At 35.0% G+C, this 144179-nt stretch overlaps 10 protein-coding genes and 1 non-coding gene across 16 annotated transcripts; 9 read left to right on the top strand and 2 right to left on the bottom strand.

Annotated features, from left to right (window-relative positions):
• The first annotated feature begins 2133 nt into the window (after positions 1–2133).
• TRNAK-UUU (transfer RNA lysine (anticodon UUU)) lies at positions 2134–2206 on the top strand. The gene has a single exon. It is a non-coding gene; the product is annotated as a tRNA-Lys (tRNA).
• Positions 2207–8243: 6037 nt separating this feature from the next.
• On the top strand, positions 8244–10312 carry LOC141707110 (uncharacterized). The gene is made up of 4 exons (XM_074510107.1): positions 8244–8582; positions 8665–8928; positions 9611–9770; positions 9952–10312. Exons 1-4 carry the CDS (start codon positions 8280–8282, stop codon positions 10128–10130), a joined length of 906 nt encoding a protein of 301 aa, XP_074366208.1. The 5' UTR covers positions 8244–8279; the 3' UTR covers positions 10131–10312.
• A 6633-nt stretch (positions 10313–16945) lies between these two features.
• Positions 16946–18324, top strand: LOC141686508 (uncharacterized). Its single transcript, XM_074491542.1, has 2 exons — positions 16946–17824; positions 17902–18324. Exons 1-2 carry the CDS (start codon positions 16946–16948, stop codon positions 18322–18324), a joined length of 1302 nt encoding a protein of 433 aa, XP_074347643.1.
• Positions 18325–27680: 9356 nt separating this feature from the next.
• Positions 27681–31964, bottom strand: LOC141686490 (uncharacterized). The gene is made up of 5 exons (XM_074491525.1): positions 31841–31964; positions 30947–31752; positions 29823–29960; positions 29201–29480; positions 27681–28285 (listed from the first exon to the last, which is right to left on the bottom strand). Exons 1-5 carry the CDS (start codon positions 31962–31964, stop codon positions 27681–27683), a joined length of 1953 nt encoding a protein of 650 aa, XP_074347626.1.
• A 23708-nt stretch (positions 31965–55672) lies between these two features.
• LOC141686485 (uncharacterized) lies at positions 55673–58611 on the top strand. The gene is made up of 6 exons (XM_074491520.1): positions 55673–55931; positions 56205–56245; positions 56329–56424; positions 56664–56751; positions 56852–57552; positions 57641–58611. The coding sequence occupies exons 1-6, from the start codon at positions 55673–55675 to the stop codon at positions 58322–58324; spliced, it is 1869 nt and encodes a 622-aa protein (XP_074347621.1). The 3' UTR covers positions 58325–58611.
• Positions 58612–59789: 1178 nt separating this feature from the next.
• LOC141707109 (uncharacterized) lies at positions 59790–64624 on the top strand. Of its 4 annotated transcripts, XM_074510104.1 has the most exons (10): positions 59790–59834; positions 59929–60029; positions 60412–60880; positions 60987–61104; positions 62017–62129; positions 62639–62724; positions 63373–63482; positions 63560–63592; positions 64198–64299; positions 64383–64624. In XM_074510104.1, exons 2-10 carry the CDS (start codon positions 59939–59941, stop codon positions 64473–64475), a joined length of 1215 nt encoding a protein of 404 aa, XP_074366205.1. In that variant the 5' UTR covers positions 59790–59834; positions 59929–59938; the 3' UTR covers positions 64476–64624. The 4 variants fall into 4 exon arrangements, with proteins under 4 accessions (XP_074366205.1, XP_074366206.1, XP_074366204.1 ...); XM_074510105.1 differs by lacking the exon at positions 59790–59834 and having other exon boundaries at positions 59862–60029; positions 64198–64260; XM_074510103.1 differs by lacking the exon at positions 59790–59834 and having other exon boundaries at positions 59862–60029.
• A 1150-nt stretch (positions 64625–65774) lies between these two features.
• LOC141686479 (putative F-box protein At1g50870) lies at positions 65775–67025 on the top strand. Its single transcript, XM_074491515.1, has one exon. It carries the CDS (start codon positions 65775–65777, stop codon positions 67023–67025), a length of 1251 nt encoding a protein of 416 aa, XP_074347616.1.
• Positions 67026–68313: 1288 nt separating this feature from the next.
• Positions 68314–85536, top strand: LOC141707108 (nuclear transcription factor Y subunit B-1-like). 3 transcript variants are annotated; one of them, XM_074510102.1, is made up of 6 exons: positions 68314–68500; positions 68600–68825; positions 69218–69347; positions 69834–69920; positions 70035–70074; positions 84988–85006. In XM_074510102.1, exons 2-5 carry the CDS (start codon positions 68608–68610, stop codon positions 70071–70073), a joined length of 474 nt encoding a protein of 157 aa, XP_074366203.1. In that variant the 5' UTR covers positions 68314–68500; positions 68600–68607; the 3' UTR covers position 70074; positions 84988–85006. The 3 variants fall into 3 exon arrangements, with proteins under 3 accessions (XP_074366203.1, XP_074366202.1, XP_074366201.1); XM_074510101.1 differs by lacking the exon at positions 84988–85006 and adding an exon at positions 78407–78670; XM_074510100.1 differs by lacking the exon at positions 84988–85006 and adding an exon at positions 85191–85536 and having other exon boundaries at positions 68316–68500.
• LOC141686473 (uncharacterized) lies at positions 70688–71816 on the bottom strand. The gene is made up of 3 exons (XM_074491510.1): positions 71482–71816; positions 71254–71398; positions 70688–71086 (listed from the first exon to the last, which is right to left on the bottom strand). The coding sequence occupies exons 1-3, from the start codon at positions 71814–71816 to the stop codon at positions 70688–70690; spliced, it is 879 nt and encodes a 292-aa protein (XP_074347611.1).
• Positions 77015–78214, top strand: LOC141686471 (uncharacterized). Its single transcript, XM_074491505.1, has 2 exons — positions 77015–77257; positions 77303–78214. The coding sequence occupies exons 1-2, from the start codon at positions 77015–77017 to the stop codon at positions 78212–78214; spliced, it is 1155 nt and encodes a 384-aa protein (XP_074347606.1).
• On the top strand, positions 80851–87757 carry LOC141686465 (secreted RxLR effector protein 161-like). Its single transcript, XM_074491500.1, has 2 exons — positions 80851–81336; positions 87662–87757. Exons 1-2 carry the CDS (start codon positions 80851–80853, stop codon positions 87755–87757), a joined length of 582 nt encoding a protein of 193 aa, XP_074347601.1.
• Positions 87758–144179: the final 56422 nt, after the last annotated feature.

Raw genomic sequence — 144179 nt, 5'->3', positions numbered from 1 at the left:
TACATTATTCACGAAAGGTTTAATTGAATCACCAATTATTATTATTACTTGGGGAGTAATGATGTATTACTAGATGCCACTCATTATTTTTAATTTTATTATTAGAAAATAAAATTATTGCCAACGTAATATTAACCTAAAGGGTCACACACAAAGAATTTTTTAAAACGGAGTGTTATTTAAATTATGAATTTAAATATTTTATTATCATTAATTCGAATTTAGTTATTAAATTAATTAAGTGAGACTTGATTAATTGTATATATATTAGAATTCAAATTTAATAATAATATAAACGCAAAATCAGAATGGGTCCTTTTAGAAGCCCATTAAGATTAGGGTGAGGCCCGATTCCTCTCTCTCCCCTATATATACATTAAGATGTATATTTTTAGGGTTTGACAGATATATCATCTTTTTGAGAAAAACCCTAACAGCTCTACATCTTAGAGAGGCTAGAGAGAGAGAGAAAAGAGGCAACCAATCGGCTAGTACCGGCTCCGGTGATCGTTGGACGATCGGGCGTTCGTGTGGATACCTTGGAGAGCAGATGTTCGAAAGGAGGGCTGCTGTGTTGGTTCATCAATATCTGTACGTTCATTACAATCAGAAGGAAAGTTTTATTAAGATAAACATCTAATCTCCGAATTAAATGTCTTGTTTCACAAGGATCCTGCGTTTGGGGTTTCATTTTTCATATTTATTTTTGATTTTTCCGCTGCGTTTGTGCCACAAATCCCAACAAACTCAACTCAAGAGAAGTTTTCCGAGGTAGTAATATTAGGAGTTGTGCCACATCATTTGTGGGAGGGGCAGTTTGCTAGAATATAAGCAACCAGATAACTCCACTAGTATAAGGCCTTTTGGGAGTTACCCAAAATCAAACTCGTGCGGGCTCGGCCCAAAGTGGACAATATCATACTAATGTGGAGTCAGACCTGCTTAGCAAGCTCAACAAGTAATTGATTTGTGTGTATTTTAATATGAATATAAATATTGACTATCCTAATTTAAAAATAAAACAAAAGATGGTAAGTAAGTAAAATGTCAAGTTTGAGTTTTTTACATGATTTTCTCGTAATCTCACGAAAAATAGTACGAGAGTATCGATAACTGTGAGTCGTTGGTTCGCTGCGTAGCACGCGTAAAATGCTAGTTAAAAGTAATGATTTAACATATGTAAATATTATACACTTTATTTTATTTAAATAGACATTATGTGCAGTATTATTAATAGTATATAATATATTTTATAAAAGAAAAAAATCAGTTTCCGCGAGGATCTCCATTTCCGGTTCGGGACGGGAATCAAGTTGGCTATAATGATTGTTTATATTTTCCGGTTCGGGACGGGAATCAAGTTGGCTATAATGATTGTTTATATTTTAATAATAACATGTTATTATTATTTCACGTTGTCATAAAATAAATTATATTATTTTTATACGATAAAAGATGATATCTAATTTTACTATAGATCTGAAATGATTTGGTAAATATATCCTATAAGAGAGATTGACTAAAAATTTAGCCAACAACAGTGATCACCAATGTTGAGAATCAGTACCTGGTACCTGAGACGATAGAGGATAAACTGTTAACCACTTGAGCTATTCAACCGTGCTCAATTTTTATAATACTTAGTTATGAAATGTTTTACATAATTTTAACTAATAAATTTTAAGACACCGGAGATGCTCTTCCTCATTTTCACGGTTAGTGTGGAGTTTTAGGTGCCGAAAGACATTCTAGAAACTAGGAGGAACTCATGGAAGAAGTCATGGCATTTGTGCATCCTCACCTTAGTCATTTGGAAAATAATATTCCTTACAGTGGATTTTTTTATTTAGAATTTATTGAATTATTAATATATCACTGGAATTACTTTAATTGCCAGTATTGCCTCGTCTTCTTCTCGCTCCTGGAAACGAATAAAAACACAAAGTTTTTTTTTCCTTTTTCATTAGTTCAATTTCTTTTAAAATAAAATTTTGGTACATATTACTCCAAAAGAAAACACAAGCTTTATTTGTTATACAAAAGCATGTGTTTTTATTTTTATGTTAACACGGAGCGGGGCATTATTAAAGCAGCTAGCGAAGTTTTATAAAAATTAAACGTTGGTTAACATCGGCCGTCTTAGCTCAGCTGGTAGAGCGCGTGACTTTTAATCCCGTGGTCGTGGGTTCGATTCCCACAGACGGCGCTTCTTTTGCTTTTGGCGCAGCCTCCCAAATTTTTAGCCATGCACAGTCATTTTATCAAAGCATAAAAACAGCTCAATGAACCTGTAACTGTAATCATTCTTTTGAATCTGCAAATTTTGAAATCTCCTTTAAATGATAATTTTGATATTTTTTACATAGGTAGTAAAACATGTCTCTTTTTAAATCAAAATAGGCCGGTCAACTAACATTGGTGGCTGCTAATTTTGCTGACCTCTCAAACACTCAACACTAACATATGGACCCCAACTCTCACATAATCAGGAAATCAAATCACATACCTACAAAAACAAACTTCCAAAAGATTATAATAATATTATAAAATTCCAATTTACATTTGCTTTGCTGATTAACAACATTTTGGCCTGCATGCCCCTTCTAGAATGACCAAAGTATCATTCCCTACTAAGACTTTTAACATTTTATACTTCAGCTTTAGCCTACTTTATTCCAACTCTTCCTCATTATATGCATCATAAATAAACACTCAAGGCTTCATGTAGTTATATCCATGTACATTATGACAATGGAACAAAACTACTCTACTTGTCTGTTGCATCAAGATCCTCCCTCAGACGATGAAGCCGAAACGCTTTCCCTTCGTGATCTTCCGATATACGGGGAAGATGATTCTGCAGAGGAGGATCCTAGCTCGTCCTCAGATGAACAAATTACTGACCATTTTGAGTTCTTTAGTGAAGAATGGAGTAGTCCAATAGCTGACAATGTTCTTTTCTGCGGTAAGCTCATTGCAAACAAGGATTACAAACAGAGTATAGGTGGAAAGCGAGGCGTCTTGCAAGGGAACTTCAACTCAAAATCATGGAAACCTTATGACAAAAAAGGTAAATGCATGAATGCAAATACTGGTTCTAGTATAAGCTATTCACAGAATTTTAATTCCGTGTCAGCGAGCAATTGTATGAGTAAAATAGGGAAATGTGAGGACAAGAACGATATGTTAGCATATAAAATTACTATCTTCAAGTCCCCTTCTAGATCAAGGTGGTATCTGTTCTTTTTTGGATCACCTAAGATTCCGACAGAGATGGAAATAAGAGATATCAGGAGACGACAACTCAAGAAATCCATGTCACAGCAGTCACTTGGCGGTGGTTCTGCAAAGATTACAAGCAGAAAGAACAAAGGGATGGGGTGGTGGAAGTTGATTCAGGCTCTAGGCTGCCATAACCACCATCATGCAGATTCTGTGATTAAGGCCTCACAGAGTTGCGCACCACTAGTTCGTGAATAATTGTTCTTACGAGCATTTTGCTTGGGGAATTTGAACTATTCTGTCAGTAATTTAGTCAAGGAATTCTGTTAGTTACCTTACCAGTATTTTGTTCCCGGGATTCTTTTATTTATTCAACTGGTTGTTCAGAATTTATTTCTTCTTCTATCGAATCCAGCAAATTTTGCACAACATTGTCCCAAAGTGTTTCTTTCATTGTAGGGCAACGGAAGGCCCTTCAGGTTACATATACAAATCTAATCTAAATTTCTCAAAGTAATAATTATGTTATGTAATTCTAAGTCTTTGTTAAATATCAAAATGGTCACTAAAGTGAAAATCTTATATTAGTTTAATTATCAAATTTAACAAAATATTATTTGAATCACTAAAATCATAATAAATATCAAACAAATACCTCAAAATATGTGCTCGAGAATTAAAATTTATTTTACAGAATTCTAAACATTTTTCTTAAATACTATTACAACTAAATAAAAAATTATGAATTCATAATATTTTAGATGATATAGTGAGATTTTTAAAAATTTATCTACTATTTAGTTTTATTTGAATAAATAAAATGACTATAAAATTACAAATAAATATTAGATAATTTTTTAAAAATCTTACTATATTATATAAAAGAATAGAATTCATACATTTGCATTTTTTTTATAGTAGCTAACCCGCAACTGCTACCATTCGGGTGCAAGGTAAACCGCATTTAAAGGACAAATTCTGACTCAGGAGGCATAATCATAAATTCTGCTCTCGTGGAATTCGAAGCTGAGACCAAAAAAATAGTTATCTCCTCTTTAACCAACCGAGTCAACCCCTGCGTGTTGCATTTTGTTGTTATAGAAGAAAAATATATAGATCTCCGTAAAATAATGTTTAATTCTCGAACACATATTTTAAGATATTTATTTGATATTTATTACAAATTTAGTGATTTAAATAATATCCTGTTAAATTTAATGATTAAATTGATATATGATATAATGACATTTTTGATACTTAACCCATGCTTAAAACAAGGTCGGGGCCTAAATAAAATTCCACCAATAATTAAAGATAAGTTATCATAGGTTTTTGGGCTTTTCAGCCCTAATTTAATTTGTTAGATCAAGGCTATGTTAAATTCAAAGGGTTTGTCTGGTATGTGTTTACCGGCAATACTAAATACTAAAATTTATAATATTTGGAATGTTTAGACCGGTGGAGTAGTTATAAATACAGGAGGGTTCACCATTATTAAGAAGTATTGGTCAATTAAAACAAGCTAAAATTATAAAAGTTTATATTTAGTGTGTCCGTATGAGCACATCACAGAAAAACCGTAAATTCAAATATGAGAAATTTGACCTGGAATCGTATTTCGACAATGTTATTGTGATAAATTATCAAGATATCCTACGTAAACGATGCCCTAACTTTAAATATAAGAAATTTAATATAAAATAATGATATTTTAACAATATTTAGTGGTTCTTTAAAATTATTATAAGGTTCCGTCAATCGTGTATTTAAGACTGTTATATAATATACTGCTCCAGGCGCGTTATATTTTAAAGATCTATTTTAAAGGAGCAGATTGAAAGATTTTTTTATATCAATCCATTATAAATTTTCGTGACTCGGAACTTTTTCTTACCCCGAAATGGAGAACTTCTCATCCGTAAAAACTTTTCCTTTCCACGAATGGAAGAACTTCTTATCCGCGAAAAATTATAACGGAACATGACCCATCACTAAAAAATCTCTCTCATGTCTCATTAAGAATAATTAGAGACACGGGTCATTTTCTAGAGTTTTTTTATGTATCATCGATTATAATGTTTGTAAAACAACTCTAACAATATTCTTATATAGGCTCTTGAGTCAAATTTTGAAAAAATGGAGATAAAATTTCTCTCCAACAAACTACATGTCCCCCTCTATAACATTAGGAGTTTCGAGTTTCGAATGCTTCCTCACTTTTATGAGTGAATATCCCCTCAACTATTATTATATTATATTTTTTTTACCCGTTATTTTATATTTAATGAATGAATATAAACATGGTAGTAAGTGTATGTTTAAAACGAAATGATTAAGAATGCCGTTAGTATGTTTACAAATAAAAAACTAAAATTTAACATATATGTTGAATACAAAATTGACCAAAATCTTGAATTTTATTTAAATAAACTATATGTACTGCTCTATATTATTACTGATTTCACTACTAACTTATAATTAACTTACTCAATTTAAAAAGATAAAAAAATACATAACTGAAGACAGAATGACTTGCAATCATAATATACAATAATGTAAAATTTATATTATTATTAATATTAAAGTTGATTTTAATGAAAAATATTAATTTTTGAAATTCAACGTATGAATGTATGAGAAAATATTAGTTTTTTATTTACATTACTGTTAACAAATTAAGATTAAGTTATATGTATGTGTGTGTTAGCATATAAATTATTGTATGTTACATCTCTTAGTAAATTATGATGATTTAAATTATTTATATGCTAAATATCTGATTTATGTACATGTATAATCATTATTAACATCTAGTGAGATAATTGATCGCTTAAATAACATGAATTTATAATTATTCAAAAATTAAAATTATGTAATAAATAAATTGTTATAATTATATATGGTATTCACATTATCACTGACAAACAATCCATATCTATTTTTTACGCAACCAGATATCAATTATGGTTGTAACATAAAAATGAATTATATATTTTTAAGACTTATTATTGATATTCATGATTTTTTTCAAGAATTCGAAAGAAAAATTATTTATATCGTTATTTAAACTGTTTTTAAGTTTGTTTCATTACGACTCTAATATTTTTTCATATAATAATTTAATAACATTTTATACTATTCTTCTAAAATTAAAAATTTCTAGCTCGATAAAGTTTTATAAATATCAGTTGAATTGGTTAATTCCTTCAAATTATTGAACAATATATGTTTTTTTTCCTTAAATAATATAAAATGCATTGAATCAAATGTTACGATATAGTATATATATTACCTTTATTTGAATAATTCAAAATATTTAAATAATTCAAAATATTTGTATAATATTATCTTGATCAATGAATATTGCTGATCTAAAAGAATTCTTTTTAAAATGTTAGTTTTTTTAAAATGAAAAATGAAAATAAATCTATTTAATATATCATCGTAGTTTTAACAAATCCAGTGAGATCTCATTTCAAATTTCAAATATTCATAAAATTGGGACAAATCCCAAAAATAATAATGCGTTATTAGTGAAGTTAGTAGTTTTAATATAAATAATCAATTGACTTGATCCGATAAAAATCTCAAACACATTAATTTATATTAACATAAGATATTAAAAAATTTCACATTATTGGTAAGATATTCTCGCCGAACTTGTAATTTAAATTTACTAAACGTAGAATGTGACCATATTTTTCGGCAGGGTCATGTAGTCAAATTTCGAGTATTTTTTGAACAACGGGCCAAGTTCTAAAATGCATTGACTCATTATAATTCGAATTTATCTAAATATATAATACCAATATAGATTATTTATATATAAGTGATTCTATTTTCAATATTTTTTAAAAAATTATATAAGTACATTTTAATTACTTTTTATAATAAAAAATATGTTAAAAGTATATGAGATATATTTTCAAATTAAAAAATAATTAATAAATAATATAATAATCCATTTATGTACTATGCCTAATTTTATATCTGGAATTTAATTCTTTAAAATTAACTGTACAAATATTCAACTAACTATTCTTTTTTTTTGCGGAATTCGAATAAGTATATTTAAAGTTAAATAAAAAATTCATCTAGCACACTTACATATTATGTGTATGATAAAAAAGTACATGTAACAATATGATGTAGTGGTAAGAGGTTGTATAATTGAATGAAATAACTTGAGTTCGATTCCCACAAACCACATTTTTTATATAAATATTAAAAACAGGGGTAATTTAGTCTTTACTGGTCATGCCTTATTTTATTATCTCCAATGATGTTGTCTTTAATTGATTTGTTGAACCAATAAGACATTGTACTTCAATGGTATTAACTATATTGGTTAGCTATATTTTAAAAATAGTATGTTATTAAAAATTTATGTTGTTATAAATATAATATATTATTTCAATATGGTAATAAATGATTAGGAAATCTTTTTACAGAATTCTTACAGGTCTGGTCTGTAGTGATTCAACAAATGTGCCATTGGAGATGATTTTTTTTGCATAATCTCTACATTTTTTATTTATAGTATGTATTAATGATTTTTAGCTAAAGATTCTATATGATTGGAGATACTCATAATAAATATGTCCTAAATCTAGAGCTGTTCGCGAAAAAATTCGAACAAACTCGAACTCGGCTTGTTAAGACTCGGTTCGTTAAGAACTCGAGTTCGAACTCGAACACAAAAAAAGTATTCGTTAAGAAAACGAGCTCGAGCCGAGTTTGTTTTGACAATTTTTTGTTCCATAAAAATTCGTCTTCGGCTCGTAGTTATATAGCTCGAGCACAAATTTTTGTTCGATAAGAAAGTTCGGCTCTGCTCGGTCCGTCAGGAAAAAAAGTAAAGCCTAATTCGGTTCGGTCAAAACTCGATTCGATTTGGTTCCCGAACAACCCTACCTAAATCACTAGGATTTATTATTTTATAATATTTACGTATAAGAAAGAAGCTGCTGAGGACATTTATATGAATCCCATTCCCAAGTCAAAATACATGCAGGGCTGTCTCACAATTTTACAAATGATAACAACATACTGTATTCATGACCACACAAAACAAAGAACTACTCCACTTTCCTATCCCACAAAAGTACCTCCTCCCTGCAAAAGAAATCAAGAACAGGAACATGGCAGCCACGCTCAGCCTAGTAAAACTCCCACCACAGCTTCAACCATTGAAAAATAATGATAATAACATCACCAAAAACACCATCAAGCTTCTCCTTTCCAAACACTCATCTTCTCAGCAAGCTCCACTCCTCAGCACTCACTCTATTATTCCCCACTTAAAATCTATATCTCTTCCTCTCTCTGCAATCACATTACCCTTCTTATTAGATTCAAAGGCAAGAGCATAATATTTTCTTGATTGTTTCTTTTGATTTTGATTTTTGGGTTACAATAATTTGAGTAGTTTTGATGAAACAGGATGCATTGGCTGCTGGCGGGGAGTTTGGATTACTGGAAGGAAGATCACTTGCTTTGATTCACCCCATTGTGATGGGTGCTTTGTTTGCATATACATTATATGCTGGTTATTTGGGTTGGCAATGGCGTCGAGTTCGGACTATTCAGAATGAGATTACTGAGTTGAAGAAGGAAGTTAAGCCTGTTCCTGTTACACCTGATGGTACCCCATCACAGCCTCTTAAACCTTCACCTGTTGAATCCAAAATTCAGCAGCTCACTGAGGTGGCCTTACTCTCTCCTTTCATGTATTATTACATTTTTTCGTGTCTTTTTTAGTAGCGGAACCAGGATTGCAAAACAGTCAGAGCTAAAATGCCAATATTTTGATGCTAGCCGGGGATTAACAAAAAATGTACTAATTTTTTTGCTTAGTCGGGGCTTCAGCCTAAGTTTCCACCCAACTGCAATGGTAATATATAATTAATCTCTAGCAGAGCAAATACTTGTCGAGTAACGAGGATCATATATTTAACACTCCCCTCATTCGAAAGCCCATTTATGTGTCGAAGAGTGGAACACGGGCGCCCATCTTTGGGGCATTAATTGTCTTTCATGTCCAGAATAAATTGTGATAATGTTGGGGGTGGTTCGGAATCGAACCTTAATCCTTTTGCCAAACTCAGTCAAATCTTAATGTGTTAGAGGAAGATCGCAATAGAGGATCGTATATTTAACAATATTTGCCTATTCAAACATTAGCAAGCCTGAAGCATATACTTAGGAGTGTATATATCATTAGTGTACTATTAGTGTACACTCCACGAAATGGTTCTCAATTGAGACCAAGATTGTCAAAAGACTGAAAATCTCTGGACATTTGATGAAAGTTTTATATTGTACAATGGTAACCGATCTTGTAAGCTGATTTTCTGTTATCTGAGCTATCTACTTTTACTTAAACTAGGAGCGCAAGGAATTAATTAAAGGATCATATAGAGACAAACACTTCAATGCTGGTTCAATTCTTCTTGCATTTGGAGTTTTCGAGTCAATCGGTGGAGGAGTCAACACCTGGCTAAGGACAGGAAAGCTATTTCCAGGGCCTCATCTTTTTGCAGGGGCAGGTAAACCGTGACTTCCATTTAAAATCAATATGCTAAGCTCCGATTTACTTGCTTCTAGTAGTAACAGTTAACCATTTCAAGCTTATCTTTGAATCTTTACCTGTGATTGTTAGATTTGTTTTACGTTTTGCATTTGTCTGTGTCAGTCCTAACTTTGCTGGCATTTGTGTTCCTGGAACAGCAATAACAGTGTTGTGGGCAGCTGCGGCAGCTCTTGTGCCTCCTATGCAAAAAGGAAATGAGACTGCAAGAAGTCTTCACATTGCACTAAATGCAGTCAATGTGCTACTCTTTGTATGGCAGATCCCCACAGGACTTGATATAGTTTTGAAAGTGTTCGAATTCACTAAATGGCCTTGATCTTTCAAGCGTTATCTCTTTCTTCTCTGATCAGCTTTCAACGAATCTACAAATTTAGTTCTTTAACATTCCTTCTGTTGTTCTTTTATGATTATGTAGTGTGCATGATATAACTACATAAGATTAAAGAGATATTGTCATATACATACCGGTGTAAATCAAAAGTTTAATGATGTTCTTTACTCTGATGTGCTTCATACCTATTATGATGAACCATTCTACTTTCAGTCTGTTGTCTAATCATTTAATATGTGCATTGTCATTTTGTCTGGTTGCTTATGTTGATAGAAACTGAATGAGGAAAAAACCCACACTATCAGTTGGGTACTTGGGTGCATTTCATTATCTACTTGTCTTAAAAAACTAAACTTAAACAAACTGAGACTCATCTACAATATAATCTGCATAAACTGAAGCTTGCACTCGGGCAATGGTTTATCTTATCATTTCCCCGCAAATTGATGGGTTCACAGGGTCGAACAGCCAATTTGTCACGAAGAAGTTTGAAACTTGCAGCGGTAGGCCTTTGGTAAATATATATGCTTGTTGAGCTTGACTAGGAGGAACAACAACAATTTGAATTTCTTTTGATGTAGGGTAATGGAAGGGCCTTTAGGTTTTATAGAGATCTAGATTTCTCAAAGAAATAAAGTTATGTGATTCCAGATCTTTGCACTAGCAGAGTACTTAAAAAAGTGTAGGGGAACTATGAGCAGTAGGGTAAAGTCTTAGCAGTAGAGGCAATGAACTCCACAGATCCATATGTCGCGCCAAAAATATAATTTCACCAAAAATTTATAGGAAAGTTATCGTATGTTTCAGGCTTTCAGCCAGCAATTAAACTTCTTAGGACAACATTGTAAAGATTGGAGACCGGCCTATCAAATTAAAAAAATTGCAATAACTTTGTCATCATGTTCTCCAGCCATGACAAGGTTTATTTTTTATATTTTTCGGGGCTAAAATCAAAATGCAGTAACGAAACGCTTAGAGCTTGGCGAGGCATCCCGAAAGGGATAAAAGGACAGACCTTTAACATTTCAAACACATTACACAAGAAGGAAATAGGCATGCAGCTCAACAGATAACAAAGGAAGAGATGAAGTGAAAAAGAAATGATTGAGAATCATTTTTCCTTTTCAGATTCTTTATATGCCCTTCAGGTTCCAAGATCCAGCGTTACATAGAGTAATACATTACTGCTCAAAACATTGCATACTTTTACATATTGAAAAATGGAGAAATTCGGAAAATTGTGGAAGAAATAAAGGGCCTATTTGGCAAATCTTATAAGTCAGCTTATTAATTTATAAGCCCGTAACAGCTTATTGACGAATATTTGTCGACCCAACTTATAAGTTGAATTTACAACTTATAAGCTGATAAGTTGAATGTTAGTAACGACGTACTTTTTCTCAACTTATTTTTTATTTTTCATTTTTTTTATCAATTTTAGTTTTAAAATATATTTTTTAAAATGTTAATCAAATTTAAAATATAAGAATTAAGATAATTATATTTAAAAATTATTTATTTTAGTTCATTTAAATAAAAAAATTATGACTTATAAGTTAAATTATCCAAACACTTGTATAACTTCTGAGCATTTATCAACTTATTATTTATCAGTCACTTATTCGATTTATGTCATAAATTACTTATTTTCAGATTTCCCAAACGGACACGAAATTAGAGACGATTGAAGGAACCTTGAATGAGTTAGCATTATAGTCCTTTAATTTGTTTCCTTTTAAATTTGATGTCATGAATCAGTGAATTTGTTTTAATGTTTTAATGTTTTTGGCTGATAGATTTATGTTTTCGTAGATTATTATACCTGGAACTAGTCTTGTGTTAATAAAATCATATTTACTGCATTCTTATTGTGGAAACTACCATTTTTTTTTGCCACAAGAGAAAACGACTTTCATTAGCTTCTTAAATCACTCATCAGTACATCATAAAAGTCGGAAAGGACATCCCCGCTCTCCACTTACGTTCAGCTATAGAACAGTTATATCTCGCTAAGAAGTGAGATACCCTATTCGCTGAGCGTTTAATAAATCTAATAAGCACATTACTTGCTTTTAAACTTAACAATAACGAGCGACACTCTTCTATTACTCTACCCCAATAAGATAGACTAGATATGGAAGAGCGAATTGCCTGCACCACCTGCATATAGTCAGTTTCCACCTCCACATTGCAGTACCCACCATCCTTAATCCAACTCAAGGCCTCTTTGACTCCTACAGCCTCAGCTAGTTCAGGAGTTACCATTCCCTGTTTGCAGTTAGATTGTGCTTCAATAAGTTTCCCAGAATGATCCCTGGCTACAAATGCATAGCTATACCGATTAGAATGCTCGAAAATTGCAGCGCCAGTATTCACCTTAACTCTGTTTAACTGAGGTTTTCGCCACAGTTCCTGACCATCATCCTGGGTCATATACCCCAGGAAATTATCAAATGACTTGTCTTGAACTTGTCTCCATTGGTCAAGGACAGTCCTAGTTGACTCTACTACTTCCTTTACTTCTAAGCTTTGCTGATTCCAGACTAGGTCATTGCGATTCTTCCACACCATCCAACAGATCATGGCAAAATCAATAATCTCTTTGCTTCTATGCTGCTGAAAGACCATGCTAAACCACTTTGAAAATGTTTGGAACATACCATCAACAGACGTTAGTCCCGACATACTCCAACAATTCACTGCATAAGAACAATTAACCGGCATATGAAGGATTGACTCAGTTTCATTTTGACAGACATGACAATACATATCAACGTCTATTCTTTTACATCTGAGATTGTCCTTGGTTGGTAAGCATCCATTAATAGCACGCCACATAAAATGTTTTACCTTAGGAGGAAATTTTAAATCCCACAATTGGCGCCAGAAACCAAAATTATCAGTTTGCACATCTCCAGAGTTCAAGCTCAAAGAGTTATATGCACTTTTTGACTGTGTAATTCCCCATCTTCTCATATTTCCAATACCAGGTGTCCTCCTCTTCTGTATTAATAGGTATGGATAGGATCAGCATAGCATCTCTTTCATAAAAAACATCCAGAATATGGTCACGATCCCACTGGTTCTCAGAAAGCAGACACTGTCACATTGTGTAGAGCTTCACTCCTGGTATGAATATACGGATCATTAATGTCTAGGAGCCATGGTACATTAAGCACCGAGACACTATTACCCATGCCAACTCTACACACACAACCTTGTTTCAATAATGACTGTGCTTCAATAATGCTGCGCCATACGTAACTTGGATTGTTTCCAACTTTAGCTGATAAAAAAGATCCATCCTGAAAGTAACGTGCTTTATATATTTTACTAACAAGCAATTCAGGATTATTAATCATTCGCCATCATTGCTTTCCTAACAAAGCCACATTAAAGTCCCGAATAAATCCAAGCCCTCCTTGACTCTTCTTCTTGCACATATTCCTCCAATTCATCCAATAAATAGATCTGTTCTTCCTCAGATTTGACTGCCACCAGTACTTGCACATTATACGCTCTAAATCTTGACAAACTTTAACTGGTAAAAGGAAAACACTCATCGTATAATTAGGAAGGATTGAGCCACCGTTTTAAGTAAGACCTCTTTCCCTCCTTTTTTGATAAGGTACGCTTATCCCAACTCTGAACCTTTTCTGAGATTTTGTTTTTTTTTATATCCAAATACTACAGACTTTTTTCCTGTGTATGATACTCGGGAGGCCCAAATATAAACTCTGATCCCCTGCCTCACTAAACCTAAGCTGCTGCAGTAAACTGAATCTCACCTCCTCATGTGTATTTTTGCTAAAAATGACTGACGACTTGTACACATTAATCTGCTGTCCGGAAGCTCTTTCAAACATCTTTAACATTTCAATAACATTTGAAGCATTATGTATAATACCTCATATTTTATTTGGTGTGCAATAACTTAGTAAATATTTATTAATTGATTTTAGAATTCAAATTTATGGATAATGTTTTATGTAGATAATAGGCTGTTAAAAATTTAAATTTTGTAAGCTATCTTTTAGTTGTTTAAAATTTGAATATGAGTCAAATCGGGTGATAGTTTAATAGTTTGTTGAGCTACTTATTTATAAAAAAAAACTCATCGTAAAGCGACAACTAACAAAATGGAAAAATAGTTGTATTATATAACTTATAAGTGAGATAGAAGAGTTGGTGCAGAAGCTTTGGATCTACATGTGAAGGTCAGAGTAGAGCTAACTGCAGTGTCAGTGTTAAAATATTGAGTTATTAAAGATTAAGAGAAGGAGAAATAGATTTTTGGGTTATTAAAGATCAAAAGGAGGAGAAAGATAGCTAGGTCGGCCAAAACTTTCAGAGAAGTGTACATCTTGAGGAAGTTTATTTAAAATTTAATTATGTAATTTAAGATGATTACTATTTATATTGTATACTAATATTAGTGATTTTATTTTCAGGTTTATAACTATTTGTACACATTTTTTACATATTATATCAGGCTCTAAATTCAGGTAAGTTTTATCAAATTATTATATTATTTGTTTATGTGTTTATATATTGTGTTAGGTTATTGTTTAATGCATGTTTAATTGATTTAATTGATTAATTGTTATTTGTACTGGCTACAAGATGTTTAATTAGTAGTATTCTAATTAGTCATGTTCCCTGTTGTTTTTATTTTCAATTTTTATGTCATTAAGTTGGTTTAAGAAATTATATAATTCTCAGGTTTTTTACATTTTATTAAGTGGATGATATGGTACATTTTAATATTGTTAGTGTCTGGCTAGTTTTGTTAATTATTATTTACTAGTTATGTGTGTGATTTGTTCACAATATTATCATGTTATATTATGCTAGTTTGTTTATATGTAAAAATATTTGTAAAATAAAATCTATTTTCACAAGATTTAGTTTATTGAGATTTATTAAAAATTGACAAAATATGTATTTGTGGGACTAATGATATGTATGGTATTTTATTTTACAGGAGATATGTAGTCAAAGTATTTTGTTAATTAAGTTAAGTAATTAACAATTTGTTGTTTGTTTATCTAAAATTATAAATTGTTTAGATTTGTTAATCATATTACATTATTATATTTTCCCCATGCATAATATATTTGAAACATTAGTCTCATTATTTTTTTATAACCAATATGTTATTAATTATAGTATCTAATAATTGGTCATAATAATTTAAATTTTGTAAGTATTGTGTAGTATTAATGTGCCGGAGGTGGATTTGATAAATCTTGTCAGTATGTGTTGCTAAACAGAAATTATAAATGCTATATTTATTTTTATCATTTTCTTAAATTGTTGTTACGATTTAATGTGTCAAATGAATGTATAATTTAAGTTTGTCTACTTTATAAAATTATATACTTAAAGATTTATACATTATTTTTATAAATTAATAAAATATCTTTTATATTTTTATAAAGCTTGTAAATTATTCAGATTATTTGTTAGTTATATATTTATACTACTCTAGCTTGAGATGGTGATCATCTATATTAGTTGTGGTAGCGGTATAAAATATTATAATTTTGTTAGCTTTACTTTTTAGTGGGTTTTAGAGTTTGGCGTTTATAAATTATATTTCTGTTGATATTATAGATTGATTTGGAGGTTTATTTGGAGCTAGTTGTGTGAGCATTATTGAATATTTTAGACTCATTCCAGGTACGAGTATCTTTCATTCTCTCTTCATTTAAAATATATTTTCTTCCCCTGTACTTATTGTCCCATCATATTTATCTTATCAAATTATATTTTGTTAAGTGTATATGTACACTTGTTAATTTTTGCTCAGCCATCTTTGATCCATGTTGTTGCTTAACCACTTTTGATCTATGTTGCCTATCAATATACTTGATTTGTCACATGCAACTTTTATTTTCAATATTATTGGAAACACTTTATAACCATTTGTTATGGGCTCTTAAACTTATCTGTGTGGGTAAATCACAGACGAGGCACATGGAGTTTTTGCAGTCTTTGGTGCTCTCGGCACTAACTCGTATCAGTGCTGTGAGTATACGAGCATGTCTCTGGGGTATGAGGCATGATTAAGATCATGATCATTTTGTTTGTTTGGGAAATGTTTTATACATTTCATTTTATCCTTCTTGTGGATAACCGGAGAAGGAACTGTTTGCACTGTGCTTTGCTTGGTGTTTACTAGAGAGCAGAGGTTTTATAAGATGCCCTTATTAGTACCCACCTTACTTGTTCTCAGCCATTTCTTTGATTTTGTTTGGATTAGTTGGTTCCTTGCTTCTAAATAATTACTGTCATATTACTCATCTTCTTGGCTAATTATTAAAATCAAATATATTCTTTTGCTTTACCTTTTAATGATATATTCGTACTGGGCATTTGGCTCACTCGTATTTATTTCTTTCCACAGGTAGTCGGGGGTAAAGCGGGGGTGTGATGAGTGCTGCCCAGATTTTAGCTTGTTATCTAGTTGAAAATAAAGTCAAGGACATGTTTTATTCCATATTATTTTGGATCTTGTTAGAGAACTTTATTTTGAAGATTTAGAACTTTTATTAGTTATATAAATTATGTTTAGCTTGTTTTGCTTTCATTAATAAATAAGACTTATCTTGTGTAGCATCTACTTGTTTAAGTGGGGTGTTACAACGTTGGTATTCAGAGCTTAGGTTATAGTTTCTGTAGACTGTCCTTTAGGATTTGACCTGTGAGTTTTGGGTTGACTCCATACGGGTAGATTTAAGATTTTGGATATGATTTTGTGATATATGTATTTGTGCACTCATAAAATTTTATGCAGGATGGCAAGAGGTAGCAGTAGTCGAAATACTGGGGGGAATGATAATCAGCAGATTGTTATGGATAGGAGTACTTTTCTGGAGATGTTGCGGGAAGTTCAACGTGGACAGAATCCCACTGCTAACGGGCAAGATCGAGGTGGTCAAACTATGTTTGATCATTTTATGAAGCAAAGACCCAATTATTTTAAGGAGGCCAAGACTCCCATGGATGTTGAAGTTTGGATAGATCACATGGAGAAAATTTTCAGGGTCTTGGAGTGTTCAGAGGTGGAAAATGCTCGATTTGCTACTTATCGTCTTGAGGGGGATGCTAATACTTGGTGGAAGTCTGTGGTAGCGTCGCATGCACCTGGCTATGAAAATACTCTTACTTGGAAGGTATTCAAAACTCAGTTTGACCAGAGGTATTTTCCAGCCAGCATACGTGATGAATATGTAAGGGAGTATCAGAGTATTACTCAGAGAGATGATAAGTCGGTGGCAGACTTTCAAGTCAGATTTCAGAGGTTAGCTGGTTATGCAAGATCTGTGGCTGAGTCAGAAGTGGATAAAATCATGAAGTTTAAGTGGGCATTGAAGAATTCCATCTGCAACCATATCATCTCTAACCGCTATACATCTATGGACACCTTGGTTGACAGTGCCAGAGATCAAGAGCTTCATCAGGCTGACTTTCTCAAGAAACGAGACGTGCAAAATCAGAAAAGAAAAAGAGAAGATGAACGTCAACATGGATTTCATAAAAATGGTGGTTCTTCAGGTGGATTCAAACCAAATGATCAGAGGTATAATACTCGTAATTTTCAGCAAAAGAATGGAAATCAAGGAAATGAGCAAAAGAGGCCTTTCAACCAAACTGGAAATAAGGAAGCATCTAATGTGAACATTGTGGAAAGATGCATGGAGGAAGCACTTGCTATTGGGCTACTAGAGCATGCTTCAATTGTGGAAAGAAGGGTCACACTATTCGAGACTGTCAGATGCCACCAAAGAAGCCTTGGGATCGTAAGGATCAGGGAGAGAAAAGCAACCAGAAGACTTCCGGTCGTGTGTTTTCCATCACTGCAAAAGATGCTGCAAGTACTCCAGGTACCATTTCAGGATCACTTTCTGTCGGTAATGGAAATGCTATAGTCTTATTTGATACTGGAGCTACACATTCATTTGTCTCTACATCTTATTCTAAACACTTAGATATTGCATATACTGCACTTATATCGGATTTTTCTGTTGGCACTCCTATGGGTGTAACTATACTTGTAAATTCTCAGTATCTTGATTGTGTAGTTAAAGTAGACGATAGAGAACTACTTGTAGATCTCTTACCTATTCAGATGAGGGACTTTGATATCATACTGGGGATGGATTGGCTGGAGTGACACAAAGCTACAATTGATTGTCCAGGATAAAGAATAATTTTTGGCGACTCCAATTCGCCCGAGTTCGTGTTTCAGGGTTCTAAGCCTAGTGGTTGTGGAAAATTCATTTCGGCCATCAAGGCTAAGAAGATGATTGCTCATGGATGTGAAGGATTTTTGGTTCATGTGATTGACACGTCCAAGGTGCAGCCAGACTTAGAAGATGTTCTTGTTGTTCGTGAGTTTTCAGATGTATTTCCCGACGATTTGGAGGGTCTTCCTCCAGAAAGAGAGGTGGAATTTTCTATCGATTTGTTACCAGATGCACAACCTATTTCTAAGGCACCTTATAGAATGGCTCCGTTAGAGCTACAAGAGCTGAAAGAACAGCTGGAGGAGTTACTTGATAAGGGTTTTATTAGACCCAATGTTTCGCCTTTGGGAGCACCAGTTCTATTTGTGAAGAAGAAGGATGGTTCGATGAGACTCTGTATTGATTATCGAGAGTTGAACCGAATCACAGTGAAGAATAGATATCCATTACCAAGGATCGATGACTTATTTGATCAGCTTCAAAGAGCAAAATACTTTTCGAAGATTGATCTACGGTCAGGTTACCGTCAACTAAGAGTGAAGGCAAGTGATATTCCGAAGACAGCATTCAGGACTCGTTACGGACACTACGAGTTTCTTGTTATGTCTTTTGGATTGACAAATGCACCTGCAGTTTTCATGGGCCTATTGAACAGGGTATTCAAGGATTTTTTGGACAAGTTTGTGATTGTGTTTATTGATGATATATTGGTGTATTCAACGTCAAGGGAGGAACATGAAGAGCATTTTCGAATTGTGTTGGAAACACTACGGAATAACAAATTGTATGCAAAATACAAGAAGTGTGAATTTTGGCTTGATCAAGTTGCATTTTTGGGACATATTGTATCAGCAGATGGAATTAAGGTGGATCCAGCCAAGGTTGAGGCTATTACCAATTGGCCAAAACCTAGCACTGCGACGGAAGTGAGGAGTTTCTTGGGACTCGCGGGCTACTATCGCCGATTTGTAGAAGGCTTTTCGACAATTGCGATGCCATTGACGCAGTTGACTCGAAAAAGCAACAAGTTCATATGGACCGATGAGTGTGAGACTAGTTTTCAAGAATTGAAGAAGAGACTTGTGACATCACCAGTATTGACACTACCATCAGGATTGGGAGGCTATGTGATTTAGAGCGATGCTTCGAAGAAGGGACTTGGCTTTGTATTGACGCAACATGGAAATGTGATTGCCTACGCTTCAAGAAAATTAAAGCCTCACGAGGTGAATTATCCGACACATGACTTAGAGCTTGCAGCCGTCATTTTTGCATTGAAGATATGGAGACACTATTTGTATGGTGATAAGTGTGAGATCTTTACTGACCACAAGAGTTTGAAGTACATATTCACGCAGAAGGAGCTTAATATGAGGCAAAGACGATGGATTGAATTATTGAAAGACTATGATGTGAGCATTCAGTATCATCCCGGCAAGGCTAATAAGGTTGCAGATGCTTTAAGCTGGAAAGATTTTGGTAATTTGGCCGCTTTGGTGACGCAACAACAACCACTTCAACGTGAGATTGAGAAATTTGGTTTGGAGTTTTATCAGCAGAATACAGTTGGTATGGTAGCAAGTTTGCATGTCGAGCCTAGTCTTATCACTAGGATTAAGGCAGCTCAGGATGGAGATGGAGAATTATGGTCTTTTGTCCAGAATATTGATCCTGAAAAGCAACCAGGATTTCATTTTGATGATCATGGCATTCTATGAATATATAATCGTCTATGTGTGCCTGCTAACAAGGAACTCAGGGAGGAATTGATGGAAGAGGCTCATAGATCACCATTTTCTATTCATCCAGGTGAGACAAAGATGTATCGAGATTTAAAGGAACACTTTTGGTGGAGCGGCATGAAACGAGATATTGCCGATTTTTTTTCGAAGTGTTTAACTTGTCAACAGGTGAAGATTGAGCACCAGAGGCCAAGTGGCTTATTACAATCATTGGAGTTACCTTCTTGGAAGTGGGAGAATATTTGCATGGATTTTGTCATATAACTGCCTAAGACTTTTAAGAAACATGATGCAATATGGGTGATTGTAGACAGACTCACTAAATCTGCTCACTTTTTGGCAATCCGTGAGAACATGAACTTGGAGAGCTTAGCGCTATTATACATGAATGAGATTGTTAGACTACACAGGATTCCAGTTTCGATTGTGTCCGACAGAGATCCCAGATTCACTTCAAGATATTGGAAAAGATTTCAAAAGGCATGGGGCACCAAGTTGAACTATAGCACAGCTTTTCATCCACAGTCGGATGGGCAGTCAGAGAGGACAATTCAGACCTTGGAGGACATGTTGCGAGCATGTGCATTAGAGTGGTATGGAAATTGGGATGATTATTTGCCTTTGGTTGAATTTGCTTATAATAACAGTTGGCAGAGCAGCATTGGTATGGCTCCTTTTGAGGCACTATATGGGCGCAAGTGTAGAACACCTATTTATTGGAATGAAGTAGGAGAGAAGCTTTTAGAAGGTCCCGATCTAGTCCAAGTCACTACAGATAAGGTAGCAGTTGCTCGAGAAAGACTTGAACAAGCTCGATCTAGGCAGAAGAGTTATGCTGCTAAGGGTAGGCGAGAATATGAATTTAAAGTAGGAGACAAGGTCTTCCTTAAGGTATCTCCTCAGAGAGGCATTCAGCGATTTGGTCAGAAGGGTAAGCTAAGTCCGAGGTATATAGGACCTTTTGAGATTCTTGAGAGGGTTGGAGCTGTGGCATATAGAGTTGCTTTACCGCCACAATTGTCACGGGTGCACAATGTCTTTCATGCATCGGTTATGAGAAAGTATGTATATCATCCTAATCACGTTGTTCAGTATCCCTTAGATGCATTTCGTGAAGATTTATCTTGTGAAGAAGAAGCTGAAGCTATATTGGCGAGGGAGGAGAGAGTGTTGCGCAAGAACACGATCCCTTTTGTTAAAGTTTTATGAAAAAATCATGATGTTCGGGAAGCTACTTGGAAAACCGAGGATTCAGTTCACGCAAGATATCCGTACCTCTTCGAATCAGGTACTTCACGAGAATTTCGAGGACGAAATTATTTTAAGGAGGGAAAAATATAATACCCCATATTTTATTTGGTACATTGTTGGTGCAATAACTTAGTAAATATTTATTAATTAATTTTAGAATTCAAAATTATGGATAATGTTTTATGTAGATAATAGGGTGTTAAAAATTTGAATTTTGTAAGCTATCTTTTAGTTGTTTAAAATTTGAATATGAGTCAAATCGGGTGATATTTTAATAGTTTGTTGAGCTACTTATTATATAAACAGAGTCACCCTGTTAGTGCTTTCACACAAAAAAAACTCATCTTAGAGCGACAGCTAACAAAATGGAAAAATAGTTGTATTATATAACTTATGAGTGAGATAGAAGAGTTGGTGCATAAGAAAGGAAGCTTTGTATCTACATGTGCAAGAAGGTCAGAGAAGAGCTAACTGGAGTGTCACTGTTAAAATATTGGGTTATTAAAAATTAAGAGAAAGAGAAATAGATTTTTGGGTTATTAAAGATCAAAAGGAGGAGAAAGATAGCTAGGTCGGCCAAAATTTTCAGAGAAGTGTACATCTTGAGGAGGTTTATTTAAAATTTAATTATGTAATTTAAGATGATTACTATTTATATTGTATACTAATATTAGTCATTTTATTTTCAGGTTTATAACTATTTGTACACAATTTTTACATATTATATCAGGCTCTAAATTCAGGTAAGTTTTATCAAATTATTATATTATTTGTTTATGTGTTTATATATTGTGTTAGGTTATTGTTTAATGCATGTTTAATTGATTTAATTGATTAATTGTTATTTGTACTGGCTACAAGATGTTTAATTAGTAGTATTCTAATTAGTCATGTTCCCTGTTGTTTTTATTTTTAATTTTTATGTCATAAGTTGGTTTAAGAAATTATATGATTATCAGGTTTTTTACATTTTATTAAGTGGATGATATGGTACATTTTAATATTGTTAGTGTCTAGCTAGTTTTGTTAATTATTATTTACTAGTTATGTGTGTGAGTTGTTCACAATATTATCATGTTATATTATGCTAGTTTGTTAATATGTAAAAATATTTGTAAAATAAAATCTATTTTCACAAGATTTAGTTTATTGAGATTTATTAAAAATTGACAAAATATGTATTTGTGGGACTAATGATATGTATGGTATTTTATTTTACAGGAGATATGTAGTCAAAGTATTTTGTTAAATTAAGTTAAGTAATTAACAATTTGTTGTTTGTTTATCTAAAATTATAAATTGTTTACATTTGTTAATCATATTACATTATTATATTTTTCCCATGCATAATATATTTGAAACATTAGTCTCATTGTTTTTTTATAACCAATATGTTATTAATTATAGTATCTAATGATTGGTCATGATAATTTAAATTTTGTAAGTATTGTGTAGTATTAATGTGCCGGAGGTGGATTTGATAAATCTTGTCAGTATGTGTTGCTAAACAGAAAGCATAAATGCTATATTTATTTGTATCATTTTCTTAAATTGTTGTTACGATTTAATGTGTTAAATGAATGTATAATTTAAGTTTGTCTAATTTTATAAAGTTATATACTTAAAGATTTTTACATTATTTTTATAAATTAATAAAATATCTTTTATATTTTTATAAAGCTTGTAAATTATTCAGATTATTTGTTAGTTATATATTTATACTACTCTAGCTTGAGATGGTGATCATCTATATTAGTTGTGGTAGCGGTATAAAATATTATAATTTTGTTAGCTTACTTTTTAGTTTGTTAGCTTACTTTTTAGTGGGTTTTAGAGTTTGGCGTTTATAAATTATATTTCTGTTGATATTATAGATTGATTTGGAGGTTTATTTGGAGCTAGTTGTGTGAGCATTATTGAATATTTTAGACTCATTCCAGGTACGAGTATCTTTCATTCTCTCTTCATTTAAAATATATTTTCTTCCCCTGTACTTATTGTCCCATCATATTTATCTTATCAAATTATATTTTGTTAAGCGTATATGTACACTTGTTAATTTTTGCTCAGCCATCTTTGATCCATGTTGTTGCTTAACCACTTTTGATCTATGTTGCCTATCAGTATACTTGATTTGTCACATGCAACTTTTATTTTCAATATTATTGGAAACACTTTGTAACCATTTGTTATGGGCTCTTAAACTTATCTGTGTGGGTAAATCACAGACGAGGCACATGGAGTTTTTGCAGTCTTTGGTGCTCTCGGCACTAACTCGTATCAGTGCTGTGAGTATACGAGCATGTCTCTGGGGTATGAGGCATGATTAAGATCATGATCATTTTGTTTGTTTGGGAAATGTTTTATACATTTCATTTTATCCTTCTTGTGGATAACCGGAGAAGGAACTATTTGCACTGTGCTTTGCTTGGTGTTTACTAGCGAGCAGAGGTTTTATAAGATGCCCTTATTAGTACCCACCTTACTTGTTCTCAGCCTTTTCTTTGATTTTGTTTGGATTAGTTGGTTCCTTGCTTATAAATAATTACTGTCATATTACTCATCTTCTTGGCTAATTATTAAAATCAAATATATTCTTTTGCTTTATCTTTTAATGATATATTCGTACTGGGCATTTGGCTCACTCGTATTTATTTCTTTTTACAGGTAGTCGGGGGTAAAGCGGGGGTGTGATGAGTGGTGCCCAGATTTTAGCTTGTTATCTAGTTGAAAATAAAGTCAAGGACATGTTTTATTCCATATTATTTTGAATCTTGTTAGAGAACTTTATTTTGAAGATTTTGAACTTTTATTAGTTTAATAAATTATGTTTAGCTTATTTTGCTTTCATTAATAAATAAGACTTAACTTGTGTAGCATCTACTTGTTTAAGTGGGGTGTTACATTATGAATTGAAGCTTTGCAGAAAATAAAGTTGTCGTCTCCAAAAAACATATTTGATATAGCCGGGGCATTACGAACAACTTTTATTCCCCTAATCAGCTGTCTCATTTCATAGTCACGAATGAGAGCAGAAAATCCTTCAATGCAAATCAGAAATAGATAGGATGATAATGGATCACCCTGTCGTATTCCCCTTTGAGGCACAATGTTTCAAAACACTCGACCCGCAAGAGCAATTTGGTAATTAGCTGATACTACAAAAGACATAATTAACTGCACCCACTTGTTATCAAATCCAATCTTATTTAACACAGCTTCTAAAAATTCCCATTCTACACGGTCGTAAGCCTTGCTCATATCGAGCTTTAAGGCCATCCATCCGTCCTTCCCTTTCATTTTTCTCTTCATGAAATGCATTATCTCCTGGGCAATCATGATGTTGTCTATAATCATCCTTCCCGGAATAAAAGCACTTTGAGTATTTGAGATAATACTCTCAAGAACGTGCTTTAGCCTATTTGCCGTGACTTTGGAAATAACCTTGTATATTACATTACACAACGAAATAGGTCTTAAATATGCCATTTTGGGGGGATTTCTTCTTCGGCACAAGCACTATATTAGTACTGGTAAGCTGAGTTGACAACACACCATCAGAAAAAAACTGTTTCACCACTTGGATAATGTCTCCTCCTACTATACTCCAAAACTTTTGGTAGAATCCAGGACTCATTCCATCTGGACCGGGAGATTTGTCTGGATGCATATGAAATAACGCTTTCTTCACTTCACTATCTTCAATAGGAGCCAACAGTTTCACATTAATCTCGTTTGTGACAGACCTGGTAATACATAATTGCAGACCACTCTGTATCAGATGCTGTGAACAATTCTGAGAAGTAGTTCGCCATTAACTCCTCCAACCCCGCATTCCAGCCAACCTTATTACCCCCTCTGTCGACCAGGTAAGCAATATGATTCGCTCGGCGTCTATTCTTCATAGCACTATGAAAAAACTTACTGTTTTGATTCCCTTCTCATAACCATAGTTGCTTCGATCTCTGTCGCCAGAAAATCTCTTGCTGAGTGTATACTTCTGCTAACTGTGTTTTTTCCAACTTGCACCGTTCTATAGAATTCATATCTCTACGCCCTTTCAGAAGCTTTAATAAATGTTTGCTTCGATTAATCCTTGTTTTAAAGCTTCCTGTAATTTCCTCTCCCCATGCTGCAAGAACCTTAGAACAACGATCAATTTTGTCAAATATCGAACTTTATGTATCGCTGCTCCACGCTTCCTCCATAATCTGTTTGCATATTGGCTCTCTTAGCCAGGCATTTTCAAACCGAAATGTCTTAATTTTACGTAACTGCACTTGAGTACTAAGGTCCAAAAACAGAGGACAGGGATCCGAAGTTGTTATTTCAAACTACCATTTAGTTATGTTATATTACACACCAGATCCCCTGAAAAGAAGTCGAGAAGCATTTGAACAACCCCTTAGAAATGAATAAGAATGACAACATGACAAAATGATATGCTGTTCTTATCACATTGTGATGCAATTACCTCTGCAAAAACGACACAACTCTATCATATTCAGTTATTGATCAAGATTAAGTATGCACTCTTTAGAAAGTTCAGACACTCGTTCTTATTCTTGGTGGGACTAATACGGATGATCATAAATTGAAATATCTATACATAATCCTTGTTGTATTTAAGGCAAAATAATAGTGTTGGATTGTGTTCGTCCACGTTTAGGTTTAACCCTGTGGTTGCTTCTATCAGCACCAAAATGATAAACAGCAACCTTAAGTAGTCTACTCATGTATTAACAAAGATAATCTATGCATTCATGTGTTTCTGCATGATAATTTATAGAAACCGAGTAACAACAAATATTTAACAGAAGGAAGACAGAGAGAGATAAAGAGAGAGATCTAACTAAATTGTATCTTGCATAAAATGAAATGTTATAATGTCAATTGTATTTATACAAAAAGATCAATGTAACTAACTTTGACCAATCTAACTAAAGGTTGACTTGTTTATGTTGATAAGCTATCAATAGCTTCTTCTGTATAGGCAAATGCCGATGTGCTGCTAATGCCACCATTCCATTTGTGATAGTATAGTCTTTAGTCCCCATGAACCAAGAGATCCTTATGCCCCCCACAAATTGGAGACAGAGAAAAAGACAAGAATCCCAATTTGACAGCACAAGACCTGTGAAGCACCTTGCCAAGCCCTTTAGTAAACACATCTGCAGTATTGTGAAGTGTAGGTATCTGGAGGACATTAATTAAATCAGACTTAATCTTCTCTCGAATGAAATGACAGTCTAGTTCTATGTGTTGAGTTCTATGTGTTTAGTGCGAGCATGATAGACATGGTTCACAGTCAGGTCCACAACAGCCTTGTTGTCACAAAACAAAGGAACAGAACAATCAAAAGAAACACCCAGGTCTGTGAGAATGTTAAGAAACCACAAAATCTCACAAGAAGCATCAACGAGTGCCCGATATTCAGCTTTTGCTGAGCTGTGAGAAGTGACTGCTTGCTTCTTAGAGCGCCAGAAAATAGCGACAGAACCAAGAAGTAGACTGTAGGCACCAACAGATTTTCGATCATTGGCATCACCTGCCCAGTCATTGTCACTATACATCTTTTGCGATAAAGAATTGTCAGATGGAAAAACATGCCACGACCAACCGTCCACTTAAGATATCTGAGCACTCTAGTTAAAGCAACCATATGCTTGACTCGAGGAGCATGTAAATATTGGCTCAACATTTGGACAGAAAAGGAAATATCAGGGCGACTAGAGTTGAGGTACAAAAGCTTTCCCACTAAAGCTCGATAAACAGAGGGATTATCTATAAGTGGCCGAGACTGAATATCATCAAACAACTTTAAGTGAGGGTCAATTGGAACAGATAGGGGCCTGCAATCAATGAAATTTGCAGAAGCCAATAAATCCTGAATGAATTTCTTCTGAGAAACAAAAATTCCAGCAGGAGTTCTGGAAATTTCAAGACCCAAATAATATTTGAGATTACACAAATATTTAATACTGAATTTGACATGCAGAAGCTGTTTTAAAGCAACGATGGCTTCATGATTATTACCAGATAGTAAAATGTCATCCACATAGACAACGACCACCACAAATATACCATCTTGATTGAATATAAACATAAAAGTATCTATAAGAGACTGTTTATACCCTGCTTCCAATAAACAAGCTGTCAATTTTTCAAACCAACATCGAGAGGCTTGCTTCAGGCCATAAATTGACTTGATAAGCTTGCAAACTAAATTGGAAACACCAGAATTGTGAATATAACCCAAAGGTAAAGACATGTAGACTTTCTCGTGAAGATCACCATGAAAAAAAGCATTGTTGACATCGAGTTGACATCGAGTTGTTCAACAATCCACCCCTTTGCAGCTGCCAATGCAAAAAAAATGTTCTAATTGTCACCATTTTTGCAAACGGGGAAAATGTATCATGATAATCTATACCTTCGGACTGAATGTAACCTTTTGCAACCAAGTGAGCCTTGTAACATTCAATTTCACCATTGGAACGATATTTAACTTTATAGACCCATTTGCATCCTATGGTTTTCTTCCCAGGAGGTAGAGGTACTAAAATCCAAGTATTGTTCTGTTCAAGAGCTGTGAGCTCTATCTGCATAGCCTCCATCCACTGAGGTTGAGTAATAGCTTGATAAAAATATTGTGGTTCTAAGATCACTTGAGAAGAAACAATAGAACTGGAAACACATTGATTTACTGTATTCACCAAAGCTTTGTTGGAGGGCATATGATAATCTTCCCACCATTGCGGACGATTGATAGACCTTGTCGAAGATCTTTTAGGAACAGATATGTCACTCTCAATGTGAGGCTCAATGGGTTGTGAAACACTAGTATGTAAAATAACTGGTTGAGTGACAAGCTTATCACTAATCGAAGCAGAGGCTAGAATATGACATTGAACAGATTGTGGAGAAGTAAGTAAGGATCAGTAGAGTCATTTATTTGAGAATTAGAAGTGTGTTAAAACATATGATTAGTCACAGGGTTCACAAAAAGACTAGATTGATTAGAAGATAACCAATCAATAAAGATAGTGGAAGAAGGAACATTATGGGTATTAAGATGATACAGAAATACGTGTTCATGGAAAATCACATGACGACTAGTGAAAATAGAATGATTTGCGAGATTAAGGAGTTTATACACTTTCTGATCAGCTGGATATCCAATGAACACTGATCTAATAGCTCAAGAATAAAACTTATCATTATCATGGATCGAAGCAAAGCATAAGCATCCAAATATTTTAAGTTGTGAATAATCAGGTGGCTTATGAGGCAAAAGTTCAAAACGTGATTTATAGTCAATAATACGTGTGGGCAATATATTAATAAGGTAAGCTAGTAAGAATACATTCTCCCCAATACTTGAGAGGTAAACCCGATTGGAAACGAAGTGCCCTAGCCATGTCAAGTAAGTGCCTATGCTTACGTTCAACACGAGAATTCTGTTGGGGTGTGTACGGGCAAGATAGCTGATAAATAATACCATGAAGTTCCAAAAGAGATTTTTAAGAAGAATTGACGAATTCTCCATCATTATCAGTTCGAATTGACTTCACAGATGCATTAAATTGTTTGACAGTATAATGAAGAAATGATGTAAAAACAGAAAATACATGTTATTTTATAGGCATGAGGAAAACCCAAGTGGCTCTAATGTAGTCGTCGACTAAAGTCAAAAAATATCCAGCACCAGTGCTAGAATTAACATGGTAAGGGCTCCAAACATCCATATGAATCAACTCAAATTTAGAATTTGCACGAGATTTACTATGTTTTTGAAAAGAAATTTTACATTGTTTAGGCAACGGACATACAGGGCAATCATTACTAGAACAAGATGAAGAAATGCAATCAATGTGCTTTATAATAGCGTCTGATGGGTGTCTTAATCTGAGGTGCCACATTTTGGCATTAGAGACATTAGAAACAAAAGCAGATGATAAAAGAGTGTGTAAAGAAGCCTGAGCACCATGAACTGATTGAGATGCTGCATGTTTGGAAGAAGATTGATTGAAGAAGTAAAGACCATCACGGTGGTCACCAATAGCTAGAACTCCCGGTGGAGTCTGGCCCTGAAAAACACATTGATTGGAATGGAATTGAACAAAACAGTTGGTAAGTTGTGTCAATTTTGAGATGGACAAAATATTACCGGTAAAGAGAGGAATAAACAACACATCTGTTAAAAGTAAATGCTCAGTTAGCTGTACATCACCCATTTAAGTTACTGAAATGACTTGCTTATTAGGAAGTGCCATAGTAAAAGGTATTGTGATGGAAGTGAGACGCAGAAACAAATTTTTATTACAACACATATAGGGAGTGGCACCCGTATCTATGATCCAAGAATGAGTAAGTGAGGCAGGGACCCCAGAAGAAAGTAAGCAAGTAGCCATACCTGCCATAGAATTCACCTGATCCTTTAGAGAAGAAAAATTTCCCTGCCCTTTTTTATTCATCAATAAGATCATTAACTGATTCATGTGAGAAACCTGGTTCTGCAACTGTATGCCATTAGAATTACTGGGAAAGGACTGAGCAAGAGAGTTACCCTGATTGGGAGCAGCAACATTGACAGCATTAGCACTGACAACATTTTGAGTTTTGAGTTGCAGGTAGGTATGGCAATCGGGTCGGATCGGGTATTGCAGAATCCATATCCAAACCCGAAAATTTTATCCATACCCGAACCCGACCCGAACCCGAAAAATACCCGAAAATGAATACCCGAACCCGATCCATCGGATTCGGGTATACCCGAAACCCAATTTGTTTTGAATTGGATATTCATACATGAACCCGAAATCTGAACCCGAATCCGAAATCTGAAAATTTGTATAATTATTGATATTGCAAGTGCTTGGGATCGAACATGTGACTTGTAGAGAAAGAGTTTTAACGTGTCATCTACAAATACTACACCACATCATTAATTGTGTTATTATATGTATAGCTAATATTTAAAAAATCAACTCAATTGATACCCAGTTTTTTAGATTTATTACTAAAAGATGTTTTATTAGCCTTGTAAACCTTATCACCCGTTTAAATGATTGAATAATTATATTTAATTAAACTTTATAATTAGTTAATTTTTAGAACATATATTTTTATATAAAAATATATTTATGTTAAAAATTATATAATAATATGTATAATGTATATTATTAATACATATATATAATAATGTGTAATATATAAAATTCTAATATTATATTTATATAAAGTAATTTGGGTTTTTTTCGAATTTCGGGTTCGGATTGAGTTCAGATAAAGTTTCGGATTTCGGATCGGGTTTCGGATTGGTATACCTAATATCCAAATCCAAATCCAAAAAAATTCGGGTTTAAAAATTAAATCCATATCCAAATCCAAATCCAAAAAATCGGGTTCGGTTAATCCAAAATTTCGGGTTTCGGATCGGGTATCCGTCAGATCGGATTATTTTGCCATCCCTAATTGTAGGAGGCAAAGGTCGAAAACCAGAATTCTGAGTTGATTGCTTGCCTTTTCCTTTCCTCTTATCCGGATAACCAACAAAATTAAAACAAAATTCCCTAGTGTGACCTTCTTTGTTACAATAGGTACATTTCAAAATAGATCTGGTGCCTTGACTACCAGATGAAGGTTTAGTGCCAGCATTAGTAGTACCAAAAGACCCATTGAACCCAATATCCTTGACAGGAGTTGCAGAATTATTATTTATATTTCCAAGAAAAGAAAGAGCCATATGAGACCCCTGTTTTTGCTTTTCATCTTGCCTAACAAGAGAGAAAGCTTGTGAAATTGTTGGTAATGGAGACATAATCAAAATCTGACCCCTAGCCACAGAGAAACTGTCATTTAAACCCATTAGAAATTGCAGTAACTTCTTTCTTTGATTCCTGTCTTCATGAAGTTTATGAAAACCACATTTACAACCACATTTGCAAGAAAGAACTGCTTCCAAAGCTGCATATTCATCCCAAAGATTTCTCAACTTGTGATAATAAATCTCAATTGATTTATCACCTTGTTCCAAAGCATAAATCGCTCTTAAAACCTGATACACCTGATGGCCATTAACACTCAAAAACTGATCATGTAACTCAATCCAAACATCTTGAGTAGAAGTTACAAAATACATCCCATTGCTTACTTCATCTGAGACGGTATTCATGATCCAACTTATGACCATATCGTTAATTCTGTCCCACTGAGCTCGCAATGGTGAATCTTCATTAGGCCTTACACAAGTCCCATTTACAATTTCAAGCTTATTCTTAGCTGACAGTGCAATAATAATTGACCCCGTCCAAAAACCAAAATTTTCTGTTCCTTCTACTTGTTGAAGCTTTGTTTCCCCTAATAAGAGCACAACAGAATACAGAGGAATGCATTTATTTCATTGAAAATTGGAATTCCGGTTTGTTTCTTAGAAATGAGAACAAACCTGAATGGTCGATATTTTGTAGATATAGAGGATGCAAATTTGATTCAACAGAAATCTCGTCAGATTCACTAGCATTATTACTATTATCCGAATGAGATTCATCATTTTGATGTGTATCTCCCATCACAACGTTCGCATAAGAAGTACGACGCAATTTCCTTTATAATCTTCACAAAACTGAACTAATTATAAAGCTAATCTTCTCAAAACAGTCAATCGTAAAACCCTAGCTGTTACGTAATCAGAAACGCCAATACGTGAATCTATCAAATTGATAACACTCAGAGTATAGAGAAACAATCAATTATCCTTGCAGAATCAATAAGGAACAACAAATTGATTCTAAAAATAATCAATATTTATCAGAATAGCGGAAAAAATGAAAAACCTGTATTTTTCTGTGTAAAATGAGGCTGAAAGTATCAAAATGAGTGCATAATTGTGAAATCAAAGCTCGATTCATCTCTTTCAAGTGGCTCTGATACCATATTAACAAAGATAATCTATGTATTTATGTGTTTCTATTTGATGATTTGTAGAAATCGAGTAACAACAAAAATTTAAGAGAAGGAAAAGAGAGAGAGAGATAGAGATCTAACTTAATTGTAATTGTATCTTGCATAAAAAGAAATGTTACAATGTCTGATAACTCCTGGTGGCGGGGCTGCTCCTTCGACGCCGTCCTGGATCCTTCGCCGCTGTAGAGGTGTAGTTATGGTTGGGTTCCTACAAAACAACACCGGAAGGGGGGTTGGAGTCCCGCGGCGCCTCCGGCGTGAGAGTAAGAACTAGCTTTTGGGAAGATGAAGATGAATATGAATGTAAGGTGGCTCTGTGTGTATATGAGTGTGAAAGAATGATTAACCCCAAAACCTCACCTTTTTGGGCCATTTATAGCCCAAGGGTAGGGTTTTGGGGTTGGTACCTTTAGATCATAGCCATTGGTTCTGGGAGCGGAGGACACCTGGCTGGAGTGGATGCTTTACACGTGTCAGCGCGGGACTGGCCGATGAATGTTCTGAGGATCCTCTGACACGTGCCCTGGCACGTGGGCCAACGTCTCACGTGCTGGGGTTTATCAAGGTTATGCTTGCGGGACTGAGCTAGTTAGGAGTGGTAGTGTGCGGGACTACTCCTTCCAAGAGCTGCGTGGAGTCAGGGGCCTAGGAGTAGCCCTCCCAGGAGCTGCACGGAGTTAGGAGCTTAGGAGTAGTCCTTCGAGGAGCTGTATGGGGTTAGGAGCTTAGGAGTAGTCCTTCCAGGAGCTGTATGGAGTTAGGAGCTTAGGAGTAGTCCTTCCAGGAGCTGTATGGAGTTAGGAGCTTAGGAGTAGGCCTACCAGGAGCCATATGTACTATCATGTGCCCCCCACTCCCTTATGCAGATTTTCTGGATGGGGGAGTGAATTTGTGTTTGTCTGTAGAACGTGAGCTTTTGATTGTTGTGTTAGAGGTATTTGGGATTTTCTTGCCCCCCAGTCCGGATTGCGATGAGTTCGGCGAATCAGGACTAAGGTGGTTGTCCTTGTCAGGAGTTGAGCTTTTCTGGCCCCCCAGTCCGGATTGCGCTGAGTTCGGGGAATCAGGACTGAGGTGGTTGTCCTTGTCAGGAGTTGAGCTTTTCTGGCCCCCCAGTCCGGATTGTGCTGAGTTCGGCGAATCAGGACTAAGGTGGTTGTCCTTGTCAGGAGTTGAGCTTTTCTGCCCCCCCAGTCCGGATTGCGCTGAGTTTGGCGAATCAGGACTAAGGTGGTTGTCCTTGTCAGGAGTTGGGCTTTTTTGGCCCCCCAGTCCGGATTGCGCTGATTTCGGCGAATCAGGACTAAGGTGGTTGTCCTTGTCAGGAGTTGAGCTTTTCTGGGCCCCCAGTCCGGATTGCGCTGAGTTCGGCGAATCAGGACTAAGGTGGTTGTCCTAGTCAGGATATGAGCTTTTCTGGCCCCCCAGTTCGGATTGCGCTGAGTTCGGGGAATCAGGACTAAGGTGATTGTCCTTGTCAGGAGTTGAGCTTTTCTGGCCCCCCAGTCCGGATTGCGCTGAGTTCGGCGAATCAGGACTAAGGTGGTTGTCCTTGTCAGGAGTTGAGCTTTTCTGGCCCCCCCGTCCGGATTGCGCTGAGTTCGACGAATCAGGACTAAGGTGGTTGTCCTTGTCAGGATATGAGCTTTTCTGGCCCCCCAGTCCGGATTAAATTGAGTGGGGGAGTCCGGACTTGGAAGTTGAAACGGTTTTGGGGGTTTCCCCCCCAATTATTTGAATTATTACAACTGTAAGGATGTGGAGAGACGTGCCTCATTATTGGTTTTATTAATTACGGTCTTGATGGACGCTCCAGATGTTGCCACGTGGCACGGTTGTTAGGGTTTCACCGTGCCTATAAAAGGCACTCCTCCTCTTTTACTCTCCTTTTTTACTTTCTCTTTTTCTCTGCTCTTGCTTTTTCTTTTCTTCTCAACTTGTTTTTCCGGCCGTGGTTCTCGAGAAGCTCCAGTTTTTCTTGCTGTTTGTTTGGTCATCGTCAACCTCTCTTTTATTTCGATCTTGTAAGTGACGTTCTCTTCATTTGTATTGAGTTTTGCTTCCTACTTTTGTATTTGCCTCAATAATGTTTAGTTTGGCTGATTTTGTTTATGTTTCTGTGGGTTCTTCGTTTCGCCGTGTTTTGTTTTCGCTGAATTCTGTATATATGTGTGTATGTATATAGTTTTGGTGTTGTTTTGGTTTTTGATTCTTGTTGATAGTGTTTCTGGAATTAGGGTTTTCTGTTAGGGTCCGGACTTGGATACCTAGTCCGGACTCATAGGCTAGGATTTGGAGTTTGTAATTGGTTGGTGTTTTTGTGTTTCTGTGTCATTTGAGTTCGGAGTAGTAGGCTAGTTTTGGTCGTTTAGCTTCGGGGTTTTTGCAGTCCGGAGCGCCTGTTTAGTTTTGGCTTTTTGTTTTATTTTGGATTGGGTCTCCGGACTGTCTATTTTTGACTTGTAATAAAATTGATAATAGGGTAGTCCGGACCATCTAGCTTTGAAAATAAATAAACTGTAGGGTTTTAGACTAACCTTTGTCACTTGTTTTAGGTTTATGGTCCGGACTAAAGCTCTTGCCAAGGCCTACATAACTTGTTATCCGGGGCCATCTAGTTCAGATTCTGAGTCTTCTGCTGATTCTGAACGAGTTGAGATGGGGAAAAGGGCTTCCACTTCGGACTCTGAGACAATAACGAAGCTTACAGTTGCTAAGATATCTTCAAGAAAGGTATCCTGCAGTCCGGAGGGTTTGTGGGTGGAGAATTTGGGTTATTTTATTAGTAAGAGCGAGGAGATAGAAAACAGCTTTTATTTTAGGAGCATTAGGTCCGGATACGCTAGGCAGCAAAATGCTGATCCGGGGCCTTATGATAGGGAAGCGTTTGATAGGATATTTGCTGATAGCATAGTGTCTAAGGAGCACTATGAGCTCAAGGATGAGTACGCTGCCCTAGATAAGGATTCTGCGGTCCGGGCTGCCTTTCAGTTGGACCCCCGGGTCGAGTGGAGGTGGCCGACTCCGGACGAGAGGGCTCATCATAGACCGGCTGATGGGTTTATTCCGGTGTGGCTGGAGCATCTCCGGTCCGGGTGGAATCCACATTGGCATCTGTTTTTGAAGCATCTGTGCAAATATGTGTACAAGCTCTCTCCGATGCAGATTACACCTAATGGTATAAAGTGGATGACTTGGTTTATTGCTACTTGCAATCAGTTCAAGGTTCAGCCCACGTTCAAGCTATGGCATCACATCTTTCATCTGGTCCGGTCTAGTCAGTTCCCCTTATATGAACTTCGGTTCCGGGCTCCGGAGTGCGGCTATGGTGGTTCCTATAGGCCTGTCATCCAGCAATCTTCGCTGAAGTATTGGAATGGGGAGTTGATCATGCTCCGGGGCTTAGACTTGCACTACTTACCCCACATTGCTTCAGAAGGGGTCCGGACTCGTTTTCATAGGGGTGTGCTCCGGGGTGAAGCTATCCGATTAATGTTTGCATTTTGTGAGTTTCTGGGTTTCCAAATGACCCGAGACACTTTTATGAATCATAGGACTATGCATAGATTAGGCTGTAAGTAGTTTTGCTTCCTGTCCGGACCTTTCATATATTTCTTATCTGCTTCCGTTCGCTTTGGTTGTTTGTTTGTTTTGACTTGTGTTTTTTCTTTGTTTCTTGCAGGTTTGCCACACTACAACCCGGACATGTCGTCTTCCGCATACAGTGATGCTTTGAAAGGTCTGGGTAAGGCTTTCAAGTTACCCAAGAAGAATGCTGCTGCTGGGTCCGGATATAACGCCTCGGCGGAGGAGGGATCCCAGAGCAATGCGGTTCCCAATTCGGAGCCTGAAGTTTTTGTGAATCCTCCTGGTCCGGAGCTGGATGCTGAAGTGGAAATTGGAGATGATTTTACTAATCTGGAGGACCTCGGTCCTATAGGCGAGGCTCCGGGTGGAGATTCTGGGAGGAGGAGGAAGAGGCTCCGGAATCTTGGGTCAAAACCTCCCCGGGCTGAAAATTTTGAAGCTGGCTCTGGGTCCGGGGCCAGCAAGGGAAAGAATATTGGAGAAGAGAGTCCGGATGAAGGTGGTCCGGGGCTGGAGGAAAAAGTAGCTCGCTTCATGGCTGGGATTCCTACTCAAACTGAGTGGAGGAGGATGAATGAGTCCGGATTCGATGCGACTATGAAGGAGTGTTCCTGGCTCTGGGGTTAGGTACTTCTGATTTCTGTTATTGCTTGTTGCTTTGATTTGCCTTAGAATATATTTTAAGTTTTTCCATTTTTTTCAGCTTGGTGGGTATATGGCCGGTTCATCCTCTCTTGCATATAATGAGCTCAAAGGCTTCCGGACTGCTGTTGCCGATAAGGATGCTGAGATTAGCCAACTTCGGGATCAGATAATTGTGAAAGACAATTCTCTGTCCGGACTGAACAAGCACCTGAATGAAGTAACCATCCGGGCGGAAAATGCTGAAAAGGAGGCTTCTGACTTGAAATCGGAGTTAGCTGAGCTCCGGAGACAGATGTTCGCTGTGCGTCCGGAGTCTGAAGTTATTGCTGAGTTTAAAAGGTCTGAGGAGTACGATAGAGCCCTTGCCAATGCTGGTGCTCCTGAGATAGCTCGCTGCTGGCTGATTGCTGAAAGGCATATCAAGACTAATCCGGAGGCCGATTGGGATAGCTTTATCTCTGAGTTTATTAAGGCCAAGGAAGATATTGAGCTCGGATTAGGGGAACCGGAGCCATTCGACGGCCCCTGTCCCAGTTTCCTTCCTTCCAGTGCTCCGGACTCTTGACTTTATTTTTTATGAACTTGCTATTTGTCTAAGAATTTTGATACATTTGATTCTTGTAATATTCATACTTTGCTCCGGGCTCGTTTGAGTCCGGTGAATCTCTAATGATTGCTTTCCTTGCTATTATTTTACTCTGTTTCTGTAGTTTATTTTTGCCTTAGAATATTTTTCCAAGTAAAATTTATTGCTCTAGTCCTGACTAAAAGCTTGTCCGGACCAATGGTGGCTTTTTAGTTAGAAAATTAATTCTAAGTAAAAGTGGTTGCTCTAGTCCTGACTAATAGCTTGTCCGGACTAGTGGTGGCTTTTTAGTTAAAAAATTAATTCTAAGTAAAAATTGTTGCTCTAGTCCTGACTAATAGTTTGTCCGGACTAGTGGTTGCTTTTTAGTTAGAAAATTAATTCTAAGTAAAAATTGGTTGCTCTAGTCCTGACTAATAGCTTGTCCGGACTAGCGGTTGCTTTTAGTTAGAAAATTAATTCTAAGTAAAAATTGTTGCTCTAGTCCTGACTAATAGCTTGTCCGGACTATTGGTTGTTTTTTAGTTAGAAAATTAATTCTAAGTAAAAATTGGTTGCTCTAGTCCTGACTAATAGCTTGTCCAGACTAGTGGTTGCTTTTAGTTAGAAAATTAATTCTAAGTAAAAATTGTTGCTCTAGTCCTGACTAATAGCTTGTCCGGACTATTGGTTGTTTTTTAGTTAGAAAATTAATTCTAAGTAAAAATTGTTGCTCTAGTCCTGACTAATAGCTTGTCCGGACTAGTGGTTGTTTTTTAGTTAGAAAATTATTTCTAAGTAAAAATTGTTGCTCTAGTCCTGACTAATAGCTTGTCCGGACTAGTGGTTGTTTTTGAAAAATATACAAATTAAAGAAAAAGCTTTTCATTGATCATTCATACAAGATGGGAGGAGAAACAGATTGGTTGCTTGCCATATTGGCTACAAGTTTTTTAGTTGCTTTGTTTGCTTTACTACTGGTAGAATTTCCTTAGCCTTAGTCCATGCCAAGTGTTTTGGACTTCTGAGCCATCCATGCTCAGGAGCTTGTAGGTTCCTGGCCTGAGGACTTCTTTGATCTTGTATGGTCCTTCCCATTTGGGCATTAACTTTCCGGTATTTGTGGGATCTGATGCTTCAGTGTCTCGAAGAACTAAGTCTCCAACTTGGAAGTTTTTGACTCTTGACTTCTTACTGAAGTGCTCACTTGTTTTCTCCTTGTATTTTTCCATCCTTTCTATAGCCTGGTCCCGGACCTCATCAATTAGTTCCATGTTTATTTTGAGTCCTTCTTCATTTGCTTCTTCTTCAAAGTTTATTGCTCTGTGGGAAGGAGAGCCCACTTCAATGGGCAGCATTGCTTCTGTTCCATAAGCTAGTTTGAATGGAGTTTCTCCGGTGCTTGTCCTTGGGCTTTTCCTGTAGGACCAAAGTACGCTTGGTAGTTCTTCTGGCCACTTGCTTTTGCTTTTTTTGAGTCTTTTCTCGATACCTCGGAGCAGGATTCTGTTGGTTACTTCTACTTGGCCATTTCCTTGGGGATATGCCACTGATGATTTTTTGTGCTTGATCCCGCGCTCTTGGAGGTAGGACTCGAACTCTGACCCAATGAATTGGGGCCCATTATCTGATACTAGGACTCGCAGTATCCCGAACCTCATCAAAATATTGTCCATAAACTTTATGCAGTCTTGCTGATTGATTGTCCTCATTGCTTTTGCTTCAACCCATTTTGTCATGTAGTCAATAGAGACTAGTAGGTACCTGAGGTCTCCTTTTGCTCGAGGGAAGGGTCCCATAATATCAATACCCCAAAAAGCGAAGGGGATAGGTGACAGGACTGAGGATGGTAGGATTGGGCTTATCCGGGACACATTGCTGAAGAACTGGCATTCCTTGTACTTCTTGACGAATTCTATTGCATCCTGATGAATGGTTGGCCAATAGTAGCCTTGTCTTATAATCTTATGAGCTAGGGCCTTTACGGACATGTGGTCTCCGCATATCCCTTCATGCACTTCTGCCAAACAGTACTTTGCTTCTTCTGGGCCAATGTATTTCAGGATATGAGATGAGAAGGTCATGCGGTAGAGTACTCCTTCTTCGAGGAAGAACTTGGCTGCTTTTGCTTTCAATCTTTGAGCTTTTCCTTTGTCTTCTGGGAGCTCCCCTTTGTCCAAGTAGTTTATGAAGGGAGTCATCCAATTTTGGGTGCTTTCTATCTCCAAGACCTCTCCGGATTCAATGGATGGTTTGTGGAGTTCTTCGAAGTAGACTGAGCAGTCCAGATCTGATGAATTCCGGACTAATTTGGATAGGATATCTGCTTCTTCATTTTCTTCTCGGCATATCTGAAGGACTTGGTGGCTTGGAATTGAAGTTAAGTAGCTCTGAACCATTGCTTGGTACATCGCCAGAGTAGGGTCCTTTGCTATGTATTCTCCATTTGTTTGCTTGACCACTATCTGGGAGTCGCTGTATATTTTTAAGTCCTGGACCCTTAGAGTCCGGGAGAGCTTTAGTCCTGCGATTAATGCCTCATATTCTGCTTGATTGTTTGTTGCTGTGAAGCTGAAAGATATAGCTGTCTGAATCTTGAATCCTTCTGGACTCTTGAGTATGAGTCCGGCTCCTGACCTCTCGCTTGTTGAAGAACCATCTACCTTTAAGGTCCAGGCTCCCGGACTTGTATCTTTTTTTGGGTCCTGGTCCATGTCCATTGGTTCTGGGTCTTCTTCTGGGAAGTTGCATTCGATTATGAAATCTGCAAGAGCTTGAGCTTTGATTGCAGTCCTGGGAATGAAGCTTAGGTTGAACTGGCTCAATTCCATAGCCCAATTGACAAGTCTTCCCGAGATATCTGGCTTGTGGATTATTTTCCTTAGTGGTTGATTTGTCAGTACTCTGATTTCCCTCCCTTGGAAGTAGTGCCTGAGTTTCCTTGAGGTTGTAACCAAAGCAAAGGCAAACTTTTCCAATCTTGGGTATCTTGTTTCTGCATCTTTGAAGACTTGGCTTACATAGTAGACTGGTTACTGTGTTCCATTCTCCTCCCTGATTAGGGCAGCTCCTACGGCTTGTGCTCCTGCTGACAAGTATAAGTAGAGAGGCTCTCCTGGCTTAGCTTTAGTTAGGACTGGTGGCTGAGAGAGGTAGGACTTGATTTCCTCGAATGCTTTCTGGCACTTCGGATTCCAGTTTACCTCTTTCTTGTTGGTTGCTCCTTTGAGTAAATCAAAGAAAGGTAGGCACCTCTCTGCTAGCTTTGAGACAAATCTCCTGAGTGCTGCTAGGGATCCTGCTAGTTTCTGCACATCTTTTTGGGTCCTGGGAGCTTTCATCTCCTGGATTGCTTTTATTTTCTCCGGATTGGCTTCTATGCCTCTGTTGCTGATCATGAATCCTAGGAACTTGCCTGCTCCTACTCCGAAGGTGCATTTCTCTGGATTCAGCTTGAGTTGGTTCTTCCTTAGGTTGTCAAAACATTCTTTCAGATCTTTCACGTGCCCTGGTATAGTTGTTGATTTGGAAATCATATCATCGACATAGCACTCCAAGTTCCTCCCAATCTGGGACTTGAATATCTTGTTCATGGCTCTTTGGTAAGTGGATCATGCGCTGGTAAGCCCGAAGGGTAGCATCACATAGGCGTAGACTGCTCTGTGAGTTATGAATGCTGTCTTAGGGATGTCCTTTGGGTTCATCTTTATCTGGTTGTATCCGGAGAAGGCATCCATGAAACTTAGCATGACATGTCCTGAGGTGGCATCTATCAGTTGATCAATATTTGGGAGAGGGTATGGGTCCTTCGGGCACACATCATTCAGGTCCGTGTAGTCCACACACATTCTCCATTTGTCGTTGGACTTCTTCACCATGACCACATTAGCTAGCCACTCCGGATATTTGATTTCTTTGATGATTCCTGCTTTGAGTAGCTTTTCTACTTCTTCGTCAATGGCTCTTTGCCTCTCCGGAGCAAAGTTTCTTCTCTTCTGTTTTATTGGTTTTCTGTTGGGGTTGACATCTAAGCTGTGCATTGCTATGGACTCATGTAGTCCTGACATGTCCCTTGGACTCCAGGAAAAAACATCTTTGTACTCCCGGAGCAAGGATACTAATCTCTCCTTGAAGGACTCCTCGAGTCCTGACCCAACTTTCACTTTTTTGCTAGAATTGCTTTCGTCTACTTCTACTTCTTCTGTTTCGACTGCAGCTTCGATTTTTGCTTGTTCTTTGTTTGAAATCATTTGGTGAATTCGGGCTTCAGAGTTCTTTTTCAGATAGATGTTTGCTTGTTCAGGTTCTTTTGTTGCTTTCATAGTAGGACTAGGTTGGTCTGGGACTTGGTTTGTCTTGTGCAGTACCATGACTTGGTTGCTTGCCAGTTCTTCTAGACTTATTTTGTTTGCTTCTTCCCGTGTCCGGGGTCGGTGCTTCTTCATGCTTTGTTGCTTGTGAAGGACTGCAACCTTCCTTTTGTTATCTTGATGTGTCTCTGCCATAACTAATCCCTGGTTGTAGCATGTTTCAGCGACTCCATAATCTCCTTTAATCTCTCCGACTCCTGTCGGGGTTGGGAATTTGATCTTGAGATGGGAGATTGAAGTTATTGCTTGCATCATGGTTAGAGCTGATCTGCCAATAATTCCGTTGTATGAAGAAGGAGCATTGATCACATAAAATTTGATGACATGAGTCACTTGGTTAGGAGCAGATCCAAAAATGACTGGCAGATACAAAGTTCCTTGGATCGGGACTAAGTTGTGGACGAAGCCATAGAGTGGGTCCTCTCGACATTCATTTGAGCGGACGCTTCCTAACTGCATTCTTTCCACTGTGTGCTTGAAGAGGATATTTACCGAGGAGCCATTGTCTATGAGCATTCTTCTTACTTCATTATCAAAAATGTCTAGAGTGACAACCAAAGCTGTATTGTGATGAGGGTTGACTCCTTCGTAGTCCTTGCTACTGAAGGATATCACCAGGTCTGGGAGTGATTGGATTGAGAGCACTTCTTCACCGAAGTCCGGGCTCCGGGGTGGGGAGTAGGATCCGCCTAGGACCACATTGACTACATTCTTTCCTTTCTTCTGCGCTTCCCCTCTGCTGTTGTCCCGAACTAAGTACTTGTTCATATTCCCCTTCTTCACTTGGTCCTCAATGAAGTACTTGAGTGATAAGAAATTCTCGGTCTTGTGGCCATGGGCCTCGTGATAATCACACTGCCTAATGTAGGGCCTGCTCTCCGGAGGAGTTTGCATTGGCTTCGGAGGATAATAGAAAGGCTTGTCTTTGACTTCTTTCAATATTTCCTCCCGGGTCATGTTGAGAAGAGTCCAGTCCGACTCCTGCTTCGGCTCCTGCTTCGGCTCCCGAGCTTGCTTCACGGGTCCTGGGTCGCTGTTCGACTCATGCTTAGGACCAAGTCTTTGGAAAACCGGGTTGGCTTGTCTTTCCTGGCTTTGGTTGCTTTGCTTGAATTTCTTATCCTGATGGTAACCCCCTTTCGTTCGGTCATCAGTGTTTTTACTCCTGGACCCCCTATTCCGGGTCATCCTCATTGCTTGGAGCACATCTGTTTCCTTAATGAATCTGGCAGCCATTGAGTAAGCTGTTGCCAGGCTTTGCGGCTCCTTATTGATTAGCTCCACTATATATCTCTCATTGTGCTCTGGATCCAAGTTTCTTCTGAAAATGCTTAAAGCCTCCCTCTCATCCAAACTTGAAACTTTATTAATTGCTTCCTAGAACCGGCGCATGTATGCAGAGAGGGACTCATTGTCATGCTGCCGGATCGTCTCCAGGTGACACATGTGCATTTCGTGCATTTTGTTTGCCCGAAATCTCCGAAGGAAGGAGGCTCGAAATTCCTTCCAGGAGTGGATGCTGCGGGAGGGGATTCTGCTAAACCATCTCTGGGCCCTCCCTTAAGAGTTGAAGTGAAGAACCTTGATTTCATCAAGTCATTGTAGTAATATATCTGCGATATCTGCTCAAAGTAGTTCAAGTGCTCCTCCGGGTCCCCTAGTCCATCGAAGGAGTCGAAGTTATAATGCTTCAAGTTCCGCTGCCGGGTGATAGCCTCCAAGGAGTGGCTGAATGGAGTTAATGTTTCCCCCACCTCTACTCCTGAGTCTCTGTCCATCTTTCTCTGTAATTCATAAATCATGTCTTTGAGGTCTTTCTACCCCTCTTATTCTTCGTCATCAGAAATCAGCTCCGGAGTAGGATCTCTCCGAGTTCTTTTGCTCCTAGGCTTCTCCAATAGCTTTTTTTCTTCTAGCTGCATTCTCTTTTGGATCTTTAGCTCTAGCTTTGCTTCTTCCTCATTCTTGATTTGCTCCCGGATTTCTTCCAACTTTCTTTGCTTAGCAGCTTCTGCTTCTTTCTTGCTTTGATCTTTTTTGCTTTTCTTCCCTTTGGCCCCAATTCGTTTGAACACAGACCTCTTTGATTGCTGGGAGTCCCCGGATTCCTCCGGTTCTTCCTCTAGTTCGGCTTCTTCTTGGAGCCGGGTCTGCTCCTGCCTATATAGTCTGATTGCTTCCGCTAGTTCATCGCTTGTAAGGTTTGCCATATGTTCTTCAGCTACCGGGACATTGGTGTACTTGTACTGATTGAGCTCTATGAGGGTCCTGGCATCCCTGGTGTTTACAATCCTCTCCACTACAGGAGTATGTAGTGGCTGTTCCTGAAATGTTTCTCTATCGGCTCCCGGGTCGAGGGCCTGGGAGTGGTCCGACTCCTGGACCTTAGTACTAGCAGATGGTCTTCCAGAGGTATTCTTTCCTGGTCTTGCCATTTCTCAACAATACCAACAACAAATAACAACAATATGCCACAGAGAATATCGTTCTATGGTTGCTTTATGAAATTTGCAGAAACTACCCGGAATAACAACAACCACTAACAAATAGCTTCCTGGGAGCAGTTCAAACAATTTCCTGGGACTACTTGACGATGAAGTATAACGCAAATGCCATATTCAAACTAGAGCAATAACGATTAAAACTAACGATAGCTCACACAAACGTGGCTTAAATAAACAAAATGGGCTCACACAAACGTGGCCTAAAACAACGAGCACACACAAACGTGGCCGAAATAAACAACATTCATGCTTATGGAAAAGGTTGGTTGCTTGGATTCTTACAAGTTTGAATAAATGGACTCTTTGAAGAGTTTGTTGATGAAGGTGAATCCAGGGGCACCGAGACCCAAGGATGGAGAGCCCCTCCTTCTAGCGCCAAATGATAACTCCTGGTGGCGGGGCTGCTCCTTCGACGCCGTTCTGGATCCTTCGTCGCTGTAGAGGTGTAGCTGTGGTTGGGTTCCTACAAAACAACACCGGAAGGGGGGTTGGAGTCCCGCGGCGCCTCCGGCGTGAGAGTAAGAACTAGCTTTTGGGAAGATGAAGATGAATATGAATGTAAGGTGGTTGTGTGTGTATATGAGTGTGAAAGAATGATTAACCCCAAAACCTCACCTTCTTGGGCCATTTATAGCCCAAGGGTAGGGTTTTGGGGTTGGTACCTTTAGATCATAACCATTGGTTCTGGGAGTAGAGGACACCTGGCTGGAGTGGATGCTTTACACGTGTCAGCGCGGGACTGGCCGAGGAATGTTCTGAGTATCCTCTGATACGTGCCCTGGCACGTGGGCCAACGTCTCACGTGCTGGGGTTTATCAAGGTTATGCTTGCGGGACTGAGCTAGTTAGGAGTGGTAGTGTGCGGGACTACTCCTTCCAGGAGCTGCGTGGAGTCAGGGGCCTAGGAGTAGCCCTCCCAGGAACTGCACGGAGTTAGGAGCTTAGGAGTAGTCCTTCCAGGAGCTGTATGGGGTTAGGAGCTTAGGAGTAGTACTTCCAGGAGCTGTATGGCTGTATGGAGTTAGGAGCTTAGGAGTAGTCCTACCAGGAGTCATATGTACTATCAATGTCAATTGTATTTATACAAACAGATCAATATAACTAACTTTGACCAATCTAACTAAAGGTTGGCTTGTTTATGTTGATAAGCTATTAATAGCTTCTTCTGTACAGGCAAATGTCCATGTGCTGCTAATGCCACCATTCCATTTGTGGTAGTATAGTCTTTATCATGCATGATCAATCACATAAATTGGCCTATAGTTCGTTTTGAGGTACCATTTTCTCGCTATTGACAACAAAGGAATAAAATAAAACTTTGAACTTTATACTGACTATGCATTATTTTTGCACGATATCAGGTTGTATATTATGAGCCTTGATTGTCGTTCACTTAAATTTTCTTCTGTAACTGATAACCCATCGTGCGTGTGTGACTCAATGTCTTGGCTCAATTGGTGGCCATGTTTGGTATCTTGGAGTTGCGAAGCCTTCTGTGGGGGATCCTGACAAAGTTAAGGGTGACGAGGGATCAAATGCTGTACAATCTCATGATGGTCATTTCTATCTGCCACCTGCAATCAAGATGATCAAGATGGGTACGTGGCATACAGGGCCATTATTTAATCCAGCAATCAAGATGGACTTTTTACAACCTAGAACTCAGCAATACTTGCAAGCATTTCTATAATTGAATATGTAAGCAATCAAGATGGACTTTTTCTACTTGAATATGTTTAATTCTTTAAATTGCTACCAGAGTTCTGGCTTAGCTACTTACATCTCTTGTTTCCAATTGCAAAATCAGATGCATCAATAATAGCAGACATGATAGATGAAGTTATTTTGTCATATGAAAGAACTAGACATGATGCAACCTATGTACACTTCCATTGAAGCACAGCACATCACACTCTGAGAGCGAGTGGCGCCTTTAGTAAATATAGATACGGTTACCAACTTACTGGAAAATATTTAGCTGAATAATATTTCCTATTTTGCGTACTCAGTTATTAACAAAAGTTATCAGAGTGCTCTGACCAAACAGAATCCAACCTAGGTTATTAAGCATCATCAGCTAATTTTAGTAATTGGTAGGTAGTTTGAGGGAATTAAGGGTAGAAAGAGTTAATTTTTCTGTCAACTAATCATTTTAGCCTCCTTTAGATAATTTTTGGGCATCGGTACTGGATATGTTTCCTTCAGAAAAATTTTAGCTGCTCCTTATTGCTGAGATCATTAGGACTTGGTTAGTTGTAAGTCATGACATGACTTAGCACCTTACACTCTGCAGCATGTAGACCAGTCTACACATTATTTCAGGAAGGATTTCAGTGAAGTGAAAAATGGCAAAGTAATGTTCACCATTGATGAGTAGTTTCTCTGGTTCCCAGTTGAAGCAAGAGACATGCAGCAGCACTTCTGTTTCCTGAAAATTATTGCGTGCTTGTAAAAAGTCTTCTCATTTCTGTAAGCTGTTTTGTTGACAGATTGATATATCGGAAGCTTTTGATTTACGGATTCAGTAGCAGCTCATAATAAATTCTTGAAATGAGTATCGCATTATTCGATTTCAATTTTACATGTAACTTTAAATTTGGATTAAACAATAGGATGTGTCCTGATCAATTAAATTCTTGAAATGTATGATTTCAGTTATAACTTTAAACTTGGATTAAACAATAAGTTATGATCATGCTTATCACTACAAGAAAAATGTCATCAGACAACGCTTGACCAAAAAAGTATTGCCCAGAAATTTTATACAACAGTTTTTAAAAACCAGAAAACGGGTGTTGTGTGAATCCCTTTACCACAATAGGTTTAAAACTGTTGTCTAGCATATCATATCTGACAACCGTTTTATGAGATAAGGTGTTGTTTAAATCAAAAGATTTCATCATTCCTACAATGCTTTAAAAACTATTATCTAGGTAATCGACACAAACAAGCCTTTCTAAAGCTATGTTGTGCAAATGAGGTAGTTTATACAACAGTTTAATTTTGCATTGTCTGAAAGTAACGGAGACAACGTTGTGAAACAACGTTGTTGGAATGAGACAAGTGTTTTCTCAATGGATTAGTTAAGCTGGAATCAAACAACGTACTTCCATTGTGTTGTCTGAATATCACTTGACATACAAGTGTTTTTCTTCTGTTGTATGTCACGACATCACACAAGCATTTTGTTCATAAAACCACTGTCACTTGTATTGGTGAGCTGGTGTAATGAGAGACGTTCATTGAGAGGAGATGAGGGGGCACCATGTGATTGGTGAAAAAATATTCACTTGGATTGCTGAGTTGGTGTAATAAGAGCAGTTGATTGAAAGTATATTTAATATCAGCCATTAGATTAAAAAACGGTGTTACGCTTACTCAACAGCTTTTATTCAAATAAATGTTGTCAATGTTCATCTAAGACAACCTTTTTTCATAGAAAACCGTTGTCTGTAAGTCTGATTCTTGAAATTTCTGAAGCGTTGCTTGTGATGAGGTGGCACCATGTGATTGGTGAAAAAATATTCACCTGGATTGTTTAGTTAGTGTAATTAGAGCCGTTGATTAAAAGTAGATTTAATATCAGCCGTAAGATTTAAAAAAGTTGATCATCTAAAACAACGATTTTTTTTCAAAAAAGCTGTTGACATTATTTATTGCAGACAAGACTTTTTCATAGAAAACCGTTGGATGTTGCCTCGTATTAGATTTTTTTTCATACCCGATGAACAAGATAATTTTTTTAAATAATTTTTTAGATGATCCAACCGTACGGATGTTAAGAAATACTTATTTTAGTCACATGATTTTTTTTAAAAAAATTTCAAATTCATCTCGAATGTCAAGATTAGAAAAATCTGGTAAAAGCACTACTTCCCAACACGGGATTCGTTCCCGATGAACAAAATAAATTTTTTAAATGATTTTTTCGACGATCCAACCGTACGGATGTGAAGATATACTTATTTTAGTCACATGAAAAAAGTATTAAAAAATTTCAAATTCATCTCGAATGTCAGGTTTAGAAAAATCTGGTAAAAGCGCTACTTCCCAACACGAGATTCGTTCCCGATGAACAAGATAAATTTTTAAATGATTTTTTCAACGATCCAACCGTACGGATGTTAATATATACTTATTTTAGTCACATGAAAAAAATATTAAAAAATTTCAAATTCATCTCGAATGTCAGGATTAGAAAAATCTGGTAAAAACACTTTTTCCCAACACGGGATTCGTTCTTGATGAACAAGATAATTTTTTTAAATGATTTTTTCACACTTGTTTGTGATGAGGTGGCACCATGTGACTGGTGAAAAAACATTCACTTGCATTGCTGAGTTGGTGTAATAAGAGCAGTTGATTGAAAGTATATTTAATATCATCCTTTAGATTAAAAAACGCTGCTACGCTTACACAACAGCTTTTGTTCAAATAATTGTTGTCAATGTTCATCTAAGACAACCTTTTTTCATAAGAAACCGTTGTCTGTAAGTCTGATTCTTAAAATTTCTGAAGCATTGCTTGTGATGAGGTGGCATCATGTGATTGGTGAAAAAATATTCACTTGGATTGTTGAGTTGGTGTAATTAGAGCCGTTGATTAAAAGTAGATTTATTATCAGCCGTACGATTTAAAAAATTTGATCATCTAAGATAACGTTTTTTTCAAAAAAACTGTTGTCACTATTTATTTCAGACAAGACTTTTTCATTGAAAACCGTTGGATGTTGCCTCGTACTAGATTTTTTTTCAAACCCGATGAAAAAAATATTTTTTAAATAATTTTTTAGACGATCCAACCGTACGGATGTTAAAAATACTTATTTTAGTCACATGAAAAAAGTATTAAAAATTTTCAAATTCATCTCGAATGTCAGGATTAGAAAAATCTGGTAAAAACACTTCTTCCCAACACGGGATTCGTTCTTGATTAACAAGATAAATTTTTTAAATGATTTTTTCAAACTTGTTTGTGATGAGGTGGCACCATGTGATTGGTGAAAAAACATTCACTTGGATTGCTGAGTTGGTGTAATAAGAGCAGTTGATTAAAAGTATATTTAATATCAGCCATTAGATTAAAAAACGTTGTTACGCTTACACAACAACTTTTGTACAAATAAATGTTGTCAATGTTCATCTAAGACAACCTTTTTTCATAAGAAACCGTTGTCTGTAAGTCTGATTCTTAAAATTTCTGAAGCGTTGCTTGTGATGAGGTGACATCATGTGATTGGTGAAAAAATATTCACTTGGATTGTTGAGTTGGTGTAATTAGAGCCGTTGATTAAAAGTAGATTTATTATCAGCCGTAAGATTTAAAAAAGTTGATCATCTAAGACAACAGTTTTTTTCAAAAAAACTGTTGTCACAATTTATTTCAGACAAGACTTTTTCATAGAAAACCGTTGGGTGTTGCCTCGTACTAGATTTTTTTTATACCCGATGAAAAAGATAAATTTTTAAATGATTTTTTAGAGGATCAAACCGTACGGATGTTAAAAAATACTTATTTTAGTCACATGAAAAAAGTATTAAAAAATTTCAAATTTATCTCGAATGTCAGAATTAGAAAAATCTGGTAAAAGCACTACTTCCCAACACGGGATTCGTTCCCGATGAACAAGATAATTTTTTTAAATAATTTTTTTGACGATCCAACCATACGTATGTGAAGATATACTTATTTTAGTCACATGAAAAAGGTATTAAAAAATTATAAATTCATCTCGAATGTCAGGATTAGAAAAATCTGGTAAAAGCGCTACTTCCCAACACGAGATACGTTCCCGATTTACAAGATTAATTTTTAAAATGATTTTTTTGACGATCCAACCGTACGGATGTTAAGATATATCAATTTTAGTCATATAAAAAAATTGTTAAAAAATTTGAAATTCATCTTGCATGTCAGGATTAGAAAAATCCAGTAAAAGTACTCCTCCCGACAACGAGACTTTTTCCCGATGTACAAGATTAATTTTTAAAATGATTTTTTCGACGATCCAACCGTACGAATGTTAGGATATATCAATTTTAGTCATATGAAAAACTTATTAAAAAAATTGAAATTCATCTTGCAAGTGAGATTTAGAAAAATCCAGTAAAATTACCCCTCCCGACAACGAGACTCTTTCCCGATTTACAAGATTAATTTTTAAAATAATTTTTTCGACGATCCAACCGTACGGATGTTAAGATATATTAATTTTAGTCATAAGAAAAAATTATTAAAAAATTTGAAATTCATCTTGCACGTCAGGATTTAAAAAATCCAGTAAACGTACCCCTCCCGACAACGAGACTCGTTCCCGATTTACAAGATTAATTTTTCAAATGATTTTTTCGACGATCCAACCGTACGAATGTTAGGATATATCAATTTTAGTCATATGAAAAAATTATTAAAAAATTTGAAATTCATCTTGCAAGTCAGATTTATAAAAATCCAGTAAAAGTACCCCTCCCGACCACGAGACTCTTTCCCGATTTACAAGATTAATTTTTAAAATGATTTTTTCAAAGATCCAACCGTACGGATGTTAAGATATGTCAATTTTAGTCATATAAAAAAATTATTAACAAATTTGAAATTCATCTTGCAAGTCAGGATTAGAAAAATCCAGTAAAAGTACCCCTCCCGACAACGAGACTCGTTCCCAATTTACAAGATTATTTTTTAAAATGATTTTTTCGACGATCCAACCGTACGGATGTTAAGATATATCAATTTTAGTCATATGAAAAAATTATTACCAAATTTGAAATTCATCTTGCACGTCAGGATTAGAAAAATCCATTAAATGTACCCTTCCCGACAACGAGACTCGTTCCCGATTTACAAGATTAATTTTTAAAATAATTTTTTTGACGATCCAACCGTATGGATGTTAAGATATATCAATTTTAGTTATAGGAAAAAATTATTGAGATATTTTCCTATCAACATGGTAATTTTTTTGAAATGATATTTTCGAAAATCCAACTATATTGAGATATATCGATTGTAATCATATAAAAAATTTTAAATTTATCTTGTATGATTTTATAATGAAAATCGAATAGAAGTGCAACTCTGAAAAATAAGAATCTTTCTTGATTAAATAATTAATTTCTTAAAAAATGTTTTTAGGATCATCTTGCACAATGTTAAAATATATTAACTTTAGTTATGTAGAAAAATAATTTAAAGTTTTCAAAAAAAATTCAAATGATTTTATATAAAAAATTATGTGAAATTATTTAAAATAATAATTATTCTATTAATATAAAGTAAAATAAAAATAAGTATTTAATTAAAATATATAAAGAAAAAAAATAATTTATAATTTTTTCATTTTTTACACAATTTTTGGTTTCCCCCCTTTAATTTTCATTTCCCCCCTTACCTCTCTCCTTCCCCTTTCTTAGATCTGACCGGTTCTCTCTCCCCCTACTCTTCCATCTCTCTCCCACGACTCTTCTCTCTCCTCTCTCTACCTAGTTTTGCTTAAAATCATATGGATTAAGTGTGTATTATGATGGGTTTAGGTTTTTGAGTTTTCAAACCCTAACCATCTCAATCACCCAATCTTGTTTCTCTTTCACAAAATTGCCTATGAATTCAGATCAACTATTTAGATTCACTTCCAATAATAGGTGGAGCTTCTCAAGTAGAAATGTTAAAGGAGTCGAAACAAAAAATCCGCGCAGAAAAGTAAGCTAGATGTTGATTAAGCTCAGTTTCTTTTGATATATGGTTACATTTTCTTTTCATCTACTGTTGTATGTTTTTTCTTTTGAAATGCTACTATTTTCTGGTTGCAAGTGCTAGAAAAATTTGGGATTGCAATGGATACTTAATGTGATTGTGAGGCATTCTTTTTGAAGCACTCGTTATAACCAGGGAATTTTGGTAGCAATTGTTTCGGTGGTTGAAAGTCTGTGCATAAATCGTCTGTCCTACATTCCTGTAATGGTAATTTTTATCATTGTCATTTTTCGTCAGTGCATATTTGCTGGTGTTACCTTTGAAATTGAAATGATTTTTAAGATTTTACCTTTCAATGAAGGGACCGCGTTCACCTTAAAATAAAAATATTTAACAAGAGTCGAGTCTCTGACTCGTGTTTATTTCAGTTTTAGGGAGGTTTGTTTGGTTGGTTGAATGTCAGAAGGTGTATGTCTATGGTTACTTGAATTTCAGTAACTAATAAAATGGTAAAACTGAAGTAGTAGAGAACTAAGGCTAAGAGTTTATATGTGACTGGCATTGTTTCTGTCAAAGCAAGGCAACCATATTACGAAAGATCCAACGTGATATTGGTCCATGATAAAAAAAAATTCATAACATATTAACTAGGCCTCCAAACAATGCAACTCATATACTTAAACTATTGCATTTAGTGTTCTGGTAAAATGTCCAGGGAGTAGAATTAGTGTACAGACACGCAGGATTTAATTCAATGTTTGAGATAGACCTGAGTTTTTAATTTGACACGTGATATCATATTACCATCTTACGGGGCAGATGATCCTTTTAGTTCTCTTATTTGTCGTATAGTCAAGATTCTTGTGTGTGTGAAAATTACTGTTGTTTGAGTTTAAATGGGACATATGAGGTAATTATAGAATTAACTTTGATGTGTTCCCTTTCATGGATTACTTTACAAATCTATGTGCCCTGGTTTACAAATTGCCTTCTGTATATGTTTGTGGCCTCCTTTTATTTGGAAATTTTGAGAACCTAGCATGTAGTTTGTCAATCTTATTTTAAGTGAGTTTTATGTGTACTTCGACTTTCTCTACAGATTGTCGGGATAGATAATTTGAAAAAGGAGGTTGACAAAAGAGGAAAAGATGAAGCTGTCACAAGCAGGACCTCCCAATCTTCACCAAGAGAAACTGCGAGGAAAGGAGGTATCTTTAGAAAGCAGGACATTGACAGTCTCTTTATGGAAGTGAGCCAGGTGACACTATGGGCATTTGTTTATTTTCTATTATGTCTTGGTTTGATTTCACTTTATATTAAGAGATCCAGTTCTTTGTTTTTCTTATGATGCCGGAAGGAAAAGAATATTAACTTAAGAGTGGTTGTCAATTTATTTTGAAGATTGTTTTCTCCAGATTGGGAAATTGCCTATCGCATGCTGTAATGATATTGCAAGGACAACATAGCTCTTGCGGAAGACGTGAAGAGAAGTTGAAAAGGCCAAGTGAGCTCTGAGTAGCCAACATCAAATCTTTGTAGACTCTATATTTTCTTTAATTTGTAGTAGAAATCTTAGACTCATGAAGGCAGTGATATCAATATGCTTTTAGCTTTTGTATAACTATGTTGTGATTTTCGATCATGGATCAACTTTAGAATTTTTGTTTAGATTTGCAAAATTAATTTCATTTGATTACTTCTTATATTTTGTGTAAGACAAAGTTTTTAAGAACCAAGCTTCATTAAAATATCATGTCTTTAATACTAAAACAATGCTTTCGAACACAAAACTTTGGTGCAAAATTAACTCTCACAACACTAGTAAACCATTGTCTATATAATATTAAGATATTGTATCAAAGGTATTCATGCAATACGTTTGGACAAATAAATAGTTGTATGTATCTGATCATGCCATACATTAAAATCCAAAACTGTTGTGTGTAGAAATTTATTACAAGAGTTCTACGAGCTCAATTTCATTTTTGTTGTCTATCTGGATACACAACAACGTTTATACAACAATAAGTGTTGTAGGATTGGTTTTAATGTTATACCCTACACAACGGTTTTCTGAGTTTGTGAGAACCCTTGAATAATGTCCCTCGTTACGACGAAAACAAGCAAATACGTTATCTTTTCTGGATGTAATACAACGGGCTTAATCCATAATCATTGTCTGTATAACCTCAGACAATGTTTTTCAGCCGTTGTCTGATCCAACTAACAGTGATCCAACTAACAGACGGCGACTCAATAGTCAACGAAAAAATAGGGTATCAGACAGACATAAATCGTTGTTGAAGCTTGTTTTCCTTGTAGTGTATAACAGCTTGTCTGAAATTTGAATGCAGAATTGCACGCTTTTAACAGAGATATACGTCTATACTTGTCAAGGTAGGGGATGAAATTGGAGATTTGTACGAGCAACACTGCATGAACATACTTTTAATATGAACATATTAGTAAAATAGTTATACCGGTTAATAAGATTCAAAAAAGATATTTAAAATAATTAGGACAAAAGCATGTATTTATATTTTCGGTGGACCCAAATAATAAAAATTTAGGTAATCAAGTCTTTACTGACTAACCAACTACCAATATTTCGGTTTGTATAGATGGTATAAATATATCATAATTAGTGTTAGTTATTTTTTTTTATTGTTATTTATTTCTCTAAGTTTTGTCTTTTTACAATTTCATGGACAAAAAATGAATTTTAGCATACTACACATACTAGAAGTTTTTTCAACAAATATATTTCTTTTCTTATTCATTTTTCAAAAATGTAATTATTTTAGTTTTTAAACTTAAAGCAACATAGACTGAGAGACATGTATCCTCAACTCATTTTTTTTTTCAAAAAAATAAGAAAAGTTAGTTTTAATTGTAATAACTGCTATAAATAAAAATTATTAGAAAAGTTAGATTTGATTGTAATAACTGCGATAGTCATATCCGGCAATACCGATACTTTACATATCTGATAATTAATATTTGAAAAATCCATTTGGTATCTTCTTAGATATCGTTTTTTCAATAAAACTGTTGTTTTTATTTAATTCCCGTGTGCAAATCCACCATGCAAAATCTGGGTCCTCCGCGTATAAATGCATATCTTAGTTTCACTGTCTTATCATTGTAAGAACTAAAATTAAAGAGATAGTTGAAATGGAAAGTGAAGAAGAGAAAATGAAAAATTTCAGTGGAGTGAGTGATGTTGAACTGATCGATTTTCTTAACGAGGATGATTTTCTGGTCGATCATCGCTTTCGTGATTCTTTAGAAGACCTTCGACTTTCAGGTTTGATTCATAAGTCTTTATGTAAACGTAATTTTGACATGTTTTTACACAACTTTGCATGTCTACATTTCTTGTTTTTAGTTTTATATATGATGATGTTATGTGGTTTGATTCGTGTTTATTATTTGAAAAAAGAACGATTTTATTAATTATTGTTGAAGTTATATAATTTGATTCTTGAAAAGAGATGGTTATGTAATGAGACGGTTGATTGTTGTGTGATTATGCGATTCTGTCTGCTTTTGATCTGGCGGGAAAAGGGATTTTCGAAATTGTCCTAAATTTTGGTGATGTGTTGTTAATTTTGTTAAGCGATTTGTGAACTGTGTTGATAATCTATGCTTAATTAACCTCCTTTTGCAGTTTCATTCAAGGAAATAAGTGAGCACGCCAAGTGGTTTAATGGAGTAAATCAGTTGAAAGCGGCGAGCACGGAATCTGATCAACAACAGAAGGAAGCGAAGCTCTCAGATTTAGGATCTTTGGAACCAGAAAGTGCAGATCCTTTGCAGGAAAGGATAAAACGTAATGGTACTTGATTGCGATTGATCATTCGATATGAAAATTTGCTTAGTCTGCAGATAATAATGATAGATTTCATGTATTTGCAATTAAGATACTTCGTTTAACACCTTTCTACATACATGTCAGGTGTTCCGGATGTTAAAGGATTGCCGGTTATTAATGAAGAGTTTGAGAAGAAGGAACCGATTGTTTCGGAAGACAGATCTGTTGGCTCAGATTTTACATTTGAGTCGTTTGATGGTGCTGATGCATTCTCTCTGGAATGTCTGGAGGAAGATATATTTGATGATGTAAGAGCGTCAATTTACAGATCCTGTGGAACGCCTATTTTCTCATCTGCAAGCCGTGACTCCGCTGTTGGGAAAGCATCTGCACTCTGTGAGTATACTTGCATATACAATTGTAGTAGTATTTATGACAAGAACACAGAGCATCCGTATTTAATGTTTGATATGTTCATTTCTTGATTGGGGTTGCCATATGTAATGTGATTGAATGCGAGTGCGTTGTGAATGTAGCAACCAACATTCTGAATGTTGAGATAACCATATGTAATGTGATGTACTGGTATCTAGTTTACACGATTATGCATCTTTTCGTGGCCTGTTTACATCGTTTCCTTTTGTTTGATTTCTTAATTTTGGAAAGCAGCCTCCAAGAAGGTACATGCCAGCTCTCAGACTCAGAAAACGGTATGTAGTTATATCATATACTTCAGTCTTTCTTGCTTGTGGTGTTTAGCAGAAAACTATTCACGCATTTTACTGTGTTTCAGAAAGATTCCAGTGCAAATTTGAGAAGGCAATTACCAACTGCAAGAAAAGCGAAGGCAATGACAGTGTCTTCTCCGCATTCACAAAATTTACTGCAGGTACTAGTTTTTTGAATATAATGCTTCATTACTTGCATTCATTGAATCATTAGTGGATACAAGCTGTAGATGCGCACATTGCTGACTTGAAACACAACTTTGTTAATTACATTGGTATTTAATTGATTCTTGATGAGCATGCTTTAGCTAGTTTTTCATGGTACATCAGTAGATGTTCTACAGGAAAACTTCAGTTTTAGAGTATAGTATGGACTAATTAAGTGTTATTTATCATAAAGCACATAAAAGGAGGATACGACTCGACGCCATCTGTACAAAGCAAAAGGGCTTCATCAGGCTATGGAGGTGTGAATAACAGGAAAACTGGTAATGGCGAATTTCTTTTCATACAGAATGACAACTTTATATAAGAACCTCTTCATTTTTTTTTGCCGAACTCGAGTATAAGTAGTTTATAATGTTACAGGAGAAGGATTGATGATGCCTCAAGTATCTGCTTCTGTGGACTCGCCTGGTTTTAAGAATTTTCTAACACCACCCGCCAAGTCATCTTACAGGAGTCCTCGCTCTGTAACCAAAAGCCCATCATTGGCTCGTTCTTCATGTGATCAGTTTTCGAGTGCTCTATCTTCTAAACCTCTCTCGAGCCGCGGAACAGGACATTCAGGCACCAACAGCAGTAAGATTGCTTCTTCTGGTTCTATCTCTAAGCCTCCTCTCGGATATTCACGCAGAAGTAAATTAAACAATCAAACTTCCTCAATCCATTTACTGTCTAAGTCGCTCCAGTTGAACAACTCGCCTGCCAGCTCCATTGATAGATGGTCCTCACAGTCATCTTCAACTTTTAGAGCTACTGAAAAGCTAAAATCTGGTAAATTTGAGGGAAAGTTGAAAGGAGAAACTAATAAAGCAACAGCTGCACATCATTTAACTCCAACAAAAATGCTGCCGGATCAACGTTTTAAAGAAGCACCAAAAGAAGTCAGTCCACTTCCAGAAGGAACACCAAAATGTTTCAACACTTCAGGCCTCCAGACGCCATCACCCAAGCAAGGGTTTTCTGATGAGGTCAGTAAATCATTATCATCATTTGGAGAAACACCAAAAAGTTCCAAGCCTTCAGGCCTCCGCATGCCATCACCCAGGCATGGGTTTTTTGACGAGGTCAGTAAATTTATATCATCAAATGGTGTAGACTTATTTCCATGACTTTCTTAGACCTTAGTAGTAATGATCTTTTTGTGGTGTGCAGGAAAAGTCCATGGTTCGAAGCACAATAGAAATTATGCCCTTCCAGTTAAGCTCACCAGATGCTTGGTCTGATCCAAGTGCAAATGCATTGATAAGAAGAAATGGACCTGGAAATAAGAAGAATATTGGTTCTCCACTCACTCGGTCTCTGCATTGTACTCCAAGCACTAGGCCTCAAAATGCCATTCATTCTAGAGGGATTGATGATATTTCTACACCATCAACTGGTATGAGACATAGTATGAAGACTGAAGAGAGAGGAAACAAGATGATATCGAAGTATAAAATAGGCAAGAAGGGGGAAGATCAAAAGGCTGAAAATGGGATTTCACTTGATACCATGAAACCACCAAAGAAAGGCGAGCAGACTGTTGATGAACTACTCCTCGAGAGTGATCACCAATTACTAGGTGAAAGCAAAGAAAACTTTGAGGATCAAGTGAAAAACTTGAACATATATTTTGAGGTCATTGATGTCGGAAGGAGTGCAATAGAGACTGATGGTGAAAAGAGCAATGCTGGTGCACAAGATGGATTCGTGGTGGATGGAGAACAATTTCTCCGGGGCCAGCAGCAGGATTCAGCAACCATTACCCGAATCCCATTCGCAGAAGTGCCATCTTCATTTGATGAAGTTGCATCAACCTTCCCCTCTTCAGATAGTGCAAAGAAGGAGAATAACTGAGTATGCCCAGTTATTAACAGTTTTGGTCTGGTTTTTTTTTGTGTGAAAGTTGTGTTGTGGAAGAAATTTACGAATATCTTCCATAGTTTATGTACTGCTCATATGAGCTGGAGCCTGGAACCTTGTTTTTTTTCCTTTCATTTTTTTTGTTAAAATTCTGAAACACAGCAGCAGCAACTATATCATAAAAGTTGAAGCATTAAAAGTGATGGAATGCTAATTGCAGCATACCATTACCATAATAAGCACAAGACTGCTGTCATGGAAAGTGCTGCTGTTATACCATTTGCTACATTTGCCATCTCCGATGGATTTTTTTTCAAGATTTCCTATGGTTTTTCTAATTTGAAGCAACTTCATCTTTTTTCCGCAATATTAATATTTAACCCCTTGCTCCCGAGTTTTAAAAGGGAAATAAAACAAGTGAAGGTAAGTAAATTAGTTTCACTTCCCTTGATAATCATGCTCCCAAGTTTTAAAAAGGAGTCAAAACAAGTGTCAATAAATATAAATTTGATAATTTTTCACTCCAAAACTTTCACTTCAAAAATGGGATGAAGTTATTTTATCTTCTAAACACTTCTCTTCCTTTTCCTTTCCATTAAAAAACTCAGGAATAAGTCCTAAATTTTGAATTTAATAACTGATATGATATAATGCAGGAAAGTGTGTAATATAAAGTAGTAGTCAAGGTAGGTAATTACATCATGAAAGTTAGTTACAAAGTTTGTCACAGAATGTGTGGTTGTACATAAGAGAGATATGAGATTATCATTTGAAGATTAAGAAGAAAATTCAAAATGTGTGTAAAGAGAGCTTGAGTTTGAAATTTTGAATGCATCAATGACTATGAGTATCAAAGTTTTTCATTTGCTATTAATTGTTTTAGAAATAAATTTAAATTACACAAATCATATTTTTTGGTACATCTATATAATTTTTAGTTATTCCTTAATATAATTAAAATGATGATCATTTCAAAATATGGTGTTGTGATTTCTTTTATTTATAAGAAGGAATACGATACATCTATACGTTTTTTGTTGTCCGATAATATAATTAAAAAGATAATTATTTTATTTTTTTACGTTTTTAAAATGTATAGATAATAAGCCTGTTTAGCGCGGACAAAAGTTTCTATTTTTATAATATAAGAAATGGACAATAACCTAACAGTATTAATCCATTCAAATAACTAGATAAATAAAAATTAGAGAATGGACTTGGACACTAATAGCTAATAGCCGTCTTTAAATACATGTACATGTTTATTTTAATTTATTGACTAATTTAGCGGATCATAATTTGACTGAAATTTATAAGTACTCTATAATTGAAAAAAATTAAGAAAAATTCTATTATCAAAAAATATATTTAGTCTATTTTAAAATACAATTTTCAGTTTTTTAAAATAAAATAAAGAATTAATTTAAATGGACATCAAATAAAAATTAATCAAAAGAAGTTGCGCTAAACTGGACTTCAGTTCCACGAGCATACGACACAAATTGTGAGTATACCAATTCATAAACACAATTGTATCATATCTCATTCTTACACACGCACATACACTTGTAATAATATTTTTTTGGTTTTAATTACAGGAACTAAAGCATGTCCCACCTGGATTTTCTGTTTGTCAACGGCGTCGTTTCACCACCCGCTCAAACACTTCCGGTTACTACCTTACTTGAAACTCATTCAGGTTTGTTTTCTCTTATGTATGATCAACCTAATTTCCATATTTGAATGCCATTATAATTGCAAGTTTACAACTAATGTATACCAAATTACTTCTGAACTCGCTCTTTGGGTTGTTGAAATATTTGGTCCGCTATGCATTCCGTTGCGGGTTTGGATTGTAATATATTTATAAACACACAAAATCTATAAATTAGACAACATTACATTATTGCTGATCACTTTAGCTGCTTGAATTACTGATATAAATAAGTAAATAAAATTTTGTGTGTGTGTGTGTGTGTGTGAGAGAGAGAGAGAGAGAGAAATTTTGACTGCCAATGATTTCAATGGCTTTGATTAGTAGTGTATTGAGGGTGTGTAATGCTGATATGTTAACTTTTTAGGGGCTTACACGACTTCTCGAACTCATAATAATGGCTCGGTGTTGTTGTTTTGGGAGAGGCATTTAAGCAGGCTGGCTAATTCTGCTAGGATTTTGAATAATTCCAATCCGGAACTCTTGTTCGATTCTAGGAAGTCTAGGGTTCCCTTTTCGGGGAAGTTTTCTAATTGGGATTTGGCCATTAAGTCGCTTGTGAATGATTCGATGAGAAATGCATTACCGCTGGCGGTGAAAGAGATGAAAGTTGGCGAGGAATTGGCTGTTACGACTCTTTTGAGCGGGAATTTGGAGAATTTGAGGGGAAATGAAGGTTTGGATGATGAAGAAATGTTATTTAAGGTTTTTGATGTTTATGTACGTGTAGCGCTATATGTTCCTCTTGGGTTTGGTGTGCGAGAGAATGTGGCACATTTGGCGGCGGTGGGCCCTGGGAGAGATGTTGCAAATGCTAAATATTCAGACTGGGTAAGGTAATTCCATGTCAATTTTGCGGTTACGGCATATGTCTACTTTTTGTGCAGGTTCATGTAGGACAGTTTTCCTTGTAATATTTGTAATTTGATTGTTTCTGGGTAGGGTGAGGAAGCATTTGGAGAAGTTGAGGCCGCCTTCTGCTACTGAACTTCTATTGTCAAACGATGGTGATCAGATGCTTGAAGGTTGTTTGACAAACTTTTTTGTTGTTTGTCGGAAGGTGAGATACTAGTCCTAGCACAGTTCATTCTTTTATTTTATTTAAGGTTTCTTAAGAATCTACTAAATTAATGTTACCATTCCAAATAAGTTAATATTTTATTGTATGGAAATGTTATGTGTATGTTGGTCAAATCTTGTCACTAATCTACGTTGTTGCCTACAATCGTTTGGCAAATATCTGCTATATATTGAGAACCTCAACTTTAATCCGTTTTTTTGAATATTTAACTTTTTCCAAGTCATGTTTTTAATACTCAATGACAACTAATTATATATTTATTGTGCCTGTGCTCTGAAGCTTAAAGATTTTTATTGATTTTAAAAATTATTAAGGAATTTGTCAGACTATCAGTTGTAGTTATAATACCAAATACTATGCAGAACTACAAATTTATTAGGAATAGCTGCAGTAATTTAATTAAACACTTTTCATCCAGTTATGACGATGGAATGTTGATATCTGAGACGGATTTAGCTACTCTATCAGACTTTTATTTACTCAATTGTTCGGTAACTTGATTAAAAAAATATAATATATTCAACGGATATCAAGAATTTGGACTTACCATACCATATATGAGCTGAACTTAGCCTACTTATTTTAAATTCTAGTGTTTGATTCTGTTATGTATCATGCTACAAATGCTGTCTTGTTGAATGAACACCGAACTTAGAGATGGTTTGTGGAGTAATGGTAGGTAAAAACTAGGTTACAGATCTAAGTTGGTATGTTTAATTTCCCTCTTTTTACATTTCCTGAAATGATAATGCACATAGGCATTACCTTCAAAAAGCTAACATATGATAAGATTCTGGATCCTATATGTTATAATTTTGGAATTTTATACACTACATTATTCAGTAGCAATCTTAGATATATGGTTTCTAGATTTTTCGCAAAAAATTGTAGGATGGAACTGAAGATGGCTTCGAGGCTGAGAAGGATTCAACTGTGTATGAAGTACAGACAGCTCCTATATCTCAAGGTGTTCTTCCTGGAGTCATTCGCCAAATTATAGTCGAGTAAGTGAAAACTTCTGTTCTGTGCAAGGCAAATCTTAATTATTATTTACAGGCTTGATGAATATAAATGGGTAAACATTGAAGGGGATAGAAATAAGCAAGTAGAAATACTAGATAATATAAATTGATTTAAGGTTTGCTATTTATAAAGTCTGTAGCTAGTTAAACTTGTGTGCAACTGTACTTAAAAAGAGATGTAGTTTCATAGCTTAAGGCACCCTTACTTCAGTCCCAATTAATATTACTAATCCAGTTACTTGTCGAGCTCATTTCACTGAAACTATTTCCTTTGGTTAGATGATAGGTTTCAGTACAGCATTACTAAATTTACTTTTGATCTACTTTAATACAGTCACTTACTTTTGTTAAAAAAACTCAAAAGTGATATTTTTGTGACAGTAGTATTCTATAGACAAGTGCAGTGCCGCCTCTTAGAAAACATTAGTCTTCTGTTGGTCCCATTCATTGTTAATTGGTTTATAGCTTGTAACATTTGCTACATCATGCAGAGCATGCTTAAAACACCGTATCCCACTTCGAGAAGTTGCTCCTTCGTGGTCACAACGTGAACAGTGGGAAGAAGCTTTTATTACCAGTAAGTTTTAATATTTTTACTAAAGCTTCTAGAGATTGCTTAGTGCAGTTACCATGGTATCCTCAATTCCATCGAGCTTTTGAATCCTTAGTAATAACCAATCAACAATGTGAGTTAATTGTAGGCAAACCTCAACTTACGTATGCATCTCTACTGCATCGATGTGCCATAATTCAACGATAAAAAGCTCTCCTATGTAAATTCATCTTGATAAAGAGTGATTTGATGCTTTTTATATTTATTTTGGCTTTTCATAAAATTTTGCAATCCTAGATAAATGCACAGTTAGAGATATATATTAATCTTTCAAATTCATATCTTTCCCTAACCAGTGTTAGAATTGAATTTCTTTCCGCAACAGATTTAAACAGCATGTTAATAGAAATTAGCATCTGATCGTCAATAGGAATATCATAAATATCATTCACAAGAAACATGCTTCTCTGGACTCCTTTCCACTTTCCTATTCTACTATTAGTTAATTAAACTATACAAGCTCGAAGCCTATTATTTAGACTAAGAGGCCTTGTACACTAGTGGGAGAATTTTGTTAGTCGTTCGTTCTTGTTCTAAGACGGAATGAAGAGAAGTATACAAAAACATCAATATAACAGTAGATCTATATATTTAAATACATCCGTTCTGCAGATAGTTTGAGGCTTTTGCAGCACGTAGAAACAATTCGAGTCCCGTGTTCATGGAAGCCACTTGAATCTAAAAGTTGGAAGGATCTTACCTGGGCGGAAAAGCAATTTGAGGTGTGTAACCGTTACCTAATTCGATAATAGGGTTTTGAGGTGTCATTTAACTTCTTGTTATATGTTTCTTACATCAGGAGGGCCCTGGAACTATCACATCTATAATCCAGGTACCTACCAACTTCCTTTATATGAATGTAATGTTATGTAGACATTATTGCCTTTGTGGTTCTTGTTCATCATTAGTCGTATACTGAGTCCGGGCCTAGGCGTAGTTATGAAAATATCAGTATATATTTCTACAGCTAGCTTTTGCTAAGAATACAATTGCATCTAACATATCCAGTTTATTGAATTATAATACCAAAGGCCATGATAGTTAAACAATCAGTCATTGCTCTACTACTAGCTGAATTAAAGCCATTCCACCAGCAACAGCAAAGGTGTAATGTCCTGTTCTTGCATTTTAATTATCTAGTGTTCACAATTTGTTAAATAAAACAGGTCCTTTATTTGAAGTTAGCTATGGAACGGGGCCCTGCATATGTATCTGTAAATTCTGATCAAACACTTAAGCATATCATATAATCAAATATGATGCATCAAAACATATTAACTAATCAAATTCTTAAGCAAATCTTCTATGAAATATGATACATCACACATCAACAAATAAAATTCTGAAGCAAATATGATATATTAAACATCAGCAAATCAGATTTTAGTGGTGCATTCCACTGGTCTTACACTTCCGTGCTTGGCACTTATTTTACAGGACACGTTAGTGGTTCCCGACGTTCTTTGTTCTTTTGAACTTGTGCAAGAAGATCGGCACAATGTATCTCATAGAAGAGAGGCGCTTGTGCTGCCATTTATAGTACAGATATAAGCATATGCATTTTTTAGTTTAGTTCCATATCTATAGGGATGGGTGAAGTTAAGTAAGTTGTTTTTCTGCAGGAAGAGATTATGGCGAAAGCTGCATCAGAAGGTTGCCCAGTGACTTCATTCCCTAGGTGTTATAATCTACCTGCACCCAAGAATGTATGGTAATTGTATATATGACAAATTGTAAAGAAGCACAGGCCTAAGCATAATTGATCTTCTTAGTGGTTGCCTCCATAAACATTTGAATAATGCTCAGAATTGAGATGGAATACATGATGATCCTTGTTTAAGTAATAATGCTTTAGTGTATTCTATACATATATCTTGGCCAGAATAGGATTCAAGATTCTAATATGGAATTGATAATTAAGCTTCGGTTATTACCAATAAAATGGGTAATTATTCAATTTTGTTACGACTGAACTTGAAATTTACACTAATTTTTTGTTTTTAAATATTATCTTTGAAATTTTGAGAGTATCTAAGTACCCGTCTTGAAAAGACAAGGCAGGGCTTCTTTTTAAGTGTATTCAGTTTATTTTAGAGGATTTATAATAATTTATTAATTTTAAATAATTATTAATGTTTTTGGCTGATTTTAATCGTACGGGGATTTTAGCGGAATCGTTAAATAAATCTCGTAGATACTTGCTGATTTGAGTAGTGATTTTTACAAATTCATTAAAATCTCTTGAATTTGCTAAGATTTTTGAAAATATAAAATACACTGATAAATCCATCAAAATCTATAATTTTATAAACTAAAAAAAAATCCATGAACTTTTGAATATCGCCATTTTAATGGATTTTAAAAAAATTAAATATCACCAGATTTTAATGTAATTTATAAAATCTAAATTAAATACCCCATATTTTAAAAGACTTTTTTCGATCCTTATTGAATACAAGTATTTTTTAGAATTCAAATTGAATACTCTATAATTTTCAAAATTCAAAAAATCCTCTAAAATTTCAATTGAATACACCCAATTTTTTCCAAAAAATCGTCTCGAGGAATAAGATAAACTTATTGAAAGCGAAATGAAAAATAAGAGGAAATTATTGTTCATCTATAAAATCTACAAGATTATATAAAATAATAGATACCATTAATTCATTAATTTATGATAAAGGTAGATGTTACAATATAAATATCTTATAATGATTATTCATATTTGAATGGATATATCTTCTATTTCTAAATTTCTAGATAAAGAAAACATACAAGATTATATAAGATTATATAGAATAAAAGATACCATTAATTCATGATAAAAGTAGATTTTATAATCTAAATATCTTATAATTATCATTCACATTTGAATATATTTGATTGAATATATCTTCTATTTGATTAAATAGCAGCAGACCAAGATCTCTCAGACCATTGCACCAACTTCTCTGTTTACCAGCTTTAGTCCTCAATCAGTCTTTCTAAATTATTTTCAGTTCTAAATTCTGATAATGGATCCTGACAGGCGCGTGTCTGCTGATAAGAAAACACCCATTTTTAGTACTAATATGGATGGAAATGACGAGAAGAAGAGGAGAACAACAGAAGCAAGGGAAAAGGTGATGAATAATTTTGCGGATGATTTGTGGATTGAGATTTTCCTACGCCTTCCGTTCAAGTCATTGCTTCAATCTAAATCGGTCTCCAAATCATGGCTTTCCATCATTTCCAGCCATCGTTTCGCCAAATCTTACCTGGAGAAGCCTGCTGTACATGATGATGAAATTACCATTGCACACAATGCATTTAGTAATGATTATGAAGAAGAGGACGGTTCTTTTTCCCTCTTCCACCTTGATTCGGCTAGCATTTTGAAGAATATCAAATTCCCCTACTCGCAAGGTGAGTATCCCTGTCATCCATTAACATCTGAACTTATAGGTTCAGATTGCGGTATTGTTTGTGTTTCTGTTAGGTTATTGGGATGGCATGTTGCTAAAAAGAATTTCGATATTTACCTTTGGAACCCTGCAACTAGACACTCCAAACTACTTCCTTCTTATACTATACCTGATAAATATTGGACAGCTGGTAATTTAGGTTTTGGTTTCGATCACATTGATTTAGATTTTAAACTTGTTAGAGTTGTGTCCACTAGTACTTATGCTGAGGTCTATTCTTCAAACATGAATGGTTGGCGAAAGATTGACAAGCCGATTGCTTATCCGTACAGCAATTTCCATGCATTTCACGGATTTTTGTTTTCCATAGAACATACTTTTAATAGTATGATGGCTTTCAATTTAAACAAGGAGACGTTTATTTGTGGTATTAAACTCCCCGATGGTCATTTTGATGATGATAACAGTCTTATTGATATTACCGACTTCAAGGATAATGTGGCTGTCATTAACTCTATTGTAAACCAAGGTAAGATTCACTTGTGGACATTAGATGATGAGGCATGTGTTTGTAGTGGAGTTGAGGCATCCTGGACGAAAGTGATCAGTGTTAATGTAGGTGTAGTATCTGAACATTTTAGCTTCCTTTATAGCAATTCTCACTTTTTACTATTTGATAAAGATGGGGAGAGGTTTTTGTTTAACTGGAACACTGAAGTGACCACTGAAGTCACTACTCAGCCTTATGTTGATGAATTTTTTAAGTATACGAAGAGCTTGTTCTGGCTTGAAGGGTTCAGACGTATCAGGTGGGCTGCTTCATCTCCGAGATTGCAAGATTCGTCTGACTCTGATGAATGAAAGCATTTTCCACCGACGATAAAGATGATACTATTACTCATCTACTTACTGGAAAGTAGTAGACACAGTGCCTGAGAAAGTGATGCCGGAGATGATTTAGTGTTTTTTTTTATTATGTTTGAATTTGCTAGTTGATGTTTTGGTAGCTGACGTTTTGTTACTTCTTATTTATGTTTCAACTTTTAAGACTTTTGAATTGTGTACTTTTATCAGTTTCCTATATATTATATGAGCATCGGTGTGTTTGTGTTATAAACTTGCTTGTAATGTATGTTGCATTTCAACAACTAAGAGGTGTTTATTTCCTATATATCTCCCTGCCGGTGCTTTTGATAATTATCAGCAACATTGATGGCAATGTTGATGCCCATTAAGGAGGGTTTGAGACAACAGGAATGGAATGTCTTCAAGACAAACAGCTTTTGAGAGCTTTAATCTCATCTGCTCAAAGCAATAATAGAAGAAAACTACTTCTGCATATTTGCTTTAACTTGCAATTTAACAGGTTCAGTGGTCATAATCTGGTTTGATCACATCATATGGCAACCTTTAATCTGGTCTGAAAATGCAGTCTTGTGTGACTTGTGTCTGTCTCTACCATGTTCATATGCTCCCATTGTTGTGACTGGTGATGATTGATGATAGTAACCATTTACATCAAACTCCTGTCCTGATCAAGCTTAACTATGCCTAGTTCATGCTGAACAGATGAAGATATAATTTCCTTTGTGAATCAAGTAGTATTGTAAGGTTATTTCTTTAAGAAAAGTTTCTATAAAAAAAAATCACAAACTGCAATTTAGAGTTGCACACAACTTATTCTTACATCAAAACTTAGAATTAAACAACTTTATATTCATAAAATTTATGAACACTTTGGAAAAATCTCAAACAAAATATCAGAAGGCCAAACACACACACTTCTCTTTCAGCACCAGATTCCCAATACAAGTGTCAGTCACACAACAACACCACCTCATTGCACATACCTACTTTTTATTCCCCTTCATGTCTACACGCAAATATGAACAACACACATACATAGTTTGTACATTAATTTTTTTTTATTTGTCAAAAAAATTATATTGGTTTTGTTTTTATGTGAATGGAAGAGTGCATCTCTACAATCTTTTTTCTAATAATACCATCCTATCACATTTTAAATTTACAGAAACTGAAAATAAAAATTATAACTTTTAATATTTTAAATTTATACTAATATTCATTAAATAATTATTTTATCACGTTTATTATCTCAAAACCAGTTACATGTTGAGTGGGGAAGAATTTCCCAAAATAGGCCTCTCTCTCCTACTCATCTCAACTTTGAGTTACATTAAAAACCATCCATCCATTCACCTCTCTCTCTATTTCTTCTCAAGCGTCCGATCTTCCTCAATTACACTCAAATCACTCCCTCCTTTAAACCCCCCGCCAAATACAAATTCTCCCTTATTTCTCACTACCCTTTTAAGGTCTCTCTTTTCTCTCTCCTGGGTTTGTTTTATTTTCTCTTATAATTATTTCTTGATATTTTTCTGATTAATTTCTTCGTGGGTTCTTGATTGTTTTAGGTTTGGAAATGGCTGATGGTCCAGGTAGTCCTGCTGGTGGAAGTCATGAAAGTGGTGGAGATCAGAGTCCAAGGTCAAATGTGAGGGAGCAAGATAGGTTCCTACCAATTGCTAATATTAGTAGGATCATGAAGAAGGCCTTGCCTGCTAATGGTAAGATTGCTAAGGATGCTAAGGACACTGTTCAGGAATGTGTTTCTGAATTCATAAGCTTCATTACCAGCGAGTATGCTCTCTCTCTCTCTCTCTCGCTCTCTCTCTCTCCCCTCCCTATCTCCCTCCCTCTCTCTCTCCCTCTCCCTCCCTCCCTCTCTCTCTCTCTCTCTCTCTCTCTCTCCCCCCTCTCTCACATTAGTTTGTCTGTGTAATTTGATTAATTTTCTAAACAATTATGTAAAAATCTTGCAGTTAGTGTGTATATGTGTCATTTTTATGAAAGCTCATTTAAAAATGTCAAATTTAGTGTGTGTGGTTTTGTGTGAGCGTATTTAGAAATACCCAAGTGAATCCCCAAGTTAATTATGCTGTTTTTTTTTTGCTAAATTATGCTGTGTTTTACTTGTAAAGATGATAAATTTGGCTGTAAATGGAAGTGATTTAAGGTGTTACATTGTGTAGGGCAAGTGACAAATGTCAGAAAGAGAAGAGGAAGACTATTAATGGGGATGATTTGCTTTGGGCAATGGCTACTTTAGGTTTCGAAGATTACATTGATCCCCTTAAGGCTTACCTAGCTAGGTACAGAGAGGTAACTAACATCCCTTTTAGTTATTGTTTTTCTTTGTTTGCACTTTGCAGTATTTACCTGTAAGGTAGTTGTGCGGTTCTTTAAATTTTTATGTTTTAATTTAACAATTTTCTTACAAAGGAGGACTTTCCATTTTGATTGTATATTTTCCCAATACCATTAATAGATAATGTTAACCCAAGGGGAAGGTGTAGGCAATTGTGACACGTAAAATGGTCAGTCCTCACTCTTGCTGATATTCTTACCTGGTGACATTGGTGATGTATCAGTCTATGTTCTTTATGTTGAGTGTGTTAACATTTTACGGTCATGAGTTTAAGCTAACATGTTTTTCTTCCCATCTTTGGTTTGGTTGATGGTGCATGGAATTACTATCACACAGCTAGAGGTATGTATTCATGCGACTTTCCTTTTAGTTGATGCCGATCATCTTTTTTTATTAATTACTGTAAGAGTCTCGCTGATGTGCTGATATACATGCCTCAGGGTGATACCAAGGGATCTGCCAGGGGCGGAGATGGATCTGCATCTGCTAAGAAGGATCCGGTTGGATCTCAGCTGTCGAATCATCAGGTTGTTTTCAGAGAATTGTTTATTAGATTTTCAATTACTTTTATTACTTTTTAGCATATCTGGTAACGTGGACTGCAGTAATTAACACTATGTCATCATCTATTAAAATGACAGTACGCTCAAGGCATGGGCTATGTCAACTCACAAGTTTAATGTAAGCATCCCCCTCCCTCCCCTCTCCCTTTATGCATTTGCTAGTGTCTGAGTGTACTTTCATGTTGAGTTCAATCAAACTAATTATATATCATTTTACCAATAGTGTCATGTTTGTTGTTCCTTGTGCTAATGTCTGAGTGTACACACAGTTTCATTTTGATTTCAATCAACCTTTCTGCATACATTTTGTTGCTATACGCCTATACTGCCATGTTTTTTGTTCCTTTTGCGCGCTTACAAATATCTATTTACTTGAGATATACATATTATCAATTAAAAAATTAGTCAAACATTGTCAGATATTGTTTACTCAGAAAAGACTGGTATGGTTTTCGGTCACTCCCAACAGACCTCTAAGCAAGACAACAACAGTACTCATTAGTGATGATTGTAATAACTCAAGGTCTGTTAATCTATTATACAGATTGCTAAAAGTAAAACGACAATTACAAGCTCGCATGGACAATTCAAGAGGCCTGGCTTCTCTCCCAGAACTACAAAAGACCTACTTTCCAATTCTTACCCTAACTGGATCTTCCTCATTCCTTTTCTTTTTAATTGATTTACACTTTTTTTAAAACACCTGAATTGTCTGTTTTGCCCTTGCCAGTTTAATCCACCTTCCTGCGCCTCGTATACGACTTTAATATTTTAGGCTGTTTAGTACAATGTATGACATTACCCTGCCCCCAGTTAAGCACCTTGTCTTTAAGGTGAAAGGCAGCGAATCGAGCGTCGTTGGCTTCCTTGTCTTCCCACATAGCTTCATATTCCGGGAGATCTTTCCACTTCAGTAGAACCTCTAGCATACCCGACTGTTCGTTTCCCTTACCTCTGACTGCAAGTAATTCCTCTGGTTGCACCATCATCTTCAAGTCTGGGCTCATCTGATTAGGAATTCTAGGTGAAACTGGCAAGGTTCCCATGCCATGTTTCAGTTGAGATACATGAAAAACCGGGTGCAATCTACTGTCTGGAGGTAATTGTATCATGTCCACTAGTTGACCCACCTTCGCAATAATTTCAAAAGGACCATAAAAATTGGCTACCAATTTCTAATACCTTCACCTTGCTATCAAGCTCTGCCTGTACGGTTATAGTTTTATAAAAACCCTCTCTCCCACCTCAAAACATCCCTCCTCTTCAGATTAGCATTAGCTTTCATTTTCTGTTGTACCCTCACCAAATTAAAATGCAAATCATCTAAAATAGCATCACTCTCCTGCAACATTTCGGCCATACAGTCAACAACAGACTTCCCTCGCCCTGATCGAGTAATAGACGGAGGATCACGACCATAAACTATTTTAAATGGGGTGAACCTGATAGACATATGAGGGGAGGTGTTGCAGGAGTACACAGCCCATGGCAGCCACTTTGGTCAAGAACGAGGTTGCCCTCCTACCATGCATTCAGAATAGTTCTCGCAAAAAATTGGCTTAAAAATATCTTGTCACGGTCTGACAGTATGGACGCTGGAAATCCATGTAACCTAATGACCTCAGTATTAAACACTCCAAACACTCCAGCTTCCTTAATAGTATCAACACCCTTGGAATCGGAAGCCCTTTGATGAAATCCATCGAAATATCTTCCCAAACTTGGTTGGGAAGTGGTAATGGTTGTAGCAGGATTGGGAAGTGGTAATGGTTGTAGCAGTCCTGCATGAGATTGATGTGATTGTTTCTGTTGTTGACCAACTTCGCAGTGACGTACAAACGTAGCGACATCTTTTCTCATTCCGACCCAGTTCATTCAGAAGCCATTCTCAAATATGTTTTCACATCTCCTGCGTGCCCTCCTACCCGATAACTGCAGTATACTTGCACCAAATGATCCTGAACTTTCGACCCGGAGAAACAACCCCCTCCCCCCGCCCTCATACAACAGGTCCCGTCAACAACCTAAAAACCCCTATGTTCCTTCGTCTTATACTGTACTTCAGTCATAATGTGATTTAACAAGGGATCCTCCTCCTTTGTTCGGTTCAGCCAATCAACCAACGAAGTTGAAACCAAACTGCCCAATTCTACTTCACCTACTATTTTTCTCGACAAAGCATTTGCCACGTTAGACTTACCAGGTTTATATTGGATATCAAACGAATACCCCATTAATTTGATTATCTAATTTTGGTAATCCCTGCCACTTTCTCTTTGTTGAGTAATGTATCGAAGACTCTGCTAGTCAGTTCTCACCACAAAATTCCTGCCCAATAGATAATACTTCCCAATCTAGTATGGCTTGTGTCTTTTCCGTATCGACAACTACTCCTTGTGTCGAGATAATATGTCCTCATCCCTTTCAAGCACACACTTCTTCAAGTTGGCCACCAACTGATTTTCTGCCAAGGTTTTTAGTACCAGTTGTAGATGTTCATTATGATCAGCCTTTGTTTAACTCTATACAAGGATGTCGTCAAATAAAACAAGTACGAATTTCCTCAAATATGGGGGAAACACATCGTTAATTATTGCTCGGAAGGTGGATGGCGTGTTCATGAGCCCAAACAACATCACGAGAAATTTGTAATGACCATCATGCGTGGTTTTGTAAGTGTGTAGAGGCCGTACTAATATTTGGTGATAACCCGCTTTCAAGTCTAACTTCAAAAAGATCTCCGCTCCATATAACTCACAGTTTCTTTGTTCAAAGCTCGGTATTTCACACAAAATTGTCATGACAGATCCTTCTTCCGGACTAACAAAACGGAACTCGAAACAGACTTGTAGAAGGTTTGATTGTTCCGACCTTTAATATCCCCTGTATAATTCGTTAAATTTCATTTTTTGGTATTGAGGGTAACAATACAGCCTCACTCCAACGTGGTTACTTCTTTTAAGCAAATGGCATGTTCATGACTACATTCTGGTAGCCCAACTGGATCAACAAAAACTGCCCTATATCCTTGTACCACTTCATTTAAAAATGAAGGATTACTTGGTTAAGCTTGTTCCAGTTGGCTCCCCAGTTGCCTTCCCTAATCTATTTATCTCAATCCAGAAACCTATGTTCTCCTTACGGATCGTTCGTAGCATGGCCTTAAGTGAAATTTTTGAGCACACCAACAAAGGATCCCCAACCAAGTCACTATGTTATCCCCCATATTGAATTGCATTATTTGAGACTTCCAATTAGTTACCACAACGCCCAACTTCTCTAACCATTGCACTCCAAGTATGACATCTATTGTGCCCAACTTTAATGGCAGAATTTTTTTTTGAATTACTACCCCACCATCCAATTGCAACACTACATTTTCGCATACTCCACTCCCTTTTATAGCATCCCATTACCCAACGACATACCAAAACCCCATATTCAGTCACGGGGATATTTAACGCATCAAGTTTCTCCAGCAACACAGAGTTTCAGAGTGTCGTGGTACCTCACTAGGGGCCTCCTCAGTTGGTGATTGTTGAGTAACTTAAGGTGTTAGAGGAAGGCCCCAATAGGGTCATATATTTAACACTCCCCCTCACTCGAAAGCCCATTTATGGGTCGAAGAGTGGAACATCGGCGCCCATCTTTGGAACATTAATTGCCTTTAGTGTCCACAATAAATTGTGAGAATGTTAGGGTGGCTGGATTCGAACCTTAGTTCTCCCGCCAGCCTAAGCTCTGATACCATGTTGAGTAACCAGCTCATCTAAAACCTTAAGGTGTTAGAGTAAGGTCCCAATAGGATCATATATTTAACGGTGATTGTGGAGGTTCACTCTGGCTTCCTCAGATCCTTCTTTGTCCTCATCCTCTATCATAATGACAATAAACTCCCTCTTGCGACACCTGTGACCTATATTCCATTTATCATCGCAACGGAAACATAGGCCCTCGGCCCGCTTATCCCGCAGCTCTAATCTGTAAGCCTACAAACTTCACTCTTATTGGCGTCCGAATTGAAGTATTTAGATATATTCACCGAGGCCTCTCCTCAGCCAACTTATTATGGATGTCAGACTGGTTTGTGACCCATTAGAGTTACAAATGTTGATTACAGATGTTGATGTCGCTCCTTTCTGCGAGTGCGAATATTGCCCACCTTGAAATGTTACCAAGATACTTTTCTTAAACCCAGTTGCTTTATTTCGCTCTTCAACCCTCACATCCAATTCCATGGCATGTTCGAGGCTATTTGGGTTTGAAATTCTTAGCTCAAGCTTGATTTCATCCTTGAGCACATTAAGAAATTGACCCTGTAAAATTTCCTCCAATAACCTGTCCAGGGTTCATCTGTCTCGATGAATTTTCGTTGAAACTCCACCACCGTAGCTGTTTGCACAGTCGCTGTCAATTTTTCGTATAATGAGCCCCCAACTCAAGAGCGAAATTGACGAAGAATAAACTCCTTTAAATATGTCAATCTCCGGATAGGTTGTCGTTTACTCTCCTATTGATACCATTTTAGCGCGTCTCCTTCACGCCACAACCATAGCCACCGACATTTCCTCCTCTAATAGTTTGTAAATATTAAAATATCTCTTGTCTCTTAGAATCCATCCATCGGGTCCAGACATCCTAGCTTGTGGTATCGCCAATTTTTGGGACCTCCCTTGGACCCTCCACCTCCGTAATAAACCATGTCCCCGTTTGGGCTCCTAAACACAACTGGCATTCCTCGCTTTTGGTGTTTGTGCAGATCCTCTAATTCAAGATTCCCTATTATTGACAATATCATAGACCCTTTCCGGTGTCTGTAACTGAATCGATTGCAGATGCGTCATCGTTGATCTCATTTCGGAATGAAAATGTTCCAGGTCATTTTTCATAGAGTATATCATGACATTATGATTTTCCTTGCCCTGCTTATAGTACCCCCAGCCTAGAAGCCGGCGTCTCCAGATCCCCACCATTTTTTTAGCACTCTATGTCTGGTTTTAGAGTATGAGTTCCACCTCGAATGTTTTTATCGCCCCCATCGTCTTCTGTACCTTCTGAGACACCAATTCCGCAACTTTGACCTCCATGTTACCATCGGCATCCTCGAACCCCTCCACCCTTGTGTGTTGTGTGTTGCCGGGGCCGTAGATTGTTGCTCTAATACCACTTGGTATGATTTTCAGTCACTCCTAGCAGACCTCTAAGCAAGACAACAACAATGCACACTAGTGATGATAGTAATAGCTCAAGGTCTGTTAATCTATTATATTGATTGCTAACAGTAAATCGAAAATTACAATTACTAGCTCGCATGGACAATTCGAGAGGCCAAACCTCTCTCTTCATTTCTCCTATTTCATTTTCTTTTTAATTTATTTACTCTTTTTTTTGTTAAACACGTGAATTGTCTGTTTTTCCCTTTCCAGTTTTATCCACCTTCTTGCGGCTTTTATACGACTTTAATATTTTTGGCAACTTAATAAATTTTATGAGAAGGACATTAACTTTTATGTCAAAAACTTGTATACCTATTCAGTATTAATACAAACATTAATTTTAGAATTAATGTAGGCTTGCAGTTGTCTTATAATGAAATTTTTATAATAGATTTGTTTGGACTATATATTGTTCTTTATTTTTCCAAAAATTGTATTTTTGAGAAGTTGGTAAAAATACTGTTTTTTGCATTTGATATGCAACTCTCCTACGTCCTGATGATATTTGCAAAAATATGGCCCACAACCAAATGCAGTCAACTTTTGTATGTTTTCTTAAAATATAGTTGGCAATTGCATTTGTTGATTGTAGTTGATATTATTTTTTTAGTTTCGGTTGGCATAATTCCATTGTTGGGTTGCAAATTCGTGATTTTGCAAAAACTTTTTTAAAAATCATTTTTTTTGCAATACCTTTTTTGTTTTGCTTAAAAGTGTTAAAAATTTGATATAAATGAAAATTTCCTATATTTTCCATTCATCATTTTTGAACCCTAGTTTGTCAATGTAAACCTTTTAGTATATTTCATGGAATTGGAGACGGGTGCTTCCTTGTTCGAAGTGTCATGTGTATGTTATCTATATATAACATAGGACTCCAGGTCTCCAAATAAACTATCTGATGTGATGTAAATAAGATATTGCAGTTAGTTTTAGATTTTATACATATCTAATCTGAGGCGTCCATTTCATCCAATCTAACGGCCTATAAATAGGACTCCAGGTTTCCCAATAAAACATGAACTCCACTGAACTTCTCTCTCTGTATATATATTGTTAGAGATGATGTAAGCAACATGATGTCAGCATGCTTATGTCATTAGATAGGGTTTACTATTCCAACCTTGGGGACCAAGTTTTACTCCCTATATAAGGAGAGCAGCCCCCCTCATTTTAATTACAACCAATATTAAAATATACATAGCAGTTTCTCTTCTTCAACATATATCACTACATACACTACTGCTCTTCTTTCCTTTCTCGTCTTTCCTTTATCACATACACACACAGCTGATATACACAATCTGAGATGGTATCGGAGCATGGTAACTAAGTAAATGGCCAGATTATATCAATCCATAACATCTGCTTCAGTTTTTTAAGAAGAATGAAGTCAGGCCAACTTCCTTTTTCTGAAACTCCCAGTTCTTTTTAAAAAAACTCGATTAAACCAAGTCCAGACACATTCCAGTTGAAGAAGATTACCAGACAACCTCACTGTTTTCTTCTGGCGTTCAAAAGCTCAGGTATGCGCTGCCACTCTCCGATCTACACGCCATTGACGCCTACCATATGCCTCACGCGCTGGCGCGTGGGATTAATTCTGGCCATTTTCTGACAGGTTGTCTCCAGGGAAAGCTATTACTCAGACCATTTCGAATCCCTACGTGATACCCTCTTTCGAATCTGAGAAACTCTCATTTATATTTTTTCGATTATTTACTTAATCTGCATTACTACTATATTTTCTGCTTTATAATTTATTAAAACAGATTGCACTTCATATATATCGTTAATTAAGGTTCGACTATATATAAAGGGTGTGTCATTTGAATCATTAAAATGGCAGAAGTTGTAAATGTGTCAGCCACTAGTGACAACACTGTTGTAAGCAACACTAAGTCCGGCTTTCATAATACTCCATACGTGAGTCCTAAATTTGACGGAATTTTTTTTCTTGAATGGACGAAAGCTTGTACAATGGCGTTAAAATCTCAAAAATTGATGAAATATATCAATGGGAAAGCCAAGCAACCTGAGGAAAGCGATGCAGGTTTTGATGATTGGGATTCTGAAAATGCCATGGTCTGTTCATGATTGTTTAACTCTATGGAGGTACATATTTGCAAGAGCTATATCTTTATTGATACAGCTGAAAAGGTGTGGAATTCTCTCGCCTGGACTTATTCTTTCTCCGGCAATTTAGCCAAACGATTCGAGGTGAACCGAAAGATATGGGCATTGGTTCAAGGAAATCAAACACTTACACAATATTACTCAGAGATTACGTCACTAAGGAGCGAGTTGGGACATTACACTATATTTGAGTGTAAACATGCCGAAGATCAGGAAAAATATCAGAAGATGATGACAGATGAAAGGGTGATGAAATTTCTTGATGGACTGTCAGATGAATATGATTTGATTAAAAATCAACTTATCGGACAGGTTCCTTTTCCTACTGTGGAGGATGCATATGGACGTGTCCGGTTAGAGGAAAGTCAAAAGCAAAGTATGACTCCTGCGACTTTATCTGATCGATCTGCACTCTTAACGGGAAGTGTTCAACAACTTGAGACAGAAAAATCAGAACAAGTTCCGGTGGCTCTAATGGGTGAAAAATCTATTCCTCAGTGTGACTACTGCAACAAGATGTACCACACTCGTGAGAATTGCTTTACTTTGCACCCTCATCTAAGAATCCGAGGAAGAGGAGGACGCACCCGAGGAAGTTATCGAGGTGTCTCATCTGGAAGAGGCCCGATTAGAGGCACGGGAAGAAGCACTCCCTTTAATGCTCATCATACAATGTCAGAATGTAAGTCTTCTACAGGAGCGATGACTGCTTCAGAACTAAACATTTTCCGTCAATTGATGTCTCAACTGAACACCACTCCACCTACAACTCATTCTGCCCATGCAAGTACATCTTGTCACTTAATCTCCGATAAATGTCCTACATCATGGATTATTGATTCTGGAGCATCAGCACATATGAATGGAAATTCTAGTTTCCTAGAATCATATCACAGTGAAACATGAAATGTTTGTGTTGCTAATGGAGCTCTTGCACCTGTTCATGGACGGGGCAATTCTCTTTGTCTCTCATCATCATTACCATTATCAGATGTTTTGCATGTTCCTTCTTTAAATGCAAACTTATTATCAGTACATCATATTACTGAAAATCTCAATTGTTCAGTAACATTTTTCCCCTCTCACTGCTTATTTCAGGATCTGGAGACGGGCAATGTCCTTGGCAGTGGTAAAGTGATGAACGGTCTCTATGTCATGGAAGGGACTCATATTTCCTTTAACAAGTTATCAGGTGTCATCTAAATCTAGTATTGTTTTAGAGTCTTTGTATCAATGGCATAGACGGTTAGGCCATCCATCTTTTGGTGTTCTAACACATCTTTTTCCTAATTTAACAAAGCAATGTACTAAGGAATTTTTTTTCTGAACCATGTGAACTGGCCAAACATAAAAGGTCATCTTATCCATCTAGAAATAAAAGAAGTGATACTCTTTTCTACTATTCATACGGATGTTTGGGGTCCATTTCGACATCCTACACATGATGGCTACAGGTGGTTTGTTGTTTTTGTTGATTGTCATTCTCGACTTACTTGGGTCTATCTTCTTAAACACAAAAGTGAAGCATTCAGATGTTTTAAATCTTTTCATCATATGATACAAACACAGTTTAACGCCTCTGTTAAAATTCTTCGAAGCGATAAATGTATAGAGTATGAAGGTCCATTTACATCTTATTTGGATACATGTGGTATTATTCATCAAACCACATGTGTGAAAACCTCTCAACAAAATGGGGTGGCCGAAAGGAGAATTGGTCACTTACAACAGGTAGCACGGTCTCTTATTTTAACTATGCATGTCCCTAAATATCTTTGGGGCGAAGCAGTCATGACTGCTGCATATCTTATCAACCGTCTTCCTTCAAGTGTTCTACAGTTTAGAACACCAATGTCCTTTGTCCCTGCACCTTCCTCTCATCCATTGCCACTTCGATTATTTGGGATTGTATGTTTTGTTCACAATCATTCTCCATCTCGGGATAAACTTGATTCCCATGCTCTCCGATGTGCTTTCATTGATTATTCACCAACTCAAAAGGGCTACAAATGTTATCCTCCTCCTTTGCGTCGGATATTTGTCAGTCATGACGTTACCTTTTGGGAGTCTATCTCTTATTTCTCCCTTGGCTCTTCCTCTTTGCTTCGGGGGGAGATTAATCGGCATAGTATTGATAGTGAAGCTACAGAGGAGTCACTTCCATTCATCAATGTACCTAGTTCAAATACAAGCCCAAACACTGATGTACGTAGTCCAAATACAAGCCCAAACACTGATGTACGTAGTCCAAACACTAGTTTAAACACATCATCATCACGTCCACGTGTGTTTAGTGAGTCGGATGATCTAAATAGATTTGACCAACCAGATTTGATAACATTTTCTCGGAGGAAAAATGATGATGCTGCCACTTTACCACATCCAGAGACCTTTGACCTCGAGACAGATCCTACAACTCCCATAATTGAGACTGATAATGGTAACGCTCTTGATCCTACTCTGAATCTTCCTATTGCTATTAGAAAGGGTGTGCGCTCTTGTACTAACCATCCTATCTCAAATTTTGTTTCCTATAATGCATTATCTCCTTCATCACTTGCTATTGTGACATCTTTGTCTAGTGTTTCTGTTCCACATACTTGGTAGGAGGCTTTGTGTGATCCTAAATGGAAAGCCGCCATGATAGAGGAAATGAATGCATTCAAACATAATGACACTTGAGATTTAACTACTTTCCCCGCTGGAAGAAAGGTAGTAGGGTGCATATGGGTGTTCACAGTGAAACAAAAACCTAATTGGTTGATTGAAAGATACAAGGCAAGACTTGTGGCAAAAGGGTATACTCAAACTTACGGGATCGATTATCAGGAAACTTTTGCCCAAGTAGCGAAGATGGCCTATATCCGAGTCTTAGTATCATGTGCTGCAAACCTTGGATGGGAACTCCAACAGTTGGATGTAAAAAATGCATTCTTGCATGGAGATCTAAAAGAGGAGGTCTACATGGACATTCCACCTGGCTTTTCTACAGCAACAACCATTGGAAAAGTATGTAGATTAAAAAAGACTATATATGGATTGAAACAGTCTCCAAGGGTTTGGTTTGGCAAATTTCAGAGAGTTGTAGTCAGATTTGCCTACAAACAGCGCAATTCAGATCACACCATGTTCGTGAAAAGAAAAGGTGAAAAGATCACAGTATTGATTGTGTATGTCGATGACATCGTGATCACCGGCAGTGACACATGTGAGATTGCAGATGTTAAACAGAGACTTGCCTCCGAATTCGAGATGAAGGACTTGGGAAAACTACGGTATTTTCTTGGAATTGAAGTCTAGAAGTCCGGGTGGTATCTTTCTTTCACAACGGAAGTATACACTTGACCTGTTAAACGAAACAGGTATGTTGGGATGTAGACCTGCAGATTCTCCTCTAGAAGCGAGAAGCAAATCATAAGCTTTGTGGAGATACCGGTGACACTGTTGATAGAACTCAATATCAAACATTAGTTGGAAGGCTAATCTACCTCTCATACACAAGACCGGATATAGCATATGTCGTGGGAGTTATAAGTAGATACATGCATGATCCTCGTCAACCCCATTTGGACGCGGTTTATATGATACTAAGGTATCTTAAAGCTGCTCCCGAGAAAGGAGTGATGTTTACTAATAACAAACATCTCGGGGTTGAGAGCTATACATATGCAGATTGGGCTGGATGTCTACATGATAGACGTTCCACATCAGGATATTATACATCTGTTGGAGGCAATCTAGTTACTTGGCGAAGTAAGAAGCAACCAGTGGTTGCGTTGGTTGCGTTATCTAGTGCTGAAGCAGAGTACCGAGCTATGGCTCGAGGTGTACATGAATTGCTATGGATTAGATTATTTCTAACGGAGGTGGGACTTAGATCAGACACACCAATGAAGCTGCATTGTGATAACAAATCAGATATTGCGATTGCACATGATCCAGTTCAACATGATCGAACGAAGCATATTGAGATTGATCGACACTTTATTAAAGAGAATATCAATAATAATGTCATCAGTATTCAGTTTGTTAGATCATAAGATCAATTAGCTGATGTTTTAACTAAGGGTTTAAGTGGAAAATTGCTTCATCCTCTTATTGGCAAGTTGGGCATGAGTGATATATATGTACCAACTTGAGGGGGAATGTTAGAGATGATGTAAGCAACATGATGTCATGCTTATGTCATTAGATAGGGTTTACTATTCCAACCTTGGGGACCAAGTTTTACTCCCTATATAAGGAGAGCAACCCCCCTCATTTTAATTACAACCAATATTAATATATACATAGCAGTTCTTGAGTTTCTCTTCTTCGACATATATCACTACATACACTACTGCTCTTCTTTCCTTTCTCTTCTTTCCCTTATCACACACACACAGCTGATATACACAATCTGAAATATATATATATATATATATATATATTGTATTTCATGATTCTATTTCAATTTAAAATCTATCATCTTCTGGATGTTATATGATTAATGTATATATTTATGTATGTATTACGAAAAGAGTATGTAATTTAAAGTAACATTTTTATTATATTTTGCCGGAATGGGGTACCCTTCCTAAACAAGATATATAGATTAAGTTGTTACATAGCCAAAAATACAATTTCAATCTTATCTTGTGGAACTTCTATCTTAAGTTAAAAATTCTAGAATAAACATTTGTGGGCAGCTCATGGAACAAAAACAGACAGCCAACTCATAAACCATTCCCTCTTCCTAGTGCTATATATTATAATTATAGTTCATCAAGTTGCACGCAATGCACTGAAGATGGTTATAAATTTAATATACTTGAAACCCTAGATCTCTGAAAAATTAAAAAATTGGTGTAAACTTGGGTTTGATACCAATGGATGAATCTGATGCACGATAAAAGAGAAAAGCAAATATAAAGATAGAAGTGGTGGATTAAAAGTAGTTACAAGCCCTAAGGTAATCCAAAATCCATTCCCTATAATTCCCCAACCACAAAAGAGAAGGAAGTAATAAAATATCACTTCTCTCTTTAGTAAATCCCTAAATCTAGCCGGCCAAATAAATCCTTATAATAAAGATACAGGAAACATATCCTTTTTCTATCCTCTGCAATAATTTAGGATAATCCTAATTGTTTAGTATATATATACTTAAACCTTATAATAGTATACAATTAAATCTTTTCCTAGTAAAACATAAACTAAACATATACTCGTATCTTAATTTCTTACTCCGCATCATTGTCCTGGCCTTCTAAAAGAACTTGTCCACGAGTTTTATAACCTCAAAATTATTAACAAATTAAAAGTTGATTCACCATAGAACTTGAAGATTTCAAACTGCTCCTTCATAAGTAAGAAATTGGATCCAACATGAAAAGAATAAGATATTTTATGTGGTAGACGTTCTCAAGATGGTGTCTTCGCCTAAAAAATCAATTTGCACTACCATGATGATTTCAGTATCCTTGCTCAAGATTTCATCAATCTTAGGTGCCTCATCTCCCTCTTTTGTTCAATGTTAATACAAATAAGTTTTGGACCTTGAACAGTTTGATTCTATCCAACGATTAAAACATGTTTATTATATGATTTGCTTTCCTCGTGGTGCTTATTACCTAATATGTTCTCCTGAAACTTTTTTCTCCACCCCATTTCACCACTTGCTCATCTACCATATTACCAAGTTACTCTTCATTTGAAGTTAACGCTAGCGGCATTTGACGTCATTCTAACTAGTTGCTCTTCTGTTTTGGCCATTAAAGAAATTTTTCTTTGATGAACAAAATCGTGATGAACGGAACTTATCACTGATCGGTATCGGTGAAAAGTGCCTGAGAATAGGATTTTTTTCTTAGAAAACTCTAGATCTCCCAACTATAAAAAAAAATGTAAACCTGGTGTCTGAACAAAAGAGAAAAACAAATAGAAAGATGGATAGAAAATCAAATAAAAAGATGGATAATATGAAGATGAACCACTATCAATGGAAGTTTCCCTTAGAATTTTCTCAACCGCAGAAGACATGAATTTGTTAGGATCGCAACCCTTAGCAAAAGAATAATTTATCAAAATCTATCAGTAATAAAAATATAGCATCTCCTTTAATAATCCTTAAAATTAACTGTGAAGATAAAAGAAAATAAATCCTTTAGTATTCTCTACCATAATCTAGAATAACTCTTATTACTTAATACATAATACACTTAAACCTTATGATAACATACAATTAATTAGTTAAATATATTCCTAAATAACAACATATATAATTACAGACTAATATCTCAGTTTCCTGCTCTGCATCACGTCCGTCGACCCTATATCTTTTGAAGTGTTCAAATTTAGGGCAAAACTCCGACTTGTAGATACACTAGAATACATGCCCGCATTACTAATATAATTTTTTAATTAACATCACTGATTGTTTTTATCAAGGGAGGGCGTTGAGAATAAAGTGTTAAAGAACAAAAAGTAAGAGATGGTACATGTCAGCAGATCATCTATATAATACTTAGTAATCTGGTGCAAACTTACAAAGTTGAGAGAACCTAAAAAGCAGAAAACTATTCTCGCCGCCGCAATCTTTGACGCACAATTTCCTTTTAGCCAGTTACCCTACTTTTCTTATTAAAAAGCTAAACCCCTAATAGGTTCTTCTCCTTCCCTGTCTGCCTAATTTCCCCATGTTTCCACCTTGCTGCTGCCGAGTTCCTGCCCGGGCACTTCTGGTGTGTTCGCCTGCAATATTTCTCAGTAAAAAAGTAAAATGTTCCTGTCATGTGGAAGCAGATCCTTGTGCATCTTCCTTATAGAGTATATATGTAGAGTGCACTTAGAATCCCCATCCCCTTTAATTTTAGTGGATATAAATCCAAATAAATTTATATAGATATACATTAAAATGTCCAGATTGGTCACAATCATTTCTCTGGAAGCATGAAGAAACTATGTTACCGGACTCAGCTAAAAGTTTCCAATGTGGATACTTGTCCAAGCTTCGGAATTTTACATATTTTTGGCCTAAAATAGGTGACCGAGTGTCCATACCCATGTCCAAGTGTCAAGTTTCCGAAACGGTTACTCTAGGAAAATTGAAGAGTTGGGGTAAAATATTGAAGATATGTTTCCATTAGGTGAATAATGTGCGGTTAATTAATGTGTCCATATGCAAATACGACATTAATAAAATGGATGTACACACAGGCTACAGGTTGTTCGAAACTAGCATTTGAATCAATCTGGCAAGGTTAAAGACAAAAACAATCGCAGATAGATAAAGAAAGATAAATAAATATAGATTATATGAAGTATTAGATTTATTCATGTTTCCAAGCAGTATCTGACAAGGCTTTAGAGAGTTGCCTTACAACAAGAAGCAGTAAAATGGCTTTATTGCATCTCTTACTTCCCAATACTAAGCCTAGGAACTGTTAATAGGTTTTTGACTAGTTTAGGGTAGAATTTATAGAGGCGCCTTTACATAGAAAACAGTCTTTGGACTGTAAGAAAGTATTCAATACACATGCTATGACATTAATTGTTGCAAATAAATTTGGGAAACAGAATCTCGAATCTAATTCAGATGATTGGTTTGATTGTTATATTTTTTTTACATTAAAGAAACAATATTATGTTTGTCCTTTGGCATAGTTTATATGTAAAACGTTCCAATGTCTTTTTAACAGGATATTTTAAGCTCCAGGGGAAATCGACATAGTATTAATTTTAGGTTTACATCTGAATTTTATTTTTATTTTGTATTTTATATTGTTGGTCAAAGATAATTCACCACTTCCCTCTTTTCTCAGCAAGCCAGGTTGACTTTAAGTTTGTCAACATGATTTATACTTGTTTTTTACTGACCTACCATATCTTGTAATGTTGGAAGGTTGGAGCTGTGACGTTGCAGCTGGGTTCGGATTGCGTTGCTGTCTTGGATTTTATCAGATTGGCGTATCATCTAGTTAATTTCAATGCAAGGCAATTATCAGTTTCTGTTTATGGATTCTACTATTTGCAATTATGTGTCCCGTGGATACTATTTCTTACATAGTGAGTACCTTATAGTTTAAATAGGTTAATATTATCAAGCACATAGTACTCCAGTTTCCTTTTCTCCAGGAGTCTGTGTCATATATTTATTTAATGGGAGGAAATTTGAGTGAGCTACACGTGAGAACTTGTATGTTATGTACATGTGGTGTTCACATAATATACAACATTATATATAGATATATGACATATCCAAAAGTATTAAATAGTGTAGACATAATATACAACATTATAAATAGATATATGACATATCCAAAAGTATTAAATAGTGTAGAATCTATGCAAGGTTGAAGTTTGTTATGTTGGTCTGCTGATTAAGACTTGATTTGTGTTAGTCTTATGTTAGAATTACTTGGGTAGCCTTGCTGCCTTATTGCATTGGCTAAGTTTGGTTTGGCGGTTTGGTGAGTCTGAAAAATGATTATGCTTTACATATTTAGCTTTAGGGGATTGCTGATAATATATATGGTGATTAAAGTGTTGAGAAATAGTAGAGAAAAAGGTCTCTGTCTAAAGTGCAGAAACAATCCATGTTTAGTGGAAACAAATCTACCTAGTATCAGCATTTTGACCAAGGCTAGATGCATGGTCTGGTTTCGGAGCTCATCAAACTAAAGACATAAGATTTACAAGTTAAGTTTTGGTATGTTTTCCATTGGACTTGTAATTCTTGTCATGTGTTTAGAAAATGAGTCTTAGACTCTTTGTACAACTGAACATAGATCAAACGAAATAAGATCTTAATGTAGGTCATAGCAAAGGAGGGCACACAGACGCCGTGTTAGGGCAGGCCGAAATTTCATCTATTTATGTATCACATGAGTTTTTTTCCCCCTCTACTGAAGTGATATATAACATTGTTTTGAGTTGAATCTGTCAATACCAAAGACCTTATTTCTTGTTGTCCCAATTATGGGTTCGATCTCGCTCAACCTGGGATGTTAGGACATGTAGTCCCTGATTACTAAAAGTTGTAATATAGATTACTAAAAATCTTGTAAATTATTGCCAAAGTTTAGAGTAAACCACGCATGTAGACCAAAGCAAATACAATTTCCCCTAATGTGTCTATAAATAATACACTATTCATATCCTCTATGTTTAGTACAATAAAATGGATTGAGGGATGGTCATTTATTTCTCTCTTGTTTTACAATCCTTCTAGTAATCTTCTGTTTATCTTTTACAAACCCAATTCAAACCTAACTAATTATTGGACAAGGCTTTTGTGAGGACATATATGACTTGCTCCCCTTTCTCAAAATCTTGATATTAACCAGAATGAAAGAGTTTTTATATTCTCCAGCTATTTAGAATTGGAAAATGCCAGGGGTACCAAATTGGTACCCAAAAAAGTTATAAAATGTCACGTGTAAGGGTTTTATTGGTTATATGAAAATGGACCCCCTGCATCAAAAACACCTATAAATCATTTCATATTGTCACATCAGCCATGATACGTCATTTTGTAATAATTTTTTGTACAATTTTTTATACATCTAACGTTTGTCTCAGGATATTGGGCCTGTTTGGCAAGCCATTTCCGTTCCAACCTATAGGGTTTAAGTCCATAAAAACTTATTATGGCTAATTTTCAACTCAGCCCAACTTATAACAAATCATTTATATAAGTTGAAAGTTAGGATTTACGTATATCCTACTTATTTACTTTTTTAATAATTTAAAACTCTACATATATGTCTTTCAATTTTTTTTTAATTTAAAAGTCATGAATTAAGATAATTATATTTAATAATTTTTAAATTTAATTTGATAAAACTTTTATTTTTTTAGAAGTAAACTTATTCAAACACATTTATAAACTTATAAGTATCCGACCATTTACACTTATATGAATGTTTTTTTAAATAACTCTTTTATATGAAAGTTATTCATTTTATGAAATAAGTTAGTTTTTTAAAGATATTCTAAACATTTGATCATTAGTTGTTCTTTTCACTTGTAAGCTAAAATATTTTCAAGTTACTTTTGTTGTTAAGTTACATTCAAAACGTAAATGCTTAGTGGTAGAAGGTATTTTTTATACTCTCACAGTGTTCGTATTTTTTTTTTTTGAAATTATTGCTCGTATTTTCACATTTCCACATTTTAACAATCATTTCTGAGTACTACTAGATTCAAGTAAAAAGAAATGCAATTTCGAATTTTATTCATAACATCATACCAAGAATTCTTTCCAAAAACATTCAACATTACAAACCAAAATTACAAAAAGTTGAACTGAAAAAACAAAAAAAAAAGAGCAAATTTTGCATGTTTATTGGTTACATAAGCAAACATGTTCAGGGACTTGTTGTTGCTACTGCTGTTGTTGCTACTTCTGCTGCTGGGGGTGGTGGTGGTGAAGGTGGCGGAGAATCAGCGCCGGAGGTACGGTGGTGATGGTGAAGGTGGCGGAGAATCAGCGCCGGAGGTACGGTGGTGATGGTGAAGGTGACGGAGAATCAGCGCCGGAGGTACGGTGGTGATGGTGAAGGTGGCGGAGAATCAGCGCCGGAGGTACGGTGGTGATGGTAAAGGTGGCGGAGAATCAGCGCCGGAGGTACGGTGGTGATGGTGAAGGTGGCGGAGAATCAGCGCCGGAGGTACGGTGGTGATGGTGAAGGTGGCGGAGAATCAGCGCCGGAGGTACGGTGGTGATGGTGAAGGTGACGGAGAATCAGCGCCGGAGGTACGGTGGTGATGGTGAAGGTGGCGGAGAATCAGCGCCGGAGGTACGGTGGTGATGGTGAAGGTGGCGGAGAATCAGCGCCGGAGGTACGGTGGTGATGGTGAAGGTGGCGGAGAATCAGCGCCGGAGGTACGGTGGTGATGGTGAAGGTGGCGGAGAATCAGCGCCGGAGGTACGGTGGTGATGGTGAAGGTGGCGGAGAATCAGCGCCGGAGGTACGGTGGTGATGGTGAAGGTGGCGGAGAATCAGCGTCGGAGGTACGGTGGTGATGGTGAAGGTGGCGGAGAATCAGCGCCGGAGGTACTGGGGGATAATCTCGGAGGTTGTGTATGCCGCCGCCTCAAGTACTTCTTGGCCCAAACATGTTTTCCGTTGATAACATATTTGGTTTTCAGATTCGGATTCGATCCGCATATGAATGGAAGAATGGAGGGATTGTGAGCAACCATGCGTGCATACAGTGGTTGCACCCCCTCTTCAACTTCTTCCATATGGACGGACTTGATGAAATTCCCGAATCTCCTGTTAACAATTCAGAAGATGCAAAGGTTTAAACATGTATACATAATTTATAGAAATTTATTCATGATTAAATGAAGGAGATTTATACGTACCTAGTAAAGAATCCCCAAATCTCAGGTTCGGTCAGGTGGTAACCCCGAGAGAATGTCAAGAACACCGTCTTGTCATCGTCGAGCACGTCAGGCTCTTCTTCTCGAACATTGAGGCCTCTCAGAAGCACGGCCAGTTCGTCTTCTGAGAATGCTGTCCGAGTTCCCACCGCCTGTGATCTCCGAGAATTTTCTGAATTGGCTCCATCAGCTTCCACATGTCCCATTCTGGGACCGAATGGTACATTCGGGAGAAACTGACCATTGTTGTCAACATCTTGGTCAGAAGAGCCACCTCCATTCATGTCTTCAGGTTCCTGTCGAACCTGAATAAGCCCTCTTGGCATTCCGTATCCACGTCCATGTCCATGTCCCTGTCCATTAAACGTAACAAGCCTCCCCACTGTCCCGAATCCACCATGGCCGACTCCATTCATGTTTACAACAGGAGGAAAAGGAACAAAAGGAACGGGAACTCCAATTCCAATATTGTTGTTTTGGAGAAGTCGGGGATGATGAATAAATCTTCTAGGTACTATTCCAGAAGCAGTTGATCCATATCCTGCAGCATAAGGATTCATTTCTCGAGGATGCGGAACAAATCTCCCTCTCACTTCCAATCCAGCGCCATTAGGATAATGGCTCCCGAAATCTCGAGCATGAGGAACATAAACAGCCCCACCACGGCTTCCTGACGCACCATCAACAAGAACAGGCAGTCCAGCAGCAAATCCGCGTGCACCAGAAACAGCAGCACCACCACTTCCACGCGGGTCCACAACGCGAGGAAAAATGTCATTGAAGGCCTTCTCAACCATCTCATTGGCAATCTCGGTCTTCTCCCTCAGAATCTCCAAACGACGTCGATGCAAATCAACAAATCCAACATCTTGCGTACACAACTCCTGAATCAGGGAAATGTCGCCACGCATCTCCCAAACAAGCCTAGGATTCTTGAGCCACTCCAGCACCGCAACAACTTGATCCGCCAGCATGTCAATCAAGTGATTCGGCCAGCTCTGATTGACTTTCTGCACCACGTTGCGACCAAGCATGCTCCTCTCCAGCCACAACAGGAACGCAATAACGCTAACCGAGTCCAAATAATTGCGACCAAGGGTGTTAATCAGTGTTGAGAAAAGCTGGCGGTCAATGGTGTAGAACAGCTTGTACTCCTCATCAGAGATCTCGATAGCAGGAATCCAAGAGAAAAGGTTGGTTGAGGAGGCCATTGTTTGTGTTTGGTAGGTAGAAAGGATCTTAGAGTTTTAGTGATGCAAGTGAAATGCAAAGGAAGCTTTGAGTAAGATATGGAGCTATGGAGCTGGCTAGTACTGGTTTATATACACTTACAGATCAGAAAAAGGTCCTCAGATATTCAATATTTTTAGATATTCAATATTTTTGTATTGATTTCGAGATTTCATTATCTTGTGTATTATTATTATCTTGAGAAAATTTGTAAGATTTTAGCGATATACATAATATCCGTCTGGCATGAGAATAATTTGACCAAGATAGTAGTGTAGTCTAATTTTTTCTTTTTTGAGATATTATTAGGATAGTGTACAAGATTCGATTTATTAGTGTTATTTTGAGAAAATTTGTAAAATTTAAGTGATATAAACAATATCCATCTGATTTCAGAATAATTTGACCAACAAAAATAATAATATTTGATATCAACAAAAATGAAGTCTAGCTGTTTTTCGAGTGTAACTGTTTTACGAGAATTTATTAGATTAGTGCAAAAGATTCGATTTATTAGTAATATCAAGAAAAGTTAATAAATTAAACGATATATGCAATATCTGATTAGTATCCGAATAATTTGACCAACACAAATATTATTTTCAACATATGACAAACAACTAACTCACTCATTTAGATTTGGGCATTTCAAACTGTAGCATCTATTTTTGTTCGAAAACTTAGAAACCAAAATAAGTAGATGTATCCGGTTGACTCAGTTGGTTGGTTAAAAAGTCACATGTTCGAATTTTACGGGTAGAGAATTTGTGATTATGCCTCTCAACCCGTAAATTTATCCAGTACGCACCCGAATGATAGCGGCTACGATAAAAAAGTTTACTCTCAACTATATTTATTTTTTCTATAATTTTACTTTTTATATATTTTTAATTACAATAAATCTTATGTTAAATATTTTCGTTAAAATTGATTTTAAAATAAATATTAATTCAGAAATTATACGTGATTTAGTTAGAGTATGAGTAAGATAATAAGATCCTTTAAATGTGTTTGTATTACATTTTGGGCAAATCTATAAAATTAAAGTACCTAGGCATAATTTTATGGTCTCATTGATTATCTTTAGTTTAACTATAATTTTGTTTATCATAATATCCATTAATTTTGTTTAAGCCCGCTAAGAAGTGTACATATTATTTGAGTCCAAAATAAATATAAATTAATTTTATTTTAACCCGCTAAAGTGGGGTCTAATGAAATAGTACAAAGACAAAGTCTTAATTATAATGACCAATGCTGTTTAGTGGGCTCTAATAAAGTAGTATGTAGTTTTAATTTAAGGAGTCCAATATAGTCACTAGAGGAGTCCATATAAATTTTGCAACTATCGGATTTTCCTTGTTTTAATAACAAAAACTCTTTATTCTATACTTACAAATTACAATACACGTGTTTTTTTCCTTGATTAATTTAAGATAACTATTTCACATGCACCTTCAGCTGGAAACATGAAGCTCTGCATGTATATTTGTTAGACTACTACAGACCATAGTTAGTGTTGATCAGAATTTTCCAGAGCTGTCGTCATATACAGCAACTTTCAGGATAATTGGCCCCTATATGAATATGTAGTATCTCTGGTGAGTTATGATGCCTATTTCGAACTTACATATATATGATTCAATATAACATGTATAGATTAGAATCATGCATGTCTAAACATTCAAGTCCACCAAGAACAGATATATAAGGAAATTTAAGCATAAAATGAAGTCTTCACAATCAAAGAAACAAACATTTAAGTAATGTACCATATTACAATCAATCTCCAGACTCGTCAAGTACAAACCCTATACAAGTTTGTACCCAAAGTACCGAGTGTGATGATATGAAACATAAATGGAAGACAAAGTACTTGAACCTGAAAAGTGAACACAATCAGAAACCTAGGAATTGAAGTATACACATACATATGAAGTTCTAGGAGGAGGAGTTTAATGAGGGAGGTGGTGAGCTATCCCTTCTCACATACTTCTTTGCCCAGACATGCTTCCCATTGACGATATACTTGGTTTTTATGTCCACTTTGCAGATGAGCGGAATGATTGCACTGTTGAATGCAATCATTCTAGCAAAGATTGGCTGCTCCCCCTCCCTCACTTTTTCGAAATGGATTCTTTTTATGAAGTTTCCAAATCTCCTGTTAAAATTTTGTTAAAGTTAGGGTATAAACTGCACAAGTATGCATAAAGAATGACAACATTTGTGATCTGATATTGAGCTTCATATGATCACAATCTTAATATTTGCTTGACCGATGATCGATGATATATAAAAAGCATAAATCATGTCTGACAACAAATGATGAGGAGGAAGGAATGTGATATACATATACCTAGTGAAGAAGACCCAAACTTCAGCTTCAGTAACTGGGTAACCCTTGGAAAATGTGAGGAAGACAGTTCTGTCATCAAAGAGGACATGAGTCTCTTCCACCCTAACATTTATGCCCCTAAGAAGTACCGCCAGTTGATGAACAGGAATGGGGTCCCTCGCCTGATCTTTTTTCCTGCTCCCAGCTCCGCTGCTACTCCCCACTTCATAAGTTGAACATCTTTTAATATTGTTTCTTTCTATCCTCGGGCCGACTACCACACCTGAGGATCTAACTCCTTCTCGACCATATTCATTCCTGCTAAGGCTTCCCAATCCTACCCCATTGTGATTCATTATCATACGTTCTTGAGGATCGTGAATGAATCTGTTACCGAATTGAGTTTGATTTCCATTTTGATGGAGTCTTTGTGGATCACGGGAAGGTCCAGCATTATATTCGACAACATTCTTGTTCTTGGGTTCCCTTGCACCAAGAACAAGTCCACTGGGCATTCCAACTCGGGGGTCTTCAGTAAATCTTCTACCAGCATCAGAACCAACTCCATTACGATTTTCAATATAAAGCCCTCGAAGACCACGAACAGGCTCACCAGCAAATCCTCTACTAATCACAAGTTCTCGAGCACCAGGAACAAAGCCACTACCATTTCCGAATCCAACACCAGTATTGTTCCTGGTAACGAGTCCTCGAGGATCATAAGCAGGCCCTGCAGCAATTCCAACTCCTGTATCACTCTTGAGTCCCCGAGAATGGTTAACAAATCCAACACCAACTCCAGATCCACCCTCACCATAATTCTTAATCGCGATTTCTCGATGTTTATTAACAGCCTCACCACCAATTCCAAATTGAACATCCTTAAAGGCCTTATCACACATCTCACGAGCAATCTCCATCTTCCCTTGAAGAATCTCCAACCGCCTTTCATAAAAATACACAAAACCACCAACATCCTCGTTACACAATTCCCGAATCAAAGACACATCACAACACATTTCCGAAACAAAAGTTGGTTTACTCAACCACTCTAAAACACCCAAAACTTGGTCAACAAGCATGTCAATCTTATCACCAGGCCAGTCTTTCACAACCTTGTAGACTGCACTTACACTCAGCCTACTCCTCTCTAACCACAAAACAAAAGCCACCACATTAATCGCATCAATCGGATCACGACCAAGGCTTCGAATCAGGGTTGACACCAGTTTACGATCAATTGAGTGGAACAGCTTATACTCTTCATCACAAACATCTGTTTTAAGAGCAATGCAAGGAAAAAGTGTGTTTGGAAAGGCCATTTTGTGTGTGTGTGTTTTGTTTTTTGCAAAATGCAGAAAAAAGCTGGAAAATCAAGATGTTACTATGGACTATGGAGCAACTAGTACCTGCAGGTTCATATATACATCTATACTGCATCAAAAGTCAGATTAATCATAAATTACTTATTTGTACTCTTTCGCATATTTATGAGATTTTAGCAAACAGGTGCAACCAAGTTATTGTTAGTAAGCAGTAGTAAAATTAAGGGTAATTAACGTAGTTGGCCAATTTTTTGATTTTTCAAAAAAATTATCAGTTTTTATTTTCGTGTTTAAAACGATCAATTCTGATTTTTCTCCGATAATTGCTGATTTTATAAGAGTAAATAATATAATTTTGCTCGTATTTTATACGGGCATTTTTCCGAAAATCCGAAAATTGATCAACTTAAAAAGACCGTCACAATTATGTTATAAACATTAATAAAATTCGAAAATAAATGGTGAGTTTTAGTGCATGGAGTCTAAAATTAGTAAAAAGACAATGGGAAGAGCCCCGTTACAGTTTCTCGACGACTTTTCACGTTAAAATGTTGGACACATGCGATAGATATGACGAAGAAGCTGTATGTATTTACAAAAATGAATTATGAAACTTTGTACCTGTTACAGTTGTTGAGTACTCCATATCTGTAACAAATTACTTTATCTCTAACACTAGAGTTGATGAGACTTTTAGCTTCATTTGTAATTTTACTTTTTTACGTTGGGTTTCTGTAACCGATCTAAATGCTATATAAAATTATTATACACTTCGATTACGAATAATACCTCCCTTGCTAAATTGTAAGTCGTTTAGATCGTACCTCCTTTATCTAAAAATAATAACATGTTTATTGTTTTCAAATTTAGCAAACTAAAAAAACACTTTACATATGTAGTTTTGATTTGGCATAGCCCGTGTACCTTAGAATGATCTCATTTTTTTAAAAATCCGATTCAAAATTTGAAAATTCGGATAAAAATTCGGATTCGATAAAACTAAGATAAAAGCCCGAATTTTTAAAAGAAGTCCGAATAAAAATCTGATTTTCCTGAATAAAATTTTAAAATACACAATATTTTTATTAAATTTTTAAAAACTATACAATCTATCTGTATTTATATTCATACTACCATATTAAAACTGAACTCAAAATAAATCATTATCGATACAATGGCTTAACGAACTTATTCAAATTTAATGCAAATATACTTATTAACAAGTCAATATAAAGTGAAAGCATAAATTACATTCCAAAATTATAATATGTCGTTAGTCTTTTAACGTATATTACATAACAAGTCAATATAATGTGAAATCATAAATTGTATTCCGAAATTAAAATATCTCGTTAGTCTTTTAACTTATATTACATAAACATATATAGGGTTGCACTCAGATGAGAACCACTATTATTGTGAGATATTAGACTCAATTCTAGCCACTCATTTTTTATTTTTTTATATTAATCTCTCACCCTGCACTATTTTAAATATTAAAATTATTTTATCACCATCTTCTTTCCCACTCTACCATCTGCCACCTCCAACCTCCGCCGATCACTATTTCCGGCCACCATGTAAGAAATAGAGATAACTCTACATTATTCGGATCATATTTTAATATGGATAACTTGTATGTTAAGAAATAGGGTTTTGTAATATTATAAATATATCATATTCGTCATCCTCGATTTTATTATCAAAATTTGTATGGCTTTTTCACATAAAAATCTGCAATTTTGTAAAAATTAGTAAAAAAATTCATCGTAAGTCGGAATTCGTTGATCATGGACTTTTCGGAAAGGTATTTCGTTGTTTATAACTTTCGTATTTCGTATTTTTCAAGAAAATGTCGGTTTAATGGTCAAAAAGGATAATTTTAGATCTAATCATGTTTTGAGGTAATTTTCGATCAAACTTACTAGTATTTTCAAAATTTTGTGTTATGTGTGTATATTTGTTATCAAAACTTGGACTAAGTGATAATGTATTTGAAAGTACTATGTCTTATAGTATATGTATTGTTGTATCTGTGTGGTGTCTAAGTGATAATTTTGGATCTCTGATTTAAACCATGATTTGTGAAAATTTCGAATAAGAACTTAGGATCGAGTCCCCGGATTATAGTGACAGTTTTCTTAAAATTTATACTATCCATCTATATTTATATCCATACTATATCTATATTTATATCCATACTACTATATTAAAACCATACTATCAATTTATATTTATATCCATGTTACTATATTAAAATTGAGCTCAAAATAAATCGTTGGTCAGTACAATGGCTCATCGAACTTATTCAAATTTAATGCAAATATAATTATTAAAAAGTCAATATAAAGTAAAAGCATAAATTATGTGCCCGTTTGGGAAATTTTAAAATAAGTAACTTATGACTTAAAGTGAATAAGTGAGTAATAAGTGATAAGTTAATAAATACTTATAAGTTATATAAGTGTTTGGATAATTTAACTTATAAGTCAGAATTGTTTTTATTTAAATGAATTAAAATAAATAATTTTTATATATAATTATCTTAATTCTTATATTTTAAGTTATATTAACATTTATAAAAATATATTCTAAAATTAAAATTGATAAAAAAACGAAAAATCAAAAATAAGTTGTGAAAAAGTACGTGGTTACCAACATTCAACTTATCAACTTATAAGTTGTAAATTCAACTTATAAGCTGGGTCGACAAACACTCGTCAATAAACTGTTACGGGCTTATAAGCCAATAAGCCCACTTAACGGAATTGCCAAACAGACTCTATATTTCGAAATTATATTAACTCGTTAGTCTTTTACTTATATTACAGACACACATATATATTAGATTTAGAGTAAATTGCACATTGATGGCCCGTAAATACATATATTTGCACTTTGTTGGCCGATATTATAAATGTTGCACTCTAATGGCTCAAATTTAAATTTTTAAACACTTAAATGACTTCCGTCAACTTCCGTTAGTTAAACAAGAACACTGTTGATTAATTGTAACTAAATAGAGAGGTACTGTAGTCTTTTTACCTTTAATGAGTTGTCTCACTCATTCTTTGATACACTCTATTATGCATTCGAATAAAGAATAAAAATGCAAATTTAACACTTAATTTTTTTGTTGAAAAACTATCAAACATTGTTATCATAATATATTCATCTCCAATTTTTCATATTTTTATAAACACAATTAAATAACTTGTAATTTACATAAACCAATTTAATTAAAACATCAAAACATAATAAAATTTCGATATCGACAGTTTAAAAAGTAATGTACGACTTCCAATATTACGAAGGTCTCAATAATTTAAAATAAAATTGGATATATTCCTAAAATTCATCTTAAAAAATAAAATGATATAGATTATGAAACAAGTTTAGAGTGTGAGTATGCGTATATATTTGTAAGATAAGACTAGGATTTGATATCGATACAACTTTTAAATGTATAAATTATACTTTAAGGTTGGTCGATTGAAAAATATATGTGAACTACTAGTGGACAATTTGACTCGGCTCGAGTTCGGCGTAGCTCGGTTATTCGTGAACAAACTCGTGTTTGGCTCAGGCTCGGCTCGTTCTCGGTTATTCGTGAACAAACTCGTGTTCGGCTCAAGCCGAACTTTAACATCATTTTCGGCTCGGTTTTGAAACCCGGCTCGACTCGGCTCGTTTTGAAAAAAAAACTCTGCTTAGCTTGGCTCTATTCGTTTGTAGCTCTAGGCTTATTATATTAGTGAGGAACTTTTCATTGAGTTAGTGTGAAATTTGAATGTAATGCCCCTGGACAGTTAACAGTGTTAGAGCCAAATTGATGTAAGTTATTTAACTGTTTAAAAATTTAAATTTTATATATTATATTGCAAAATTTGCAACACCGGCTAATAAGGTGCAAAAAAATTGTTTTACAAGCCATCAACGTGCAATTTACTCTTAAATTTATTTATATCTAGTTAAAATAATATATAACGCACAATAAAATTATATTAAAATCATAACATTATGAATGTTAAACTTTAAATAATTTAAACATATTCAAAATATAAGTTATTAAAAAAATATAAATATTATAAATATTAGAATAAGCTCGTGTATCGCAAGGATAGTTACCTCTATTATCATAAATATAACAAGATATATTTGGTTGAACTACCTCTCATAGTTGAAGATATTATTTCTCCCGATATCTAAACTACTCACGCAGTTTAAATCAGAGAATTTAACGAATATTAATATATTAAATAAAAAAGGTCAAATAAAACTTGGTTCGACCTGCGGGCCTAAAACAATCTCATAATATAATGGAAGAACAGTTCAGTCTGAACCCTATGTTGTGACAAGAAAAAAAATATATGGGATATATGAAATCTAGGTTATATCATGGAATTTAGCATCCATTCATATATTTTTTTTATATCACCTACCTATTTATGTTTTCCTTCATTTATTTATGTGACACCAGTTCTCATTCATTTAGCTTTTGTTTAAGAGTTACATTACCATGAAATTTTCTTTAGAATAATTGTTTTTTTTAATGTAATGGTAGTGCATACAATAAATATAATTTGTATAAACTTATATATACACATATATATAAGTTATATAAACTTGCCTGTTTAATCATGTGAAATTGGATTAAAGCACGGTGTAATACATTATCATAATAAAAATAGCTAATTTAAAAATGGGGATGTAAAAATGGATTGAGAATAGGCTGAAGATAAAATTTCTTGGTATACTTCATTCAGTGTTGTGTTTTGTTCTCGATTATCTCAAGGATCATGAAAATATTATTATTCAACGACATCACAAAAGATTAAGTATCACATTCTTAAACCAATAACAACAGGTGAAGCGTTTCATATATGCTTAGGTCAGATATAAGCAAATGAAATTGATTTTTAAAAAAAGTTTTTCAAGGTAGAAGCCTAATGAAGAAATGAATTTCTTACTTACCACACTTATGCGTACTTATTCTTTTTTATAAAATATCCATGAAAAAATGAGTTGCTAAAAAATTATCTTGTTTTGCGGAATATGTAGGGGAAATTTTGTCGTGGATTTTTCCTATAAATGGACCTCCGACTCGAAGAAATTAAAGAAGCTTGATGAAGTACTAATTCACCTAAAACTATCACTATATTTCGTAGTTTTAGATGTAAGGTGCATTATGATGGATGGCTACAAATGATCTCAAATCCATCTGGATTTTACGAGATTCTCAGTTACTCCGGGATCCAATGCCTTAATATAATGAGAATAAGATAGAAAAAAAAATTGAGGTAAATGAGAGATGTACTTCATCACCACAGGCAGACCGGGGGACATGGAATGAATAAAAATTACATTGAGTTGTGTTTCTCTAACCTTTCTAAATCCGTCTATATCCTGCGAAATTCTCAGTTACTCCGAGAATTCTTTATATGGAAACCCTACAATATCTTAATATAATGAGAATAAAACTGGAAAAAAAATTAAGGTTAAATGAGAGTTGTATTTCATCATCACAGGAACACTGGAGGACATGGTATGAATAATAACTATATTGAGTTGTGCCTTTCTTGTGTTAAATATATTTGAGATGTCATGTCTAATATGTTTCATGTTTAGTTTTCAGATATTAATAAACATGAAATATCAGTACTTACTGGAATCAGTACTTACTGGAAGTCAAAACTTAAGGATATCAGGACTTAGATTATCAGAAGATAATATCAAAAGATGGATATCAGAACTTAAGTACTGGAGGACTAACAGTTAAGGAAGGAAGCTGATTTACAGGAAAGAAGATCGAGACTAATACAAAAAGAAGATATGCATGGAAAGAGTTAGAGGACTTAAAGACTTGTATAAGATATCTGGTTGATATATTTTAGGAGACAGAATTATATTCCATATCAATTAGAAGTTATCTTGTAACTGTGTACTATATAAACAAAGACATAGGTTTACACTATATGTGTTATCATTATCGAGAAGATCATATATTATAACCTAGCAGCTCTCGTGATATTTGTTCATCACTGAGAGAGAACAGTTCCATTATAACAGAGTTTATTATATCGAATATATATATATATATATATATATGTTTATTGTTACTTGTGTTCGAAATCGATTTGATTGTAATCTACACTGTATTCAACTCCCTTCTACAGTGTTATGTGACCTAACAAGTGATATCAGAGCCTATCTGTTAACACACATACAGTAAAGATCCAAAATAATCATGTCCGAAGAAGCAGGAAATTCCCACCAAGCCCGCTAAAACTGAAAAAACTCAAAAGACTCAAATCCACAGTCAATATGAGACTATTAGGGTTCCCATACTGAGACCTTCTGAGTACCCATATGGAAAGTGAAGATGGCTATGTTTCTGGAAGCTACTGATCCAGAATACCTTGACAGAATTAATGAAGGACCGCATAAGCCAACCAAGCTCTCTGTTGTAGTTGCAGATCAGCCAGCAAAGACCATACCAAAGGAGAAAAATGAGTACACAACTGAAGATATCTCATCCATTGCCAAGGATGCAAAGGTAAGGCATTTGCTGCATAGTGCCATTGATAATGTCATGTCAAACAGGGTAATTCACTGCAAGACTGCAAAGGAGATATGAGATGCTTTGAAGACAAGATGCCAGGGAACTGATGCAATCAAGAATAACAGGAGGACTATACTCACTCAAGAGTATGAGCACTTTGACTCAAAAAGTGATGAGTCATTAACTGACTTATATGACAGGTTTGTCAAAATCTTGAATGATCTGTCACTGGTGGACAAGAAATATGATCTTGAAGATTCAAATCTAAAATTCCTTTTAGCTCTTCCTGAAAGTTGGGATTTGAAGGCTACTATTATAAGAGCCAAATATGCTCTTGATGAAACCACTCTTGATGAAATTTATGGTATGCTCAAGACTTATGAACTTGAGATGGATCAAAGGAGCAAGAGACATGGGAGAAAGTCAAGGACAATTGCTCTTAAGACTGAGGAGGAATTCCCCAAAGGCTGTCTCAAAGAAAGGCAAAGGAAAAGCTCTCATCATAAAGTCTGATTCAGAATCATCAAGTTCTGATGATGATGATTCAGAAACTGAAAGTTTACCTGAAATAGATACTGATAAAGAGATGATGAAGTTGTGTGCTCTTATGGTGAAGGGTATCACAAAGATAGCCTACAGAAAATTCAGAAGGGGAAAGAAGTTTTTCAAGAAAGGTGGAAGTACTGATAAGAAGGGTTTCAGAAAATCTGAAGGCAGAGGAGGAAAGTCTGACAGAGGAGATTACTCAAATGTCAAATGCTACAATTGTGGTGAGAAATGCCACATATCTCCTGAATGCAAGAAAGGAAAACGTGACAAAGGCAAAACACTTGTCACAAAGAAGAAAAGCTGGACAGACACTTCAGATTCTGAAGATGAGGAGAACTATGCCTTGATGGCAAATGCTGATAGCAGTCCTGAAACTGCTGAGTTAAAGGTACCTCAAATAACTTATGCCTTTCATACTGATGATATTACTGAGTTGAGATTATATCTTAAAATCATGTTTATTAGCTACAGAGATCAAACTTTAACATGTGAAAGATTAACTTCTGAAAATATTGCTTTTAAGAAAAGGAATGATTATTTAGAAAAAGGAGTTAGTTACGTTCCATCAAACTTAGAAAGAGAGAGATGATGCTTTTTATGTTAGAGATGAATTGCTAAAATTGAATAAATCTCTCAAAACTGAGTTAGAAAAAGAAAAAGAGATTATCAGGACTTGGAGTAACTCTGGCAGAACAACTCAGAACTTATTAAGTAGTGGAAACTGGAAAGAAGGCTTAGGTTATGGAGATGATAAAAGTGAAAAAGGAGCTAAACAAATTGATCCAATTGTTGTTAAACAAACTGTTAAGCCAAAGGTAAATCTTGTTAAGGTTGTAGCTAAAACTGTAAAGTCTGATTCTGAAAAGATGAAAGAGTCTGTGACAGAATTTAAGGAGAAGTCAACTTCTGACAAATTAGAACAGGATAAACCAGCTGAAGTCAACATAGGCTTAATGACAAAGAAGCAGCTTAAGCATAAGCTGAAAGAAGTAAGGAATGTCAACAAGGTTAAGGCAGTTAGGAAAAATAGGAATGGAAAGGAAGGTGTGAATAAAAGCAATAACTATATGACTGTTCCTAATGCTCCTAGAAAGAAATGTTATAACTGTGGAAACTCTAACCATCTTGCTTCTTTTTGCAGGAAGAATAAGAATATAAACTTACCTCCTAAGTCAGGAGTTAAGAGTCAGTCTGTTAGGTTTAAGCCACAAAATCCTTGTTTTCATTGTGGAAGTTTATGGAATTCCATTTATACTTGTAAGGAATATCATAGTTTATACTATGATTATTATCAATTAAAACCTTCTTTGAAGAAAGTTGCTTTAATTCCTTCTAGTGTAAAGTCTGATGCAAAGTCTGATATAAGTTCTGATAAACAGCATGTTAGCATAAACTCTGATATTAAATCCGCTGCAAATGCTAACAAACTTAAAAAGGCCAAAAGATCCAAGCAAGTCTGGGTCCTTAAAACTAACCATTAGTGGTCTTTGTGATTGCAGGGCAACATGAGAAATATCCTAGTACTGGATAGTGGATGTTCAGGACATATGACTGAAAATAAAGCCCTGCTCTCAGACTTTATGGCGAAAGCTGGCCCAGAAGTTTCTTATGGAGATGGCAACATGGGAAAAACTCTGGGATATGGCAATATTAATCTTGGGAATGTCATCATTGAAACAGTAGCTCTTGTCTCAGGACTTAAACACAATCTGCTGAGTGTGAGTCAAATCTATGACAGAGGTTATCATGTGGATTTCTTTGAAGAACACTGTGAAGTTGTAAGCAATTCTACAGGCAAAGTAGTTCTGAAAGGTTACAGGCATGGTAACATTTATGAAGCCAAACTTTCAACAAGTACTGATGGTTCTGCAATCCGTCGGATGAGTAGAGCATTAATTGAAGAAAGCTGGAATTGGCACAAAAGACTCTCTCATTTAAACTTCAAGAACATAAATGAGCTTGGAAAGAAAGATCTTGTGAGAGGATTGCCAAAATCAGTATTTGCTCCTGATGGCCTTTGTGATTCATGTCAAAAGGCAAAACAAAGAAAATTTTCTTTCAAGAGCAAAACTGAGTCATCAATTCTTGAGCCTCATCACCTACTACATGTTGATATATTTGGTCCAGTCAATGTCATGTCAATTGCAAAGAAGAAATATGCTATGGTTATAGTGGATGAGTTCACAAGGTACACCTGGGTGTACTTCTTGCACAAGAAGAATGAAACTGCATTTACTCTAACTGATCATGTCAGACAACTGGATAAGTTGGTCAAAGATTCTGTTAAAATTATAAGAAGTGATAATGGCACTGAGTTCAAGAATTCAATCATGGAAGAGTTCTGCAAAGAGCATGGAATTAAACATGAATTTTCTGCACCTGGAACTCCACAGCAAAATGGAGTTGTAGAAAGAAAGAACATGACTCTCATTGAAGCTGCACGAACTATGCTTGATGAAGCAAAGCTGCCAACCTACTTTTGGGCTGAAGTTGTGCAGACTGCTTGTTTTACACAGAATGCAACACTCATAAACAAGCATGGAAAAACACCATATGAGATGGTGAAGAAAAAGAAGCCAAATCTGAAATACTTTCATGTATTTGGTTACAAGTGTTTTGTTCTTAAGACTCATCCTGAACAACTGTCAAAATTTGATCTAAAAGCTGATGAAGGATTTTTTGTTGGATATCCACTTTCCACAAAAGCCTTCAGAGTCTACAATTTAAGAACAAGAGTTGTCATGGAATCTATCTATGTATCTTTTGATGACAAGAAGATTACTGGACTTGAAGATTTCAATGATCACGATCAGCTGAGATTTGAAAATGAAGACTTAAATTCTGATTTTGTAAATTCTGATGACTTAAACTCTGAACCTGTAAGTACGGATGTCATTGAATCTGTGGTAACAACTCCAAAGGAAAATGCACCTGTCCGGGGGGAGCAAGCTGAAGAACCTACCACATCTCAAGACTCTCAAGAAGCATCAGAACTTGACACTGTCTCTTCAAACTCTGATTCATCTAGTTCTTATGAGCCAAATTCTGATAATTCTGGAAGCTCTGATACTTCAAATCCTGAAGGATCCAAGTCAAATTCTGAAGTCTCAAAGAGCATAACTACTGGATCCTGGAGGATCCAGTTCTAGAAGTCAACTTCAATCTGCAAGGAAGAGGACCAAATCACATACACCTGACTTAATTATTGGAGATCCTGAAGCAGGTGTCAGAACTTGAACTGCAACATCAAATGAATGTCTCTATCATTCTTTTCTATCTCAGACTGAACCAAAGAAAGTGGAAGAAGCTCTTCAAGATGCTGATTGGGTGCAAGCAATGCAGGAAGAGTTAAATGAATTTGAAAGAAATAAAGTCTGGACCCTAGTGCTAAGACCAAAGAACAGATCAGTTGTTGGCATAAAATGGGTGTTCAGAAACAAAACTGATAGTGATGACATAATTACAAGGAATAAAGCAAGGCTGGTTGCTAAAGGTTACTCTCAACATGAGGGTATTGATTATGATGAAACATTTGCACCAGTTGCTAGATTAGAAGCCATAAGGATCTTTTTGGCTTATCTGCTCACAAAAAGTTTAAAGTCTTTCAAATGGATGTGAAAAGTGCTTTTCTTATTGGAGAATTGGAAGAAGAGGTCTATATTGAATAACCTCCAGGCTTTGTAGATTCAAAATTTTAAAATAATGTCTACAGGCTTGATAAAGCACTTTATGGCCTTAAGCAAGCTCCTAGAACATGGTATGAGACTTTAGCTCAATTCCTTCTGGAAAGTGGATTTCACATATACAATTGATAAAACACTGTTCTACCTCAACTATGGAAAGAACTTACTTTTGGTACAAATATATGTTGATAATATCATATTTGGTTCTACAAATGCCAAATTATGTGAGAGGTTTGCAAAGCTAATGCAATCAAGATATCAAATGAGTATGATAAGATAACTTAGTTATTTTCTGGGCCTTCAAGTCAAGCAAAATGAAGAAGGTAATTTTATCTGTCAATCCAAGTACACCAGAAATTTACTGAAGAAGTTTGGAATGCAAGATTGTTCAACAACATCCACTCTCATGGCCACTGCAACCAAGTTAGATAAAGATACTGGATCACCAGTAGATATTACTAACTACAGAGGTATGATTGGTTCTTTACTCTATTTAATGGCAAGTAGACCTGATATCATGTATACTACCTATCTTTGTGCAAGATTTCAGGCTGATCCAAGAGAACCTCACTTAATAGCCGTGAAAAGAATTTTCAAGTACCTTAAGGGTACAGCTGATCTGGGATTGTGGTATCCTAGATAATCAGATTTTAAGCTAATAGGTTACTCAGATGCAGATTTTGCAGGATGCAAAATAGACAGGAAAAGCACTAGTGGAAGCTGCTAATTTCTTGGAGGCAGATTGGTTTCTTGGTTTAGCAAGAAACAGAAGTCAATTTCCACATCAACTGCAGAAGCAGAATATATTATTGCGGGAAGCTGTTGTGCACAGATTCTTTGGATGAAGAATCAGTTACTGGATTATGGGTTAGAATTTTCTAAAATCCCTATTTACTGTGATAATCAAAGTGCTATTGCTATGACAGGTAAGCCAGTTCAACACTCAATGACAAAGCACATCAGCATTAGGTACCATTTCATAAGGGAACATGTGATGGAAGCTATATTGGAATTGCATTTTGTTCCAACAGATCAACAACTAGCAGATATCTTCACAAAACCACTATGTGAAGCTACTTTTACAAGACTGGTAAATGAACTTGGAATGGTTTCAGGTTCTTTCTCTAAATCTACTTAGTTTTTATTCTCATGCATCAGACTTTATGATCAGTATTTACAGATTATCTTATCTTCATGAAATATGTTCTTTAAGTGAAATTCATTAAATACTGATTGTTATCTGATGTGGATTTTTAAACTCTGATAGTATTTTGAATGTTCTGTGACTATTCAATCCAGTGAGGATAACTGTGCTAGATGTTGACCTAGTAGTCTTTAACATACTAGAAATCCCATGTTTGAATTAGTTGTTTATGTGAAAACTCATTAACACAAGCGAATTCTGATTTTGAGCTTAGTCAAGTTTATTTAGTGTATCTTATTACTAAGTCACAAACTAGATTCTTGCTTCTTATCTGTTAGATTCTGATGTCAGTAAATCTTAAGGATGAACTAAATGCTGATAAGCCTCACTTATCAAAAGAAAAGAAAAGAAAAGAAAAGAAAAGTCAGGTACTCCTTTGAGATCTAGAGTAAATATGTGGAAGGGAAGACCCAAGTGCATTGCTGGAATTAAGTAATATGCATTAGAAAAGCAAATAAATTTTCTTGGTGACTTTCACATTCTCTGATTACTGGAAAAATACTATGACAACAACATAAATTCTGATAAGCAGTCGTGACTCACTTACACTGAGAAGCCATTGTAAAAAAGAATTTCAAAAGATGCATAAAATGAGCACAAACAGTTGAGGTGGACTCTTGCATAAATTTGTTCTATAGTAGACTTCATGATTGATGACATATTTTAAGCATTTTTCTTAGTTATGCCTTATTTCTAAGATGTACTGAAGTTTATCAGACTTTAATCTTTATCTGATATTCTGCTGAATGCACACGATATCACTTCATATGAATGATGAAAATTACTGTGGTGATTAAGTTATTTTTGACAAACAGTTAAGTGTCATTTGCATAAATTCTGAGGACAAGCTCTGATGGAAGTTCTGATGATCAAACTCTGAAGAAAACAAGTCAGTATTTGTATGAAGAATCACTGAAAAATATATTCACTTTTTGAGTTCAGAAGCCATCTTCTGATGACTGTTAAAATCTAATATAAGTTAAGTTCTGATATTAAATCGTGATGGAATCCTTGATGCTTACGTGACATTATTCTTTACTTGATATTTATGGTAAAAACTGAAACAGTCATATTTAAATCAGAATATATTTGGGTAAGATAAAAACAGTCATAATCATTTTGGGTTAGTGATAAACGTGTTTGTCTTGAAAAACTGCATGTGCACAGTAATTATTGTTTATTTTACGTGCTCATTAATTCTTGCTTTAACTTTTTACTGATTGTTATTATTACACATCAGTCTAGGGAAACGAGGCATCATTATTTTTTATTCTTAATCGTTAAACAGTCCTCGCGTCCCTTGGTATTCCATTAGCTATTTAAATGATTGATCATCCTTCGGTAAAATCGTATCTTTTCCTTTCTCTCAAACAATGACACATTTTAGTTGGTTTTACTGCTATGGTACAGACACTGTGACCATTTTTAGAAATGGAATTCCGACTTCATATCCTATCAACAATATTTCTTTCGATATCTGGATTCAACTTCCAGACAACATTAAAAATGATTTTTTGTCTTTCCAAAGAGAAGTTCATCTCCGTATTCTTAAACAGCAGGAGAAAATCATTCATCTTGTTGTTCTCTTTGTTGAAAGTAGGAAGAAGAATTAAAAATCATCCATCTGTATCTCTCCACCATCAGCTTTGTCAGACTTCTTAGACTAAGGCTGTTGTTGTTAAGATTCTTAGAATAGGACTATCTTGTAATGTTTGCATGTAATCGATAAATTTCATGAAATGTACTCGTTTGATATATTAATGAAATTTCCTTTAATTGCAAGATTTAGTCTCTGTTTCTCAAATTGTGTGACTGTGCATGTTTTAATTGCAATTTGTTAATCTTTACTTCATCTATTTTTAACTTTATCCTTTGATGAATGTTTTGATTACAATTATGGTCAATAATAAATTTTGTTGATTTGAGGAAACAGTTGAAGCACGGGTTCATGCATCAGAACCTGAGATAGTTGAAGCTGAGAATGTTACTTCTCAGAAATAAACTGCAGCTCAAAGTTCTGATACTTTGAAGAAGAAATCTGTAAGTTTTGAAGCTGCTAAAGCAACTCCTTCATTGGCAAGGAGTTTGAAAAAAATGAAGTCTATGAGGTATTTGGCTAAGGCTCCATCAGAAGATACTGAAGAAGCTGAGGAAGGGGATCAGGAATCTCTGATCTCACAAGAACAGATTATCATTGAAGCCCTTCCATCTCAAGCCAAAGAAACTGCTACTGATACAGTTGTAACCCCTCATGTCTCACCTATTAAAGCTACAGATGATGCTGAAGAACACACTGAAAATTTTGAAATAGATATTCATAATTTGAATATACCAAATGTTCTTTATCTGGAAGCTCCATCTACAGAAGCTCAGCAATTTCCAACTCAATTTCCAATTTTAAATGCTGAGATACCATCTACATCAACCACACCAGCTCTGGAGATAAATTCTGATGTTCAGAATTTAAATGAAGTTGTTCCTGAATCTCCAGTTGCTTCACACACTGTTGTGTTGTCAGAACATAATGAGTCTTCCTCAAGTTCTGAAGACAGTATTTCTGCTGAGACTCCAGTTCCAATACTAGGAAAGGAATAATTGGTGAAGAAATTTGTTGAAAAGGAAGCACCTATTCCTTGGGAGGAAACTCACAGAGGTGTGGAGTGGACCAAAAAGTGGAATGACACTGATTTCATTCCATGTTCTAACATTCTGACAGAGCATATTACTAAAGTTGATGAGTTTCTCACAAATGCTGATTTAAAGACACAACTCAAGATCACTGCTCTATCTACCAAACGTCTTCAAGGTCTACATTCTTCTACTCTTGAGAAGGTTAATACACTAAAGGAACATGCTGATAAGCTAGATCTACAGCTTAAGCTTGACAAGAACAGATATATCAGACTTACTCTTGAGAAAATTGAAGCCATTGAGAAGATTCAAGAGAAGCAACCGGCCCAAATTGATGAGGTCCTGGATAACCAAGTTTCTCAGAAAGCTCAATTGGAAGAAATCCAATCTTCAGTTGAACTTCTTCTTTCTCTCTTACTTCCTGATGATGCCAAAAAGGGGGAGAAGGTAGTTAAGTCAAAATGCTCACCTACTGAAATACTGAAGAAAAAGGATGATAAGAGTGATGACCAGGGAAACTCTGATAAGAGTAGAGGTCAAGGCAAAGTTCAAGGAAAATCTTCTACACAGAACAAGTCAAGTTCTAATGTTGTGAATGCTAAAAGGCTGAAGTCAAGTTCTGATAAACTAAGTTTGATGTCAAGTTCTGATATTCTGATTCAGTCAGGATCTAAAGACTCTCAGAAGTTTTTACAAACTCTGAAGCTAAAGGGGAAGCAGACTACTGTTTATTACAAAAATCCTAAAATCCAGACACTTGATGAGGAGATATCTAGAAGATTATTTCTAAAACAAAATCCAGGAATATATTTGGAAACTCTCAAGGAGGAAGAAGCTAGATTTGCTGCTGAGAAGACAAATCTTAAGTCTAAAGCTTCTGATGCAAAGAAACCTCCAAGGCCTAAGGAAAAAGGCATTGTGATCAGGGAAAAGTCAAATTCTGAGACTTCAAAGTCCAAGACTAGATCACAAACTGAGATTGATCCTAAATCAAAAGGAAAAGAAAAGGTTGGTGAACCTTTAAAGATTGAGAAAACAATAAGTTCTTCCATTCCAGTCTATCAAACTACAATACATGATGATGATTTGATAGAAGATAAAACTGTTCAAATTCTGAAGAAAAGAAAGATAATTGAAGAATCTAAAACAACCTCTGACACTGCTCAAGTTGTTCAGGATGAAGAACAACAAGCTACAGAAGAAACAACAAATTCTGATCAAGTTAATTTGGAAAAGATGATAATTGCTGATAAGAAGAAGCTGTTATGGAAGAAAGCTACTCCAGTTGAACTAAAATCCAATCTCGTGATGAATCAACTTGCAACATTTGGATTGAGATCCAAGCAACCTAGAGATAAAGCTGGATTAGGTTCTGATGAAGAGAAAATACAAACAGGAGTAGAAGTTACTCTAAGAGATCCTTTCATGTTGACAGACAAACCATATGAACAAATCAAATAAAAGCACCTTGACAAGGTGTTGTATGCTCAAATCGTGATAGATGCTCATGATAAGGAAAATCTAAAGGAGAAATTGATTTTATTTCTCTATGATGGATTAACTTACAGAGTAGCTGATACTGATGTGCTAAAGAAGTCTGTCAGAGAACTTCAACATATTCACTATCGTCTGGAAGTAAAATCTGATGTTACAAGAAGATGGTCAGAATACATTTTAAAAGGCTATTAGAGATCTATTCAGAATCTCTGCTACAAAGACTTCTCAGTATATACCAATGATTACTGAAGATGATGGAAGAGAAATTCCTATGCTGAAGAATTCTGCTAAGGTGAAAGTTATTCTGAAAGAAAATGCTTATGTTATAATAAAAACTCTTCACAACTTAGAGTTATCAGACTTGGTGATGGACTTGAAAGAACATCAATTCAAGCTCTCATAACTGCCATTTATCAGATTGGTGATAGTAAAGATGAAGAACTGATGTAGGTCAAAGCACAGTTAGTTGAAATTCTGAGGAAAGCTGAAGACAAGCTGGTAAGAGATTTTGTTAAGAATCATTATGGATTCAGATTGATCCAGTGAAGTTGGTAAAGCTAAAAGGACTATAAGTTCTAGTTAATAGTCTTATTAAACTCTTCTTGCATTTGAACTTAAATGTTTTTGACATCATCAAATCTATTAACTTGTATATTTTGCACAATTTACAAGTTGGGGGAGATTGTTAGATATATTTGAGATGTCATGTCTAATATGTTTCATGTTTATTTTTCAGATCTTAACAAACATGAAATATCAGTACTTACTGGAAGTCAGAACTTAATGATATCAGGACTTAGATTATCAGAAGATAATATCAGAAGATGGATATCAGAACTTAAGTACTGGAGGACTAATAGTTAAGGAAGGAAGCTGATTTACAGGAAAAAAGATCGAGACTAATACAAAAAGAAGATATGCATGGAAAGAGTTAGAGGACTTAAAGACTTGTATAAGATATCTGATTGATATATTTTAGGAGACAAAATTATATTCCATATCAATTAGAAGTTATCTTGTAACTGTGTACTATATAAACACAAATATAGGTTTACACTATATGTGTTATCATTATCGAGAAGATCATACATTATAATCTAGCAGCTCTCGTGATATTTGTTCATCACTGAGAGAGAACAGTTCCATTGTAACAGAGTTTATTATATCGAATATATTTGTTCACTGTTACTTGTGTTCAAAATCGATTTGATTATATTCTACACTGTATTCAACTCCCTTCTACAGTGTTGTGTGACCTAATATCTTGTGACACCCTTGTACCTTTAGTAATTGAATAATTGAATCTATGTATATTTATACTCATAAGACTGAATAGATCTAAGTGCTCAAATTTTAAATTCACAAAAAACAAATTTATTAGAACTACAAATCTACGTTCTTACTTAAATTGTACAAACATAGTTGGACACTAAACATTATAAAAGACTGCCAAAAGACTTAGCTACATATTGCTATATATACAAATTTTGAAGAGTAGGGAGTCTGGAGCATTAGTTGATCGACCTGTGACCCAAGCCCGTATTTACCACTTCAAACTTGATATCACGAAAAAGTGTAGTTTTTAGGATGACATGTAAAATATGTGCATTTGATCTGATTTGTAACTCGATGAGCATAAATCATCATATATCATACTTTAAGAAATTTAACACATGTATAAGAACAATTAAATATTTGTGTCACGTTCATAAATACATATGCCCCGATATTTCCTTGACTTTTGTTGTTGTGACCGATCAATCTTTTGGTATCATTCCGGAATTCACGTTGTTTCATGTTGTTTACCTCAAGGACTCATAGTTCACGTTGATAAACAAAATAGGCTATTCACATTGATAGTCACAAAGGCTACTAATTCACATTAAAAGGCTATCTAGACCTATCTTTGATACTGTAGTATTGACGGGCACAACACCTTTATTTAATCCAAGTGTTTATGCATCTTCATAACATGTTCAACAAAATGCAAGTAGCAGGTTATACGATTATAAATACTTTACAGCCAACACAACACAGTAAGTATACAGCCACATAATATAAAGAGTTCACAATCTGCACAGGTAATTAAATAATATATTCAAGTAATATTCTCATGATCATGTAGTTAAAACGAACTTGTAAATATAATTATATTATAACAAGATTCCGATTTATACTCACCTCTTTCTCATTTTTCTTTAATGTTTACGATCGATGAAATAGCACCAGTTCCATCACCACTTAATATGTTATTCGATAACTCAACAATATGCCAAGGGAAGTTGATAGTAAACGATGTATATTTTTTATTCCTCCATTTAATTGATATAAGCTCCCTGCTTTTCTTCTTTCTGAGATATCTCTGGTTGTGGCTAAGTTAGCCTTATTACATTTTTATATATATCCAGAAGATTACGATATCTCTTATTTTTCTTATTACTAAGTCATCATATATTTCAAATCAAGAGTCATCAAATTCATTCTACATACTTAAGCTACATGTCCCTTCCCTTGTCAAAGTCTATCCACACTAACTCTAATTATCTCATTTTGAAATTTCTACTTTTTTTACTACAATTTATTATTACTATATACTATATGTACTTTGCTTCTAATTTAAATCCCTATACTTCCTTTTTTCTAAGAATTATCCAACCCCATTTTCTTTTAGTATTTATTCATGTTCATTTCTCTTTTTTTATAGGCATACACCTAAAACTAGTTACAAGCTTGTCCGTTTTATTAATATTATAATTCTTAGTACCTTTTTAACCTGGCACTTCAAATTCATCAACGTGACTAGCTAGGGAGTGATACCTAAATGCATTCCTCTAAATCATGTATGTGATTATTTATTTTTGCATCTTTTTTTTACACTTAAATTACTATGATTATGATATATTATACAACAACTAAACAAACTTGTTTCTAGTAATTGGCTTACAAATGAAATGTTATATCCACTTTAATGAATATAGTGCACCATCTCTACACTCACACAGAGCTATTACAAATTAGACCCAATATACTAAACTATCGCTTATCATAAATATAATTCTAAACAATATTATTAGAACATTTTACAATTATTCCCCAAGTGTACATATTTATGAAAATCTAATCGACACATGTATACGGTTACTTATAAATTTCATTTTATCAAATATTGATAGTAGCGAATGGCACATAAAATATTAATCTACAGAATCAATAATGTATTTAATTTTAGATGTATATTTTAAATGCATAATTGTGTATTTTCTTATACCCTTTTTTCTGTATGAGATAAAATTTTGTTAGCCTTGACATTAAATGTAACTATCATTTACATAGCCCACATTTATTTAAGGTGTGTTAAATTTTTTGTCTTCAATCTCATTCATCGTCTAATTTTATTATTAATACAAGCTTCACGCATATTATTTAAATAAGTTAACTTTTTACTTTATTTAATTCATTTTCTTTTATTAAAGACAAACCACCCATGTATGTCATGCGAATTGCATGACCACCTTTGTATGCAAGTGCATTTCTCATTTCTTTTTATGTTATGAACTAGATAATCAAGCCTATTATTCAAGTATATATAAATTTCGTAATTATTCTTTCATATTATGTATCACATATATCTTATAGCCAAGCCTAACTTTATTTATTAATCAATTAAGGTAAACTTTTAATTTTTATTCTTTAAATAAACTATTAAGATCTAAATATCAAAGTAATTCTATAAATTTATTGAATATCTAATGTAGCATCACAGTGTCTTAAATTCATAAAATATCTAAGACAATAAATTTCAACTGTCACGTATGAGCAATCTAAGTGACACGTAAAAATTTATAAGGACAAATACATGATTTAATATATGCAACTGGAATCCTCATGAATTTTATTTGTCTTATTAAAATGCATGTGTGTGTGTGTTTTATTGAGACGGAGATGTGACATCTCTGACCTTTTTAAATCTTATATTTTGGTTTATACACGGACATGTGTGAGTTTTATACTTTTTCAACTAACTTAGTCTTGTTTCAAGTTGTTTTAGATGTACAATAAGTTTTTTATAATATAAAGGGATAACAATTCAGTGCAATCTTCATTGTTCAATCTTTATAAATTGATTTTTACGTGACTATTGATGCACCAATAGCAATACTAATTTATCAAATAATAAATTTTATTACTTTACTTTATTTAATACTACTTTCACTATTCAGTTCATGTAGCCAACAATTAAAATCACAATTGGATTTATACCCCAAAACTGATATACATACAACATGAATATCAGAATATATTGAATACCGTAAATGAACATTTATGCTATAAAGTAAAAAAAATATACGACGAAAGATGTTCAACAATTACCGTCCCATGACATGGTGATCAATGTGAAACTTTTCCAATAATCACATTAAAAGATATCGCTTCTTTATTTACATTAGATGTGTTATCTACATATTAAATGTAATTAAATTAAAAAGAAATTATATTTATCAACATAATAAATCTCTTTTTAAATGTATACAGTAATCAAATACATTATTCTACTTCAACACCATATATCAGAATTGCATAAAATGATTATTTAGTGAAACTTATATCAATAAAAGAATATTTAAAAATTAGATATTCTTTGAAAAAGGTTTTACCATATTTGCTAACAAAGTAACATAAATGTGAATTTAGCGTTTACATGCGCAAATTCAATGAATGATGTATACAATGAGAATAAATTTCAAAATTCTGTTAAATTCATTGGGATATATAAAAGTACTAAATTAATTCCCAATGAAGTAATTGTAGAGCATTTATGAAGACTTGTTGATGACGAAATAATTAGCGTCGCTTAAAATCCTTCATTAGACTCTGCAGAAAGGAGTATAATATCAATTATAGTGTCACTGAGTTTTAATTCGGCTGATGATTTGTCAAATTTGCATCCTAGGGTCACTAGATCGTTTAATCACACTGCCAGATGGCACAACCAATCTGCCCTTCCATCCCTTGGTTGGATAGGTAGGTTTAACCTTATAACAATGATCTATAAATGTTCTCATTTGGAACCCTAGAGGGTTTTGTCAAACAAATGGCTGGTCTGGAATCTTCTTTCATTGATCGTGATTAGGACAAGATATAATTATCATTACCCAATGATCTGGGGGAAACAAGGACTACTATTTGCATAAGCCTAAATATCAAGTATACATTGACTTCTTACATGTCTGTAACACCCCCAAATCCGGGGTCGAGGATCCGGATTGTCACGAGTTCCATTTCCCTTAATAACACTTAATCTTAATAATTAACCAACTACTGCGTACTGTGACCCCACAATATACTCACACACACACCACAAGTTATAGTCTCAAAGATGAATAGCAAAAATAACACGAGTCATTTTATTCCATAATTATAAGTCATTACACCTCAAAAGGGGTTTCTGAATAAATTTACATATTTCTTGCCATGATTACAATTCATAAATATACATAAGACTGGTACATCAAAAGTTGAAAGCCTAGCCTATTGGTAGTTCCTACCTCAGCTACAGCGACATCAACACCTACAGGAAACTGTGAAACATTTTCTATTCGCTTGCGAATTGGGAGCTTGGTTATGTTCATCTTGTCTAGCTATTGTTGTGTGATGAAAGAATAAAGCAAGGGTGAGCAACAAGCCCACCAAAATAACATATATAATAATTAACAATATATGAGCATTCTCATAGTACTCATGAAAGTCTTGGTCAAGTAGACATGAATCAGGTTTGATATCTTAACACAGCGAGGTCACAAAATATTCAGTATATATATATATATATATATATACTTCTCAAAAGCTTTAAAATCCTCTGACATATATAATATACACAGAGTTCCAGTTTATAACTGTATAAAAATATCGTTGCAAGGTGATCTCATATATCGAACCTTGTCTCAACGTTTTTCTGAAAATCTTTGTCATGCATAAGATAATCATTTACTAGATATAAGTTGAAAAGATGAAGTTACAAGATACTCAAATATACTTATATCTTTTCCGAATACTACTTGAACTACCACCGTTCAAGGTATAATCAGTTTCAAAACATCACATAGATGAGACTACAAGGTAAGACTTGAATAGAATCAATCTTTGAAATATCATTTAAAAGAAATGAAGTTACGAGATACTTCATAAAGTCCCGATATATATACACCTATATATATATATATCTCACACACTCCTTAAAAACCTCTGTTATGAAAAGTATAAACAGAGTTGTAATATCCAATAAATTTGGAAAGAAGAAAACTTTGGCATTAACCCTATATATTGCTAATCAGGCAAAGATACCAATTAAGTCACCTTTTCTACTAGTAGACGGATGAATCCCCCACCGGTTATCACCCTGGCTGTATTAGGATCTTGTGCTGGACCACCACCCGGCCTCTTACGCGTTGATGGACTGCCACCCAGCCACTTACACTTTGATATACCGTACCCCGGCCTGTCGCTTATGCCGACTCATTTAGATGGGCTTACTTCCTGAATGTTGGGCAAGTAATCAAAAACTCTTTTATCAACCAGCAACCTCGTTGTGAATATAAAACATATCATGAAGCCGGATCCCTCAGATTTTTGAGCAAGTATTTAAGTCCCCTTCGAAAGGAAGATCTTAAATTTGAAAATGAGTTTTGAGATCCGCTCTAACTTTTAAAATCATTTTGAAAACTCAAACACATTTTGGAAAATGTTTGGAATAAGGATGATTTAATAAAATAAATCAGTTCCGATATATTAAAAAATATCTAATATTATTCTTTAAATAATATTCCCAAAAAGAATAGTTTTTATAAAAATAAATGAAGTAAAAGTTTTGAAACTAATACTTGAAACTAATAATAATTAACAAAAGATATACTTATACGAAAGTAAGATCTTTACTTGAATAATCAAAAATAATGTTTGATTATTAATCAAAACTATCAAATAACCTTTTTCGATTAATAGTTATAGAAAACTATATATATATAGTTTATACACAGGGGGTATCGCCTCCCGGTTTAGGAAAATATTCAACGGGTCCCCTATATTAAGGGTATACGCAATAATGCCTATCTCTAGTATAGGTATTAAGCAGTTTATAAGCAATTGAATCAACAATAAGATATCAAGATTACAAAGCAGGCATGCATATGTATACCTCATATTAACATGCTTCAATATATTGCAAGATTTGCTAAACAACAATCATGCACTTATCTCAAGATAATGCATTTATATATATAACATCACAACAACAGTTATACGGGTAGAAAACTTGCCTGAGCGATCTGGGGTGGAAATGGGTCTAGGACGAGTCTGGTAAGGCATTAACTCAGTACACACTCTCAATATTTACAACTCATTCAACCATAATCAATTCAAATCAAGCAAAACTAACAAACATGGATCATGCTCCTCATTCACTAATCTAAACATAAAACTCATTAAACTCAAAGTAAAAGTTAGGGTTTAAAGATTATATCTTCCTTGGATCCTTAAACACACTAAAAGAGTTTATAATCCTTAAGAGGGCCTTGATCTATGTTTATCATGTTCAAACTTGCTAAGGAGTTCAAGAAATGAGTTAGAACTTTCGGAGTTACTATTAGTCCGATTGAAATATCTGGAAAAATAAGGGTCTTAAAATCCTTATTTTGATGAGACTTGTGAACAAGAGTTGTAGGCCATCGCAATACCTTTCCAACGAGTTATAGAACACAATATTTGAGTGAGTATTGAAGGAGATAGATCAGTTTGAAGTTGCTGCCTCTGGTTTTGGCCGAGAGCATGAATGAAAAGGGGGGAAAATGCTTCTTTTTTCCTTGGTTTCTATTTATATTGTGGTTTAACCTTGGTTAATCTTAACCTTGGATTAATCAAGATTAAATTGCTTGGATAAAATCATCCTAGCTAAATATCTTTTTAACCTTGCTTATGCCATCCTGCTTATGTTACTACTTAGCCACTTGTCAATTTCCTTTGGTTTGATGATGTCACCATGATCTTATCCACTTGTTTGATTCCCTTGCTTCTTGTACAAGCTTGATTCTTGATTACTTATTTGTTTTACGGTTTGCATAACTCTCATTCTCGGTAATCGTTTGAGGGATCATATTCGGGATCTTATTACTCCGGCTTCCCTAAACCTTTCTTAATATCTTATATTTCTTTAATGATCCTTTATTATAATCCTTGAATTGTATTCATTTTTAATCATGTTACCTTATGCTTAATTCTCGGTATCTGGTGGATTTTCGGAAAAAATCAAAGTGTCCGGATTTGAATTCTGGCGACCTTTACACACTCATTTACTTTATGGAATACTGGTACGATCTCAGAATTTCCATAACATTATCCTATATAGTGTGACATGAAAATTTCCTTAATCAGCACAATCAACAAAAAGTTACTATTCATCAGGGATTCAAAAATTCCAAAAATTGGGGTTATTACAATGTCAAACTAATTATATACTCAAAATACACTTGTTTTCAGATATTCTCGAATATAGTAATTTTAATGTGTTTGTAATCTCTGTCCAATAGGAGAAAAATTGGCATTTAATGAAGCGTGGTACAAAGTTGAAACATATGTCAGTATATTTCATTATTAAGGTTTTTGCATCGTTGAATTGTAAATATATATAAATCAACATATATATATATGCCTGATATTCTTAAAAAGGCTGATATGATATGATGTAAGTCTAATGAAACGCTACTTAAACCAAATATTATTTTATATCTCACACAAGTATGAAAAGTTAAGGATCGAGAGAAGTGTCAAATTTTACTTGAAAAGTTAATATATCTCTTTTATACACGTTCATATAAAACACTCTTGGTTAGTATAGTAAGTCAGTTCATGCAACACCGTAAATCAGTTAATAGCTTATTTATCTAATTGGTTAATTTTGTTTAGTCCACGAGACCATTATACCGACCAATGATTTAGCTCGATTTTAATAAAGTATTACAGATATATAGATGTGGATAAAGCTATAATTTTATTTTAGCCTACACTCATAGTATACATTAATTTTATTTTAGGTCCATTATACCGATTAATAAATTATCTTTAATTCGATTTTACTATAGTAATAGATGTAATGCTTTTATTTTATTTAACCTAAATACAAAGTACACACTAATTTTATTTTAGTACGCTACATCTGTTTTATCAACCAACGAATTATGTTTAATTCGGTTTTAATAAAGTATTATAGTCATATATATTAATTTTATTTTAGCCCCCTATACCTATAACATCATCAACGGATTATCTCTAGTTCGGTTTTATTAAAATTATAAATATACTGCTTTAATTTCGCTTTATCCACGTACATAATATACATTAATTTTATTTTAATCTGACAGGCCCATAATAGCTATTTAATAAAGTAGTATATTAATTTTATTTTATCCCATTAGTTCTATTATGATGATTAACTACTTAACTTAAGTTCAATTTTGATAAAGTAATATAGATATAGTGCTTTAATTTGTTTTAACCCAACTTCATCATATACGTAAATTTTGTTTTTGACCTCCAAGTCTATTCTACCTAAACAAATCAACTTTAGTTCGGCTTTAATAAAGTAGTATAGATAATAGATATTACTATAATTTTAAGAAGTTAGACCAATCATATTAATCAACAAATCAACTTTAGTTTGGTTTTGATAAAGTAGTATGGATATAACCTTTTAATTTTATTTTAGGTCAGTTCCATAATATACACTAACTAGCATAATAGCTCGTGTGAAGCACAGGAAGATTCCAGCAATGTATCAAAATGCGTATATTTTTATTTTTGAAATTTCAACTGTTCGTTTAAAAAATAAATTATTCAATCCCTAATAATTTAATTAAAGTGTAAAAAAATAGCACCGTAAGTAATTTATACTCAATGATTACTTAGACGTTTAAGTGATGATTTATTATATTACATTTATTCATTTTCTTACTTTTTCAGGTTTTGACGATTCTGGTGATAACAATCGTTTTATTATACGTGATATATGAGTTAAATATGTTATTCTTTATAATTTACTTAGTTTCAATACATATGAGGTAAGTTGATGAAATTTTGTTGCATATGAACTAGAAGATGTCTCAGTCGAATCTCAATTTTCTTGTTATTATTTTCGAACAATACAACAATAGAATTACAAAAAGGGGGTTGAATGGACTTCTTGTTTCTTTTTTTTTCTGAAAAGTTCTTTATAAAATATATAACTGTGTTTTTGAATAAGCAAGAATGTAGATAAATCCTTTTAAGTATTCTACTCACACAAAGTAAATAAACACAATGTTTAAAAACTTTCTGATGGATTTGTCTTTCCACCAGAAATATATATTTGAAGAAATCTATGTGATGTAAATTGCACACCACTGTGTACAAGTATTTTTCTATAACTTAGAAATTGAGAGTGTTTTATAAAGATACAGCTTCTTAACTCGTTAGTTCTTACTTGTTATCTAAATACTTGCTACACTTGATTTATATTGAACCAAGTTTTCATGTGCAATAAGACAAGAAATGATATTCCTAATAGCTAGGTCCAAGCACATGCTTCTTTATTTCTCTGTCTAATGCAATCCATAAAAGATATAGCATCTTTGAACAACCTTATTTTGCATGAAAATGGAAATGCTTCATTTTCTTCTAAAACCTGTAAGCAGGCTGCCACGTTCCTTTTGTGCATTATCAACTCATGTGACTCCGTCAGCCTCTGTCAAGTCACTATCCACTACTATCTTGTTGATCATCCGTTGAAGTTTCATTGTTGTCATCCGTTGACACTATATTGGTGTCATCCATTGAAACTTTCTTGATAGCATCTGTTGAAGCTTTATCTGATATCCGTTGAAGACCTCTTGACTAGCTTATCCGTTGAAGGCATATTGAGTCATCCATTGAAGCTTGTAGTTTACCAATTGAAGATGTTTCCTTAGCAGTTAATACTCTTTCACTTATACAAAATTGCAAGACATTTTATATCTACACTTAACCCACCTATTTTGTATATCTTCCTAGTAGTCAGCATGACTTAGAAATCACTAAAACTCCCAAATCCCTTAACTATCATAGTGTATAGAATGTGCTACATACTTATTAATATAAGCTACTTCTTCAACGGATAGACGAACTGTGGTTATCCAGTGAAGGCTTCTAAATGACACTTAAAATTCTATTTAAGGTATTTTGGTGAGTTATCATCAAGACTACCACGTATTCCTAACAATCTCCCCAATTTATGTCTAATGGAATTATATGCATAAATTCAGGTTGACTTGATGATTACAAAACATCCTATACAGATAATATATTGAAAAGTAGACAATTTGTAAAATGCTTCATTACAATAGAAATGAACAAAGATGGTTAAAAGAAGTTTACATGTTATTATCAAGGTGCTCCTCTAGTCTGGGCAAATTACTTTCTTTTCCTTGATTCCCTTGTTTCCCTTCCAACTTCTCATTGTTTTCATCAATCCAGAGTTGAAGTTGTCTGTAAAACTCAAATTCATTTTTTTCATCAATATCCATCATCTCATGCATCTCTTTGAGATTTCATTACTTGAGATTTTGAGTTGGTATTCAATTCTAGAAAATCTTCTGGTATACTTCTCATCTCTAAACTCCATGATCCAGTAAGGTTTCATATGCACTCTATCTCCGGTATTTGGAATGGTTAGAACCTTTGGTAGTGCATTAAGATCTCTCCAGCTTTTTCCGATTTGATTGATCTTTCCGAGTATTTCCGATTAAGCAAACTTTGTGAATCCAAAGTCTTTCTTCATTGCAGTAAATACCTTGGTTAAGACAATGTAGCTTTCCTCAAGAATCCTATAGAATGGCCATATTATCTCATTATCACCCTTGTATCTGAAAACCAATCTCTCTGAAAGTCTAGTAGTAGCATCAATTCATCTCACTTCTTCTAATTCTTCCAAATAGAGTTGAATATCATAGAATTCTTTAATGTCACAAATGTACAGTTGATCATCTTTGTTAAAAGTAGGCTTCTGTGGTTTTGAGCTGGCTTTTGTCGGAGGTAGGGTGGGCTTCTTCTTCTTTCTTGATGTTCTTTTCTTGGTTGGTAAGGGAATATTCAAATCAAGGATTGATAAACTCTCCCAATCTATGGGTTCTTCTTTAGGTAATTGGTTCACCATGAAAGTTTACCCCAGGATATACCTTGGCTTTAACAGGTTCCACATTGGGCACAATTGATTGAGTTGAAGGAACATATTGAGATGGCTCACTCTTCTCCTCTGAAATTCTACTTGCCGTCTCATCCTGTTTTCCACTCATGCTTCTCTTCTTTTTCATCAACCAATTTCTTTTCAGTTTCAGTAGCAGGCTTCTCAATCTTCTTTTGAGCTTCCTTAGTAGGCTGCTTTTTATTTGGCTTTGGTTGTGTTTTCAGTCTCAAGTCTTCCTCTTTCTTTGCTTCTACAAACTTGGTATGTCCACTCATTATACAAATCAGTTTTCCATGTCTGTAAATTCTTGTTATCCTCTTTCTCAAAGTTGTATCTTTGGTTTTCTTGTAGCTAGCAATTGAGTTGCCCATGAGTTTCTGCTCATTAGGCCTGGGAGGTGAGTAATCTAGCTCCATTGGATGTTTGCTTGTGAATCTGAAATTTGAAGGTTTAGGATTGAGGACCATAATGGGCTTTAGCTCATATTCAAGTGATGTTTCTCCCTTTGCACCTTTTCCCAGCTTCAATTCATTTGATGTAAGAGGCCTCAACTGTGTGATATGCTTTACGGATTCTGATGGTTTTGCAGTTGAGCCAAATACTTGAGTTATTCTTTGATCTATCTTCTTTTGTTGTTCTTTGAGTTGCATATCAGCTACAGCTAGATTGATCAAGTCTATGTTATCCAACTATCCCCTTAATGGTAACTTTGGCAGAGTAATATAGGGAACTATTACCTTAGTGACTTGTACATGCACATCCTTCTCCCTCTTTTTGTTATCATCAAGAAGAAATGTAGAGATTGAAGATTGTGCAGCCACCAGTTATTGGAGTAACTGAGTCTGTGTGTCTTGACCTTTAAGTATCTTGGCCAGGGAAGCTTCAACATTAGTCATTCTCGTACCCAGGGCCTCAACTTTCCTAAATAGGTCTCATTCCTTCCTTAGTTTTTATTGTAGATCTCTCATGGTTGTTTCAGGAAGCTTCTCATCCATCTTGTTGTACATGTCCTTTTTGAATTCATCAATAGAGTGTTTGAGATCATCCAAATCTAGAGCATGTTTGAGTTGTTAAATTTTATGAAGTTGCAGAGACTCTAGATGTGCATGCAAAAGAGACCTTGTACTAGCATTGAAAGTAGCTGCTAAAGTTGTTTGAGTCTGTGAGATGAGCTTGAAAAGAGTGGAAGTGAAGTGACGAGAGTTGTACTCCTTGAGAGCATCCAATCAGGAATATCAGTTGTAGAACTAGGGCCTACATCTCCCCCTATGTCCATGCCAATTTCTTCATCAAACTCTTCATCAAAATCATCAGCTTCATCTCCAATTTCAATTTCATCATCAGCTGTAGGAGGCATGTTAGAGATTGCATCTTTGGCCCTTTGTATTGATTTAGTTGTGTGTACTAAATTCAATGTCATTTCTGCCTCCTCATTTCCCTGAACAGCCAAGGTTTGATAGGCTGTTATAGGATGAGTAAATGTCTTAGCATCCAAGGAAATGGAGTCTATAAAAGCTCTATAATATTGCTGATATAGCCTTTCCTTTTCAGCTTTATTGACATCCATTGACTCATGTGAAATGGATTCCACCCTTTCTTCTGCACCTATTTTTCTCTCATTTTCTCTCTTTTCTTGCATCAGGGGCTCTCCCTGTATCACTATTCTCACACCCTCACCTTCACCTTCTAAGGTGGAACTCCTCTCATTTTCTTTTGCCCCACTGGAAGAAATAGTGTGCATTATTGATCTCTCATCCTCTCCTTTTGCCTGGGAGCAACCCAGCCTTTCACTCAAATCACTCTTTTCTCTCAGTCCTAGAAGTGATTGGACAACCACTAAGTCATCTGCATTTGTTATAGATTTTGAAATATCAAGTGTTTGTGCAGTGACTGTCAACTACTGTGAAATAGTAGTTGAAAGTGTGGTTGTGACTATCAACGGATAAATGTTGTGAGGCATATGCGTTGAAGGACAATCACTTATCAATGGATGATGGATATCCATTGATGAAGAAGAAACAGGAGGAATATAAGTTGAAACTATTGTGGAGTCTGTGGAGATTTATTTTAGATTTTGATGCACAGACCCCTCAATAGTTTGTGAAAGAATTTGGCTGATGATCTAACAAATCATCAATTAGATGATGATCACTAGTTTGAGTGTGGGGCTCCTCCATGAGTTTGAGAGATGGAGAATCAAGAATTAATGTAGAAACTATGTCCACATCCAGAGAAATAGTTGGAGAGTTGTGTGTTTAAGGTGTTTCGATTGTTAAAGAGTGGGGTTGTGACTCCACATTAACTGGAGTCACATATCCTTACCTTGAGAAGGTGCAGATACCAAGTATGTGACTTTAGTTTGTACTGTGTGTGCACCCTGTGATTCCCCCATGGTTTTAGATCTTTTATTCCTGATGTAGGTTTGAGATAAGTCTTTAGTGTCCCTGTCCATTTTGGCATGTGCTCTTGGTTGGGAGCCTATTTCAATAGTTACACCCTTGTGGGAGGATGTAACTAGGGATGAGCTTATCTCCTTTTGTATCACTACAGTCTTTTGGGAGACTGCAGTGTGGCTGGCTTGGGTTACACTAACCTCACTCTCTTTATCTTTGGGGCTTCTTTGATGTTCATCCCTTCCCTCACCTATCTCACCCCCTGAACACTCCCCTCAGGTGCTTTAGTGGTTTTTACAACTAGTGTCTTTTGAGAGACACTAGAGGGGGTTTTCTTTGATTTGAATTTAGAAATTTTTATTTTAGTGGCTTGGGTAGAGATTTGTTTGGTCACGGCTACAGACCCCATTGCCAAAGTAGAAGTCAAATAAATTGGAGGTTGGGAAGAGATAGAGATATACGAGGTTACCTGACTTACCTGAGATGCCTCAAAGATAGGAAGATAATTGAGAGGCACCTCACTGTTGAGTTTGTTCATGAGGTCTGCAAGCACCCTCTTCTCTTGAACCCAACAATCCAGTTTATTGGATGAGTTCTCAATTTTTAGGTCCGTAGAAACATGGTTAAAAAGCATCATAAAGAATCAAGCATAATACACATTGTTAGGCCTCTATTGAACATCTCCTAACTTACACCCTGTTAGGTCACACACACTGTAGAAGGGGGTTGAATACAGTGTTTATCACAATCAAATCGAATTAAAGAACTCAAGTAACAGAAAACAGATTTTATTCAACAAAATAAACTCTGTTACAATATGGAACTGTCCTCTCTCAGTGATGAACAAATTATCACGAGAGCTGCTAGGGTTATAATAAATAATAACTTCGATTATGATAACACATATAGTGTATCCTACACAGTTATAAGATAATCTCTAATTGATATTGAATATGATTTTGTATCCTAAAATATATCAATTAGATATCTTCTTTTCCGAGTCTTCTATTTTCCATAGAAATCTTCTCCATGCATATCTCTTCTTTATTTAGTCTTGATCTTCTTTCCTTTCAATCAGTCTTTCATTAACTGTTCGTCCTTCCGCACTTAAATTCTGATATCCATCTTCTGATAATTTAAATACTGATATCCTTAAGTTCTTGTTACACCCCCAAATCCGGGGTCAGGATTGGGTGTCATTACACAACTTTAAATATTAATAAAAACTTGTATATTAAAATAAATATACAGATAACCCCTCATATTCAGGATCGCTTACAGGTTCTAGTATGAAACAAGAATCTAACTGAAGGGTTTTTAGCACATAAACGCAACGAAAACGTAAATTTAAATCTTAAAAAAACTGAAACTCTCCGCAGGATCCATGCGAAAAATAATATTTAATTCGTAGTTCAGTATGTTTACCTTAAGAAGCTTTACGTTAATGGAAAGATGGAGGTCTTTAATAGCGATCCAAGAACGATGAACAGAGATCCCTAGCAGCTGCTCCTCAATTGTGAAGCACTCAACCGGTATCCACCAAGGGATCAAAATAATGGAGGGAGGAAGAGGCTGAGAGAATTAGTTGCCTCCCTCTTGTTCTACTTTAGAATTAGGGTTAATTATTTGGGTTGAGGCAAATAGGGTTTATAATAGTATATTTATAGGCAAAATTTTCAGCTGAAAATTTTCCATAAAATGTTATTATTATTAACCCTTTAATTGATTATTCTTATTAACCAATTAACTAATAATTAAAACACCTTTTAATCATTAATCCCTTTTCTAAATAATTCTCTCACTTGATTTAATTTCCAAAATTAAATTCTTAATTAATAATATTAAGAATTAATTAAATCTCATTTAGTCAATTATTAAATCTGCTAATTAATTATTTATTTCACAAATAAATAATTACCAGCCATTATTAATTAATTCCTCCACCATTAAATCATTCTCTTTTATGGTGTGACCCTGTAGGTTCAATATTAAGCCGGTAGTAGAAATAAATAATAATAAAACTATTTTATCATTATTTATATAAATTCTTTAATTCATTAAATATGATTAATTAATAAATTAATCATATTTATTCTACATCGTGAGGGATACTTCTCAGCATATCGCGACTATCCAGATAATACAAATTCACTGCTTAGAATACCAAGAACCTATTCAGTGAGTAGTTACCGTACAATCAATTCCTTCTACCCTGCAATGTCACGATTAAATACAAGGCATGGAACTTGTGTCAAGCCTATCTTATTTAATCATATGCTTTCCCATTCACTATGTTTAGTTCTAATTAATGTAAATTAGAAACTCCTTTCTAATTTCATTCACTCTGGCCAGAGATTCCTGAACTAGCATAAGTGGATCAGCATTGAACATTCTCTTCCTTCACTGGAAGGGGTAGATCCTTTATTGATCATACATTATCTTCATGTACAAATTCCTACACCCAGTAGAGCCCTTATTATTGTCCCTAGAGACTAAAAACTAAACCAAAGTATAGTTCAGTGTACACAAGATGACTATGATGACCTCAAGTCTAAGGATACTTGTACAACTATTATTATGTGAATAACTACTGACACGTGAGTGAACTCCATCAGTTGTTCAGCTGTGTGAGTCATGTTCAGTGAACTTATTCTATAATAAGCACCTACATACTAGCTATAGTGTCACCACACAAATGTCTATGAGAACAGACATCCTTCATAATAAAGCAAGCATAGTATGTACCGATCTTTGCGGATTACTAATTACCAGTAAGTAATCCTACGACCAGGAAATATTTAAGTTTAGAGTTATCATCTTTTAGCTCTCATTATTATGATCTCATCATAATCCTTAAAAAGCTTTACTCTAAACTATGGTATATCTTATTTAAACACTTAAATAGATAAAGCCCGCAATAAAACCAAAACAAGTCTTTTATTAATATCAATGAAATCAAAACAGATTACATAAAAGTTATTCCTAAATCATCATACATGATTGGACTTAGGACACATCTCTTTCACTAACCTTCTAAAATTTACATAACGAATTAGGACCAGTCAACTTGTGAGCATATAGTATACTCCGGAGTGATAGTGCAGAAGACATAACGAATATAGTCGATCTGTAAATGATGAAAATATAACAACACTTAGCAAATATTCAATTTCATTTCAAGACACTATATGAATCGAGTCTTTATTCATAAGTGGCTCCCACTAGTTTATCTAATTTATACAACCCCTAAGTGAAACTTAAGCATTCATAATGCTAGTGGGAATAGGTATCCTACATTCCATCACACAATCTCGGCTGTCGCACAAAATGTCATGTGATGTTCAATAGGCAGACAACTCTTATCAATTATATCTTATGTTATTCCCTAATAAAACTTTAGCCTCTTGAATAATTGAGTCACGAATATAGCACGACAAACTCAATATTCTAAGTCAAGTCTAACCCAACATTTCGTACAATTGAATCAGTCTCCAATGGCCCACGGCTGTAGCACGTAACGACCTTTAGATTCTAATTCAATGTACACATCTCTATATAATAGACAAGTATTTCTTATTTCGAATTCAAAGCCCTCGGTTGTAGCACGAAACGACAATGATTTAAAAATAAGAACCACTTTCTACCATGTTGGAAGGCTATGACCGACACAAGCCTGTTTTGTCATTGGCCAATTACTACTTGATATTATTTAAGTTTAGAGGGATTATATTATGTTACAATCATGATCATATTATAAAGAGATTCTTCCTTTTAAATTAAATATTTCAAATCAATAATCGATAATCAGATGATTCCCAGATCGGGGGGAGCATTGTCAAGAGGCGCTACTTAATACCCCTTTCTTACAGATAGAAATCTGCTTTTGACAGAATCATCCTTTCTCTCAATATTGAAAATTCATATTTAATTACGTGTTTCATAAACACAAGAATCTCATGATTGTATTCATAATATTATTGTTAAGGCAAGAAACGATTCCTATTTTAGATTTTCTAGAGCACGCCTTATATTGATTTAAGTTCACCTAAATCTATCATCGCATGGTAAACATAGGCATATATCTCATATATAAAATTAAATAAACAAGTAAATGTAAAGTGCAATAAAGTAAATGTGTTTGGTTATGGCCCCATCCTATGTGATCTTTATCAAGCTCATGATAAAGATCAAGGTCAATCTAATATGGTGATGGAAATAAATACAACTACTTATTACATAAGTCTTCTTCTTTGTTTAGACTTCTTGTATGCCTCGTCTTCTTCTTTGTATCACCTCCATTGGATAGCCTTCTTGAGTCTTCAATTACATTACATGATTGAAAGTAAAACTAATCTAATGAACTTACAAAAATAACTCGAGTTACATTCGAGATTTATGATTACAAAGATTGACGACATGCAAGTCGTATTTAAAACCAAAACCAAAACCATTACACTAAGGTCAAAAGGCCATAACCATCCACCATACTCATACAAAACATAAAAGCATGCTAAAACACATAATCTGATCTTAACATATCATATTATCCATTATCTAATCATTAAAAAAATATGACAAAAATCAGAAAAATCAGAATCAAATCAGAAAAACAAGAATCACTGTTTACGGGCAGTAAACGACGTCAAACGCCTTACAGATGAGTTGTTGATAGCTTTAACTATCAGTTTTGTTCAGACGCTCGTTTACCTATGGAATAGGGTATTCGTGTGCATAAATCGGACACCAGACCCAGATTTCAGCAAATCTGCAGCAGCCAATTCAGAATCCGTATCTAATATGATTCTCATAATTAAAATAAACATAAATCATGTATATATCAGTATATATACAGATTACATAATCATCTTATGATTATACAATTCACATGAATATCATATATTCAAAAATCATGTATATGAATACATATACAAGCATATTATATCAATATCAAATCATGGTGAATCACGTACATGCTCATATATCGAAAACAGTTAAACACATAAACGAATTAAAAACTTTTCGCAAGTAGCTCTGATGCCATTGAAGGGTTTTTAGCACATAAACGCAACAAAAACGTAAATTTAAATCTTAAAAAAAACCGAAACCCTCCGCAGGATCCATGCAAAAAATAATATTTAATTCGTAGTTCAGTATGTTTACCTTAAGAAGCTTTACGTTAATGGAAAGATGGAGGTCTTTAAGAGCGATCCAAGAATGATGAACGGAAATCCCTAGCAGCTGCTCCTCAATTATGAAGCACTCTACCGGTATCCACCAAGGGATCAAAATAATGGAGGGACGAAGAGGTTGAGACAATTAGTTGCCTCCCTCTTGTTTAACTTTAGAATTAGGGTTAATTATTTGGGTTGAGCCAAATAGGGTTTATAATAGTATATTTATAGGCAAAATTTTCAGCTGAAAATTTTCCATAAAATATTATTATTATTAACCCTTTAATTGATTATTCTTATTAACCAATTAACTAATAATTAAAACACCTTTTAATCATTAATCCCTTTTCTAAACACTTTAGAAAAATAATTCTCTCACTTGATTTAATTTCCAAAATTAAATTCTTAATTAATAATATTAAGAATTAGTTAAATCTCATTTAATCAATTATTAAATCTACTAATTAATTATTTATTTCACAAATAAATAATTACCAACCATTATTAATTAATTCCTCCACCATTAAATCATTCTCTTTTATGGTGTGACCCTGTAGGTTCAATATTAAGCCGGTAGTAGAAATAAATAATAATAAAACTATTTTTTCATTATTTATATAAATTCTCTAATTCACTAAATATGATTAATTAATAAATTAATCATATTTATTCTACATCGTGAGGGATACTTCTCAGCATATCGCGACTATCCGGATAATACAAATTCACTGCTTAGAATACCAAGAACCTATTCAGTGAGTAGTTATCGTACAATCAATTCCTTCTACCCTGCAATGTCACGATTAAATACTAGGCATGGAACTTGTGTCAAGCCTATCTTATTTAATCATATGCTTTCCCATTCACTATGCTTAGTTCTAATTAATGTAAATTAGAAACTCCTTTCTAATTTCATTCACTCTGGCTAGAGATTCCTGAACTAACATAAGTGGATCAGCATTGAACATTCTCTTCATTCACTGGAAGGGGTAGATCCTTTATTGATCATACACTATCTTCGTGTACAAATTCTTACTCCCAGTAGAGCCCTTATTATTGTCCCTAGAGACTAAGAACTAAACCAAAGTATAGTTCAGTGTACACAAGATGACTATGATGACCTCAAGTCTAAGGATACTTGTACAACTATCACTATGTGAATAACTGCTGACACGTGAGTGAACTCCATCAGTTGTTCAGCTGTGTGAGTCATGTTCAGTGAACTTATTCTATAATAAGCACCTACATATTAGCTATAGTGTCACCACACAAATGTCTATTAGAACAGACATCCTTCATAATGAAGCAAGCATAGTATGTACCGATCTTTGCGGATTACTAATTACCAGTTAGTAATCCTACGACCAGGAAATATTTAAGTTTAGAGTTATCATCTTTTAGGTCTCATTATTATGATCTCATCATAATCCATAAAAAGCTTTACTCTAAACTATGGTATATCTTATTTAAACACTTAAATAGATAAAGCCCGCCATAAAACCAAAACAAGTCTTTTATTAATATCAATGAAATCAAAACAGATTACATAAAATTTATTCCTAAATCATCATACATGATTGGACTTAGGACACATCTCTTTCACTAACCTTCTAAAATTTACATTATCTAAATACAATTTCATTACCTCACTACTAATTTCCTTGTATTGATCGCTCCAACATCTCCAAATTTCTTCAACTGGAATCTCACCACTTTTGCTGACTATTAAAAGATATTCACTTTGTCCTCATTTGATACTGAAAAAAATAAGAGTTCACAAAGTTAGAGTGAGCCAAAAATGCCCAGCAAGTATCATAAATGGTTTCCAGGTATCAGATCAGAAAACTCCAGGAAACGATGGTTAAATGATTTTAAAAATGTTTTTACATATTTAACTAGTTGAGCGAATAAAACATTGGCCCTCATTGGTCTTTAATCATAAATCACATTTTTCTGTAAAAGGAACAGTGATCATTTCAATATTTCGTCCTCTTGAAATTTGCAAGTATGAACTATTCGGAAAGGAATGCCGTTAATGGTGATCAATAATAAATTAGACTGGACACTAGAAACCAATATATGCACTATAACCTGCTGATCAGTCAGGATACAGTGCGGATCTATACCCAACTGTATAGATCCAACCAACATATGGGGTACCCAGGCGACTATGGCATAAGGGTCTGGTTCATCCCTGACCCATAGGATCCAGCTTATCACTGGTCCTAATAGTAACCGTCCAGCCCGTAGAGTATTTTGATATCAAATCATTTTGATTTCAAAACATCCCAAATTAGGGTTCGTAAATAACCCGAACGAATGGGTATTTGCTCAAGAGAGCAATTGAATTAAGGAACAATAATGAAAAGAACTGGCATAATAAGAGTAATTGCAGCGAAATATAAAACAGTTAACTATTCTGAACTTAGAATAGGAGCGAATAAATATTTGCAGTATTTAAGGAGAAAGGTTAGGAATACTTGCCTCAATAGATAATCCTCCGATCTTTAACTAGCTGCCATATCACTCAGTCCTTTCGCATCCGTATTACCCTTGACGGGCTACTTGATATTTCTTATCATATACCCTCTTAGGTTTATCTTTATTCTGAATCCACTCATTTCAGTACTACACGCAATCAGGCTTTACTTCTACCATCTCTATATGGCTTTGAACGTCTCGCACTATGTGCATCTATCACAAATAATACTATTCAATGAACTGACAATATATAATTGACTAGTTTATACACTTATCCCTATCGTCTACCCACCCGATAATAATAGATAAGAATCACATCTCATACAGATAACATTTAAAAGACACGCTGACTCATTATTCACATAATACGTACACATAGGGCATGTAATCATATAACACATAATCACGTAATTCATGTAGCATATAAGTTGAATCGACAAAAGGATAGGTCTTAATACGTATAGACTTGAAATTGGGTCAAAAAGAATATTTTATCAAACGATTATCGACTCGGAATGATCCCTAAAACAAACGTCCTTTAGATACAAAGGAATTTAGGTCCCGAAAATATTTTTAATAGGAGCAATATATTTTTCTGAGTCTAGAGGCGTTCGTTTCGTATTAAACGGACGAACGGTTGATTTATTATGAATTTTTGAACATTTTTCGGAATTAAAACGGTCTCCGAATCATTTAATAATTAAATAATAGGGTTCGAATACCTAAATACGACTTTAAAATAATTTTATAATATTTATCGAGCTTTTAAAATAATATTATAAAGCTCGAAACTATTTTTCGGAATTTTTAAATCAATTATAAATAATTAAATCCAATTATTAAATCAATTAAAAATAATTAATAATGAATTAAATTAATTAATCAATTAATATTTAGATTAATTGACTAATTAAATAATTAATTATCAACTAAAATTGATTAAATAAATAATTTAGATTTAGTTTCGAATTTAAAATAATTTTCAGAATTAAAAACAATGAATTTTTTATTTTTAAATAATTAAAAACAATGTTCCAAAAACAGAAATACAGTTTTTGAGAATTTTTAAAATAGAATACTGTTTTTGTGAGTTTTTAAAGTCACAGGGACTAGTTTGTAAGTTTTACACAACTATAGGGGTAAAGTGATAAATTTACCACCTCCCCCCGTCTTCTTCCCTTCGCCGGCCGGAACTCCATGGCCGCCGCCATGGAGCTTTTCTGGCAGGCCTGAAAACTGCCCAGAAGTCCACGATTTTAACAGGGAACATACTACTCATCACCCAGAGTTCAGTTCTGCAATCAATTTGTCCAACCGATCACAGAATCTTCAACAAAACCTGTCCCAAAAACTCCGACGCCGCCGTGCTTATTTTTCCGATCTGCTCTATACTAAGTCCGTTTAATTAACTAAAAATCACAAATCGACTCCTGGGAATGTGTTCAATACATTGGTGGTAACCGATTTTGTCGAGAATTAACAGAAAAGAAAACCCTAATTTCAGTTAAGAACATTCAAACTACTAAAAACCTAGTTCTTCAGTCAGAGAATCAAACATCATTTTAAGCATGTTATTGAACTCAGTTTTTGACATATAATATACCAAATTGACCAGAAAAATATTATCTACACGAGTATGCCATCAAATCATATCAAAAATATCAAGAACGCCTTCAATATTTCGAGAGCTTCGTTTTGATATATCGCACGCTTGAATCAGAGTTCGGTAACGCCTTCGTTCGTGCGTTTGATTCTCAGGAACGTATCGGTTTTTAGGGTTTTTCTTTGTATTTATTGTATTTTTACTAGTTGCAAATGAATAAAAGAATAAAATGAAATAAGAAATATGCTATTTATATTTACGGAATATTGGTTCGTTCTGGATCGTTTTGGATCGTTAAATTAGTTGCTTAGCCGCTAAGTAACTGCAATAACGATCCAGTTTGATATCAATTCTGGATAACTATCCCAACTGGACTTTTTATAAAATACTTTATACGGAAGTAATGTAATAATATCCCGTCTTCTGAAAATACGGGTTTCGTTGATTTACCGAAATGATTGTCGTATCGAAAATTTTGCGCCGGGCCGCGCACGGATCAAACCGTAATCCAGATTGAAAAAGTCAAAACACGGAAAATGTCCGGAATTACTAGATTAGGTTAGGAAGGAGTTTTCGGAAGAGTTTCGGGTTGTAAAAACGTAAAATTATTTTGTAATTATTCAGAAAATAATTAATAATTCATAAATCATTATAAAATCATCTAACACTCCAAAAATTACCAGAAAAATACCTTAATTATCTATATTTTATTCTGTACATATTGAAATTAACATACTCACATTTTATTACATACAAACATCCAAATATTATTATCAAACATCAGATAATTCACCAAAAATTCATATAATATTCACATAATAATCATATATTTATACAAATAACTACACGATATTTTCCGGATGTTACATCATTCCCCCCTTAAAAGGATTCTGTCCTCAGAATCATGCTAAGGAATAATACTGATACTTTTTAAGTATATCGTTTTCATTCTCTCAGGTGAGTTTTTCAACCTAATAATTTTTCATAACTTTAACGCATAATATCAATCTTTTCTTAATAACCTCACGCTAACAACATATTCTATTTGTTGCTTGTATATCTCAATTTAAATCTCCATCTTCTATATATAATGGACCTAACTTACTCTTTCTGGATATATACATATAATCGTCTTATGAATTCACTATACGGGTAGCGGTGAAGCCAACTCACTTCTATTTATCCTGTCTATTTTACTATCTAGGAGGGACCAGCATAACACCTCTTAATTCTCTTTTTCTTTCTAATTTTAGTAACTCGTGCTTATGTGCGTTTCCAACTGTTACTCGGTATTGAATATCATCCTTATATGTTTCTTCGTTCACATAACTTAATTTGTAATCGCTTTTCATCGTATTCGAGGCTCTTTAATCGATCTTGTAATCTTCTTTTCTATTTGACGTTGACTATGATATTCTCCAAGTATCTTTCCTATAATTCCTCGGGTCTCCTCACTTTAATCACAACTCAACGGTCTCTCACTGACATTAAATTTGTCAGTTACTCACGCAACCTGAATCAATCTTCATTTTATACATAGGGAACTAAAATTACCTTTCTTAGCCATATACATTTGAATATCTTATGAACTCGTTATGCCTGTAACAACAAGGTCAACCTATTTGTAACCGTTCTATCTATCTTATTGGCTCACTAGACCAACACAATTTATACTAATCTACTTCCCTTCCTAATTCTAATAATTTGTGTTTATGAATCTTCCCTTTTCCCCGACCGTTCTACTTTACTTCTTACGTCTCCTTTTGTTTGATTAGTCTAGCGTATGATCGTTTTCAATCGTATTCGAGAACCTTTAACTGGTATTTTGTATTCTCCATCTGTCTGCGTCCGATATACTGAGCTCATGGCGTCTGATGCTTCAAAATGGTCAAAATTTATAAAAAAATTAAAAGAAAATCTCGACATTTGCATTTAACTCATCACTTCTTAGTATTTTTCAATTTCTTTTCAATCACTAACAAGTATATTTATCGAGCGAAATCTTTTACTATCTGAAAGGAGATATTAGTTTGAAATAGAATGAACCATAACTTTATTCAAAACCGAACTCTTGGTACTAATACTAATTTTGTTGTAATATCAAATTAGATATCAATATGAACTTTGATGCTCACAATATTCCATACTGAAGTCAACATCAATCATCTATATTAATACCACATTGGATATCTAATAACAAAGTAAGTATTAGTATAATCCAAAAGTCGGATCAAAACCTATTTTCAATTTCTAACTTTTCTAATTCCTTTATCCACTCCCTAGCAATCTTAGTGATATTCACTTTTTCTTTTCTACTCAAGACATCTGTCTCTGAATGGATCTTGCTTGCTTGGTAATTAACCATACTTTCGTAGCTCATAATTAATTATAGCCAGAGTTCATACCTTTGTAGCTTAGAACGCAGTTGCTAACCTTTTACCCTTCACATGCATATCTCCAGGTGTTCAACTTGGTCTTCCTTAATTCTTAAATGGGCAAGGATATTATTAATAAATGCAATCACACTATCCCATTACTCCTTATATATTACGTTCATTAACTCTTCAGACTTGTAATTTCTGATAACCGATGCGTGACTTCATACCTCCCTTCTCTTTACCCTATGATCACTTTTGTATATAGCGCGAAATACCCCTTTATTTCATTATTCCTGCATTCCACATTTCTGAAGTTTTCCTTCACTCAATATCTCATTTCTACTGGGTTATACGATACAGGGCTTTTGACACCAACTCGACTCGTACAGTAACTGATGAAAATTCTTACCTCATTTCCCGAGGTAACCTTGGTAAATCATTTGTTAGAATCTTCGGGACTTCACTTTAATTAGGGAGAATTCCGATATGAGATTTATTGTATCGTTCTTCTCTAGTAGTTTGCCACGAATACTGTTGTTTGATCTTCCCTTCTTACGCGCATCCTTTGAATGAAATTATTGTCTTCAATTGCCAGTGTTTTACTTCATTCCCCTATTAGTTCTGGCATATCTGATGTACATAACATATATCCTGGATTATTTTATAACATTTCTTTATCATCCTTTTGATTCCACTTCTTTTCTTATTTAGTTCTTCATTCTCATTACTCATTAACTCTCCTAACATAAGAATGTCTTTTTCTTGATAATATTAATATATGCATTATTAGCTAAGCCATCTCTAAAATTAAAGGCTTCTATTTATAATATTTAAGTTCTTACTGACAGAATTTTCAAAATTTATCGTTAGTTATTTTCTTAGCTTCACTTAAATTATCATTGATCGCATATTTGGCTTCTTCCAATTGATCAACCTTTCTTCTTCCCAAGTTCACATGTGGACTTTGTTAGTCTTCGTCTTACATCGGATACTTGGATTTGCGAGCTTTCAAAAACTTTTATTCAATCGCCATTCGATATGGGTATACTTTCAAGTCCTTCCTGGAATGTTATTACAGATGATAGAATATCTTTGCTTTATCTTGAACCTTCAGTTCTTGAAAATTTTCTTCTTACTAGCATGTACTAATTACTTTCTGTTCCTCTTGTTTGTCGAAAAGAGCGTATTCATCTAGATAAAATCTCATACATAGCTGTGGTAACATCACACTAATTCTACTAAACTTTCGATTCCTGCTACTGCCATCACTTCATTCAACTTGCTAACCGCTTTGATTTTGGATCTGAAAATCATGTTAGAGCTTAACTCAATCTAATTGGAATTGATCTCCATTTAGCTAACCATTAGTTGGTAAAGTTGATCAATTAACTCTTTTAACTGATCACTTAAACCAAGTGAAGACTAGCTAACTAGAATCAAAACCCAATTACATAAAGTCAGTTCGATCATAACATTCTTTCTCAAGCCGACAACATCAATCTACCACATCATCTACAATCACATATATCCATTTCCATCAACCAAATTCATCCATCCACCATAGCTCGAACTATATCATTCTGATTAATATAGGTATGATTAACTGGCATAACATATATCAGTAAGCTTTAAAATTTATCTCGTGTTTCCAAAATTTTATTTCGCGAGTATTTTAACTTATTTATTGTCGTTACTATTTGTGTATAGTTATTCTTAAAAATTAAACTGCATCCTTCAATTGATCATACCAATCATCTGTTGTTGACGATACACACTTAATTTCATCAACTAATCCGTTTATCTTTTAATAACCACGCACGGTTTTCATTACTATCGTCTCAATCTGGTAGAAACTTAATCGTTATATCGTTATTTCTTAAAAGGTTTCACCATCGAGTTACCATTGCTTCATCTCCACTTATGGTTCCGCATCAAACTTTTGTCATTGACCCGGGTATGAACATTGAATTAACCATCACTTATTTACACAAGTTAGAGAACTTCACAATTTCTTGAAGAGCACGTTCGTAGTTCGATTACATTTAAGATTTCTTCCATCTTGAATCTTCACGACAAATATCTTCCCGCAATGAAGGGATGTTTCACGTAGTAATTGCATGTCTGAGTCATTATTCAGAATTTCCCTTGATCTTTGATCATCGTTACAATACTCGTTTGCTCCGTCTGATGCACACAACTTTACTTCCTTATTTTGTAATTGTTCTAATTATTACGGTTCGCTAATGATTCATTTCTTATCGAAATCTTCCAATTCGAAATGCATCGCGTTAACGTAATCTACCGTACTGATGAGATTCCTGTAGCAAGAACAACTGTCTGACTTGATATCTTCGCCATGTCCACATTTGTCGGTGCATCCATTTTTCCTTGCTCGCAGATGTTCACCATTTATCGATTTACAGTCGTATCTATGTTCGTTATATGATTCCACGTATCACACTATTTCATTTCTTTTGAAATCGTCAGAGAACAGACTCTACGCAAGAGGAGAGTGTGTGAATAGGATTTTGAATGAAAAGAAGGATAAGGAATAACAATACAACAAATAGTTGGAAGAATCTGTAAGTCAATTGAAGGAAGAAGAATGACTGAAGATTTAGATGTGAATGAGACAACCATATTTGTACTCAAGATGGCCAGTCTTTCATATTATATGGCATACAACACATGATTAGGTGGCGTCCCACCCGACTCTTTGTCATTTCAACAAAGCGTCATACCACAACACTGTTTGTCTCAATCAGGAATTAATAATTTGAGAAAAGAAACAATTCAGAAGGATCGTTTTTGCCTCATATGATCTATCAATAGAAGAAGCTCATACATATTTAAAACTCGAGAAGAACATATGCTATCGTATTTATAAATGAATAACATTGTAGATCACCATTGATCACCGTCCACGCTTCATTTACGTATGCCTTCAAAAACCATTCAAATGAGAGATTCACCGTTTAGGTCACGTTATAACTTCGGAATGCCGACTGGAAATGCCTCCACATTAAATGCTTTTAATGATTTGATGGCAATCACGTTCCTATGAAATTTATAATTATTACTTCCGATTTCCTTTATACCACGTAAGGTAACAGTCAATCCCGCAACGTCTCAACTCCGTCGATAGAAACACTATTATTCCCCAATTATCTGGAAGATTCTTCCATTTCCTTCAGTCATCCGCTGTCCGCTCAAATTACGCATCTCATTAAATTTTTAACAATTTCCTAAATTGAGTAAATAATGTTTTAACAAGTTAATTTAATCATTAATATTAAACAAAATTTATGTTCATCTTTCACGAAAACTTTAAACTTTCTTCTCACTAGTGGGTCTATTTGGTCTTCCAGATTAATAATACTAAGTCTACTTCCATTATTCTTTTTAGGTCATTTTCTGTTTATAATAACAAGAACATAAATAGTAATTCGACAACCAAATTGTAAAACTCATTTCATACCAAAAATCTTCTGAAAGCTGATTAAGAAAATCTTCTCCGAAATCTCATTTTAAAATTTTGAAAATCAATTATTTGGTTGTCATTACTATATAAGTTACTTGTTATCTTCTTGATTCGCTAATAAAATATCTAATTAAAGAAATGCCCATATAAGGGTCTCTCCATTTTTGGTACATCTTCTACTCTTCCTTAGATTCTGCTCATACTTATTAGTCGACGAAACTTCATTTACCGCCGTATATCATTTATTCGCAATTCCACCGCAATGCTGCCATTTAGTACTATCTCTGATATTCTTGCCATCGTTTTTGATGCTATGCTTACAACCACGCAGGCGATTCGATGTTCGGTTTATGGATAGGGTCGCATCTTCTTACTAGTCTTACCTGTACCTAGTAAGGTAGATATCATTCCTTGTGCAGCCTCCGATAAGTGATAGGAATCATCTCGTAGCGGTGGTGCCTTCGAAACATGCAACGTTGGTTCTTCATCAGCTTTCATCAACTTGTTGCCTCCAGCGTGATGCTCGTCCTACTACCTAATCATAAGTTATATCATACCCAAAACTCACCTAGCCTCTCTTACGCGAAATTCTCACAAGACTCATTCACATCTTCTTCAAAATTGCATGAAATATAGGGTAGCATAACCAATCTTCGCCGATCTATCTATTCCTCATTACTGTAGGATCGGAGAACTCAATATACCTATAGCGTTGTGATATTCGCCTTACGCTTGCCTCAACAATCTTGGCTTACCAATTCTGTATCGGACCTACCAATCATCATTCACACTCACTTCGAACTTAAAATAAGTATGCCTAGGGTCTTTCCTATCTCATATGACCTATCACTCCTATCTTACCCTCACCTATTCTTATTTCAGTGACCAATAACCTGTAGCTCTGATACCAGCTGTTACACCCCCAAATCTGGGGTCAGGATTGGGTGTCACTACACAACTTTAAATCATAATTAAAACCTGTATGTTAAAATAAATATACGGATAACCCCTTATATTCAGGATCGCTTACAGGTTATAGTATGAAACAAGAATCTAACCTTCTAAAATTTACATTGTCTGAATACAATTTCATTACCTCACTACTAATTTCCTTGTATTGATCGCTCCAACATCTCCAAATTTCTTCAACTGGAATCTCACCACTTTTGCTGACTATTAAAAGCAATTCACTTTGCCCTCATTTGATACTGAAGAAATAAGAGTTCACAAAGCAAGAGTGAGCCAAAAATGCACAGCAAGTATCATAAATGGTTTCCAGGTATCAGATCAGAAAACTCCTGGAAACGATGGTTAATTGATTTTAAAAACGTTTTTATATATTTAACTAGTTGAGCAAACAAAACATTGGCCCTCATTGGCCTTTAATCATAAATCACATTTTTCTGTAAAAGGAACAGTGATCGTTTCAGTATTTCGTCCTCTTGAAATTTGCAAGTATGAACTATTCGGAAAGGAATACCGTTAATGACGATCGACAATAAATTAGACTGGACACTAGAAACCAACATATGCACAATAACCTGCTGATCAGTCAGGATACAGTGCAGATCTATACCCAACTGTATAGACCCAACCAACATATGGGGTACCCAGGCGACAATGGCCTAAGGGTCCGGTTCATCCCTAACGGATAGGTCTTAATATGTTTAGAATTGAAATCGGGTAAAAAAGAATATTTTATCGAACGATTATCGACTCGGAATGATCCCTAAAACAAACGTCCTTTAGCTACAAAGGAATTTAGGTCCCGAAAATATTTTTAATAGGAGAAATATATTTTTCTGAGTCTAGAGGCGTTTGTTTCGTATTAAACGGACGAACGGTTGATTTATTATAAATTTTTGAACATTTTTCGGAATTAAAACGGTCTCCAATCACTTAATAATTAAATAATAGGGTTCGAAAACCTAAATACGACTTTAAAATAATTTTATAATATTTATTGAGCCTTTAAAATAATATTTTAAAGCTCGAAACTATTTTTCGGAATTTTTAAATCAATTATAAATAATTAAATCCAATTATTAAATCAATTAAAATTAATTAATAATGAATTAAATTAATTAATCAATTAATATTTAGATTAATTGACTAATTAAATAATTAATTATCAACTAAAATTGATTAAATAAATAATGTAGATTTAGTTTCGAATTTAAAATAATTTTCAGAATTAAAAATAATGAATTTTGGATTTTTAAATAATTAAAAACAATTTTCCAAAAACAGAAATACAGTTTTTGAGAATTTTTAAAATAGAATACTGTTTTTGCGAGTTTTTAAAGTCACAGGGACTAGTTTGTAAGTTTTACACAGCTACAGGGGTAAAGTGGTAAATTTACCACCTCCCCCTGTCTTCTTCCCTTCGCCGGCCGGAACTCCATGGCCGTCGCCATGGAGCTTTTCCGGCAGGCCTGAAAACTGCCCAGAAGTCCACGATTTTAACAGAGAATGTACTACTCATCACCCAGAGTTCAGTTCTGCAATCAATTTGTCCAACCGATCACAGAATCTTCAACAAAACATGTCCCAAAAACTCCGACTTCGCCGTGCTTATTTTTCCGATCTGCTCTATACTAAGTCTGTTTAATTAACTAAAAATCACAAATCGACTCCTGGGAATGTGTTCAATACATTGGTGGTAACCGATTTTGTCGAGAATTAACAGAAAAGAAAACCCTAATTTGAATTAAGAACATTCAAACTACTAAAAACCTAGTTCTTTAGTCAGAGAATCAAACATCATTTTAAGCATGTTATTGAACTCAGTTTTTGACATATAATATACCAAATTGACCAGAAAAATATTATCTACACGATTATGCCATCAAATCATATCAAAAACATCAAGAACAAAAATTCAATATTTAATCTATATTTAATTCGAATTAAAATAATTAAGTCAGAAAAATACCTTGATTTCTGGGTAAAAACAGATGGTGGATTAAGGTAGAGTTTTTCGAGAGCTTCGTTTTGATATATCGCACGCTCGAATCGGAGTTCGGTAACGCCTTCGTTCGTGCGTTTGATTCTCATGAACATATCGGTTTTTAGGGTTTTTCTTTGTATTTATTGTATTTTTACTGGTTGCAAATGAATAAACGAATAAAATCAAATAAGAAATATGCTATTTATATTTACGGAATATTGGTTCGTTCTGGATCATTTTGGATCGTTAAATTAGTTGTTTAGCAGCTAAGTAACTGCAATAACGATCCTGTTTGATATCAATTCTGGTTAATTATCCCAACCGGGCTTTTTATAAAATACTTTATACGGAAATAATGTAATAATATCCCGTCTTTTGAAAATAAGGGTTTCGTTGATTTACCGAAATGATTGTCGTGTCGAAAATTTTGCGTCGGGCCGCGCACGGGTCAAACCGTAATCCGGATCGAAAAAGTCAAAACACGGAAAATGTCCGGAATTACCAGATTAGGTTAGGAAGGAGTTTTCGGAAGAGTTTCGGGTTGTAAAAATGTAAAAACGGTTGAAGTCGGACGATTCCCGGCTTTATAAAATTATTTTGTAATAATTCAGAAAATAATTAATAATTCATAAAACATTATAAAATCATCTAACACTCCAAAAATTACCAGAAAAATACCTTAATTATCTATATTTTATTCTGGACATATTAAAAATTAACATACTCACATTTTATTACATACAAACATCCAAATATTATTATCAAATATCAGATAATTCACCAAAAATTCATATAATATTCACATAATAATCATATATTGATACAAATAATTACACGATATTTCCCGGATGTTACAGTTCTGACTTCCAGTAAGTACTGATTTCAGTAAGTACTGATATTTCCTGTTTGTTAAGATCTGAAAACTAAACATGAAACACATTAGACATGACATCTCAAATATATCTAACAATCTCCTCCAACTTGTAAATTAGCATAATATACAAGTTCAATATATATTTGATGATGTCAAAAACATTAAGTACAAATGCACATGAGAATTTGACTAAGAAACTACAACTTACAGTACTCGTAGCTTTTACCATCCTTAAAGTCTGATATCAGCTTTAGCCTATATGTTCTTCAGAATTTAGCAGTTGCAGTCCCTGACTTGGCTTCATTATGTGATCTCTTTAATATCAGGAGTTGTCCTAAGATAATTCTTCAAAAGACATCTCTCAGCATATGCAAGTTCATTCAATATCCTCCTTTTGGCTTCTTTTAGCTCAGCTGTATCTTCACTTGTCTGAAAGATAGCAGCTCTGAGATCATTGATCTTTGCCTTTCTTATATCCTCATTAAGTCTGATATAATAGGCTTTGTATGATTCTATGTTGAATTCAACAGCCCTATAACCCAGAAAGGTAGTAACAATCTTTGCAGTGTTAGGCTTCATTTCAACAATTTTTCCATCTTGAGCTATGTACTTAGGATAGTATGAGCTGTCAGACTTTATCCTGTAAAGTTTCTTCTGTCTCTCAATATTAGACCTTAAGAATTTGGCAGCATCATCTGTAGACTTGTTCTTTACTTGAAGCAAATATAGCACATGTTCCAATTCTTCATAGTACTTCAAGTTAATAGCATCCTGCCTAATCTGGAATACCCTCCCATCTGTCATGAAATATAACATAACTTGTTCTTTCAGTGCAGAGTGGTAAACCATCTGTACAGACTCCAATTGATCTAATCTTTCAGGAGTTGTGCCTATTCCTGGTTTAAACAG

This window comes from Apium graveolens, chromosome 2 (genome assembly GCF_009905375.1).
Source record: "Apium graveolens cultivar Ventura chromosome 2, ASM990537v1, whole genome shotgun sequence".
NCBI lineage: Eukaryota > Viridiplantae > Streptophyta > Magnoliopsida > Apiales > Apiaceae > Apium > Apium graveolens.
Note: the sequence above shows the minus strand (reverse complement) of the source record. Positions and strands in the feature narration are given on the sequence as shown.

Coding starts and splice junctions, on each gene's coding strand:
- LOC141707110 (XM_074510107.1), top strand. CDS start 8,280: ATGACCACACAAAACAAAGAACTACTCCACTTTCCTATCCCACAAAAG. Junction 8,583..8,664: donor CCTTCTTATTAGATTCAAAG/GCAAGAGCATAA, acceptor TTGATGAAACAG/GATGCATTGGCTGCTGGCGG. Junction 8,929..9,610: donor AAATTCAGCAGCTCACTGAG/GTGGCCTTACTC, acceptor TACTTAAACTAG/GAGCGCAAGGAATTAATTAA.
- LOC141686508 (XM_074491542.1), top strand. CDS start 16,946: ATGGCAAGAGGTAGCAGTAGTCGAAATACTGGGGGGAATGATAATCAG. Junction 17,825..17,901: donor GAAATAAGGAAGCATCTAAT/GTGAACATTGTG, acceptor TGTGGAAAGAAG/GGTCACACTATTCGAGACTG.
- LOC141686490 (XM_074491525.1), bottom strand. CDS start 31,964: ATGGGAGATACACATCAAAATGATGAATCTCATTCGGATAATAGTAAT. Junction 29,961..30,946: donor GGGAATTTTGTTTTAATTTT/GTTGGTTATCCG, acceptor GCTCCCAATCAG/GGTAACTCTCTTGCTCAGTC. Junction 28,286..29,200: donor ATGTCCGTTGCCTAAACAAT/GTAAAATTTCTT, acceptor GTCATATTCTAG/CCTCTGCTTCGATTAGTGAT.
- LOC141686485 (XM_074491520.1), top strand. CDS start 55,673: ATGTCAGGTGTTCCGGATGTTAAAGGATTGCCGGTTATTAATGAAGAG. Junction 55,932..56,204: donor TGGGAAAGCATCTGCACTCT/GTGAGTATACTT, acceptor TTTGGAAAGCAG/CCTCCAAGAAGGTACATGCC. Junction 57,553..57,640: donor GGCATGGGTTTTTTGACGAG/GTCAGTAAATTT, acceptor TGTGGTGTGCAG/GAAAAGTCCATGGTTCGAAG.
- LOC141707109 (XM_074510104.1), top strand. CDS start 59,939: ATGTCCCACCTGGATTTTCTGTTTGTCAACGGCGTCGTTTCACCACCC. Junction 62,130..62,638: donor ATTCGCCAAATTATAGTCGA/GTAAGTGAAAAC, acceptor TACATCATGCAG/AGCATGCTTAAAACACCGTA. Junction 62,725..63,372: donor GGAAGAAGCTTTTATTACCA/GTAAGTTTTAAT, acceptor TCCGTTCTGCAG/ATAGTTTGAGGCTTTTGCAG.
- LOC141686479 (XM_074491515.1), top strand. CDS start 65,775: ATGGATCCTGACAGGCGCGTGTCTGCTGATAAGAAAACACCCATTTTT.
- LOC141707108 (XM_074510100.1), top strand. CDS start 68,608: ATGGCTGATGGTCCAGGTAGTCCTGCTGGTGGAAGTCATGAAAGTGGT. Junction 69,348..69,833: donor ACCTAGCTAGGTACAGAGAG/GTAACTAACATC, acceptor TACATGCCTCAG/GGTGATACCAAGGGATCTGC. Junction 69,921..70,034: donor CTCAGCTGTCGAATCATCAG/GTTGTTTTCAGA, acceptor TTAAAATGACAG/TACGCTCAAGGCATGGGCTA.
- LOC141686473 (XM_074491510.1), bottom strand. CDS start 71,816: ATGAGAAAAGATGTCGCTACGTTTGTACGTCACTGCGAAGTTGGTCAA. Junction 71,399..71,481: donor AGAACTATTCTGAATGCATG/GTAGGAGGGCAA, acceptor TATGTCTATCAG/GTTCACCCCATTTAAAATAG. Junction 71,087..71,253: donor TGCATTTTAATTTGGTGAGG/GTACAACAGAAA, acceptor ATTATTGCGAAG/GTGGGTCAACTAGTGGACAT.
- LOC141686471 (XM_074491505.1), top strand. CDS start 77,015: ATGGCAGAAGTTGTAAATGTGTCAGCCACTAGTGACAACACTGTTGTA. Junction 77,258..77,302: donor GGGATTCTGAAAATGCCATG/GTCTGTTCATGA, acceptor CATATTTGCAAG/AGCTATATCTTTATTGATAC.
- LOC141686465 (XM_074491500.1), top strand. CDS start 80,851: ATGCATGATCCTCGTCAACCCCATTTGGACGCGGTTTATATGATACTA. Junction 81,337..87,661: donor ATGTCATCAGTATTCAGTTT/GTTAGATCATAA, acceptor AAACATGTTCAG/GGACTTGTTGTTGCTACTGC.